Source organism: Salvelinus alpinus, chromosome 36 (genome assembly GCF_045679555.1).
Source record: "Salvelinus alpinus chromosome 36, SLU_Salpinus.1, whole genome shotgun sequence".
Taxonomy (NCBI): domain Eukaryota; kingdom Metazoa; phylum Chordata; class Actinopteri; order Salmoniformes; family Salmonidae; genus Salvelinus; species Salvelinus alpinus.
The window spans coordinates 13,972,007-14,078,362 of record NC_092121.1 but is presented as its reverse complement, the minus strand read 5'-3'; the positions used below and the strand labels follow the sequence as shown (position 1 = coordinate 14,078,362).

General features: G+C 41.8%; 4 protein-coding genes across 13 annotated transcripts; 3 read left to right on the top strand and 1 right to left on the bottom strand.

Moving 5' to 3' along the window:
- The first annotated feature begins 16,405 nt into the window (after window positions 1-16,405).
- Window positions 16,406-20,720, top strand: LOC139565087 (retinal cone rhodopsin-sensitive cGMP 3',5'-cyclic phosphodiesterase subunit gamma-like). The gene is made up of 4 exons (XM_071385150.1): window positions 16,406-16,481; window positions 18,632-18,789; window positions 18,953-18,993; window positions 20,570-20,720. Exons 2-4 carry the CDS (start codon window positions 18,644-18,646, stop codon window positions 20,644-20,646), a joined length of 264 nt encoding a protein of 87 aa, XP_071241251.1. The 5' UTR covers window positions 16,406-16,481; window positions 18,632-18,643; the 3' UTR covers window positions 20,647-20,720.
- A 6,028-nt stretch (window positions 20,721-26,748) lies between these two features.
- LOC139565214 (G-protein coupled receptor family C group 5 member D-like) lies at window positions 26,749-31,759 on the top strand. The gene is made up of 4 exons (XM_071385369.1): window positions 26,749-27,007; window positions 28,446-29,732; window positions 30,019-30,074; window positions 30,987-31,759. Exons 1-4 carry the CDS (start codon window positions 26,983-26,985, stop codon window positions 31,083-31,085), a joined length of 1,467 nt encoding a protein of 488 aa, XP_071241470.1. The 5' UTR covers window positions 26,749-26,982; the 3' UTR covers window positions 31,086-31,759.
- A 747-nt stretch (window positions 31,760-32,506) lies between these two features.
- LOC139565215 (RNA binding protein fox-1 homolog 2-like) lies at window positions 32,507-72,224 on the bottom strand. Of its 9 annotated transcripts, none has more exons than XM_071385376.1 (13): window positions 71,339-72,224; window positions 66,067-66,117; window positions 52,858-53,055; window positions 52,554-52,724; window positions 52,085-52,138; window positions 51,471-51,563; window positions 39,182-39,269; window positions 38,995-39,051; window positions 38,718-38,862; window positions 37,370-37,412; window positions 36,155-36,246; window positions 35,791-35,866; window positions 32,507-35,604 (listed from the first exon to the last, which is right to left on the bottom strand). In XM_071385376.1, exons 1-13 carry the CDS (start codon window positions 71,582-71,584, stop codon window positions 35,560-35,562), a joined length of 1,359 nt encoding a protein of 452 aa, XP_071241477.1. In that variant the 5' UTR covers window positions 71,585-72,224; the 3' UTR covers window positions 32,507-35,559. The 9 variants fall into 9 exon arrangements, with proteins under 9 accessions (XP_071241477.1, XP_071241476.1, XP_071241474.1 ...); XM_071385375.1 differs by lacking the exon at window positions 37,370-37,412 and adding an exon at window positions 37,815-37,860 and having other exon boundaries at window positions 71,339-72,222; XM_071385373.1 differs by having other exon boundaries at window positions 35,728-35,866; window positions 71,339-72,221.
- A 10,899-nt stretch (window positions 72,225-83,123) lies between these two features.
- LOC139564764 (CD9 antigen-like) lies at window positions 83,124-94,689 on the top strand. 2 transcript variants are annotated; one of them, XM_071384558.1, is made up of 9 exons: window positions 83,124-83,248; window positions 84,690-84,811; window positions 87,857-87,959; window positions 88,173-88,270; window positions 89,570-89,644; window positions 89,813-89,914; window positions 90,096-90,185; window positions 92,061-92,144; window positions 92,948-94,689. In XM_071384558.1, exons 2-9 carry the CDS (start codon window positions 84,746-84,748, stop codon window positions 93,113-93,115), a joined length of 786 nt encoding a protein of 261 aa, XP_071240659.1. In that variant the 5' UTR covers window positions 83,124-83,248; window positions 84,690-84,745; the 3' UTR covers window positions 93,116-94,689. The 2 variants fall into 2 exon arrangements, with proteins under 2 accessions (XP_071240659.1, XP_071240658.1); XM_071384557.1 differs by having other exon boundaries at window positions 92,412-94,689.
- The last annotated feature ends 11,667 nt before the right edge of the window (window positions 94,690-106,356 follow it).

Here is a 106,356-nt window from a genome sequence, read left to right as displayed (position 1 = left end):
GATAAATATACCCAGTGTTGTCTGACCTGCTTATAAAAAATGACATATGCAGTAAGTAAATAGAATAGCATAATATTATCTGTATATATGATTCGTTCATTGGTGTGTTCTATTCAGTAAGAGATACATGTGTAATAGGGGTATGCTAAGGGTATGCTTAGCTGTGACTGTGTCTATAATCTCTCGTGGGCAGACTTCGCAAACATTACGCAAGACTTACTGTGCCTACAAAGGTCTTTGGAAAATCTTTGCTGTAGGTTCACGGAGTTTGTTTTCTCCTGATTTGTTTACTGTTGCACTGCAGGTATTGTCTGCCACAGATTAAAAGTAAACATAGCATTTTTTATTACATTGAAGCTTAAATGTGGAAGTTGTTGGGTCGTTATAGCTTCTTTGTTTGGATTAGAAAGAACCTGTGCTGTAGCAGACAACACTACCAGGAAAGAGTGAATGGCGAGCCAAGAAATACCCTGGATACAGGATTTGATAATGACACTTGACAAGTCCTGTCAACCATTTCCCTCTGTTTTTAAAGAGACAGACCCATCTGAAGGACTTTGAGCTGGAGAACGAAAGGTGGACTTTTAAGAAATATTTTGTTGATGTAAAGTATTTAGACATATGGCACATTGTATGTGTAATTGTTTTGCAAAGAGTTGGGCTTGAATAGTCATCCAATGACCTGTGTCTGTGTTTGAGGGAGGAGCATGCATTAACGCTCTCACAATTCAACTGAACCCACTTGTGAAATCTATTTTTTCCCTTGATCAAATTAAATGACGTAATGGTCTTGGGTACTGTAAAACTCCCTCCAGGTAGACCCCCCTCTTCCAGTTTTCAGAATAAGTCATGTGGGCGTGGTTATATCCACTGAGTATAGCGAACATTAAGAGCACCTTCCTAATATTAAGTTGTACCCCCTTTTGCCCTCAGAACAGCCTCAATTAACCGAGGCATGTCCTCCACAAGGTGTCGAAAGTGTTCCACAGGGATGCGGGCCCATGTTGACTCCAATGCTTTCCACAGTTGTGTCAAGTTGGCTGGATGTCCTTTGGGTGGTGGACCCTTCTTGATACACATGGGAAACTGTTGAGTGTGAAAAACCCAGCAGCGTTGCAGGTCTTGACACCAACCGGTGCTCCTGGCACCTACTACCATACCCCGTTCAAAGGCACTGACATTTTTTGTCTTGCCCATTCACCCTCTGAATGGCACACACACAATCCATGTCTCAATTGTCTCAAGGCTTTAAAATTATTCTTTAACCTGTCTCCTCCCTTTAATCTAAACTGATTGAAGTGGATTTAACAAGTGACATCAATAAGGGATCATAGTTTTCACTTGGTGTAACGTCCTGACCAGAGTTATTATGTGTTTTGCTTGTTTAGTGTTGGTCAGGACGTGAGCTGGGTGGGAATTCTATGTTGTGTGTCTAGTTTGTCTGTTTCTATGTCCAGCCTAATATGATCCTCAATCAGAGGCAGATGATAATCGTTGTCCCTGATTGAGAATCGTATATAGGAGGCTTGTTTTGTGTTGGGATTTTGTGGGTGTTTGTTTCCTGTCTCTGTGATTGTCTGCACCAGATAGGTCTGTCTCGGTTTTTGCACATTTGTTATTTTGTATTGTTGTTTGTAGTGTTTCACTTGTTCTTTATTAAACATGTTTAACACTAGCCGCGCTGCACTTTGGTCCTCTCCTTCACCCCTGGAAGAAAACGTTACACTTGGTCAGTCTATGTCATGAAAAAGTATGTTTTGTATACCCAGTGTTTATGCTATAGCGGGTTCAATTCAGTTCCAGTCATTATGTTTTGAACCCAACATCTGGGGATGTGTACCATGGAAAATAACAAAATCTGTAACCAATTAGATTGAAGAGTAAAAGTCTACATATAGCAAGTAAATACATTGACTATTTGCTGTAATGTTCAATGATCAGAAATGTTACCAAAATTAACTTATTTCTCATTAAAGTTATATTTTATTGGTGGGTTAGGTTGGTCTGTTTAAACTGAATATGGCTCTGAAGTAGGATTTTAGTATAAATCTCTCATTTCAATCCAAATGAATGCATTTTTTACCACATTTAAAGGGTAGCCAAAGTCTTAGACTACATGAGAAAACCTCAGAGATGTAAAAGCAGAATGTAAGGAGACGACAGGGAACCTCAAGTGTATAAAATTAAATGAGACTGCAACATGAGAAATCATATCAGATCAAATGAAAGGCATAATTTCCCCCTCAGTGTTCTGTTTCTTCATGTTGGGGTATGTTACTGTGAAAGCCTCTCAGCGCTGCCTTTGAACTTTTGCCACACTGAATAACGTCTTTCATGCTGTTTATTTCTCTGGTTCTCATCAAAAGTTACCCACTTTTATACTCTCTCTCTCTGTTTCATTCTTTCTCTCTATTCTCTCTTCTCTCTCATAAATACCTACTATATTTGTTACAACCGATGAACCAATTTACAAGGCACATGCAGTGTTAGTGTTGTTCACCTTGAATGTTCTTTGCTCTGCAGAGAGCCGTTAATTGAATTAACATGTATGCATACCTTCATCCATGCACGCACAAGCGAGCGCGCGCACACACACACACACACACACAGACACACAGAGAAACCCTTTCTCTCATATTCTTCTCATAGCTTGGATTAAGAGCCTATTTGTGGCTAGAAAGCATCATTAGCCCACCGTGTATACATGGCTTGGCTTTGCATCGTTTCCATATGGTGTGCACATCATCTCTCTGTCACAGGTCCAGGCTCTCGGACACAGTGGTGTAAAGTACTTATGTAAAAAATACTTGGAAGTACTACTTAAGTAGTTTTTTTGGGTAACTGTACTTTACTTTTTATATTTTTGACAACTTTTACTTCACTACATTCCTAGTACTTTTTACTCCACACATTTTACCTGACATGCAAAAGTTCTTGTTACATTTTTAATGCTTAGGACAGGAAAATTGTCTAATTTGTGCACTTAAAGAGAAAATCCCTGGTCATCCCTACTGCATCTGATCTGGTGGACTGACTAGACACAAATCCTTTGTTTGTAAATTATGTCTGAGTGTTGGAGTGTGCCCCTGGCTATCTGTAAATTAAAAATATATATAATATAAAGAATTAATATAAAGAATTTGAAATGATTTATACTTTTACTTTTACTTTTGATACTTAAGTATATTTTAGCAATTACATTTACTTTTGATACTTAAGTATATTTCAACAAAATACTTTTAGACTTTTACTCAAGCAGTATTTTACTGGGTGACTCACTTTTTTACTTGAGTCTTTTTCTATTAAGATATCTTTACTTTTACTCAAGTATGACAATTGGGTACTTTTTCCACCACTGATCTGACGTGAGGGCCCTGATTTTGTCATATCCAATTAGTGCCTGCGCTGAGGGGAAACACTCAGTCCAATCTAATAAGTGCCCTGGCTTTAATACCCATAGAAAGCCTTAAAGCCCAGATTACAACTGCTGCTCTCTATCTATTTTGCTCTATCTCATCTCTTCAACTTGACCTTTTTCAACTTCACCCCTCCATCACGCTTTCTCTTCAATTCTCTTCCATTCTCTCCCCTTCTCCATGTTTCTAGAATCGACACCTTTCTGTGCTGCCTCATCCATGCACTGTGTGACTTCCCTTGAGATTAGGGTCACACTGATTTCCTAAGTATTGTTCTTTCTGTTCAACCAGTCATGGTTACCATGTTGATGCTAAGAAGTGGTTCTTGTTATTTTGGGAGTGTAGGAGATGGATTGGGCGTTGAATGATAAGACAGTCCCCTTGTGAAGTGCCCTTTAAAACAAGCATGCTATCAGATCCCAAGCTGATCCAAACGGCATACTGCAGTGACTCACTCCTATCTATTTCTCATCTTCTCCCTCTGTATCTTTAATCTCCCGCTTCTTCCCTCTCTCATTTTTTATCAATTTGCGGTTGATTTCTAACTTCAAAGCCAAGGTCATGTTCATGAAATCTCAGTGTATGACAACCTGAATCTCAATGTAGATTTCCCTGTTTGTAATTCAAAATGTTGGTAGCAGCACAGCTATTTGCAAACCCTCACATTACTGCACACAAATGAACATGTCACACACGTCCACTCTCACTGGAGAGTTAAAACCCCAAAAGGATTCTGTGACTCCAAGTACCTAGTAGCTATAATTGGTCAGAGAAAAGTGGTATTTATACATCAAGTGAATCTCTTCTGCTAGGCCTTCAATGCGGTAAGGAGACAAAGTAGGATCTGAAGACACAATGTGAATCACAATGGCAACTGCAAGGCTATACAGTACCTTAAAATCACAGCCAGAAACCGTTTCCAATTTGAATCTAAATTGATGATATAAAAACGTATGTGAAACGATCTATTTGCATATATTCCTTTTTAAAGGTTGTGTTGATGTATTTCTATTGTTCCAGTGTATCTTGTATCATTCACAGTAGGCCTATTTCTATTGTTCCAGTGTATCTTGTATCAATCACAGTAGATCTATGTCTTTGTCATTCTGTCATTTGAGCAACAGGGGCTGCACATCAAAATGAGCTTGCGCTAAATCCTGTGTAATGTATGAAATTTGTGCACTTTTGTGAAAACTGTCACATGCTCCCTGACAAATGAATGAATTCAATATTGCAGGTGTCATTCACACAGCCTAATATGGACATTAACACAACTGGCAACTAACAACTTAAGTGCAGAATTTTGTCAAATACAGTTTTAGTCTAATTAAACATTTTTGAATGACCATTCTGTAAATAATTTGTGACCTTGTCATGAATTAATTATTAATTATTGTGATTCTCCCATAGAGTCAACTTGTTACACTGGTGTCTGAACTGGTTCAATGACACGATTAAGAATTACATAACGACAAGACACATACATTTGGGAGGATTATTGACACTATAGTGATAACTTATATTGATACTACAGCTTCATAATCAACGTAAGCTAAATAATAACTCTAACAGTGGCTTTTAAAGCTGCAATATGTCACTTTTTGGGCAACCCAAACAAATTCACATAGAAATGTAAGTTATAGAGGTGTCATTCTCTTTGAAAGCAAGTCTAAGAAGCGTTAGATCTGTTCTGTGCACTATTTCTTTGCTTCCCAGTCTTAAATTTTGTTTTCACTTCTTTTACTTTCGGGTTTGTACACCAGCTTCAAACAGCTGAAAATACAATAATTTTTGGTTATGGAAAATATATTTTATAGCGGTTTAGATGGTACAATGATTCTCTACACTATACTTGCTTGTTCTGTCACAAACTGAAATTAGGCGGACTATTAGAACTTTAGCAACCAGGAAATGGCGCAGCGATTTCTACAAAGTGCATCTTTAATTTTTCAGTTATATATATATATTTTTTTAAGACAACCTAATGGGGTTAAAGCATTGGTGACTTGCATCTAGCATGTTTGTAGTGATTTTAAATTGGATACAATTATGTTGATTCGCCTACTACTGACAAAATATAGGCAACACAATATCTGATCCACGCCCACATACAAATCAGTCCAATATTGTGATAAGAATGAAAAAGATGTGAAGACGCTGTCTGCGCGACAAGGGATTTTTAACAACAATGTGTATAATTCTGGAGCTGTGGTGCACTGCAGTGCTTAAAATTATAATGCAAACAAATGACAAATAATCCATGAGCCAGGGGGGTTGGTCAGGCTCACTTGGGTTGACGATATCTCATAGTGATTTTCTTGAAATGTCCTTTGAGTTGGAAAATGTGTGATAGCAGTGCAGCAATGGGAGCTTTCTCTGTGTTATCACTCTTTCTTTCATCCCTCCATCCCATTCATTTCTCCGATAGGGATTTTAACCTATGACAATGTCAGTATACAACAAATTATTGCTCACGTATACCTTTTAATCATATATCATTGGAAAGTTTAGATCCACAGTTATCCATCAGACACATTTTTTTGTGCCATTGACATTAGGATGTTGAAACCTTAGCTTATATCTGCTTCACTACATAGAATTCTTTCAAATTACATATGATTTAAGGGTTTATGTGAGCAATAACTTGTTGTATACTGACATAGTTTCTCATAGGTTATAATCCCTATTGGAAAAATGTATGGGATGGAGGAATGAAAGAACGAGCTCTCATTGCTGCACATTTTCCAACTCTAGGGACATATACCTTCAAGGACTAAAACAGCAAATCCTGATAATTTGGTTGTTGCCATGGTAGCAAGAGATTTTGTCCAGAACTGAAGGGGGTGAGGATTTTGGGATTCCACACTACAAAGCGAAAAGGAGCTTCATTGATTTAATAAAATATTTAAACAATCTAGTTTTTGAATGAAAAATTGCTAGTTATTTTCTTTTATATATTTATTGGGATAAATGTACATGAAAATAGCCTAAAAGCTTCAAACATAAAGTGCCAGGAAATATTCACACCCCTTACCTTTTTCCACATTTGTTGTGTTACAGCCTGAATTTTAAATGGATTAAATTGAGATGTTGTGTCACTGATCTAGACACAATAACACATAAATATGTTTTTGGAAATGTTTATAAATTAATAAAAAATTAAAAGCTGAAATGTCTTGAGTCAATAAGTATTCAACTCCTTTGTTATGGCAAGCCTTAATACGTTCAGGAGTAAACATTTGCTTAACAAGTCATATAATACATTGCATGGATATGTGTTTAACATGATCTTTGATTGACAACCTCATTTCTGTTCCCCACACATACAATTATCTATAAGGTCCCTCAGTCGAGCAGTTTTCCAATGCCTCGCAAAGAAGGGCACCTATTGGTAGATGATGAAGTTATTCATTACACTTTGGATGGCGTATCAATACACCCAGTCACTACAAAGATACAGTTGTCGTTCCTAACTCATTCACCGGAGAGGAAGTAAACCGCTCAGGGATTTCACCATGAGGTCAATGGTGACTTTAAAACAGTTACAGAGTTAGGATAAAACTGAGGATGGATCAACAACATTGTACTTACTCCACAATACTAAAATAACTGACAGAGTGAACAGAAGGAAGCCTGTACAAAATAAAAAAGATTCCAAAACATGCATCCTGTTTGCAACAATGCACAATGCACAATACTGCTAAAAATGTGGCAAAGAAATTCACTTTTTGTCCTGAATACAAAGTGTTATGTTTGTGAAAAATGCAACACATTACTGAGTACCCCTCTCCATATTTTCATGAATTAATCTTTCAGCAGGACAATAACCATAAACACAAGGCCAAATCTACACGGGGTTGCTTACTAAGAAGACAGTGAATGTCCAAGTTACAGTTTTGACTTAAATCTACTTAAAAATCTATGACAAGACCTGAAAATGGCGTTCTAGCAATGATCAACAACCAATTTGACAGAGCTTGAAGAATTTGAAAAGAATAATGGGCAAATGTTGCACAATCCAGGTGTGGAAAGCTCGAAGAGACTTACCCAGATAGACTCACAGCTGTAATTGCGTCCTAATTTGCTTCTACAAAGTATTGACTCAGAGGTGCAAATACTTATGTAAATGATATATTTCATTATTTGCTAACATTTCTAAAAACATGTTTTTTACTTTGTCATTATGGTGTGTAGATGGGTGAGAAAAAAAATGATTGAATCCGTTTTAAAAATAGGCTGTAGCATAACAAAATGTGGAATAAGTCAAGGTGTATGAATAATTTCTGAAGGCACGGTATTAAATTCCTTTTTATATGATAAAAAATGTCAGCATTATTAATAAAGGCAATTCTCTCTTTCTCTCTCTAGGAAGTGTGCCAGTTACGAAATGTGTCAATAAGGTGACAGGTCAGTGTTGGTATTCTATTTCAGGGTTGCTTGGCGATTAAGGGGAATACGAAGGATTATATGCAGTGTCACACATCTCACATGGTCTATCTGTCCAGACACCTTTAGTCTAGAACTGGGTGAGCTGAAACAAAGCTCCTCTCTTCCAGACAGTCTAATATGTTGATATTGGTTGATACAGTTGAAGTTGATACCTATTGAAAAGGATATACTGTATGATACAGGGCTTACTTAAAAGGCATAATCCATGTAGGTTCTCTGTCCCATTTGGCAATGTTATAAACTACACACATAATGAACATGAGACTAAATAAAAACAAACCAGTGCACCCAGTTCCTCTTCTTCATTTGTTTTGTGCGGCAGGTTGCGCCAACACTGTCTTCCACAAAAAAAATCCACTAAAGAGGAACAGTGGCATAAGATTCCAGCCTTATAATTGACTAGTGCCATATAAATTGGTGTATAAGATAATGGATATCAAGAGTATAAACTGGTTGACTACACTAGACCTATGTCGGCAGATGAGTTAGAGACACCTGTGACTGCTTTTAAATGTTAGCTTGTGGTCAGGTTAGGGCTGGGCAATATCGCTTAAAAACTCATATCTTGGTTTTTTCAAACTTCTGGGCGATTAACGATATACAATAGCAGTCAAAAGTTTGGATACGCCAACTCATTCAAGGGTTTTTCTTTATTTTTACTATTTTTTACATTGTAGAATAATAGTGAAGATAACACATATGGAATCATGCAGTAACCAAAAAAGTGTCAAACAAATCTAAATATATTTTAAATTAAGATTCTTCAAAGTAGCCACCCTTTGCCTTGATGACAGCTTTGCACACTCTTGGCGTTCTCTCAACCAGATTCATGAGGTAGTCATCTGGAATGCATTTCAGTTAACATGTTAAAAGTACATTTATGGAATTTCTTTCTTCTTGATGCATTTGAGCCAATCAGTTGTGTTATGACAAGGTAGGGGTGGTATACAGAAGATAGCCCTGTTTGGTTAAAGACCAAGTCCATATTATGGCAAGAACAGCTCAAATAAGACAAGTGAAATGACAGTCCATCATTACTTTAAGACATGAAGGTCAGTCAATCCGGAAAATGTCAAGAACTTTGAAAGTTTCTTCAAGTGCAGTCGCAAAAACCATCCAGCGCTATGATGAAACTGGCTCTCATGAGGACTGCCACAGGAAAGGAAGACCCAGAGTTACCTCTGCTGCAGAGGATAAGTTCATTAGAGTTAACTGCACCTCAGATTGCAGCCCAAAAAATGCTTCACAGAGTTCAAGTAACAGACACATCTCAACATTAACTGTTCAGATGAGACTGCGTGAATTAGGCCTTCATGGTCGAATTGCTGCAAAGAAACCACTACTAATGGACAGCAACAATAAGAAGAGACTGGCTTGGGCCAAGAAATACGAGCAATGGACATTAGACCGAATGAAATCTGTCCTTTAGTCTGATGAGTCCAAATTTGAGATATTTGGTTCCAACCGCTGTGTCTTTGTGAGAAACAGCGGATAATCTCTGCATGTGTGGTTCCCACCGTGAAGCATGGAGGAGGGGTGATGGTGCTTTGCTGGTGACACTGTCTGTGATTTATTTAGAATTCAAGGCACACTTAACCAGTATGGCTACCACAGTATTCTGCAGCGATATGCCATCCCATCTTGTTTGCGCTTAGTGGGGCTATCATTTGTTTTTTTGACAGGACATGACCCAACACACCTCCAGGCTGTGTAAGGGCTATTTGACCAAGGAGGAGAGTGATGGAGTGCTGCATCAAATGACCTGGCCTCCACAATCACCCGACCTCAACCCAATTGAGATGGTTTGGGATTAGATGGACTGCAGAGTGAAGGAAAAGCAGCAAACAAGTGCTCAGCATATGTGGGAACTCCTTCAAGACTGTTGGAAAAGCATTCCAGGTGAAGTTGGTTGAGAGAATGCCACGAGGGTAAAAAATCTCTCATCAAGGCAAAGGGTGGCTACGTTGAAGAATCTAAAATATAAAACATATTTTGATTTGTTTAACACTTTTTTTGGTTACTACATGATTCCATATGTTATTTCATAGTTTTGATGTCTTCAATATTATTCTACAATGTAGAAAATAGTGAAAATAAAGAAAAACCCAAGAATGAGTAGGTGTGTCCAAACTTTTGACTGGTACTGTATATCTACATTTAAAAAAAAGTGTTTTCTCTAAATAAGCTTTGTTGTACAATTAAAATGTCAAATACACTGCATTTAAAACAGTCAGCAATAATGTTTGAATTCAGAGCTTGTAAAATTATACATAGGCTGAATATATGCCTTCCACAACCATAAAACCCACTAATAATTTAATTCTCTCCTTCTCTCTTTCTTTCTCTCTCTTGGAGGACCTGAGCCCTAGGACCATGCGTCAGGACTACCGGGCATGATGACTCCTTGCTGTCCCCAGTCCACCTGGCCTTGCTGCTGTTCCAGTTTCAACTGTTCTGCCTGCGGCTACGGAACCCTGACCTGTCCACCGGATGTGCTACCTGTCCCAGACCTGCTGTTTTCAACTCTCTAGAGACCGCAGGAGCGGTAGAGATACTCTTAATGATCGGCTATGAAAAGCCAACTGACATTTACTCCTGATTATTATTTGACCATGCTGGTCATTTATGAACATTTGAACATCTTGGCCATGTTCTGTTATAATCTCCACAAGGCACAGCCAGAAGAGGACTGGCCACCCCTCATTGCCTGGTTCCTCTCTAGGTTTCTTCCTAGGTTTTGGCCTTTCTAGGGAGTTTTTCCTAGCCGCCGTGCTTCTACACCTGCATTGCTTGCTGTTTCGGGTTTTAGGCTGGGTTTCTGTACAGCACTTCGAGATATTAGCTGATGTACGAAGGGCTATATAAAATAAACTTGATTTGATTTGATCAAAATAGTTGTACCTGCTTTTTTGTGCAATAATCACTGATCTGGTTTTCAGGTCTGTCTATAAAAAGTGCCTTTTTGTTAAGAATTTAACCAGAACCATACATACTGCACATTCACTAATAATGCAGCAGGCATTATAGAAAATGTACACCGGTCTCATAAACAATCTCTCAAGCAAAAGCCCACGCGCTAGTGAGTAGCCAGCTAATATTTTTATTTCAAGTTTAGCCAAATTTGATCTAGGTATAATCACAAGCTTTGAATTCAGCTAACAAGGCTAAACAGTTGAATTGTTATGAACACACCCTTCTGTCCGTCTCCAACTGTTTGAACAGCATGCTAGCCTGTCCAGTTTATTCAGATGTTGAAATCAAGTGGCCTACCTTATTTCTCAGAATGAGAACGAGTTGACAAATATAATTGTTTTATGATTATTGTACATTTTTAAACACATACTAAACAACTAGTATAACAATCTTTATTTGACAAAAATGCTGCTAGCGATACGTGGTACCGTAATGCGCGCGCGACAAACTGAGTATTACTTTTCCAGAATAAATGTCCACTGGTACATCCGTGCTCTGTTCGAAATTTGAGGAGTTTAAACATAAACAGTGTATGGTTCGAAAGGTTAACTTCTCCTTTATTACAGTAAAATAATGTATCCATGTGTTTCAGTGTCAATATGACCGATTCTGTTGGACCAAACCTCAAATGCAAATAGCGAGTTGAAACTATGTGTCAGAGAGTAGGAAGTGATCTCTTATCTTCGTTGTTGTGGGTGAGAGAAAGAGGCGAAGCGATAGGTTTCACTCTCTCCAAAATCTGTCCAAAATAACTCCAATGAATTTATATGCGCTTATTTTTAACCAAGCTTGTCGCCTGCCTTCCCTCCTTTAGGACAATGACTGCCATTGTTAGGGTGGAGACATTAGCATCTCGTCATTATATCCAGATCTCTGGTTTAAATGGTAAGGTGCTCAACACAGAAGGAGCGAACGGGACGAGACCAAAAACACAACACGAGAACTATCGGACATAAACGCTAATAAAAACGAAAAAAATATATATATATCGATTCTGCGATACAGGCATTTGGAATATCGCGCAAAAACATACATTCAAATTAATCGAATTCATTCAATATATCGCCCAGCCGTAGGTCAGGTCCTCCCAGTCTGGACCATATTAAGAAACGGTGTGTTTTTCTCAGTGTCTGGGAGACACTCTCCAGACGTCCATCAAAACTAACTGAGGGAGGAGAAACATATTGAATGAATGCGTGTATGCAATGTACTCAATGCAGCACAGCACAAAGGGCTTTAACATAACACACAATCTGTATACATATACAGTTGAAGTAGGAAGTTTACAAACACTTAGGTTGGAGTCATTAAACTTATTTTTCAACCACTCCACAAATTTCTTGTTAACAAATTATAGTTTTGGCAAGTTGGTTAGAACATCTACTTTGTGCATGACACAAGTAATTTTTCCAACAATTGTTTACAGACAGATTACTTCACTTACAATTCACTGTATCACAATTCCAGTGGGTCAGAAGTTTACATACACTAAGTTGACTGTGCCTTTAAACAGCTTGGAAAATTCCAGAAAATTATGTCATGGCTTTAGAAGCTTCTGATAGGCTAATAGACATAATTTTAGTCAATTGGAGGTGTACCTGTGGATGTATTTCAAGGCCTACCTTCAAACTCAGTGCCTCTTTGCTTGACATCATGGGAAAATCAAAATAAATCATTCAAAACAAATTGTAGACCTCCAAGTCTGGTTCATCCTTGGGAGCAATTTCCAAACGCCTGAAGGTACCACGTTCATCTGTACAAACAATAGTACACAGGTATAAACACCATGCGACCACGCAGCCGTCATACCGCTCAGGAAGGAGACGCGTTCTGTCTCCTAGAGATTAATGTACTTTGGTGCGAAAAGTGCAAATCAATCCCAGAACAACAGCAAAGGACCTTGTGAAGATGCTGGAGGAAACGGGTACAAAAGTATCTATATCCACAGTAAAATTAGTCCTATATCGACATAACCTGAACGGCCGCTCAGCAAGGAAGAAGCCACTGCTCCAAAACCCCCAAAAATAAGACAGACTACGGTTTGCAACTGCACATGGGGACAAAGATCATACTTTTTGGAGAAATGTCCTCTGGTCTGATGAAACAAAAATAGAACTGTTTGGCCATAATGACCATTGTTATGTTTGGAGGAAAAAGGGGTATGCTTGCAAGCCGAAGAACATCATCCCAACCGTGAAGCACGAGGGTGGCAGCATCATGTTGTGGGGGTGCTGCAGGAGGGACTGGTGCACTTCACAAAATAGATAGCATCATGAGGAAAGAAAATTATGTGGATATATTGAAGCAACATCTCAAGACATCAGTCAGGAAGTTAAAGCTTGGTCGCAAATGGGTCTTCCAAATGGACAATGACCACAAACATACTTCCAAAGATGTGGCAAATGGCTTAAGGACAACAAAGTCAAGGTATTGGAGTGGCCATCACAAAGCCCTGACCTCAATCCCATAGAAAATTTGTGGGCAGAACTGAAAAAGCGTGTGTGAGCAAGGAGGCCTATAAACCTGACTCAGTTACACCAGCTCTGTCAGGAGGAATGGGCCAAAATCACCCAACTTATTGTGGGAAGCTTGTGGAAGGCTACCCAAAGTGTTTGACCCAAGTTAAACAATTTAAAGGCAATGCTACCAAATACTAATTGAGTGTATGTACATTTCTGACCCACTGGGAATGTGATGAAAGAAATAAAAACTGAAATAAATAAATCTCTCTACTATTATTCTGACATTTCACATTCTTAAAATAAAGTGGTGATCCTAACTGACCTAAGACAGGGAATTTTTACTATGATTAAATGTCAGGAATTGTGAAAAAACAGAGTTTAAATGTATTTGGCTAAGGTGCATGTAAACTTCCGACTGTACACACCAAGACAGTTCATGTAGAATGCATACTGTGTATTTGTCTTTCTATGTACTGCCTATAGTAAAGTCAAACCCCATCCAGGTAAGTCAGTGCTAATTTCTTAACCCCTGTAATCCAATTATCCAAGTATTACTGTTAGCGCACATAAAGAAAAGGCTGGGCCTGTGGTCTTAAAATATTTACATATTGACCTACTAATACTAACACCATGTTTTGACTTTCTGTTGCTTTTAAAGTTAAATGTCAGTGTTGTTTATGGAAAAATGGTTGTCAACAGTTAATTGTCTTTTAACTGTCTGTCAGACGGGTCATCACTAGGAGATCCCTAATCACATCAACTGTACTTAAATAACCTCTTGAGCTATATCTTCCTGACGTAGACTAATGCTATTTCTATTCTAGATGTTTCATCGACATTGATTTCATCTGTGCACAGACAACAAAGTGAAAGACCAAGTGGTGTCTTCACAATGTATCAACAGAAAACGCAATATTCTGTTTATCCAATGTTCTGTATGTAGTTACAGGATATTAGCTGTTTTTGTCATAGGTCAATAATTGAACATAGAATCAAGATCTCTCTAAAGGGGTCAAGAAATGATCTAGTCCTAGCCTCATCAACCCAGGTACTGTCTGAGAGGCTGATCCATATCCATGCTTCTGAGTCATTCAGATAAGGGTTTCTATAACTGGCCTGCCCTCAAAACCAGGGGTCTGGGTCAACATATCCAAGAGTCATTCATAACAAAAAAAGATCCAAATTATATTAAATATCTCTTATGAGACACAGGACCGATAAGGGCATGTTGTCAACTTTGCTACCAATTCACCAATTAATTAAATACTGGTCCCCAGACCTCCATTATCAGGTACGTGATGAAGTACTGTATATGAAATAGCGTCAGCTTCCTTTAAGGGCCCTTGGTCTGCACTGCTTGGTCTGTCCTGTACCAACGGGTCCTAAATCTCTAATCCAGAATGTCCCCATTAACTGTAGGTCCATATTTGGCCACTTCACCATGCCAGACCTCAAGGTCAACGTCATTGCACGTCAGAGCTCTGTGGTTGCCTCCTGTGACGATGTGGATTTTGCCAACACCGTCACGGTTAATTTACATTGACATTTTAGTCCTTTAGCAGATGCTCTTATCCAAAGTGACTTACAGTTAGTACATTCATCTTATTAAGATAGCTAGTTGAGAACCACATATCACAGTCGTAGTAAGTACATTTCCCCATTAAATGGGCACCTTCCCATCTAATTATTCCCCATGGACATTAACATTTTTACCACATATTCAACAAGGAAAAGTAAAATACAACACTACACCCTCTCCCCATACAGAGGTTTTGATTCATGCTGCACTTTATTACTAATACAAATAGCACTGAAGAAATGAATGGGGTAAAAAGAGTTTGATGGTGTGTAATGATCACAAGTAGTGCTACACTTAAATTGTACTGTCTAGACTCTAGAGTATAAACTGTAGTGATTTGGGAATTATCTACTGTTACAGTTTGTTGTATTTGCTCTAAAACAAATTTCAGAACTATGTGCTCTGAAACATTCATAAAAATCACTTATTGTTTGAATGTCCTTGATACAGTAAGATGCTGCGTGGTGATTGGATATATAGCTAAAAGTATTGGACTCACAGTATGTAGTCACATACTAGAAAAGGATGATCTTACGCAATGCAGATTCTCAGTACTTCCTCAATGCTCTGACGTATATACCGAATACTGCAAGACGGACATGACGACTAACTTGGTTTTCAGTTAACTTGGAAAAAATTGTCTAGCCAATTATGAGTAATGGGATTGATACATTATTCATTTTATCCACAAAAAAAATCCATTCTGAAAAATGTTGCTATTTTTTGCTATTGGCTTCAATGTTGGTTTAATAATCAGAAATGTTTTGATGTTATTTCTGATGGTAAATTACAGGTAGGCCTATATACCAGCTGTAACAGGACTGTTAAAGAATGCCACCTGCAAAAATATACTAAATACAGACACACTGATTATCACCAAGTAAAATAACTTTAGTAAATTGACCCCTAACCTACATGACAAGTCAGGAAATGTTCTTTATTTTTCAGGTGTGTTTGTGTGTGCTATTTTTTATTTTACTAGAGCTATCGGTGTATCTTAGGTAAAATATCCCACTCAAGCAACAAAATAGTTGTCAGGAGAAGATAGTGGTCTAACCGTACCACCTGATCACAAGGATCAAGGAACATCATGAGTGACAACACAGTCTTTAAAGACCAATCACAGTGACAACGCAGACTCTGTAAAGACCCATCACAGTGACAATGCAGACTCTTTAAAGACCCATCACAGTGACAATGCAGACTCTTTAAAGACCCATCACAGTGACAACGCAGACTCTTTAAAGACCCATCACATGGACCAGGAACGCAACCACATACAGACAATGTCGACTCCTTTGACAAGCTTGACACAGGCGTGCCAAGGCTTAATTGGATAAGTTAGTTAAAAACGACCATATTGACCTGCCTCACTGATGTCCCCACCCCCTCTGATGTCCAGGAATGGAGGTGGGGTGAGGGTGGTGAAGGAGCTGGCTGACCTTTTTGGAGACCATGTGACTGGAAACCAGGAGACTCCAGGATTAAGAATCGGGTATTTAAATGAAGGCCGGTTCCTTGTGTTCATTTTGCTCTTGGACTGACATGCAGCAGTAGCTCTCATTTCGAGACAGAAGCTCCTTGGAACATTTGTGAAATTAGGTGAGGCAGAGACTTTTTATGTATTTATTTATTTTTATTTAACCCTTATTTTCTAAGTAAGTTGACTGAGAACACATTCTCATTTACAGCAACGACCTTGGGAGTAGTTACGGGGGGCCTCCTTATTGCTACTTTTCTTTATTATTCCTTAGAAATAATACATTACTACTTAATTACTTATTGCTAATATAGATGAATACATTAGTGCTATAGTATAAGTACAAATGACTTGTAAAGGAAGTATAAAGTAAAAGTTCTAAGAGTATCAAGCAGGAACATCTAAGATTGTGATTGATTGACTCATGCAAATCTAACACCTGTAGCCATGATGCAGAATGTACATGCATTTGTAATTGTAGCTCAACTGCTCAATTGAGAATTCTAGCATGATAGCAATGAGTGTGCATTCAGATTGGGAAGTGAAACAATGGATTATGGACACAGTGCATGGAGGAATCAATGTGTGTGGTAGACAGAAGTCAACATAGCTACAAACATGTGCATCTTGACTCTAAAATCATTGGCAGCAAGTTCCAATGTCCGTACTAGAATACCATCAAGAAGGCATGCCCAATGCATTGCTTCACACTCAGTGGTATGTTAGTGTTGATATTGGAACAGTGAGATTTTTTTATAATAGAGCAGTGGGAACTAGGTGGGAAAACATTTGTGCCAATCAATTGATAAATGATGTGACAGTAGAAACAGTTGACCTGCAGAAACAGTTGAACTAGAAACAGTTGACCTGTTAATTCTGCTCATTAGGGGGCATTTTCAAAACCGCAGTGCAACATCTAAAAAGCTGTAAAACAATGACAGGATTTTCAATGTGCATCCAAAACTCCATCCAGTGGCAGGCAGATATCTGAGAGAGAGCAGACACCACATTCCTAGAGAGAGAGGCTAAACTCACCTGTTAGAAGCAGAGACGGAAATCACAACAACAGATGCTTTTGCACAGCTTTACAGATCTCTATCCACTCTGGATGGGCATTAGGCAGCAGCATAGGGAGAGCCAAATCTGTAAACTCATGCAGGTGCAGCATCTGTTGAGTTACATACCGTGTCCTGGTAAAGTGAGCTCCATCCACGTCATTATGTTAACAGGATTATGGAGCTCCCAGGTTCGGGGAAAGGGGTACTCAGGAGACAGATTAGGAGGATACTGCTTAAACGGATGAAGAAGAACAGGAACAAGGACAGAGTGTGGCCAGTATAGTGTCTGAGCCACTAAAGAGATTGGCAGGCCAGCCACTGCCGGTCTCAATACCATCATTAATTGACGTCCGTCCCGACATCCTTACTAAGTCATAAGGATCAACCTTTTTTTCACTGACGACATCAAAGGCCAATGGGATCTTAAATCAGATGCACAGTAGTGAAGATATAATTTACAATACTGTTACAATGCTATATGCATGTATATAAATTCTAGTCAATTCAATACTTTAGTCAGGTCAAAATAATTGATCATGTAAAATCAGACATCCAAAAAGAAGAAGATGTCCATGCTAAGAAAGGAGAGTGGCCAGTGTCAAGACAATGTACCAACCCAAATGGGAAAGATGTTTTGAAAAATATATTATGGGGACTGAGAAATTAAGGAGGTGATTTCCCCCCTCCCTTTGTGATCTAAGCAATTGCGTGTGACACAGAGGACATTCCTGGGATTTAAGAAGGCAATTCATCAAATTGGGTTTTATATGGAATCAGAGATAATCTGGCTGTTTAGCCAAATCCCCCTAATCTTTTCTGATTACCAGTAAAGTGGCTGGAGGGAGCCTGGCAGAGAGATAGAGATTAGCAGAAAGACAGCAGTAGAGAAGAAGAGGGGGGGTGGACAGACCTGAAGTGAAGTAAAACTAGCCAAGATAGACGTAGAAAATGGGAGTGAGGATAATACATGATAGAGGGAAATTATAGACTTTCTGGCCAACGCTATAACAGCTCACCATCTCTCTTTCTAATGGGATTCATTGGCTTGGGAAGCATGTTTACATTACTAAAGCAAGTGAAATAAACAAAAATTAAATAAACAATCACAAATTAAGAGTAATCATTACACTCACAAAAATGTAAAAACAATACAGACATTTCAAATGTTATATTATGTACAGTCTTGTAACAATCTCTGTCTCTCTCTGTGTCAGACCTCAGCAGAAATGAACACAGCTCCCCCTGCAGGAAGTGCCTTGGCAACGCCCGCTGGAACAGCTGGCCCCACCACCCCCAAGAAGGGACCCCCCAAGTTCAAGCAGAGGCAAACCCGTACATTCAAGAGCAAGGCCCCCAAGCCTGGCCAGAAAGGGTGAGAATCTCTCTGTCATCACAGATACACACAAAAACCACACACAACCGTTCCACATATTCACACTAACAAGCACTTAGTGTTCTCACATTCTCAAACATGTATACAGACAGACAAATTCTAGAGTCTGTAAGATACAAACATGTTTCCTTGTCAATTGCAGATTTGGTGATGACATCCCCGGCATGGAGGGTCTTGGCACAGGTAATTTTGATATTCCATCTGCAATCATCAGTAGTCATGTTTGTTCATCTATATATTTGTATTTCTACTTTCAGTATACAGCACCTTCAGAAAGTATCATACACCTTGAATTATCCCACATTTAGTTATGTTACAGCCTGAATTCAAAATGGATTAAATCTTTTTTTTTTCTCACACATCTACACACAATACCCCACAAAGACAAAGAGAAACATCTTTCTAGACATTTTTGCAAATGTAATGAAAATAAGTATACGTGCATAAGTTTTCACTCCCTTGAGTCAATACATGTTCAAATCACCTTTGGCAGCGATAACAGCTGTGAGTTTTTCTTGGTAAGTCTCAGAGTTTTGCACAATCTTTTCCCATTATTATTTAAACATTTTAGCTATGATCATTGCTAGACAACCATTTTCAAGCAGATTTAAGTCAAAACTATAACTGGACACTTAGGAACATGCACTGTCTTCTTGGTAAGTAACTCCAGTGTAGATTTTGCCTTGTGTTTTAAGTTATTGTCCTGCTGAAATGTGAATTCATCTCCCAGTGTCTGGTGGAAGCAGACTGAACCAGGTTTTCCTCTAGGATTTTTCCTGTGGTTAGCTCCATTACGTTTCCTTTTTACCCTGTAAACTCCCCAGTCCTTAAAGATTACAAGCATACCCATAACATGATGCAGCCACCACTGTACTTGAAAATATGGAGAGTGGTACTCAGTAATGTGGTGTATTGGACATAACACTTTGTAATCAGGACAAAAAGTGAACTGCTTTGCCACATTTATACTTTAGTGCCTTGTTGCAGACCGGATGCATGTTTTGTAATATTTTTATTCTGTACAGAGGTCCTTCTTTTCACTCTGTCAATTAGGTTAGTATTGTGGAGTAACTACAATGTTGTTGATCCATCCTCAGTTTTTTCCTATCACAACCATTAAACTCTATAACCGTTTTAAAGTCACAATTGGCCTCATGGTGAAATCCCTGAGCGGTTTCCTTCCTCTCTGGCAACTGAGTTAGGAAGGACGCCTGTTTATTTGTAAAGACTGGGTGTATTGATACACCATCCAAAGTGAAATTAATAACTTCACCATGCTCAAAGGGATACTCAATGTCTGCTTTTATTATTTTATAGGTGCCCTTTGTGATGAGGAATCGGAAAACCTCCCTGGTCTTTGAAGTTGAATCTGAGTTTGAAATTCACTGTTCGACTGAGGGACCATACAGATAATTTTATGTGTGGGGTACAGAGATGAGGTAGTCATTTAAAAATTATGTTAAACACTATTATTGCACACAGAGTGAGTCCATCCAAGAAAATGTATTGACTCAAGACATTTCAGATTTGAATTCAATTAATTTGTTAAAAAAAATTGAAAAACATCATTCCACTTTGACATTATGCGGTATTGTGTGTTTTAATCCATGTTCAATTCAGGCTGTAACACAACAACATGTGGAATACCTTCTGAAGGCACTGTATATCGACAACCAAGACAACCAACAAGTGTTCCTTGCCCTTTTTCATCAACTGGACAATCAATACTAATTATTTCTCCCTCTCTCATTCTCTCTAGACATAGCAGTGGTCTGCCCATGGGAGGCCTACGGCGACATGGAGCTCAGTGATCTGGCCAAATATGGAATCATCTAAGACTACTGCCTCCTGCCTTCCCTTAACCTCTCCGCTCTTGACCCTTCCCTCTGTGTTAGTCTGGCGCGCCACCATAAGGCCATCCCCCTAAAGTCGTCTCGTCACTCCACGCTGTTCTTAAGTCTGTTGTGGTCAGGCACTGCGGCCTGAAAGACCACATACGGTGGGCAGACGGAACACTGAACTGTTTATTTGTATTATTATCATATAATAGTATTATACTGTATTTTATACAGGACATAAGAGATACTTGATGTGATACGACAAGACCACCCCCACCCCTCTCTACAATAGCCTACCTCGGCTCCCCCTTCCCTCTTTCCTTTTGTAATCACTCAGATCCCTTTAGTCCCGCAATTCCTCTGGGAACCATTAAACACAGAAATGGACGCAAGCAAAGACTAGCTATGACTAGCTTGTACTTGATTATAGTCTACTACAGAACTGTAAATATGTCTCTGTTTCCAATGTTTCTACCTTCGTTACCCTCCCTTTTTACCCCAATCTCTCTTTTTTGCATTGTGTTTTTTACTTGTTGTTGATAAGGCGTGCTACTGTGAACACACAGGAAACGAAAGGGATGAGACCAGGGAGGAGGGTGTGTGATGCTTTGTCATAGATCATTATGGTGAAGGCATTCCCTGTTATCCCTGTGGTGCCACACTGCCCCCTTCTTAGTGTACGGTACGCCACCAAACAAAATATAAATACATCGATGTGTTACGCACACAAACACATTTATATGACGGAATGTGTGATTGTATGTCCTGATAGATCCATTAAAGTTTTTATTTTCAATACTCATGTTGTCCTTTGCTCTTCTGTCATCTCTGAGAAAATATGAGAAAATACAACCCCTTCCATGATGGGGTGTAAAATGAAAATCTGAGTATGTTATACTTTTCACGAACAACTGAAATTCTTTTAATGAACATTCATAAGCATACAATTCAACCATATTTTTTCTACATTGTTCCACCATAGCAGACTGTAGTTTGAAACTTTAACAAATGTACAGTAACAATCAAATGTTTGGACACACCTACTCGTTCACGGATTTTATTTAATTTTTACTATGTTCTACATTGTAGAAAAATAGTGAAGACATCAATACGATGAAATAACACATATGGAATCATGTAGTAACTAAAAAAGTGTTAAACAAATCTAAATCTATTTTATATTTGAGATTCTCAAAGTAACCTCCCTTTGCCTTGATGACAGCTTTGCACACTCTTGGCATTCTCTCAACCAACTTCATGAGGTAGTCACCTGGAATGCATTTCAATTAACTGGTGTGCCTAATTTGTGGAATTTCTTTCTTTCTTAATGCGTTTGAGCCAATCAGTTTTGTTGTGACAAGGTAGGGTGGTATACAGAAGATAGCCCTATTTGGTAAAAGACCAAGTCCATATTATGGCAAGAACAGCTCAAATAAGCAAAGAGAAATGACAGTCCATCATTACTTTAAGACATGAAGGTCAGTCAATACGGAAAATGTCAAGAACTTGAAAGTTTCTTCAAGTGCAGTCGCAAAAAACATCAAGCGCTATGGTGAAACTGGCTCTCATGAGGACCGCCACAGGAAAGGAAGACCCAGAGTTACCTCTGCTGCAGAGGATAAATTCATTAGAGTTAACTGCACCTCAGATTGCAGCCCAATGTCACGGCCGTCGTAGGGAGGAGACCAAGGCGCAGCGTGGTAAGCGTACATTCTTATTTATTTAAAGAACGAACACTGAACAAAATGAACAAAATAACAAAACGTACCGTGAAGCTAATATGGATAGTGCAGACAGGCAACTAAACATAGATCAGAACCCACAAACACAAAAGGGAAAATGGCTACCTAAATATGATCCCCAATCAGCGACAACGATAAACAGCTGCCTCTGATTGGGAACCATATCAGGCCACCATAAACCTACACATCACCTAGACCTACATACCCTAGACTTACAAAAAAACCTAGACAATACAAAACTAGCATACCCACTCTAGTCACACCCTGACCTAACCAAAATAATAAAGAAAACATAGATAACTAAGGTCAGGGAGTGACACCCAAATAAATGCTTCACAGAGTTCAAGTAACAGACACATCTCAACTAGAGGTCAACCGACTATGAATTTTCAACGCCGATACCGATACCGATTATTGGAGGACCAAAAAAAAGCTGATACCGATTAATCGGACGATTTTTAAAAATGTATTTGTAATAATGACAATTACAACAATACTGAATGAATACTTATTTTAACTTAATATGATACATCAATAAAAATCAATTTAGCCTCAAATAAATAATGAAACATGTTCAATTTGGTTTAAATAATGCAAAAACAAAGTGTTGGAAAAGAAAGTAAAAGTGCAATATGTGCCATGTAAAAAAGCTAACGTTTAAGTTCCTTGCTCAGAACATGAGAACATATGAAAGCTGGTGGTTCCTTTTAACATGAGACTTCAATATTCCAAGGTAAGAGGTTTAGGTTGTAGTTAATATAGTATTTATAGGACTATTTCTCTCTATACCATTTGTATTCCATATACCTTTGACTATTGGATGTTCTTATAGGCACATTGGTATTGCCAGTGTAACAGTATAGCTTCCGTCCCTCTCCTCGCTCCTACCTGGGCTCGAACCAGGAACACATCGACAACAGCCACCCTCGAAGCAGCGTTACCCATGCAGAGCAAGGGGAACAACTACTCCAAGTCTCAGAGCGAGTGACGTTTGAAACGCTATTAGCGCGCACCCCGCTAACTAGCTAGCCATTTCACATCGGTTACACCAGCCTAATCTCGGGAGTTGATAGGCTTGAAGTCATAAACAGCGCAATGCTTGAAGCACAGTGAAGAGCTGCTGGCAAAACGCACGAAAGTGGTGTTTGAATGAATGCTTACGAGCCTGCTGGTGCCTACCACCGCTCAGTCAGACTGCTCTATCAAATCATAGACTTAATTATAACATAACACACAGAAATACGAACCATAGGTCATTAATATGGTCGAATCCGGAAACTATCATCTCGAAAACAAGACGTTTATTCTTTCAGAGAAATACGGAACCGTTCCGTATTTTATCTAACGGGTGGCATCCATAAGTCTAACTATTCCTGTTACATTGCACAACCTTCAATGTTATGTCATAATTACGTAAAAATTCTGGCAAATTAGGCGGCCCAAACTGTTGCATATACACTGACTCTGCGTGCAATGAACGCAAGAGAAGTGACACAATTTCACCAGGTTAATATTGCCTGCTAACCTGGATTTCTTTTAGCTAAATATGCAGGTTTAAAAATATATACTTCTGTGTATTGATTTTAAGAAAGGCATTGATGTTTATGGTTAGGTACATGCTGGAGCAACGACAGTCCTTTTTCCGCGAATGTGCACCGCATCGATTATATGCAACGCAGGACACGCTAGATAAACTAGTAATATCATCAACCATGTGTAGTTAACTAGTGATTATGATTGATTGATTGATTGTTTTTTATAAGATAAGTTTAATGCTAGCTAGCAACTTACCTTGGCTTCTTACTGCATTTGTGTAACAGGCAGGCTCCTCGTGGAGTGCAATGAGAGGCAGGTGGTCAGAGCATTGGACTAGTTAAATGTAAGGTTGCAAGATTGAATCGCCGAGCTGACAAGGTAAAAATCTGTCGTTCTGCCCCTGAACAAGGCAGTTAACCCACCGTTCCTAGGCCGTCATTGAAAATAAGAACGTGTTCTTAACTGACTTGCCTAGTTAAATAAAAAATACAACCAAAAAAAATCGGCCTAATCGGTGTCCAAAAATACTGATTTCCGATTGTTATGAAAACTTGAAATCAGCCTTAATTAATCGGCCATTCCGATTAATCGGTCAACCTCTAATCTCAACATCAACTGTTCAGAGGAGACTGCATGAATCAGGCCTTCATGGTCAAATTGCTGCAAAGAAACCACTACTAAAGGACACCAATAGCAAGAAGAGACTTGCTTGGGCCAAGAAACACGAGCAATGGATATTAGACCTGTGGAAATCTGTCCTTTGGTCTGATGAGTCCAAATTTGAGATTTTTGGTTCTAACCGCCGTGTCTTTGTAAGACGCAGAGTAGATGAACGGATGATTTCCATGTATGTGGTTCCCACCCTGAAGCATGGAGGAGGAGGTGTGGTGGTGCTTTGCTGGTGACACTGTCTGTGATTTATTTAGAATTCAAGGCACACTTAACCAGCATGGCTACCACAGTATTCTGCAGCGAAACGCCATCCCATCTAGTTTGCGCTTAGTGGGACTATCATTTGTTTATCAACAGGACAATGACCCCAAACACACCTCCAGGCTATGTAAGGGCTATTTGACCAAGGAGAGGGATAGAGTGCTGCATCAGATGACCTGGCCTCCACAATCACATGACCTCAACCCCAATTGAGATGGCTTTGGATGAGTTGGACCGCAGAGTAAAGGAAAAGCAGCCAACAAGTGCTCAGTATATGTGGGAACTCCTTCAAGACTGTTGGAAAAGCATTTCTCATGAAGCTGGTTAAGAGAATGCCAAGAGTGTGCAAAGCTGTCATCAAGGCAAAGAGTGGTTACTTTGAAGAATCTAAAATTGATTTTGATTTGTTTAACACTTTTTTGTTACTACATGATATGTAGTAACATACTACATATGTGTTATTTCATAGTTTTGATGTCTTCACTATTATTCTACAATGTAGAAAATAGTAAAAAATAAAGAAAAACCCTTGAATGAGTAGGTGTGTCCAAACTTTTGACTGGTACTGTATATATTTCTCACAACCGGTTACTATGTTAGGTTTTTCCCAAACATACTGTACATGTCCTTATCTCAGAAACACATCCAACTGTCACCAGTGTCTCACACAACAATGTCTCATTTCCATGACATACCAACCACAAATATTGAGTAAGAATAATACAGTATGCCACTCTTGGAATATTCCAGACAATATCCTGGGTGTTACAATCCCTTAGCACACGAAAGGATGGCGAAATCAACTCCTTTATTTCACAGTCCCCCAAATATCTTTCTCAAAACGTCTTTGCCATTTGTGTTGCTACATTGTTTTGGTTGATGCCCTGTGGTCATAGGTCAGTCTGTGTCTGTGCTTTAATATTTATTTAGTAACTCTTGATAGTCTGCTGATACTGTATATTCTTCGCCTAGGTCCCTGAAGCTTATGGAAATCCTATACTGTGAACAGACAAACTATCCCGGCCTTTGTGTCTGTCTCTATGAAAGCTTCAGTGTTTATCCCCACTGCTCCATTTACACACACCTTACAGAACGTCCTTGCCTGTACAGACTTGAACCCAGGAGCTCAGCACGGGCTTGTTCATACAGAGACCCATTGGAAGGCATTCTCCCTCCCTGACATACACCACCTGAGGGGTATCAATGTTGTGAGCTTATGTCTAAGTGGTTACTGTTAGTCTCAGGGACAGTTAGATGAGTCAGTTGTGTTATTCAGCCTCCTCCTTCCTCCTCCTTGGTCATCACTAGTTACTACAGCCACAAAGTAATAAACCATGTCCATTTCTACAAAAATGAGATTTTAAACCTAACCTTAATCATAACCACACTTATGTCTAAACCTAACCTTAAATTAAAACCAAAAAGCACATTTTTGTTTGAATGAATAACCCATTTTGAGTTTGTGGTTGTAGTAATTAGTGGAAACCCTCCCCCTCACCTCTAACCTCTCTCTGTAACATAGCAACCAGCAGTGTGATTATTTATGATGACCTGGCATTCAGATCTTTGCCTATGGATATAATTTCCAATCATGTGGTCAACTCTCATAGCTAGATGTTCAACTTTAGCATTTCCTTGATACTGTATATATATATATATATATATATATATGTGTGTGTGTGTGTGTGTGTGTGTGTGTGTGTGTGTGTGTGTGTGTGTCAGTGCATGTTCCATAGCCTCCAGGGATTCGAGCCCCACCTATACTTTGCTGTTTTGTGAGACAGACTAAGAAAAAGACAGTGAGAGGAGGGGAAGTCAGGGGTGGGTCAGTCCAAACTTCTCTCCTATCGCTTCACCACTAGATGTAAATGTGGGTGAGGTGAAAAAAAAACCTGATCTTTCGTTTCCAAAATAATTTCCTCCCTCTCTCATTCCTCTCTTCCTGCTTTCCCTCCCTCCCTCCCTCCCTCTTTCACTGCCTGTAAAAGATATGGGAACATCCTTGAGTTAGGAGGCACGTTCATACATAGATGACTGTCTACTGATGCATCAGCTGAGAGTTTATTGCAAATCTCAAGTGGAACTACAAGTAGGAGAGAAATAACCACCAACCACAGAGGTGGATGCACTGCAGCCTCCGGATAAAGGGTAAATCAATCAATGTTACTCGTCTTTGTTAGTTCGAAAGTTGTAGCTTGAATGGAGGTATATCCTACCAATTTTTTTGCCACCTGTTTTGCCACAGGAAGAGTTTGTTGTTTTAAAGTAAAAATGTTGCTCACAAGATTAAAAGTAAGCAGTTGAAGCAGCGATGCCTTCATGTCTCCTGTTGTTGGATGACAATTAATCATTATTGTTTAGACTGTTGTTACTGTCAACCAATTCAACAACCCAATCAATGGAAAAACATTCAAAACCACTGTTTTATTCAATATTTGTTTATGTTATGTAACAAATTACCAGTCACATAAACATGTTCCTGAAATAATCAATAAAGATAGACTTGATAGAGATGTTTTAGTGACTTTTAGAGGTTTTATCTCCTGCCCTCTGTGCAAAACAGAGTTATCCTTAAAGGTTAAATAAAGTGGCCAGGGCCATATTTACCCAGGGATAAGCATATTCAATGTCATATTTGAATCTCTGACACTGAAACAAGGGCTCTGTTATGAACTAGAGGAAGTGACAATCAACTATCAGGAGAGTATATCTCTGGCTTCTTTATCTCACTCCCTCTCACTTCCAATCTCAGTGTGTCAACCCCCCATTTCATTTGTATTTTACTGTCACGCTCACTCCCTATTGCCCTCTTTCCTGGTTTCACACGACTTTATGAGTTAATGTAGTCTATATTTGTCCTCTGTGGGAGAGCAGGGATGGGCAACAGGACGTCCCAATTTATTTATTATAAAATCAGTTGGGGTTTCAATTTACTGCTGCGAGTTAAAATAGTGGAATATACAAGGTGCAATTTGGAAATGTGGTTGTGCATCAGCAGTTATTCTCTTGTCATGTAAAGCACTGATAGTCACTCAATTAGCCCATGTCAGCTAACATTTTTTAGATCCCTAAGTTAGTTTTGCGGCCAGCTATCTAAACTGTCCCGTATAAAAAACAGTATAATGCTATGATATGATTATGTTAGTCAGTCACTCAGATATAATATTAAAAACTGCAAACATTTCTCTCCACCCTATGGAAAAATGTGTAGAATTGCAGGAAATGATCTGTAAAACAATGTGGGTACGCAGACCCGCGAGCAACTGCGACCCCTCATGATGAGTTCAGATCTTCTGTGGCCCTGACTCCCTCCAAGTTGTACATCCCTGATGTAGAGTATCTAGAACCTGTTCCTAATGAAATCACTCCTAATTCCTCTATTCTTACCGTGTACACAAAGTTATTTCCCTGTCCTGGCATGTCTGTGGTCTGGCTGCTCCCTTCCCTCTGGCTGCTCTCTCTCTCTCTCTCGCATCTTTATTCAAAAGCACCTTAATTGATTTGATTGTCCTAAATACCGCTATGCTCTATAAATAAAGATATTCAGAGTCAAAATACATGCTCTCATGGATGCTACTTTTTCCAGGTAGCAAAGGCCCATCTGAGCAGGGAGTATACCATCAAAACAGAAAACCAGAGAGGAAGGACAACAACATGCAGACAAAACAAAACACAAGGATGGTCTTTTCATTCCAGATACACAAATCTATTTTTCTCATGCTACTACTCAATGTCCCACTTCCCAGCACATGTCAGACCACACTGAATGCCAGCACCCTCAACCAAACCATCCCTCCCACTGCTGCCACTAGCTCTAATGCTATCCCCAATACCACCACTAACAATCCCACTGTAAAATCCACTATCAACCGAGGCACCAATTCCTTCCTCCAGCGCAACTCTTCCTCAAACTCCACTTCCCAGGATGCAATCCTGGGGTGTGGGGCGGATCTCGACCCCGTGTACTCCTACCTGTGTGACCGTCAGGCGGCGTGGGGTATCGTGGTGGAGAGCCTGGCCTCACTGGGTTTTGTGGTCAGTTCAGGACTGCTGGTGGGGCTGCTGTTCTGGACCCTGTGGATGTGTGTGTCGTCCCGCCAGCGCAGGGGCATCGGGGGGAGCGTAGCCTCCATGGCTCTGTTCCTGCTCAGCACGGCGGGGGTCTTTGCCCTGACCTTTGCCTTCGTCATCCGCCTCACCACCCAGACATGCCCCACGCGCCTCTTCCTGTTCGGGGTGCTGTTCTCCCTGGCTTTCTCCTGCCTGCTGGCTCGCTGCCTGGCCCTGCTGGGCTTCTCTGTGGCCCGGGGCTGGGGGGAGGCTGGGGTGGCCCTGGCCCTCTTCACCCTCCAGGTGGTAATCGCTACAGAGTGGCTGATCATCGTGCTGCTGCGGGACGGCCAGCCCTGCCAGTACTCCCAGGGGGAGTTTGTCATGTTGCTCATCTACGTCCTGGTTCTGCTGGCCACCGGCCTGGTCCTCTCCCTATGCTGCCTCTGCCGCTCCTGTCTCACCTACAGCTACAGCGGGGGCAGCCACCGACAGAGCCAGGTCCAGGCCACACTGCTCTGCCTCACCCTGCTGGTGTCTGCTGCCATCTGGGTGGTGTGGATCGCCCTGCTGACCCGGGGTAACATGGAGATGGGCCGGCGGCCACAGTGGGATGACCCGGTGCTGAGTATAGCCCTAGTGGCCAACGGCTGGGTCCTGCTGCTGGGCCATGGACTAGCCCAAGTGGTTCTCCTCTGCAGGTGGGAGGCCAGCTCCAAGGAGGGCCCCCTAGACTTTGGCGGATGGACCAGTCCCAACGCCAACCTGCCAGGGCTGGGGAGCCCGAAAGAAGGGAGGGAGAACAGAAGCTTTGAGAACGACGGTGAGGAACGGAGAAGTGAGAAACAGTAGCACTGGAAAGGAGTAAAGCAGGGAAATATACTGTACTGCATGTCTACGTTTAGTTAATCAGCAACATAACATTAGAAACACAGAAAATTGACTGGTGGTACAGTACTCATAAGTTAGCATGGAAGCTACATTATATATGGACTAGCTCCAATGGATAAAATATGACATATGAGGTTAACTACACAATCTGTCACTTTAAGACTCACTGTATGGTATCTGCAGATAATTGAGTCATTGTATCGTGTTCTCTTCCCCAGGCAGAAAACAAGACCCCGTTTTCCAATCACCATATGAGTCTGGATTCTCAATGACAGTGAGTAAGCCTCAAAATGGCTCTGGGCTTACTGGGTGATTAATAGGAATGAGAATCAGCATGTTGTAATAAAGAATAACTAACAAAAATATATGCTTAATCCAGTATAAGATAATGTATAGAATTGTATTTTACAAGAGACAAAATTCACAAATTCTACAGCACAAGTGTAGAGTCATGTCTTAAGTGTAAAACTAACAGACTCAATAATCGATGCCTTCTGGGAATGCTATTAAGTCCAGAAGTTGTGGGCGGAGCTAGAAAGTTGGCTGTCAGAAGTATTACAATATAAATGTACTTTTAATCAGTCTTTCTGCATATTTCAAGACATGGCACATGGGGGTGTAGTGAGATACCCGGTGGTTTGGATGATTCTCTAACAAAAACTGAAAACCATACGCACATCCAGGTACTTTACATGGACGCCTGATGAAAACTTAAGTGTTGAAATAAATATCACCTGGGAGCATGAGCAGCAGTGTGCGGCGTTGTCCTTTCTGTTTTCCATGGACAATTCTCTTCTCATCACTCATCTTGAAAAAACGTATACTAAAAACGTGAAAATCAATCAATTCGCCATTATTAACACAATGGAAAAATCAAATGATTTATTATTTCAATATAGAAAGAGCGTGGGCTACGGAGAGAAAGAAAATGGTGCAGTTTCAGGCCATGTGGAGGAAAGTAATGGGGGTTGTGTGCTAGTGGATCTGGGCAGGTGTGATGTAGTTGATGTTTGTATGATGTTGTCATTTGAATGTTTATGTCTTGTATTGTTCATAAAAGATAAATAACATCTTACAAAATAATATGACCCTTGCCATTACAAGCAATGTATATGTAATGCTGAACAACTAATTGCCATTATTTACTGCACTAATGTTTTAATGTTTCACTATGTTTGTGTTTCAGGAAATAGATCCTGACAAAGATTACTCCATCCCTCGTCCTCAGACCACCAACATCAGCGAGCCCTATGATGTATACTATGGACCAGGCCTGTCTGATTAAGATCACTTTGCTTCTCATGTACATACACCCACAGACAAAGACAACCTAACAGCTTAACATATAAAAAAACGTTACACCCGCAATAGCATCTGCTATATATGTGAATGTGACTAATACAATTTGATTTGATTTATACATGCACTCTCACATGACCCAGAAATGTTTTGGAAGTTCAGCTACAAATGTATATGTCTTGAATAGAACCTGCATTGCAACATGATTTCCATAATTACGTGACTAAGGCTCAATTGATTAATTACATTTTTCTTTACTCAGGATCCAGATAGAATGAGCTTACTGAATCTGAGCTAATGTGACAAGAGTGTTTTTGCAACATGCTGCTTGAAAACACCAGAGACAGTGTCTAATAGTCTCAGGCAGGAGGAGGCGTGAATCTGTCTGTATCAGGGTGCCAAACTGCAGGGATGGGCAGGGGCAGTGCCAGGCATGCGTGAAACTGCAGGGATGGGCAGGGGCAGCGCCAGGCATGTATGAAGGAGACAGGACCTGGCAGCGATAAAATAGACCCTTGTCATCATGTCTTAACATCTTACGTAAAGGTGGATGCCATTTCTTTTTACATCCCACTTTATAAATACATGTTTAAATCAATGTTATGCTATGCATATTGTGCCGTTTGAAAAAGTGTTATTAAAATGGAATGTTAAAAGGTACATTTGTTAGTCATATCTAACAGCAGAGGGCTGATTCATTCTCACACAAAAAGAAGCATAAGCTAGACTGAGTGGTAGTACTGTTTTAACCACTAGGTGACACTGTACAAGATGTGAATTATTGTTGGTGGGATTCAATTTACCTCAATGTTCATACCATTATTGAGCCACCAAATGTAAACAAATGCATTCCATCATGTAATTTCCCCATGCAAATAGCAGTTTACTGATATGAATGATAGATCTGTAGCGCTCTAGGAATGACATGAGAGCAATATAACTTTCTACTCTGCCTGCCTATAGCCATCAGGGTCATCTCATAGTGGGCGAGTCAGTCGGGTCAATACCTCCATAATTCAGTGGATCCATGTGCTTTATTGTTTCACTGATCAAACTACCCTCAATGTAATCATTTCAATTAGTCCTACTTCAATAATCTGGACGTGCATGTCATCAAATTGGCAATTAGCCTCTTGTGCATTAGAGCAATTAACAGGGATATGAGATTTCCTCCAAACTCAACCCAGACATTCACATTCATTAACTTTAGACACAATGAGAGATTGGTTAGAGAAAATTGGCTACTTTAGAGTTCAAGTTGGCATAGTTGCCACCAGCTCTACTACTAGTGAACAATAGGTATGACCTGTGTGGCCAAACCATACCCTATGATTACATAAAAATAATCAATGGCAACAAAATCTACCAAACATTTTACCCAAATAAGGAGTTGAGAAAAGAAGAGTATAAAAACCAAACCGTTTATTATGTACATTCAATAACAATGACAGGAAATGGAAGGCAAACATGAAGATGGCTGAAATGAAGAGAAACACACAAGTCACTTGAAGAAAATAAAAACAATATCACTTGGATCAATGAGCTTAGCAATGCACATGTGAAAACAAAAAAGTCACATTCAATTCCAACTCATATGAAATCCCTGTCCAACAACTCCCACTAGGTTGACTTCAGCACAGTGCAGGGGTAAGTCAGACACACAGCTGGGTCTAAGGTGATCTCAGCAGCCGTGAGAGGGCACATGGGAGTCTCCACTGCTGGGTAACAAGTGGAAGGTTATGGAGGAATGGTCAGTTGCTGTGCCATAGAGCAGTCTTGTGCTACAATGCGAGGCATTGGAAACAACATGAGTTCAGTCTGTGCTGAACTGCTGTGTGCATGGTGGGACAACATCATTGGTTTACTTAACATACTTCAAAATAAAAACTGCAGGGGTTCAACATTCCAAATTAAAATAAGAGATATAACTGGTAATTCAAATGATACCATGACCACAGAAGAACATAGATAACCCAGGCATACATTTAAAACAAGCAGTATTTTACATATCATTATTCCCCCCAACTAGAAACAAACTCAAGGGGACTATGGTGAAGCCCCTCTCTATCCTGTCTTCATATTTCACATAACCTCCTTTCCATAGAAATTGTTTTGATTCATGCAACAAATGAAATGACTTTTGACCCCGTCCTTCTCACAGAAACATGCATACTGATACTTTTAATACTTTTTAAGAGAAGTTCAAAATTCTTATTCTCATGATATCATGGCATAAATACTCAACAGAATAACTAATGCAGCTGTATGCATCCCTCCGGGCCTGATAAAACAGCTAGTAACATGGTAATCATCATGTCAACAGGTGGTTTATGGCTCAGCTCGCTACCTGGGTCCTCCACCCTACAACTGTCCCTGAACTACACACTCACCTGGAAAAAGGAGGCATGTGGGGGCTCTTTAAAATGGTGTGGAATAGAACGCTTTGTTTCACCATCACACTCACTCTAGTCTGACATTTATTCTGTATCAAAATGCCAAATTCCCCTCTCAAGTCTACTGTGGACTCCTAAATATTATATTTAACCCAACATTTTACACTGACTTATCTGCCTGGGACCACTTCATCCAAACCCCTCGGCACATTCAGCAGCCCCGTTTTAAAAGACCAACTGTGACAGTTCCGAAATGTATTTTGGGGATTTTAAGTCTATTAATCTGTTGCTATAAAATTATGTAAATAAATTCATGTTTGCCCCCATCTTCCCTCTCCACTTCTCAGATGACATTTCCCAGGACACGGTGCTTTTAAAACACCACCATCAGCAAACTGAAAGGGAGCACTTTGAACCCACCATAAAATAGAATAAGAGCTAAAATAACAGCAAGAACAATCATAAAAAGTATAATAAATGTCTACACTTGACCAACAAATGTGCTTTTAGAGAATCTTTGGAACCAAAAGACAAACAATAGCAATAAGATATTCAGAGTATATGGAGATACATAGGTCAAAGACTATTTATATATTTTTGTTGGCCACTTCCTGTACCTTAAAGTAGCATCGAGGCAGTGACTTTAATACATACTGGACTAGAACATTCCCAGACTTAGGAGGGAGGAAGATTGCATTGGGTGAACATTACGGTGTTTCACTTCTCGCGTGTCTGTATTTGTGTCAATTTGACAAAAAATATATATTAAAAATGGTGAAAACAAAAGTAACATCAACTTGCAGTGTTTGTAACTCTCATATGTTTCCTACCATCTGGTTTGTTCCCTCAAACCCCTAAGAATTCCATTCTTATCTGTGAATAGCTGGGTCCAGCTTGCATGACTGGTTTCTACAGCATGTTAACTATGCCTAGACACTTTCAATGTTTTTACCCCTTTCAGTCACAATTTTGATGCTACACCTGGAATGTCATATTGTCTAGTAAAGAGAAAATGTATAAGGAGATGTGTTGAGCAGACATGAGTTGTACAATATTCTCAAAAGGAAAAATGAAAACAATGTAGGTATATAATAGTAAGGATACAGGTCAAAACACGTGTCATTATAGTTTCAACTACAGTAAGAATCATAATACTTAGACCAGCAATAACAGTATTAATCAACTGGAAAATGGGAAAATTATGATAGTGGATGTAATTTCATTGCATCCACATTATATAACAATAATCATTTTAAGCAACGCTTTTTCATAGACAATTATAGAAAAGAAAAACTGAGGTAATGCAGAACAAAAACAAGTCATTTTGTTTATTTTTCCTTGTCATTTTCACACCATTTATCGTTTTTTTGTCTTTTACAGTTGGGTTGGTGGTGTAACGGTAGACTGTTTGGATTTCTCTAATCATTTTCCGTGCGTCGTCGCTCTGCTTTTGTAGTTCAGATTATGGACTTTTTGCTACTTTTGCGTTTCTTCATGCCATTCACTTTTTTGTTGAACAGGTTCTAAAAAATAAAATAAAAACTTGGATGTGTTCATTGTTTAACTGATGGGAGTCCACCACTGGGCAGGTTTTTGTCAATGTAGTGTTTCATATAAAGGACCTAAGATTTCAGGCTAGTGATGGCCTACTTTTAGGTCGTACTAACACATTGAGCTGTGTACATATGTGTGCATTTTACATTTGAGTATTATTACCACAGACTATTAGGAGCAAAGGTTTGTAGTGATGTAGTGTAAAAAGTTACTGGTGGGCAGCAATTTCTCCATCCATGTCCAATAGTTTTTTTATGTAACCATTCTTGTTCTTCCCACAGTTGTCTTCAATTATTGTTGCCAGTCTTGAAATTCACAGGCAGTTTTCATTCGTCCATTACTATGTCACTGAGTGTGACAGTTGAAGCAAGCCGAGTTACAGTTGAGTTTATCTTGAGTGGATGACCTTTTTCCAAAACACATGGGTTAATACTACCACCCGTAGAAAATGGAGGGGAGCTCTTTCCAAATGAAGAGGTTCAGAAATGTGGAATTCCATGGTGCGAGTGCTGTTTAGTACGGAGCAAACCTACTGTATCCAGCCCGATATAAACTAGCCTGGAGGAGAGAGAAAGGGAGAGAGACAAAAAGAAATTAGAAATAAGGAAAGGAAGATGTAGCTGTTTGTAAACGACAGACAGCAGTGAAAAAGATGTGCGAGAAGTAAATAACTACATTTACATAAAGTGAAGATAACTCAGTTTCCAGCCTGTTGTTGTAGTGTTGCGGCTGGGGGGCTCTTACCATGGCACCGACTCCATAGGCAGCGGCAGCAGGACCTAGAGCGTGGTAGGGATCTGTAGTGTACACTCGCCCATAACTGTCCCAGAGGAATACCAACACATATGTATTTCAGCTGCACATAGTTACAGTGAGAATATAACACACACCTTGCACTGACTCATAAATAGGCTGAGATATTACAAATCACATAAAAGATTTGTAAGATCACATGTATCATAAATACCCACCAAAAAAACACAACTAAAATAAATTCTACTATGAGTCATAGCCTAGCATGTTATTGTGTAAAAGTCTGGCCACATTATTGCATTTCGAGGCTGCTGTTTTTAGATGCGAGTCCTCAGACGATCCTCCTTATTCTTACCTGTCACTGTAAGCAGCAGCTGCGGCGGCAGCAGTTGCCCCGGTTACAGCAGTAGGCTGAGCAAAGCGATAGGCAGCGGCAGGATAGCCTCCCTGGGAGACAGAGGGACAAATGGAGGTTATTACCATGGTACAGCTGAGGTAGACAGGATCATTACTGAGGCAGAGTTGTGTAAGTGCAGAGTGAGTTAAAGAATCACACAGTACAACAACCAAGTTTAGAACATTTGTGGTTAAATATTGAAGTATTAACAAATGTTTAAAAAAAGTATAATAATTACACTGGAGGTTGTTGACAATCGTCAATAATGCAGCATATCAAAGATTCAGAATTATAGAGAAAGATAAGTAACATTTACACGAACCATCCATATTATCGTTGTGTTCTCTCATATGCATATAAGACAAAGCGAGAGGGGGAAAATAGAGATGCCACACTCAAACACACTCACAGTGTCACCTCCTGGCATTGAGACAGCATGCATGCCCCAATTCAATGCAAATCTATTTGAACACACCACTGCATTTGGACCTAATCATACAGAACACAACCCAGAGCATTCCCCTGGAAGCCTGCAGTACAACTAGTGACAGGACAGAGGGAGGGGGGCTGTGAGAGAAGTTAAGGGGGAGAGAGAAAAGGTAGGCCTATGACTGTAGTGCATGCAGACGTGGATCAGCATGCTTCAGTAATTGTAGCTCCAGAGTCGAGACCGGGAAGGGGTTGGGGACAGGCTTTAGTAATAAGAAACCGTGTTCTCCTCGTCTTTAATTTCAGCCCCACAGGGCACTGCTGCTACACAGATAGAGTATCTTCCAGCTCATCTCTGTACCTGTTCCAGCTATGGATGTTACTCAGCATAATGGATGTGGTAACTTCCAATCATAAGAAATGGTGCTGGGAACATTGGTGTTTGTATGAAATAAGAGGCTCTCTGCCAGTGACTTCAAGACAAATACAACTGCCGCCTTTCATGTTATCACTGCCAGCAGTCTACCTTTCAGAGACCAGGTTCTCTTTGAACAAACTGGCAAAAAACACACGCTGTTTAGTAGCTTAGTAACAAACCCCTTCCCCACAATCCACCTGTGCAGATGTCAGTGAGTTAGTAGGAAAATGAAAAGCAAGTTACCGTTTCAAAACAAAACAACATCAAAAGATCATAATCACCAGAGGGATAATAAAAATACACACTGTGTTTGGTAATGACCCTACCTGAGGCAATCTGCTACTAATGACAGAGTCCTGAAACACTATTCTATAGAGAGAACAGAAACAGCCATTGTCAACCTGGACACACGCACACTGACAGACACGCACACTGACAGACACGCGCCCTGACACAAGCGCACACAGAGCGGCCCGGCTACCCATGTTGGAACCCCGTGTTACAACACCAGACTACAACACCCTCTGTTACAGTCTGTCTTCTGGGAAAACTCAGACCCACAGGTGTGATCCCAGGCAGCGGTGGAATGGTAAAGTACAGAGTGTAACGATTAGCATAATTCAACAAAGGAGCTGTGTGCATGAAACAGTCGGTTTTTTCAGTCACATTTGGGCAGCTCTGTGCAGCGCAATTAATTATGCACATGCAGAAACGCACAGAGAGAAAGGAGAGAGAGTCGTGAGGGAGTGTGAGGAGTAGGAATTTACTTACGTATAAGTCTGCAGCTCCATAAAACCCACCATCCTGATACACCACGCTACGAGAGAAAGGCAGACAGAGGAGATGGCAGACAGAGGAGATGGCAGGTGAAGAGAGGGGTGAAGAGAGGGGATAGGGAGGGACAAAGGATGGAGGAACAGGAGCAGTGGAGATGGCAGACAGTGGAGATGGAAGGGTCGGTGTGTACAGTGAGATGGTCCAAGACAAGTGGCAGGAATGAAAGCCAGTGTGGAAGAAAGTAAACAGGGAGATGATTGAGGGGAAAAGTGAACGCACAAGGAGAGAGATAGAACAGTTATTTCACACACATGCAGCATGCAGAGGAAATACACTACCATTTATTTGTTCCATTACTGCTGAACCAAGTGGTATTATCAACATGACTGTATTATAGGGTACCATCCTCTATCAGCATCCCCCAGGGAGAGGGAACGGAGGCCCATTTACATTGACAAGGTCCTGGACAGACTGAGAGGACAAGTCAGACAGTCGTTTGTTTGAAGTCAGGCAGTAGTGGATTAAATATGGAAGAGGCATTTCCTGCAACACTAATTAAAAAAAATATATCCAGAATATGACAGCAGTTGCATCCCCATTAACCAACTGGCACAGCCCAGCAACATGCAACAATACAGTTTCTCTGTGAGTCAATCTAGTGGAATTACTGCAACATAAAAAAATAGGAAGAAAGTGTGTCTGGTCTTTGTGTGCAGTGTGACACAGAGGATCAAATTATTGTTCTGCTCAGAGGGAGGTTGTGTCTATACTACCAAACTAATGACATTACACTTATTGGTATTTATAGTAAACTACTGAATTTACTGAAGGAACGTATATAAATGTCATGTTAAGTGTGTCCGTTCAGAGGATGGGTTCTGTAGTTGAATCCCTTACCCAGGGTAGGCAGGGAGGGCAGGCTGTGGCATCGCCGCACGCACCGCGCTGTACACTGGCCTTCCCCGGCCCCTAAGGTGGGCACCACGGAACGCTGCTGCCGTGGAGGCTGCCGCTGCCGCAGACGGGTAGGGGAACCCTGGAACTGAGGGAGAGGGAAGGAGAGAGAGGATATGAACGTCCAATGCCTGGGGGCACTATGAATTAGGGATGTTTAAATTAAGACAGATTTGGGTGAAATGAAGGGCTTGCAATCTAAGAGGAAGACAAGGTTTACCTGCATAGAGCTCTGGTCCGTACATGGCCTGCACCATTGGGCTTAGCTTCCACCCTGCTGAGAAGCAGAGAGAAGGCAGAAACAGGAGGGTTTCATATAGATAGGGGATACACAGGGAGATGGGCAGCTGACTAACAGTTAGTTAGGGATCATAATGAGGCTAATGGAATGGTTTGCATCTGGTTACCATATGGCAGGGTGCTAAGGGCCTCTCCGTTGGGGTAGGGGCTGACCATCTTCTTATTGGTCATCACCCTGGCCGTTGCATTGTTAACCTGGGGAGTGGGAGGAGGGACAGTGAGCACAACGTTTGGCCTGTTCTATTCAATTAAGGAAACAAACACAAACACTCTGACACAAAAGACGATCACACAAGTTGACCAATTTTAGACATTTACACGTGATAGCAATTCATAAAATAAAGCATATCTAACTATGAATGTGTGAATAATACAATGGTAATAACACTCCTGCTGTCTAAGATCATCAGACCATTTGCCAAGAAAATGGCGATTTTGTGTACACATACAGGGAGGCCACAGTTACAGTCTGCTCCCATTCACCATCGCTGGATCATTCACATCAATATGGTGGTGGGTTTGATGCATCACATCGTTAACTCATCCCTGCCAGGCTGCCTCCTCCCTAGCCAGTTATACGACAGCTGACAACATCGGTTATGATGAAGTAGTCTCTGCTCTCCCTTACGGTGTTTGTGTGCGCGTGTGTACATGAGTGGGTGGAGGATTGTTAGGGGGAATCTTAGTCATGCAATTAAAGTGTTCTGCTCAAGAGGAGTGTAATCGATGATTCATTGTGGAGACAACTAGCTACACTGAGGGCCAGTGGTTGAGCCCAGCGATGAGAAGAAGAGAGATTTATAGGTAAGAGAAGAAAGGAAGACAGAGAGATAAGGTGAAGGAGACTATGAGAGATAAGGTGAAGGAGAAGAGCTGGAATACATGGCACTGCAGGATAATAATAATATGTGTTTGCAGTATGCAGGTGTGTGAACAAAGACGGGTAATTCTGTCTAGTGCTGCGCCCGGCTGTTGAATCAAGATGGCTGCTAGCTAGGCTAATCCCCTCACTGAACTTCAAAGGGCCATATTAGGCTCCCTTAATCTTTATCCATCTCCTTTGATGGGGTTTATGAGAATGACTGTTGTGTCGTGCAATTGCACAGTTTGAGTGTGCCGTCGCGCCATGTCAAACTTTGTTGTGAGCTACTAATGACCTATTAGCCAATTGGAGAGCTTTGAGAGTTCTATGTGACGAAGTTCCACTTAGAAGGCCATTATGGGTTCAGCCATCTTCAACACCCCACTAGTCATACTCTATCACTGCAGCCCTCATTCAAATGGAAATGAGAATTACCTCATTTTCCTTCATTGCAAATGAGATGGTCAGCCTTGAATGATTCAATTAGCTGACATAATTGTCCCTGTGAGTGAAGACACTAAAATAAAATGAATAAATCAGCCTAATGAATCAGATTAATGCTGATAATCTTTTTATATCACAGCATTCATATCCGGGTCATTTATAAACCCCTATTTTGGGTGTGATAACTGGGCAATGATGCATTTCCTTATGTATAGTTAGTGGTGTGTCAATGATCCATTTCCTTATGTATAGTTAGTGGTGTGTTAATGATCCATTTCCTTATGTATAGTTAGTGGTGTGTCAATGCCAGGGGAGGTAATGCAATTTGATCAATCTCACAGAGAGGTAGACATGCAAATCAAACAGAGACCAGTGAGAAACACATCTGCAGGGGTTAATAATAAACATTCAACCCCATCCATCCCATCCCACCCCTCAACTTAGGACATAAGCCCACAGCAGTACCAATAGAACTGGACCAAAGTACCCCAAATCGACCTCAAATTAAACCAAACTTGTTGGGGTTAACCTAAAAAGAAAACATCAATACATAAAAAGGGGGAGGGGGAGAGAAAGAGGAGTGCAAAAAACATTTGTTGGACAAACTTAATAATTTTATAAGACAGAAATTATACGCAGCCAAATATGGGCGCATCACATGACCAAGAGTGAGAATAAAGAACCAAAAAATGTAATTCAGCCAATCAGCAAGCGTCGGATGCAGCATAGAGACCAATCAAAACAATCGCAGCACTCCCATATCAAACACATACAGAGACAGACGGGACAGGTAAGGAGTTCAGGAGAGGGATGCAGGTGAGAAAGAGAGAGAGATAGATACAGAGCCAGTCCACATACAGAAACAGGGAAACACAAAGATGGTGTAAGGAAGAGAGAGACATCGTCTACATAAGCAACAACAAAAATCAACAATTATTTTTCAAAAACAAAAATAACAAATACCAAGGTGCGTCATTCAAAAAAAGCAATTAGATTCTGTGACCATTCTCCCAGAAATCTCACTAAGTTATATGTGGAGGGATAGAGAGACAGAGCACCAAAGGATGGAGAGAAGAGAGAGAAAAGCAATCCTCATACCCCAAAAAAGAGAGAAATAAAATAATACAAGACACTGCCAGGCATTATTACTGTGTGTCACAAACTAAGACCAGTACACAAACTAATACACACACACACCATTCAATAAAGGAAAACCAAACAAAAGAGAAGTTAAAAGGACAGCAAAAGACAGACCAAAGGATCACCCAGTTAAACCCAATGTGTTTATATACAGTTGGTTAAACCCCATATCTTTTCAGAAATTAGGCTACTCTATAAAGGAATTCACAGAACAGAATGTATCTGTGTGCTTTAACTCCTGGTTGTTAATCCCATTACTGCACTCACTACAGAGAGATAAGTTATTGCTGTTATAAACTTTATTGACTGAGTATTCTCTTAAAGTGCATTCCATAATATTCCCTCCTACTGCTCGCTACTTGAACTTCAAAAATCCTCAAACTTTAAGAGCAACACGATTAACGCCGCTTATCATTGTGAAGAGAAACTATGGACAGATGGACGAGCCATCTTTTCTAAACAATTACAATTTCACCTACTCCTGTAACAGATATACTTACAATGACTGCTGAATGGACATTAATCTTATACCTTTTGTTAATGCAGGGGCATAGCCAGAAATTGGTGGGTGGGCCTGCAGAAATTCAGAATGGCCAACAGGACCAATCCAATCTGATTGGGTGGGTCTGGCAGGGCCTGGCTGCCCAGTGGGTGGGCCTGTGTCCACCCCACAAATGCCTGTGCCCCTGTGTTAATCTATCGGTTTCCATGAGTGATTCTCCCTGAAGTTTCAAAATGTGAAACACATAAAGCATACACACTTTAGCGCAGTATACTTTCACATTTAGAACACAGAAAAACACATAGAATTAGGAATTAGAATACTAGAATTTACATTAATATTTTTATGATTGGATAAAGGTCAGCCATTTTGGTCAGGGAGTTGGTCAATTATGGTTTGCCAATAAGATGTAAAACAGGGCTGGGAAACTGGTGGCCGCAGCCCCCCTTTTTGAAGGCCCTCGGATATCATATATATTTCTTTTTAAAAATTGGGTGGGGGGGGGGGGCGACTCAGTTGGGGTCACAACTTACTATTGCGAAGCAGAATACACAAGGTGCAATTAAAAAAAAAATTGTGCATCAACTGTTTTCATCTTATGTGAGTCAAATTAGCCCATGTCAGCTAACATTTTTTAGATTGGTAAATTAGTCTAGCAGCCAGTTATCCAAACTTATAGTTTGGTCGAGGTCGAATTAGAGCCCGGGGGCCCCCATTGATTTTGTTAGTCAGTCTCACAGATATTATATTAAAAACTGGAAACATCGCTCTCCAAATGTGTAGAATTGCACGTAATTAACTCTAAAACTAAAAAAGAGTGCATGAAATTTGTTCTAAAATTGGAAAATCTTCTCCCGGCCCATTGCAGATAAAAAAAATGTTTTGCAGTAAACTAGCTCTAAAAGAGCAACATTTTATCTACACCCATGGTGCCCATCCCTGATATAAAATAATGAATTTGAAGAATTTATCTGCCCTGTATGTTTGTTAGCTAGCAAGCCAGCCAGTTTTAGAGGAATGTTTCCATAGATCTTTTTTAATTAACTGCCAATATGCCAACATTCCATTCGATCAATACAGTCAATCCACAGCCATACATTGGCTGAAATCAGTTGATAGGACTTAGACAAGTTGGAAATACAACAAGTACTGATATTATATCATAAAATAGCACCCAACTTCCCATGAAAACAAACATTTTTAACATGGTTAAACAGGTTGATTAATTATTGTACTATCTAATCAGCATAACTGATGGGACGTGTTTGAAAATGGTAACTGTAATTTCTTTACTACTTTCTGTGTGTCTGAAAGCAGACGAGACACATTTTGTGCATTAGGATTTAAAACTGCAATATGTCACTTTTTGGGCGACCCGACCACATTCAAATAGAAATGCGAGTTACAGATGTGTCATTCTCAATGAAAGCAAGTTTAAGAAACGGGAGATCTGGTCCATGTGCGCTATTTCTATGCTTCCCGTTCTTAAGCTTAGTTTGAGAGTCTTTACTTTCATTTTTCTACACCAGCTTCAAACCAGAGGTCGACCGATTAATCGGCATGGCCGACCAATTAGGTCCGATTTCAAGTTTTCATAACAATCGGTAATCGGCCTTTTGGACGGCGATTACATTGCAATCCACAAGGAAACTGAGTGGCAGGCTGACCACCTGTTACGCGAGTGCAGCGCCAAAAGGACCTTGTGGCTGCAAGGAGCCAAGGTAAGTTGCTAGCTAGCATTAAACTTATCTTATAAAAAAACAAATCAATCTTCACACAATCACTAGTTAACTACACATGGTTGATGATATTACTAGGTTAACTAGCTTGTCCTGCGTTGCATATAATCAATGTGGTGCTTGTTAATTTATCATCGAATCACAGCCTACTTCAACTTCGCCAAACGGGTGATGATTTAACAAAAGCGCATTCGCGAAAAAAAGCACAATCGTTTCACAAATGTACCTAGCCATAAACATAAATGTCTTTCTTAAAATCAATACACAGAAGTATATTTAGCTAAAAGAAATTCATGTTCGCAGGCAATATTAACTAGAGAAATTGTGTCACTTCTCTTGCGTTCAGTGCAAGCAGAGTCAGGGTATATGCAACAGTTTGGGCCGCCTGGCTCGTTGCGAACTGTGTGAAGACGGTAATTAATTTGCCAGACTTTTACATAATTATGACATAACATTGAAGGTTGTGCAATGTAACAGCAATATTTAGACTTAGGGTTGCCACCCGTTCATTGAAATACGGAACTGTTCCGTATTTCACTGAAAGAATAAACATTTGTTTTCGAAATGATAGTTGCCGCATTTGACCATATTAACTTCTCTAGGGTAGGGGGCAGCATTAGGAATTTTTGGATTGAAATGCATGCCCAAATTAAACTGCCTGCTTCTTGGGCCCAGAAGATATGATATGCATATAACTGGTAGATTTGGACAGAAAACACTAAAGTTTCCAAAACTGTTAAAATAGTGTGTGAGTATAACAGAACTGATTTGGCAGGTGAAAACCTGAGAAAAATCGATTCAGGAAGTATTTTTTTTGTTGGTTTTGTAGTTTTCTATTCAATGCCATTACAGTATCCATTGACTTAGGACTCAAATTGCAGTTTCTATGCCTTCCACTAGATGTCAACAGTCTTTAGAAATTGTTTCAGGCTTGTATTCTGAAAAATTAGGAAGTAAGAGCAGTCTGAATGAGTAGACCCTAAAGTGTCAGAGCTTTTTCATGCGCGAGACCGAGAGAGTGCGTTTCTTGTTTACCTTTTAAATTGACGACGTTATTGTCCTGTTGAAATATTATCAATTATTTAGGCTAAAAACAACCTGGGGATTATAAACATCGTTTGACATGTTTCTATGAACTTTACGGATACAATTTAGATTTTTTTGTCATCCTGTTTTGACTGCGTTTGAGCCTGTGGATTACTGAAGAAGACACGAACAAAACTGAGGTTTTTGGATATATAGAGACTTTATCGAACAAAAGGAACATTTATTGAGTAAATGAATGTCTGCTGAGTGCAACCATATGAAGATCATCAAAGGTAAGGGATTAATTTTATCTCTATTTCTGAATTGTGTAACTGTTCTACTTGGCTGGTTACTGTTTGTAATGATTTGTCTAGTGGGCTATGTTCTCAAATAATCGTAAGGTATGCTTTCGCCGTAAAGCATTTTTTTAAATCTTGGATTCACAAGAAGTTAATCTTTAATCTTTAAACCTATTTCTGTATTTGAATTTGGCACCCAGCAGTTTCACTGGCTGTTGAAGAGGTGGGACGCTAACGTCGCACGTACCCAAGAGAGGTTAATGACCAAAGGCTCGTATTTCTGTGTTTATTATAATTAAGTCTATGATTTGATATTTGATAGAGCAGTCTGACTGAGCGGTGGTAGGCAGCAGCAGGCTCGTAAGCATTCATTCAAACAGCACTTTACTGAGTTTTGCCAGCAGCTCTTAGCAATGCTTGAAGCACAGCGCTGTTAATGACTTCAAGCCTATCAACTCCCGAGATTAGGCTGGCAATACTAAAGTTCCTATAAGAAAATCCAATAGTCAAAGATATATGAAATACAAATGGTATAGAGAGAAATAGTCAACGTGTCATAATTCCTATAATAACTACAACCTAAAAGTTTTTAACTGGGAATATTGAACCACCAGCTTTCATATGCTCTCATGTTCTGGGCAAGGAACTTAAACGTTAGCTTTTTTACATGGCACATATTGCACTTTCACTTTCTTCTCCAACATTTTGTTTTTGCATTATTTAAACCAAATTGAACATGTTTCATTACTTATGAGACTAAATAGATTTTATTTATGTATTATATTAAGTTAAAATAAAAGTGTTCATTCAGTATTGTTGTAATTGTCACTATATATATTTTTTTTTATTTTAAATGTATTTTTTTTTTAATCACAAAATTATAATAAAATCAGCCGATTAATCGGTATTTTTTGGTCCTCCAATCAGTATCGGCGTTGAAAAATCATAAATCGGTTGACCTCTACTTCAAACAGCTGAAAGAAAACTATATTTTTTCCATTATTGAAAATATATTTCACAGCGGTTTAAATGGTACAATGAATCTCTACACTATAGGTCACTTGTTTGTCAAATAAACAGAAATTAGGCTAACTATTAGAATTTTAGCAACCAGGAAATGGCAAAGCGATTTCTGCATATTGCACCTTTACACAGGCCCTTCCATGAATCTGAAACCCACCCAACACTAGAGACAAAGAAAAGTTATGATGACAGATTTATTTTCCCCTTAACTAACACTGACTGAAGCAGCTGAAGGGATGATAACACAATTGAACAGGAGCTTCCCAGAGAGCCATGGGTTATTATCATTACTGGTGATAACAATTCATTAGGAAAAATATACATACAATGAAGTATTAATCAAATGGGTTCTGGTAAGCCATGTCATTGCAAAGAGGAGGATGATTAAACTTGGACATTCCGGGGAGGTGTTAATGAGAGGAGGGGAGGGGGGTGGATCCATTATTATTACTAGTTGAACCAGGCTGTCAATGGGCTGTGTGTCTGTGTGTCTGTCTGTCTATGTGTGTGCCTCGTCACTGCTACCTTCCCTATCAATGCAGGCCCCATCATAACAGGGACTTATACTCTGGATAGCTGGAAGATCAGAACAATGCTAGGCTACCATACTTCAAATTGATTTGTAATATACAAAACAAAGATGCTGTGGACATAACTAAAGCATGCAACTACTGTACATCTTGCTCTGAGCATCTACTGCCACTGAGCTAATTGACAGATTGGAACTACCAAATTAACGGTTCCTTTAGGAATATTCAAAACAATGTGTGATTTTGCATCTACTGCCTTTTTCAAGGGAGGGGTGGGGGTCAGATCAGCGAGTATGTCATTTATACACAACTTACCGTTGCCGAAGAAACAGCGTGAGGACACGCGAGTGGTTACCATGGAGACTGACAACACACATAGAAGTCATCAGGGAAACAGAAAAAATATAATAACAAATAAACCAACAAACAACCCAATAAATTAAATCCCCCCAATGTGAAATAAAATGGGTATAATAGTTGAAAGCAGTGATACAGTTTGAGAGAGAAAAATCATCCAAAATGAGTTTCTGCTCAATGCATGAGCGTCTTTCCATTTCTAGAGAGACACACGGACTGGAGGGGTGCTTCTTTCAACGTATACAAATTATAGTGGTCATAGAAGGGACACAAAAACCAGGTCGACCACTTTTGTATTAAGAGATTGGCTTAATTGCGTCTGAAAATATGTCTCCCACAGTCAAGAGTGGCAGTAAAAATACTTAAGTGAAATGTAGCATAAAATGATTCTTAGTAAAAGGCGACGTGGGCAGGATTCATATTTTGATCTGCAGAGGGGGGTAATTGTATAAAGAAATGACTTTGGAACATTTAGTTCCGCCATGAATCACAAAAAAATAACATTAGAATAAAAATAAAAAAGATAAAGAGAGAAGGATGGGGTAAGGGACTAAAGACGAAAATATAACATGTGAAAGGACATACAATGAGAGGTATTACACACACAGGTGCACATATACAAGACAAGAGGGTGAGGACTGGGGAGTGTCACACAGGGAAAGACATAACAGTGGAGAAACAAAGGAAGACAAACTTGACTGGCTTGGAGAGAATGGGAGAGTGAAGGAGAGAGTGAAAGAGAGAAGGAGAGAGAAAGAGTGAAAGAGTGAGAGTGAGAGTGAGAGTGAGAGTGAGAGTGAGAGTGAGAGAGAGAGAGAGAGAGAGAGAGAGAGAGAGAGAGAGAGAGAGTGAAGGAGAGAGAGAGAGAGTGAAGGAGAGAGAGAGAGAGTGAAGGAGAGAGATGGAGCAGCCTGTGGTCTGGGAGAAAGAGAGAGGAGTGGAAAGGGAACAGTTCATACTCCCTGTCCCCTTTTCTTTTGCCCTCCTCTCACAAACACACACAACCACACCAATCCATTCACAAGTTCACCTCTTTTTCTCTGTCAATCATGCAAAGTATCTGAAACAAGCAACAACCATGACTAAACCCAAAGCTAAGCCCAGTTTATCACAAACAGCCCATTTAGAGCAGTAATACAGTTCTGGGGAGCAGAGTTATCACAGCCTTCTTTTGATTTGAGCCAATTCACATCTAAAGCTCAAGTAAAAGAGCTCGTGTTGAAAAAGGATCCAAATCAATGCCTTTTCAATTAGGTTGACACCGAGGTGGAATGTCAGGATTAAACATCAAGTCTGATTGGTTTTCTTGAAGAACATGACCCTTTTCTTTAAAAGACTGACAGAACTGTTTCAAATGGAGGCTGTGAGCGGTTTGCCACCTGCAGTAGTGTAGCGTACATCTATCACTGAATGAGAACGGATCAGCCATGCAGGATCAGATGAACAGTAAGTTAGTCCTTATCACACCCAGCTCTCTCTTTAGTCAGAGACTCAGGCTCATGCAGTGGTGACATTGTTGGTCTCTGAGTGAGGAGTTTTCCTCTCTGCGACCCTGTGTCTGATGAGATGCATGCAGACTCAAGAGCACCAGGAGACGAGACGTCGCTCGTTCTCATTACCACCACTACTGGGGTGATAGACTGCACCTTCATATTCTACTGCATCTAATGTCTGTCTAAAACTCTGCGCCACGGAGCAATCACTTCCCATCACACCAACACATCAACAAGAGCGGCATGCTTCACGGTGAGAGAGACACACCTACACGTTCAATACGCTGTTACTACAGTACTTCAGGGTGGGAAATGTGGTGTGACAGCACGGTGACAAGACCTAAAGGGCTTTGTCCGTCAAATGTCGGGGTATCCCACAGTCAAATGTCTTAAATGTCACTTTCAAAACATCAGTGTGATGAGTTGCTTTGATTGCATATAATTGTTACTGCCTGGAAATTGATTAAGCGTCTATGGCAGGGCTCTCCAACCCTGTTCCTGGAGAGCTACCATCCTGTAGGTTATCTAGCACACTCAATTCTAATAATTACACGGTTGAAAAGCTGAATCAGGTACGTTGCAACTGGGGTTGGAGCGAAAACCTACAGGAGGGTAGCTCTCCAGGAACAGGGTTGGAAAGCCCTGGTCTATGGGGTGTGATGTCAATGTCTTTAGTTAGAGTGCTTTTTGTGGAATACCCTTTGATATGAGGAGGACACACACAGACTGATGGAGATGCATGGTGTGTGTGCAGACTTAGACACACACCGTAGTGTGGAGTGGAGACACAAACAGCAGGAAGACAAGTGAATCGGACCACTTACATGGGTACATTGGACGCGCACGGGAAACTGACTTCTTCAAAGCGCAGAGTTTTATTCCAGACAAAAAGAAGTACACTTCGATGTAATAGAATAGGTCACCACAGAGATCAATACTACACTCTGTGTAGAACCAACAGCCATGCACACTTAGGATTCCAAACTGACTAGCTAGGAGAACAATCGCTACAGATTCCCATGCACGGACAGACTTTAGTCAACAACATGAAATAAATGATTGAATCCAATCAACAACTATTGCCTTTTTTTGTTTTATGGATAAACAGACCTTCATAAAAGTAGTAAGGCGTTTTCAACTTTGAGAAGATGTCATGCTAAACAACCAAAAGTCCACATCACCATCACCAAAATCATTTAGTCTTAACAAAATAGCTGATATAAAAAGACATGCAAGAAATCCCAGACTGTCCGCACTAGTGCTGCAGTGACAGCCATGTTACAACACCATAGTATTATCATGCACACATACTTCCAATAAATCCCATGCAAAAGGATAGCAAACAGAATATTCACACTCCTGATTTCAAAAACAATCTGGTAAAATACTACCATGGTATATCTTTCAGTTTCCTAAGCAAAACAATGTGTAAGGAAACTCTGAAAGACATACCACGGTAGTACTTTAAGCAAAACAATGTGTAATCTAAGCCTAGCCTAGTACGGGGCCATTATAACATCTAAACATTCCCCATGTCAGAACATTGCCTCTAAGCTTAGCCCGTTTTAAATTAGCGTCTTCACATTTGTTAGAATATCAGCCAGTAAAAAAAAACTGAAATTATATTCCCAAGGACAAAGCTAGGGTTGCAAACAACTTCTAGGAGAAAGAAGAATCGTCACATAGCATTGCCTCAAAGGAATGCTGGGCTTTTCCTTCGCTGTTGAATGAGTGTATAAATACAGAACAACCTTTATTTGCCCTGTTCTATCCCATGCACTAGTCAAACACAGACAAACCTGATGACAGACACTCCTGTTGACCCCATGCTGATTACAAAGGACTGGCCACAGCTTCAGAGAGTACAACTAATGTCACACATGCAGCAATGATAAAAGGTGAAGGAGAGAGAGAGAGAGAAACTTCCTTACAATTAAAGTGATAAAGTTCATGCATGAAACAAGAAGATACTCCAAAGACTACAGAGACAGAGGTTACAGAACCGCAAGGGCCAAACAAACAGGTTGTTGATTTATAGAAGTTTAACTGATGCGGGTTTTCATTGGGCTCCATCAGTATCCATTCAACTTGCTGATTGACTGAAGGTGAAATGTAGGGCTTATAGACCATTGGATGCAGGTGTCATTCAGAACCAGACGTTGGAGAGCTGACAGATGAAACCCAAGCGGGTCCAGCCATCACCATCATGCAAGACACAACTACCACAGAAAACCACAGCAATGAGGCAGGCGCCCATGCAGAATCGTGATTGGCTAAGAACCTGGCTTAAAATAGATCTGCTCCAGAGATGGGTAGGATATCACTGGCACGCAAACGGACAATATTTCAAAGAAAAACATGCATCTTCTCAGCTTCTCCCCAACCCTGAAACAGTCACATACGAGCCAAAGCTTCATTAAAAAAATGATTGTGAAAGGAGGGAGCTTAACATGAAATATATGGCGTAGTTATTTTACAGATGGAGAGTAGAGGAGAGCACTGTGCTGCATGCTGGAGGCCAGGAGACATAAGCTTGTCACTACCACTTTGCAGCACGGGGGGAAAAAGGAACATTCTAGACTAGGAACTAAGATATGATCAACCTGGCTACAATCGGACATGCATCATCGTCTCATCACGTTCCTCTAATGTCCCGCGGTTCCAGCAACAGAGAAAGATGATTTAGATTGTATTTTGAAATCAAAGCAGTGGAAGCTATAATAAGAAATGGTGCAAGACAGAACCGAGACCTAAACGATTTAGAAAGCGAAAACTTCCCAGCATGCCTTGAGGTTACAACTCTCCCCCCGCCCCAAACGAAACCAGGAAACAAGACAAACGCCCCGAAAAAAGGCAGCAACCCATCTGGGGGGTACCAGCAGAGACCACATCAGAGCATGTCAGTGGAAAATGACGGCAGCTAGTGGAATCAGTGTACAGGCAGAGGAACGATGGTAGGAGGAGGAGATGGGTTAAATTACCTCGATCTTGCGACCTTCCACTAGCGTGCCGTGAAGCCTTTCCCGGGCTTTCTCCGCGTCGGCGCTGGTCTCAAACGTGACAAAGCCAAAGCCCTGGGGTAGACAGACAGAGGGGAAAGAGGAGCACCACAAAGACAGCGTAAGGAGAGGGGTGGAAGAAACATACCAGTTGTTCTATAGAAAATCAAAACCCTTTGATTTAGCTAGTTTTACTCATTTCATTACACATTTACTGAACAGGTACACGGTTATAATCACTGGTTTATACTGTTGTTTGTTCTAGAACTGATACGGTGGTTACTGATTAGTGAAGGGTTGGGTAAACGGAATGTCGAAATTCAACAGAGGGCCGCACAGATTTTCTTGGGACCGATTTGCTTTTCAAAATCAATTTGCAGTTATTAGAAAATATATAGGTCCATTATAATTTTGACTTACATTCAATCTAGTTTCAGATGTTCAATAGTGGCCTGGAGTGTTTTTGTTTACCCATAATACTACCCTGTTGTTTATACTATCAGTGCAGTGTGGAAAATGTAGCATTGAGACAGTGAACTTTTTCATCGTAGTGTCCACAGCGGTGGGACTGAGGACATGTTTACCATCTCACTTACCTTTGAGCCCCTCTCATTGAAAATGATCTCAACATCAATAATCTTCCCAAATTGCTGAAAATCAACAAAACACAAGAAATTAGGATACAAACAAAAACTCAACTTGCATTATGTGTAATTAACTGACAATCAGGGGTGAACTACACCTGCAGCTCACTAGGAGGCAGTATTGTACCAAAATAAATTCAATCAAATTGCACCTACCTTCCATTGTCTATTTTTCTATCCCTTTGTTACTACATGCCTTCCTTTCCTCACTCGTTCACCAACTACTGACTACCTCTCTGTGGCTCTCATGGCCCTGTGATAGAGCAAATCAAAGGACATGAGTGTTCCTCCCTTTGTGACTGTCTGGCCCTTTGTTCTTCTCAACACCCACTCTGACACCAACCATCAATTAAACAACAGGAGGGTTAAACTGATTTACTCCTCATCTCAAAGTGCAGAAAGGAGGTTCCCATATTCTTACCCCAAACATCTGCCTGAGGTCAGGGTCTCGGAAGCGGAAGGGGATGTTGGAGACGTGAAGTCGTTTTGGGGTTCCTTTGGCCTCTGCGGAGTCAGCCCCGGATACTCCTGCTAATTCTACTGCCACGCACTGCCCCACTCCATCTACCTGACCTGGAGACACTTCTGTCTGCTGGGGGAGAGGAGAGAGAGGAGAGAGAGGAGAGAAAGGGAGAGGCTGATAAATGGAATAAACGTAGTAGTTATGAGCATTTTCGGGACAAATGCAGAGTGAGCCTAACAACAAAACCAACCATAACACTCACCGGGGTGGGTAAGATGTTGGAAGTGGCGGCTGAGCCATTTGTTCCAGCCCCTGAATCCGAAGGCCCCTGTCCACTAGCACCAAACAAAGCACCGACAAACTCTGTCCCCAGGCCGTTCTGCGGAGGGGGTGGTGGAGGGAACGCTGAGAAGGGCGGGGGCACCAGCCCCTCCTGGCCCCCCGTTGAATCTTGAGAACCCTGACAGAGAGGAGAAGATAGGGTTAATACTGGTAGGCATTACTGTACTGTACCGTGCAGATGGAGGGCAGGGAGAGACTAGAACGAGGGTTAAAAACACAGCTTAAATTTCACCCTCCCTCCTACTCTCTCTCTCTCTCTCTCCATATCTCTGACAGCAGAGCGTTTCAGTCAGCCTACCATGAAATATTCACTGCAACCACATCTATTATTGACAGTCACAAAATCTGATACACACACATTGCTACACAAGCCTGCTCACTATCCATGTACACGCATATCCAGAGAATACTTACAACAATGAGTACCTGTTATACCCCGTGAACAGATACTGTCACCCTATTTAGTTACACTTGATATGAATTCATATCATAACCAGTTGAGTTGGGAGACGGCTCCAGGCCAATGCCACAGCACTGTTACTATGCTGTCTTCATAAGCACGGTAATGGATTGTAGCGCCTTCCGGTCACGATTTTAAAAAAGGTGTCAGTTATATGGTGACACTGTGATATAGCAATCCTCAGTCACACACTCAAGGACATCCTGTAATAACTTCAAAAACACCCCAACTGTGCTCAGAAAGAGCAAAGCTTGTAGGGAGGGAGGAATGGGGGGGGGCGCCATTTTGTTTCAGGCCATGAAACTGCTTCGTGGCCTTCCAGGCGTGATGACAGCATCCAATACCATTAAAACGGGACAGTCAGTCAGTCAGCCAGCCAGCCAGTCAGGCCTGGGCGAGGCGACACCCAGGCTCCAGACAGCCTTTTTAATTACCAGGGAAACTAAGTTGCGGTGCAGTAAAGCAAATGAGGATTCACTAATCCCAGAGACTGCAGACTTCTCATCTTGAAACGACAGTGGAAAGAACCGTCCCGGCTACTGTTAAATCCCCTCTACTTGATAAGGAGGACTGAGCTCTCGGTTCTGTGCCTCCAAGATAACGAGTGCAACAAAAGTAGGTTTAATTCAGAACAGGGTGGAAAAACTGTTCTACTGCTATATTTCACCAGCCTCTCCTTATGTATTCTGGTCCATATGAATCGCTTGTGAGGCTGACTGCATACTGCATTCATTGCAATGTCATTAACTTAATAATAACAATAGCACATAAGGCCTGCATAAAACGGGGAGGATGATTAAATGAAGGAGGATTCCAAGTAGGTTAAATGGACTCCTTCCTCCTGTAAAGACATGTCATCCATAAACACGTAGAAGCCTGGAACCAGGAAGTAAAGGGTGCTTCTCATCATCTGAGTCACAGTGACCAAATCCAAATCTGTGTTGGAGGCTCAGAGGATGGGGGAGGGGTGGAAGTGAAGTGGGTGTCTCTAACAGTACAGTATCTCGATCATGTGAGTACTGGAATGGATATTTAGGCTACTCACTGGTATCCACTGATGGGTGGACAAAGCTAAATAGTAGAGAGAAGGTACTGGCTGAGGGCTGGTAGCACTCAACCCATTGGTCAACTGGACATTCCTGCCACACTCACTGAGAGTAACACTGCCCTAAATGGCAGTATCTCACACACAGAGCAGGAGAGGAGGGAGAGAGAGAGGAGGGAGGGAGAGAGAGGCTATTATAAAAAGGGAGTAATGCTGTATTGCAAAAAGGAAAGAATGAAATCATGTGGGAAAACATTGTATTAAAAACAGAAAATGAATGATCAAATTGTTTACAAATTTCAAGAGACAGGGTGGGTGGTGTACAGTCAAATTGTATAATATTTCACAAATATGTATATTTGTATAATAATATCATATAAATCATAACTCACTAGTAAGCCACTAGGTAATGTTTAAAGGCAATGCAGGAATTCATATAAAATAGTCTAAGCATAACAAATCTCATTTGACCACAAGGTTACCCTTTCAAAATAACTTCAGATTTACTGTTCTGCATGAAGGTATAACACAATATTAAATGCACCATCTGAATTACGATAGGCTAAACTCTGCATCCCTCTTTCTCTTCACACACCACGGCGGTAGTACAGAAGTGTTACCTGAGACACCATAGGTTTTTCCATACACCAAGAGGACCGGGGGGAGAGAGAGGGCTTGCAATGTGGGTCACAATATTCAGCGAACGTTGCGAGAGTGCATGTGTTAAAATGTGTGCAGTGACTGCAGCGTAATGAAATAATTTGAATTAAATTGCACAGTACAGTAGACAGTCAGTGAAGAGTGTTAGTAGACTACAGTAATCTCTTTAACCAGCTAGTTACTCTAATCCCAATCCGTGTATCATGAATGAATAACTGAATGACCATTATTAATCTAATCTACAGCCTACTGTGACGCATTGCTTTGCATTAAATATGCCGCCTCTTCCCCCCTCTCTCTCCAATGCAGTAGTACGCTCCTCTTCCTTTTTCTGCGGCTGGAGAAATAGATTTGCTTTCCCTCTTCTTCTTTCTCCCTCCTCGCTTGATGAAATCCAGACGAGGGTTTCTACCTCCGCCCCGCCTCCCCCAAGTCAGTCAAAGCCACCGCCGCTATGAAACGTGACCCACGGATCCCAAGAGCCAGTCAAGCATAGAGCTGTAGCCGCCTCCCATCTCCATGTAAGGGCGCCTATAAACTGAAACCCTGTCACTCCTTCAGGGTTGTCAACCAATGAAAATCACGACACATAATATACAGCCTATCCCTCCACGGTACATTAACAGCTAATTGGCTTAAACCCTACAGGCACCACAAGCAAAATAACACATGGCAATTAATTTAAGGGTAACGGAGCATTGGACTCTTAACAAAAGAGTTGGTCAGTTTCTACAGGTCCGGTGGTAGTACAGGCTATTGTATTCACTGACTGTCAATATTACATAAACGCATCAAAGAGATCAGAGGTTGTTGTCGGCCATGAAGGATGGGACCATGCAAGGCCAGTTGGAGGTTCAGCCGTACCACACTGATTCTGAAAGCCTGGCTGGACCCGTCTCACAGGACACCTTTAAAAAGACTTCCCTCAGCAGCCTCCCCATTATATACTCCTACAGACGGCCCAACGTGAGCAACGTCCACTACGGCACCAACACCATGGTGGCCAAACACGGTCCCAAAACTCTGAAAGATGTCTGGTATGGTGGAGGAACAAACCTCCTCCCTGACACTTAACCTTTGCCAAGTTCACTGACATGACCCTCCTAATGCTTCGGTCTCTCTATGAAACGCTGCTCTATGCAGCTAATTGCAGAGGGAAACAACCCAGCACCCTAAGACCTAGCCTGCTGTAGGGGTACGAATCAGTGTATTTGGGAGGATTATCATCCATGCCCAATCGCTGTTAAAGTTTCCTCACAATATTTGATTGAGTCAGCCACCAACACTAGTGAGGATTGCTTCTCTTTCAGCCCAGAGAAGAAGGCAAGAGAATAAACGTTGCTGCGCCATGTGTCCATTGAACTGAACCAGCTCCGTCAGCCGATAGTGGGGGAAGGGGCTTAAGGAGCCTCTGAGACTCAACACTGCACTGCAGCAGAACTGGCCATTGTTTCTGTCAGTCACAATAGTGCATGTGTGCAAATTAACATACTTGCTGTGCTGTCTATTCAAAACTCAATGCTTTTCTGCACGTCCCTTGAGCCAGCTGGATTGTCAGTACTGCAGGTTTAGATGGGCAGTGAGCAGCAGCAGTAAGCCTGTAGTGGAGACAGATGTCTCAGAGTGCATTAGTGCTGTAATACTGTCTGCCAGTTCTGCAGCAGTTTGGTTGGTGCAAATGTGAAGCAGCAGGTAAGTCTCTTACCCCTGGGGGCGAACACTTGGGTGGGGCTCCGCAAAATACTTTCAATCCCTGCCTTCCCTCTCTAAACCAAGCAGGGTGGCTGCAGTAATGGAGGTGAGGCAGCAAAATACACCACAATCATGCCATTTCTCAAAACCCGACATTCATACGGTTGGTTGCGGTGTTTGCACTTTGCTTGGTTGCTTAATAGCAAAGCTGTAAGTTAAATTGATGGGGGAGCAAACAGCATTTATAACCCAAACGCACTCACACGCATACACTTTAAATCTGGGTTATAATGAAGAAATGTCAACTAAAAGAAGGCATTTTCTTAACCTCACTTCTCTCTGATCGCATGGGACAGTGGATGATTGGTGACACCTTTAAAATCCATTCACACTTGAACCCCCCCATTCAATTTGGCTGCCCATGCCGTTTGAGGAGAAAAACAGGTTTAGGTAACAGCTGCTGATGCCTGAGGGAAGAGAAACAGCAGAGAAATGGGAGAGAGGGGAGGGTCGAGCTCCAAGTCACACAGCCCTAGAAATGCATGTGCTGGAGTTAAAAGCACCTGGGTAGATTCCTGCTGCTAACTGTCCAATCAGCACCCAGAGCACAGAACCTCCCAGCACCCCATCCAGACCATCCAGTATTGTGGCGGGAGGAAAGGGGAGGCTGGGTCGTACCAACAGAGAAGGATTGAGGGGAAACTGTTTCTTGGCACCTGTCTCTTTCACTCAGAAGGGGAGGGGTTTAACAGCAAAGACAGCTGGGAAGACAACAAAGAATTGCTGTAGCACCCCCTTCTGATTCCAACAGCCCTCCACCGCACCCCCTTCTGATTCCAACAGCCCCCCACCGCACCCCCTTCTGATTCCAACAGCCCCCCACCGCACCCCCTGGACTAACATGATGTTCTGTACAGTCAGCATGGCCGCAACGTGCGACATATACACAGCTCAACACTGCTAATTTACAGAGACATTTTCCGAAGCCTGGACCTCCTTGAGGGCCCTGAAGCACAGACAGGACCACAGAACATGTTGGGGCACCAGGCTCATTAGAACATGAACACAGTTAACCCCTTTTGCTGCCAGTAACACATCTACATATTTAAATGATAAAAAACAAGTTACGTTACATAAGTCGTTACACAATACTAGTCACAAAACACTGAGTGTTCCTCAATGTGTAGGCTATGTGCATGTATTTGTTGTAAAAGAGAAACAACAGTATAACTCCATGTAGTAATCTGAGGCCTTGCCTTATGCAAACTAGCTAGGTAAACATCAGTCGAACCAACTGCATATTTTTCCAAAACATGTAGAAAAGAGCAAAGTATTTTGTTCTTTAGTTGTTCCAGGTCTAAACCTGCTATACTGGATAGGAGCGTACAGAAAACTAGCTATGACATGAACTCACCGGCAACACCGCAGGATAGTACAGCCCCATCATTGTCTGCACGGGAAGGAAGAGTCTCTCTATTCCGCTCTGAATGTGGTCTGTTACCATCCGCCGGGAAGCACCTTCTGTCCACGTCTCTCACAGATTCAAATTCTCCCTCGCTCTCCGCCAGTGTTCCCCCTTAGCAACACGCAAGCCTTGTGTCCTTGTCACTCTCCCCCTCTTCTCTGTTTCCCCCTTGTCAGTTCTCTCCTCTGACAACGCGAGTCTCTTCTCTTCTTCCTCTGATGTGTGTCACTTCTCACTCACACTACCTCTCCTGCTCTGCTCGGTCATGGCTTCTGCATGTTCCATCCCCCTTCAAACTTTCCCTCTCTGTGAGCCTGGCTGGGTCCCTCCTATCCATCAGTCTCTCCATCCCCTCCCCTCCCCTCGCAGGCTAGGTACTGACAGGTTAGGAAGGAAGGAGCTGCTGTTTGGCAGCCCTGAGTAGAAGACGCTCCGTTTCACACTGTAACGCTACCCACTGCATTGCAGGTTTTTTTAATCATTTATTTATTGGATGGCAGCTTGTCAACCCCATGTTAGGCTGGCAGGCAGGCAGCTCCCCCTCACCTCCCCATGTTCATTACCCAGAGAGGAAACAGCTTCAAACTGCTACGGCCCAATTCTACACCTTCACAACATGTATATTTATTAATCTGCATTGCGCCTTTTCATTTCCTACACTACAGTACTGTTGGGGTTCGATGGGAGAGAGGAGTGCAGTTCCCCTGCACATCTTATTTTTTTCTCCCCTTTTCTGCCCTGACTGCAAAACGTCTATGCCAGTATGCAGACATCTGCTGAGGTTGGCTACTACAGAGGGGAGAGAGAGATGGAGAGCGGGAGGGAGGGAGAGAGGGACCAAAAGAGGTGATGGGAGGTGGTGGGAAAGGGGTAAGCGAGAGGCTGAGTGAGGCAGTGGATGTGAGCGAGAGATAACGGGATAGAGATAAAAGGATAAAGGGATGGGGAAAGAGCGAGGGATGACGGGATTAGGGTGTAAGTGAGGAGGATGAGAGGATGAATGGGGGATGATCTAAGGATTAACTACACAGACTGAACCACACTGATAAACACACAGATGCACAGCCATATTTATTGTGCACCCTGGCAGGCACACAAACACACACATGCTTTCAAACAAAGGGCTATTTCCATCACAATCTCTCTCACACACATACATTCAAACAATGGCCCTCCCCCACAAACACAGATCATCATAAGGCCATGCATATTTGGATGCACTGATATGGGCATTCTGGGCTGATGCAATAGTCCTAATCAATATTTTCTTGTCCATGATAGATTATATATCGATATGGCAATATTAATCTGAAGGCACCCCTACATACCAACAAACAATACATAGCTCTACTAATTAGGTAGATTGAATGTATTAGACTATTAAAAGTAGTACGCTGGTTCAGCCGGAGAGTTATAATACTCATGATAAGCTGTAGACCACACTATTTACCAAGACAGATTTCATCTATATTTTTTCTTAGCTGTCTATTTACTACCACAAACTGATGCTGGCACTAAGACTGCACTCAACAAACTGTATAAGGCCATAAGCAAATACTCATCCAGAGGCAGCGCTCCTAGCGGCCGGTGATGTTAATGCAGGAACACTGAAATCAGTCTTCCGCAATTTGTACCAGCATTTAACCTGTGCAACTAGAGGCGAACAAAAACTCTATATCACCTTTAATCCACACAGAGACGCATAACAAAGCTCTCCCTCCCCCTCCATTTGGCAAATCTGACCATAACTCTATGATTCCAGCTTACAAGCAAAAACTCAAATAGGAAGTAGCAGTGGCACCCTCAATATGGAAGCAGTCCAATGAAACGGATGCTAAGCTACAGGACTGTTTTACAAGTCAAACTGGAATATATTCCGGGGCTCATCCGATGGCATTGAGGAGTAAACCACATCAGTCACTGGCTTCATTAATAAATGCATCGATGACGTCGTCCACACAGTGACCGTAGGTACATATCCCAACCAGAAGCAATGGATTATTGGCAACATCCGCACTGGGCTAAAGGCTACAGCTGACGCTTTCAAGGAGCGGGACACTAACCCATAAACAGGCAAAAGCATCAATACAGGACTAAGATCGAATCCTACTACACTGGCTCTGATGCTCGTCGGATGTGGCAGGGCTTGCAAACTATCATCGATTACAAAGGGAAACCCAGCCGCGAGCTGCCCAATGAAGTGAGCCTACCAGACGAGCTAAATGCCTTCTATGCACTGAACCATGTGTGAGAGCACCAGATGATCCGGACAACTGTGTGATCACGCTCTCAGTAGCCGATGTGAGAAAGCCCTTTAAACAGGTTAACATTCACAAGGCTGCAAAGCTAGACGGATTACCAGGACGCATACATGCGCTGCCAAGCTGGCAAGTGTCTTCACTGACATTTACAACCTATCCCTGACCTGGTCTGTAATACCAACTTGTTTCAAGCAGACCTCCATAGTCCCTGTGTCCAAGAACGCCAAGGTAACCTGTCTAAATGACTATCGCCTTGTAGCACTCACATCTGTAGCCATGAAATGGTTTGAAAGGCTGGTCATGGCTCACATCAACACCATGATCCCAGACACCCTGAACCCACTCCAATTCACATACCACCCTTAAAACCCACTCCAATTCACATACCACCCTGAACCCACTCCAATTCACATACCACCCTGAACACACTCCAATTCACATACCACCCTGAACCCACTCCAATTCACATACCACGCTGACGGGATCCACAGATGACGCAATCTCTATTGCACTACACTGGCCTTTTCCACTTGGACAAAAGACAAATCTACGTGAGAATGCTGTTTATTGACTATAGCTCAGCGTTCAACACCGTAGTACCATCCAAGCTCATCACTAAGCTAAGGACCCTGGATATCCTGACGGACCACCCCCAGTTGGTAAGGGTAGGCAACACATCCACCACGCTGACCCTTAACACGGGGGCCCTCAGGTGTTGCGTGCTTAGTTCCCTCCTGTATTCCCTATTCACCCATAACTACGTGGCTGCGCACGACACCAACACAATCAATAAGTTTCACGACGACACGATGGTGGTAGGCCTGATCACAGACGACGATGAAACAGCCTATATTGAGTGCGATGCCAGGACAACAACCTCTCCCTTAACGTCAGCAAGACAAAGGAGCTGATCGTGGACTACGGGATACGGAGGGCCGAGCACGCCCCCATTCACATCGACTGGGCTGTAGTGGAGCGGGTCAAAAGCTTTCAGTTCCTTGGTGTCCACATCACTAAGTATCTATCATGGTCCAAACACACCAACACAGTCGTGAAGAAGCACAACAACGCCTCTTCACCCTCATGAGGTGAAAAGATTTTGAATGGGCCCTCAGATCCTAAGAAAAGTTCTACAGCTACACCACTGAGAGCATCTTGACTGCCTACATCATCGCTTGGTATGGCAACTGCTCTGTCTCTGCCCGCAAGGCGCTACAGAGAGTAGTGCGTACGGCCCAGTGCATCACCGGGTCCTAGCTCCCTGCCATCCAGGACCTCTATACCAGGCAGTGTCAGAGGAAGGCCCTAAAAAAATGTCAAAGACTCCAGCCACCCAAGTCATAGACTGTTCTCACTGCTACCGCACGGCAAGCGGTACCGATGCATCAAGCCTGGAGCACCCCGAACAGCTTCTACCCCCGAGCCATAAGACTGCTAAATAGTTAGGTAAATAGTTAACCAAACAGCTACCCGGACTATCTGCATTGACCCTTTTTGCACTAACTTTTTTTACTCATCACATACACTGCTGCTAATGTTTACTATCTGTCGCCTTATTCCTAGTTATATTTACATATCTACCTCAATTACCTCATACCCCTGCACGTCGACTAGGTACTGGCACCCGTTGTATAGAACCAAGTTATCGTTACTCATTATGTATCTATTATTACGTGTTTTACTTTTATTTTATTTCTCAAATGTCTTTCTCTGTATTGTTATTAAACTGGGTAGCATGACCGAGTGGTCTAAGGCGCTGGATCTAGGCTCCAGTCTCTGGAGGTGTGGGTTCGAATCCCACCTCTGCCAACGTTGATGTTATCTTGGGGCGGAGGGTAGCCTAGTAAAAAATCTGTCGTTCTGCCCCTGAACAAGGCAGTTAACCCATTGTAAATAAGAATTTGTTCTTAACTGACTTGCCTAGTTAAATAAAGGTTACATTTTTTAAAAATCTAAGAAATTAAGGGCCCCCTCAGTAAGCATTTCACTGTTAGTCCACACATGTTGTTTATGAAACAAAAATACATACATACAAGTTAAAGGATAAAAACACAATAAAGCCAGGAGGCTTATTTCCATTGTAGTCCTCAGGTATGGATGTGATTTTGCTGCAGTAAATGCACAACACACTACTGCACAACGCTCAACTGACCCCACAATCAGAAGTTCTCTTCTATATAATCAGAGGCAGATACAGCACTGTGTGGTCACTGTTTACTAAAGTCTTCGAAAGCCAAGTTAATAAACAGATCACTGACCATTTCGAATCCCACCGTACCTTCGCCGCTGTGCAATCCGGTTTCCGAGCTGGTCACGGGTGAACCTCAGCCACGCTCAAGGTACTAAACGATATCATAACTGCCATCGATAAAAGACAGTACTTTGCAGCCGTCTTCATCGAACTGGCCAAGGCTTTCGACTCTGTCAATCACTGTATTCTTATCGGCAGACTCAACAGCCTTGGTTTCTCAAATGACTGCCTCGCCTGGTTCACCAACTACTTCTCAGATAGAGTTCAGTGCTTCTACTAGAGGTCAACCGATTATGATTTTTCAACGCCGATTCCGATTATTGGAGGACCCAAAAAAAGCCGATACCGATTAATCGGACGATTTTTATTTATTTATTTGTAATAATGACAATTACAACAATACTGAATGAACACTTATTTTAACTTAATATAATACATCAATAAAATCAATTTAGCCTCAAATAAATAATGAAACATGTTCAATTTGGTTTAAATAATGCAAAAACAAAGTGTTGGAGAAGAAAGTAAAAGTGCAATATGTGTCATGGAAGAAAGCTAACGTTTAAGTTCCTTGCTCAGAACATGAGAACATATGAAAGCTGGTGGTTCTTTTTAACATGAGTCTTCAATATTCCCAGGTAAGAAGATTTAGGTTGTAGTTATTATAGGAATTATAGGACTATTTCTCTCTATACCATTTGTATTTCATTAACCTTTGACTATTGGATGTGCTTATAGGCACTTTGGTATTGCCAGTGTAACAGTATAGCTTCCGTCCCTCTCCTCGCTCCTACCTGGGCTCGAACCAGGAACACATCGACAACAGCCACCCTCAAAGCAGCGTTACCCATGCAGAGCAAGGGGAACAACCACTCCAAGTCTCAGAGCGAGTGACGTTTGAAACGCTATTAGCGCGCACCCCGCTAACTAGCTAGCCATTTCACATCGGTTACACCAGCCTAATCTCGGGAGTTGATAGGCTTGAAGTCATAAACAGCGCAAAGCTTGAAGCACAACGAAGAGCTGCTGGCAAAACGCACTAAAGTGCTGTTTGAATGAATGCTTACAAGCCTGCTACTGCCTACCATCGCTCAGTCAGACTGCTCTATCAAATCATAGACTTAGTTATAACATAATAACACACAGAAATACGAGCCTTAGGTCATTGATATGGTCGAATCTGGAAACTATCATCTCGAAAACAAAACGTTTATTATTTCAGTGAAATACGGAACCGTTCCCTATTTTATCTAACGGGTGGCATCCATAAGTCTAAATATTCCTGTTACATTGCACAACCGTCAATGTTATGTCATAATTACGTAAAATCCTGGCAATTTAGGCGGCCCAAACTGTTGCATATACACTGACTCTGCGTGCAATGAACGCAAGAGAAGTGACACAATTTCGCCTGGTTAATATTGCTTGCTAACCTGGATTTCATTTAGCTAAATATGCAGGTTTCAAAATATATACTTCTGTGTATTGATTTTAAGAAAGGCATTGATGTTTATGGTTAGGTACACATTGGAGCAACGATACGCACCGCATCGATTATAAGCAACGCACGACACGCTAGATAAACTAGTAATATCATCAACCATGTGTAGTTAACTAGTGATTATGATTGATTGATTTTAATAAGATACGTTTAATGCTAGCTAGCAACATACCTTGGCTTACTGCATTCGCGTAACAGGCAGGCTCCCCGTGGAGTGCAATGTAATCAGGTGGTTAGAGCGTTGGACTAGTTAACTGTAAGGTTGCAAGATTGAATCCCCCGAGCTGACAAGGTAAAAAAATCTGTCATTCTGCCCCTGAACGAGGCAGTTAACCCACTGTTCCTAGGCCGTCATTGAAAATAAGTATTTGTTCTTAACTGACTTGCCTAGTTAAATAAAGGTAAAACATTTTTTTTTTTTTTATAAACATTGACACAGCCAAACCTACAGGCAGATCAACCAACGCACAACAGCTCATAGGAACTCCAGCTAGAGTGTGGGCTAGTTGTATGTTTGACTAGTCTTGAATCAAATAAGTAAGTTATGATCCAAACAAACACATGGGAACCTAACTATTTTAACACCCTTACCAAATGCATGTTATTTCAGACGTTTCTAGCCCGATGGTATTCAAACTTCTTCAGCTGGGACCCAATTCCCTCAGCAAGAATTTCTGGCGTCCCCATTTTTTTCGCAGGGATTTCTCGCCAAATCTAACATAGGTAAAATTATTTTTATGTCAACAAATAATCTTCAATTCATTACATTTTCATCTCTTATCAAAAGTAAAAGAAAAACAATTACATTTACTCAATTTTATTTTTTAAATGATCTTTCCTAAAAACATTTGTATATTGTCCTATACAACAAAATGCACTCTTAATTTTTATAAAAATATATATTTTGGCAACCCCACTGCAGTTCCCCCGTGACCCGTCTAGCCTATATATTACCTCACCACAGAAAGGTTAACTTCAATATGGTGGCTCACTTGCTTCAGTCCCCATCTTCCGATGCCCTCACTTTCCCTCTCTCCTGCCTCTTCTGCTTTCCATCCACCCCTCCTCCCCCTCTCTCTAGCACAAGCAGCGAGCGAGCTGCATTCCCAAGAAAGGAGATGGCAGGGGTAGAGGAACGCACGTTGGAGGAAAAAACACATAATGGAGATAAAGCTGTGGAGACCCATCATGTTGAGAGGAGAGGAGTGGGAGGGCAGGCAGGCAGACCAACACCCCCCTCCTGTGGCTCTGCCAGAGACCTGCACTCACATCTCAGCCATGACAACAGACAGAAGACACAGCACTGTGCTGCTGCTCCCAGGCAGATAAGAGACTCTCAGAAACAGCCCTGTCTGGCGCACATAAGGAACTCATTACTGGAACCGATATTTAAAACCCCGGCCAAACCCGGACGACGCTGGGCCAATTGTGCACCGCCCTATGGGACTCCCAATCACGGCCAGATGTGACACAGCCTGGATTCGAACCAGGGACTGTAGTGACGCCTCTTGCACTGAGATGCAGTGCCTTAGACCGCTGCACCACTCAATATGGAGGGAGAGCACAAGAAATTAGAGAGAGAAGGGGAAAGAGAGCAGGGGAATGTGGATTGTGGAAAAGTGTGCACAGCAGCCAGGCAGATCAAATTGATTCAGAGTGGAAAATGTCGTCACAGTTTCTGTAGGCTATGTTCGTGTTGGGCCTTCTGAAGTAGTATGTGTTTCATGAAACTCCATGATACATCCATCAATTATACCTAAATTAAAGGAGACTTCAGTAAGATGGTACTCTTACCTGGCTGTGAGGTGGGTATCCAAGGAAACCTGGGGTTAAAGGGTCGTTGTTCTAAAAAAAAAAAAGTAAAAAGAGAGAGAGGTAAGGGTTTGGAAAATGTGATGTGATTCAACATGAGTCTAACATTTTGCAGTCAAGTCGCTTTTCGGCTCCAATCTTCACCCCTAACAAAGTAATATGCTCCAGAGGAGAAACAGCCTAGCTGTTACTTGTGATGGGGGGAAAATGGATACAGTAAGATATCAGGATATCATTTTTGCCGTCATTTTGATATTATCGCAATATTATGTTTGTATTTTTCCTTCTTAGCTTGTTCTCCATCTTGTTTTCAGCACTTTCATCAAAACTCGTTTTCTCATGACTCGCTCTAGTCCCTCTGCAGCAGACGTATGGTGAGCAATATGTTTGGAATCGCAACACATATAGAATCGTGAGAATCGCAACACATATCATATCGCCACCTAAGTATGATGAGTTCCCTGGCAGTTCCCAGCCCTATTTGTTACGGTATACACTACAGACCAATACATTTATGAAAATACGTATGGTGCGGGAAAGAAGCAGGGAACTTAAGGTGGCACATTTCACAAAGGATTATGCAAGTTAACATGATAACCCTTTTGGTTTAGACCCTGAGCGCTGCCTCAACCATGTAGAGCAGCTGGTGAATCATTCTGCAGCCAGGCCAGGTCCTTATTCAGCAGACAAAACAAATTGCACTCCGCAACAACAACAAAGAGCACCCTTCCCCCTTCCATGCCCCAGAATCTAGTGTTGTGGTTAATTGATCTGTAATTACTTCTAATTAGATTATTTCTGTCACCCCTCCCTCTCCCCCTGGCAGAAGAGCCATTGTTCATTGCAATGAAAGAGAAGGGAAAAGAACAGGGGAGAGGGGGCAGGATATAACAATAGGGGAAAAGTTCAACCAAACGATGATATTGACAAGAGTAAGGAGAGAGGATTCCAGCGATCCCGTCTGACATGCAAGCAGTACACTGTGCAGGGAAAATCGGCAGAGTAACAAGACTCCGGCCTTTTCAATCATGCTCAGGGGAAGGAGGGTGGAACATCCTACACGTGTTAAAAAGGGTGAATATGTTTCCATTGTGCTTGTGCTAAAAGACAAGAGTCAGCAACTCATTTTAAATTCATACAGTATCTCCATTAGCTTCCATTCAGTGAGCAGCCAGTGCTGGTGTAATGTAGTAAAAAGGTGGTCGTGGCCTCTTCATTGTAAACAGACAGAGGTAACCTCCTGCTTCTGCCCCAACCTGCTTCCTGGGGGAATTGGTCCCTCCCTACTATAATTTTTTCAACCAATCATGGGAAAGGCCCGACTCAGGATGCCATGGCGACAGCACGGGAGAGATGCCCTCTCAGAAAGCTAGCTGTCCTGGCTGTGCTTACTGCACTAACCCTGGATGGGGCTCCACAGCCACACCACAATGAGACATGGCAGTGGTAGAGCAAAAACAGGGAGGGGAAAGAGGAAGGAAAGGGGAATGAGGTCAATCAAACAAGTAGAGAGGGACAACATTTGACGGGGCACAGAGAGCATTTAAGTAGTGAGCGGCAGAAGTGAGTGACAGACTGATGTGTGATGCTGTCTGGACAGTACAGACTATAGCATACATGATCCATGCCAGAGGAGTGAGATGTATGCTACTCAGTCCAGCAGTGTCCGGTCTCCCTCTCCTACATAAAACAGCCCTCTCTTTGTCTCCCTCTCTCCACTTCCTGTTTCATCTGGAACCAATTTCCCCCTCGTGCCTCGTTCCCCTGGGGGAACACACTCCTCAGTGCACCGCATTAAAGTGGGAGAGCCGCCGAACGGACAGTGCTGTATTCAGCAACACACGAGGTAAAAACACTGGTAGTCTTCAAAGAATGAACAGTGGAGGACTGATGAAGATGCGACACACTGAACATTTGAAAGGACGCAGGTCTCCAATGCCTCTGGCAATGTATACCCGAGTGTGTAACTCTGACAAGGCACCATCAGTGGAAAAACAATGTAGCGCATCACTTGGAAACCAGAACTACCCCACACGATTCAATACATAACAAGGTTGCTCTATTTGTTCTAGTAGAAAGGCAGGATGAAGAGGGAGGAGTTTAGGTTAGAACAGGGGGAGGGAGAGAAGAATTTGGTAACATCTGGAATCAATCTGTCTGGAGGAAAGGGGGAGGGAGAAGAATGGGGGATGGAGGGAAAAGAAAGAACAAGAGAGTGAGATGGAAATTAGGAGAGAAAGACAGGGGTGGAAGAATGTGGGGATTAAGAAAGACAAGAAGTAAAAAATACAGTAAAAAGAAGAGACCAAGAAATGGAGACAATGACTCATACCCCAAGAATGTCATGTGACTTATATTTCCTTAAAGGGTGGGGGGAGGGGGGGTCTGAACTTGATACTCATTGTTAAAACACACACACTTTCTTTTGCGGGGCATATGGCGCATTGGTCTGCATATCAGGTCTGCTTTGAGTCTGTAAAGTTTTCAAGCTTTTATTACGCTCAACAAAACTCATGACACCCTCTTCCATGCAGATACAGACAGTTATTTAACAGGGTACCAACCACTTTGGTATTAATTACACTCATTTACAGTAGAGGGGTAGTTATGAGGTGTGGCTGCTCTGAGGGCCAGGGCTCCAGACTATACGGATCAGAAATGTACAGACACACCTCATACAGTGACTTTCTCTCTGTATGCTCAACTAAAGGGCGTCGCTCTGCTGGGTTTTTCTCTCCCCCACTTTCTATTTTAGGAAAAGTCAAGAAATTGAGAGTTGGAGCAAATGGGCAGAAAAAGAGAGCAGTGGAGGGAGGAGGGCAAAATGGCATGAGGTCAACAGATGGTAAGGGAGGAGGGGGATGGGAAAGAAGGGATGCAGGGGTCGGACAGAGGGTGATACACTGAGGAGCAGAGGGGACAAAAAGGAGAAAGAAGACAGGATGAATCAACGTTACCGACAGGGAGACATTCGCGGGTGGAGATGGAAGTACATATGACAGTTTGGGGGTAGAAGGGGAGGTGACAACAACAACCAGTGTCCAGAGTTAACATGTGAGTGTAAGTGGCAGGCCCTGCACCTGATTAAATGAGTGGCGGACTGTAAAAAAAGGGGGGGGAAGTTTGAGCACTGTTGTGTTGAGAAACATCTTGAAAATAATTTTGTGCTTATCTCAAGGGGTGAAAGGTCAGGGGTGACACCGCCGCATTGCGCTCAAAGTTCAGCGACAACCATTAGTGAGTGTCCACTAGTGTGCTGCACATTATAACTCCTACTTTTTTCTTTGGGGTTTTAATGACAGCCAATGTTCCCGCTATTACTAGTCAACATTGCCTGGTAGCCTGATAGTATCAAAGAATACTGCACCTTTGGAGCTTATCTGTTCAAAACTGTATAATCTTAATGGTTTGTTTATATCGTAGTTTCCCCTTCAACACTCGCCCACCCTCTCCCCCCTTTACTCTCCTCCCCTTGAAGCGATCAGTCTGGTTAATGCTCTCTCCGAAATGAGCTTTGATCTCGTTAGCGCGACACAAAGCCTCTTTACTGCCAACGATAGGATAAATCTGCTCTCGGGGAGCCGGAGGGAGGCATATACAGCACACTGTACACTATCAGGCTGGACTAGGCTAGGGCACATCAATACTGCATAGTGGGAAACAGAGAGAGAGATTGGACGGTAGAGATAGTGAGCAGGGGTGGGGAGGTGTCTCACTGGCAGTGCACACACAAATTCTATGGACCAGGAGTTAATTAGCAATCTGGAAATATGCCTTGGGGGAGGATGACGGAAACAAAAGAAGAGGATGGAGATGAGAGGAGACTCCTCTCTCATTTAATATGTCAGCCATGATTTAGGCTGTTAGCCATCCTGTCCTCTGGGTAGCAATGAACATCAAATAGCTATCCATCGACACACCAAAAATATTTAGTGAACTCATCTTCTCAGCACTGAACATGGTGTCACCTACAGGACTGGATGATGTAATCCAGTCTAATAACATTAAGCACCACCATTGTAATTTCCTAATGTTTACCCTTAGTTATTGTCAAACCTAAGCTGCTTAGAGGATTTTTCTACAACTTTCTCCTTCTCTCGTGTTAAAATGTTCTCTCTCATACTGTAAATACTGCCTTCTATCCTCCTGTTTCCTCCCTCTCTCCTGTGGGCGTATTTCCAGCCTGATCCACAATGGCAGGAGATCAATATAAGTGATTGGCAGCGAGATCCTGTTGCACATCTCATTGTCACACCATCTACACGTAACCTTTTGTCATCACCATTCATCCATTATATGGTGTGAGACACATGGCCTGCCCATTTGTCATTGCAATAGGTATGCAGCAGTACCAATTGAAGCATTTTCCCAATACCCAGGATTCAATTATCCACAGCTGACCCAGAACCATGTTTGACTGCTGCCTCAAACAAAAACACTATGTCAGCTATTTTCAATGATGCTTACAGATACTGTATGTGCGTGTAATATCACTGGTTAGCCGAAGAGCAGAGCACTGTTGCTATGCTGTATCAGCAGTCAAGTCATGGAGAGGCCCATAGCTAGAGGCAAGGTATCCTAAAGCCCCTTTCCTTCCTACTCCCTTATTCACGAATAGGGGTCTGTTCTTTGTCTCTCCCATAGTGACCCCTCCCCCAACCCCCTGTCTCTCTCCTTTTTTAGCACCTAACTCCAATCACAGACCAGGGGGACTGGCACAAATTACTGTTCCCAATGCGGGTTCCCTCCTGTATCGGTGGCTTTGATGTGATGTCCAACGACAAAGACAGACCATAATGGTAAAGGCGGGAATATCAGTGTGTACATATCTGCAGTGCACGTAAATGCATGAAAGGCCTTTATGTATCGTCGGATATATGCTGTAGCTTAATTGTCATTGTCGAGAAGCTGTGGGCTATCATATTACCTTTGCCTCGGTCATAATCATGGTGCTAGTCTAGCTGCCAAGAGCACAGAACAATGTGCAAGACACGTTTAGTACCTAGATTGTAATTCTACTGCACGTTCGTTACTGCAGTTGATGCGACGAGGCATGCTTTTGATAGGTGGGCCTGCCTGTCAGCAGAATCATGACCCACTGATGTTCTTGAAACAATAGACGTAACGTTAGCGTGATATTGAAATGAAATCGTTTAATGCAGGGGTAACAATGTTGCACGCATTCAATGACAACAGCACATTGAACGGAAACAAACAGCAATTTGGCTTCATTTGTTGATGTTCTACTCCTTACCTGTCCAATGTCACCAACACCCACCGTCCCGTCTATCCTTGGCCGTTTGCACTCTGCTCCTGCTAATTCGGTCAAAGCTGCAGCTGTTTGCTCAGGATCCCCTCGTTTCATTCCCCGGACTATTGCTGCTGGACCCCCGGTCGTGTTCGCGTGGGGTCCAGTTGCTGTATCAATGTCCTTTTCCCGGTCCATCATTCCCCGAGAAACGGGTAACATTATGGATGCGACGTCGGTCGACATTAACATCGGACGGCAGATAGCTAGATTTGTAAGTGTAGACTATAAAAAAAAAAAAACTTTGACTTCTTCCCTATTCTGGGATAAGGAATGCTATTCCTTGAATGTGCAAATAGCTGATTGTAGCTGGTCTTATTGGCCAAATGTATTGTACCGCTAGCAAGATTGTTATTGTCTAATCAATATATAACACCATGACCATGTGTGGCTCGTGCACATTTCACACGATTACTAGCGTTAGAAAAATAGTCACAATAGAACATGTAAACCAAGTAAATACAAAAACACTAATTCCTTGCTAATTAGCTAGCTACACATTCCGCTAGCTAGCTAACGATACTTCTATCTTCGCCGAATATAGAAAATGTTAGGAAATGATTTGAATCACTAATCTTCTCCTTGCGAAGCCAATGCGTCCTCCGCTCCCAACCAAATATATTTTTAAGCCCTTCTTTGCTTCCACCTTCTCTTTCTCCTAGCCTTCTTTTTATCACCGTTCTTTTTCTCGCAGTATGTTCAGTGAATTCTAGTGGCGTGTACGGACTGGCGAGGAACACGATTTCCTCTCTATCGTGTACGTCCCGATTGGTGTGGAACGGGCCGCAGAGAGTGCACTGATCTGGTATCAGTTTTTTCTCCATGTGCTAAGATTACGATAGGGGTAAACAATTTAGACGGGTCCTAGATCTGCCCTCTCTATATTCCCCTCCTTTTCCTCTGTCGTATTCCCTCCTGCACCCCCCTTCTCTTTTTTCACCATAACATACACAGTGGCATTTCATTTAGCGTAGCCTACATCAAATGTATTTTTACGACTTTTGTCATTACCGATAGATTACATTTAAATAATTGAATTTCGTAAACATTTATCGTGTAAATTGGTATGTTTATTTTTATGGGATTGTTTGTGTGTAAATATAAGACGGCTTGCCACGATTTATGGCGAGGTATTTGTCTTCTTTTTTTCATTTTTTTACGACTTTCACTAGTCAGATGGCGGTGATACAGCTAATGAAGCGGAGGGGAGGAGTTATAAATAAAGAGGGAATAGATGGGGTAGGCCTAAAATAACACACAACTAGCAATTTAACAATGTAGATTACGTATGTGTGAGAAAAGACGCAGGGTAGTGTAGGCCTGGCTGCACACATGTTAAATATGATCTATTATAAACCACTCAAACCTAGGCAACTTCAAAGGCGAATTATTTTACAGGACTGTTATGAATGCATTTTTTTTAATGATAGTGCGACGCCTGGTGGATATCAAACAACTTAATCAATGGACATGCAAGTGACACGTTTCAAGTTTTTAATGTAACATGCACAAATCCAGGGAAATGCATTTCTTGCAAAACTCTAAACCCAACAAAACTGTAATGAATAACAATGTAATAACAAATAACATAAGGTAGAACAAAAACACACGAGAAATAAGAAAGACATGAGAAAGTAAGTAAGAATAATATATACAGGGTCAGTCAGCTCCAGTACCATATTTACAATGTGCAGGGATACTGGAGTAATAGAGGTAGATCTTTGGGCTACCGAGTGGCGCAGCGGTCTTAGGCATGGCATCTCAGTGCTAGAGGTGTCACTACAGATCCTAGTTCAATTCCAGGCTGTATCACAACCGGCCGTGATTGGGAGTCCCATAGGGCGGCACACAATTGGCCCAGTATCGTTAGGGTTTGGCCCGGGTAAGCTGTCATTGTAAATAAGAATTTGTTATTAACTGACTTGCCTGGTTAATCAAATCAAATCAGTGGAAGCTGCTGAAGGGAGGACAGCTCATAATAATGTCTGGAATGGTGCAAATGGAATGGCATCAAACACATAAAAACCATGTGTTTGATACCATTCCACTTATTGTGCTCCAGCCATTACTACAAGCCCGTCCTCCCCAATTAAGGTGACACCAACCTCCTTTGGTAGATATGTATAGGGGTAAGGTGACTAGGCATCAGGATATATGATAAACAGAGAAGCAGCAGTAGACTGTAGAGTCAGTATAAATGTATGTGCATATTATGTGTGTGAGCAAATGATGGCGTGAGTGTCAGTGTGCGTGACTGTATAGGGAGGGACCTGTGAGTGTGCATAGAGACAGTGCAAAAATAAAATTCAAGGGTCAACTCTGATAATCCATGTAGCCATTTTGTTAGCTCTTTAGCAGTCTTATGGCTTGGGGATAGAAGCTGTTCAGGAGCCTCTTGGTGTCAGACTTGATGCACCGGCACCGCTTGCCATGTGGAAGCAGAGAGAACAGTCTGTGGCTTGGGTGGCTGGAGTCTTTAACAATTTTCCGGGCCTTTCCTGATATAGAGGTCCTGGTTGGAAGGGAGCTCAGCTCCAGTGATGTACCGGGCTGTCCGCACCACCCTCTGTAGCGCCATGCAATCGAGCGTGGTGCTATTACCATACCAAGCAGTGATGCAGCCAGTCAAGGTACTCTCAATAGTACAGCTGTAGAACGTTTTGAGGATTTGAGGGCCCATGCCAAACCTTTTCAACCTCCGTAGGGGGAAGAGGCGCTGTCACGCGTTCTTCACGACTGTACGTATGTTTGTGGGCCATTTTAAGTCCTTAGCGATTTGGACACCAAGGAACTTGAACCTCTCTACCCGCTCCACTATAGCCATGCTGTTGTGGATGGAAAACACCAGTCTTAACGTCAGCAGTGAAGAGGCAACTCCAGGATGCTGGCCTTCAGGGCAGAGTTGTAAAGAAAAAGCCATATCTCAGACTGGCCAAATTAAAAGAAAAGATTAAGATGGGCAAAAGAACACAAACACTGGACAGAGGAACTCTGCCTAGAAGGCCATCATCGCGGAGTTGCCTCTTCACTGTTGACTTTGAGACTGGTGTTTTGCAGGTACTATTTAATGAAGCTGCCAGTTGAGGACTTGTGAGGCGTCTGTTTCTCAAACTAGACACTCTAATGTACTTGTCCTCTTGCTCAGTTGTGCACCGGGGCCTCCCACTACTCTTTCTATTCTGGTTAGAGCAAGTTTGCGCTGTTCTGTGAAGGAAGTAGTACACATCGTTGTACGAGATCTTCAGTTTCTTGGCAATTTCTCGCATGGAATAGCCTTCATTTCTCAGAACAAGAATAGACTGACGAGTTTCAGAAGAAAGTTCTTTGTTTCTGGCCATTTTGAACCTGTAATCGAACCCACAAATGCTGATGCTCCAGATACTCAACTAGTCTAAAGGCGGTGTAAGAAATTGTATAAGATACTGGTAACTTGTTTTAACCACTTCTCAACATAAGCTATTCTTGGCACAACATGCACCCATCCCCACTACTTTGTCAGACCCACACACACATCCCCTCCCCCATGAATAGGGCCTGTGAAAACAAACGCACATGCAGGATGCCTTTGGATGTGACTAGGACAAAGAACTGTGTGAAAAGCCAATGGAATGTCGACATCAGGCCGAACAGGACTACCCACGACCCAGATCGACCAATCGGAAGGCCAGACGACAAGATCAACCTACTTTGCTTGTTGCCTATATAATCTGTATGTACTGTTTAGAGGGCTCTCTTCCGACGATTCAATACGAGTCAGACAGAAGGAGCCGTGATGCACGATTTACTAAGATATTTTTACATATCAATAAAAGGCCTTATTATATAATAAATCCACCTCGTCCTATGTCTCTACTTGATCTCCTGTCTCCAGTAAACGTTTTACTAACAGCGGCCAGTTTTATTGCTTCTTTAAATCAGGACAACAGTTTTCAGCTGTGCTAACATAATTTCAAAAGGGTTTTCTAATGAGCAATTAGCCTTTTAAAATGATAAACTTGGATTAGCTAACACAATGTGCCATTGGGACACAGGAGTGATGATTGCTGATAATGGGTCTCTGTACGCCTATGGAGATATTCTATAAAAAATCTGCCGTTTCCAGCTACAATAGTCATTTACAACATTAACAATGTCTACACTGTATTTTTGATCAATTTGATGTTATTTTAATGGACATAAAATGTGCTTTTCTTTTAAAAACAAGGACATTTCTAAGTGACCCCAAACTTTTGAATGGTCGTGTACATTATCCCCCAATTTTAGGGGACCAAATGTATTGGAACAAACTCATTTATGTGTATAAAAGTAGTAAAAAGTTATTCCATATTCCTAGCACGCAATGACTACATTAAGCTTGTGACTGTAAAAACTTGTTGGATGCATTTGCTGTTTGTTTTGCCTGTGTTTCAGATTATTTTGTGCCCAATAGCAATGAATGGTAAATAATGTATTGTGTCATGTTGGAGTCACTTTTATTGTAAATAAGAATAGAATATGTTTCTAAACACTTCTACATTAATGTGGACGTTACCATGATTACGGATAATCCTGAATGAATCGTGAATGATGAGTGAGAAAGTTACAGACGCACAAATATATCCCCGACATGCAAACCTCTCACCATTACATTAACAAAGGAGGTTAGTGTTTTTTGGGGGGGTATGATATTTATACCTCTGTAACTTTTTCACTCATCATTATTCAGGATTCATTCAGGATTATCCACAATCATGGTAGCAGCCACATTAATGTAGAAGTGTTAATTGCAATGTAAAGGAGAGGAAGCATGTGATATAACAGGCCAATACTTTCTGCAGCAGTTTCAGTAATCAATAAAGTGCATACAATTTCAATTGCTACTTGCAGCTATTTTCACTCACATGTATGTTTTTTTATTTTTTATTTAACCTTTATTTAACTAGGCAAGTCAGTTAAGAACAAATTCTTATTTACAATGATGGCCTACCAGAGAACAGTGGGTTAACTGCCTTGTTCAGGGGTAGAACAACAGCCCTTGTCAGCTCGGGGATTTGATCCAGCAACCTTTCGCTTTAACCATTAGGCTCCCACCGCCCCAAAATAATTTATTGAACTACGTTACATGTAGTTAAATAATAATATATAAAGTATATTCCTCAATTCTTCTTTCTGCAAGCGCTGGATTTTCACCCACAGTGGCCAATCCACCAAGTTATATTATTTTAGTGGGGATTTAAGGGACATCAAAATCGCTGTATCAATTGCTGTGTCTGTGGTAACACTCACATTTTTATTGAAAGCAAGAACATCACAGCATAAAAAACATCAAAGATGAATTTCACTTACAAGGTGAACAAGCAACAACCAATTCAATTCTATTTCTACTTCACCTTTGAGATTGCTCCTCCACAATCCCTTCAGCATCACTACTTCAGAAAACATTATTGCAGCCGCTTTGAGATGGGTGTCCATCAGTGCTATCACAACCCTCTCCTCAGCAGCCACTGAACCTGCTATGAACTTCCAGGGGTCATTCCATTGTCTGCTTTGGCCCAGAGAGGGCAGGCCAGTCATAATTCTGACCTGTAATATCATGGAATTTCTTGGGGCCATGGACTTTATTGATCATGGAACAGAGCCAAACCAGTTGGATCTGGTTCCTAGGGAAACGATTGTCCACATAACAGGTAACACACCAAAGGTGAAGCAAAAGCCTTTTGCGTCCCGATGATACACCGATCAAATGCAATATACTAGTTGTTCATGTTCAGTATACCTGTGTGAGTGTGTCAGTGGAGGCTGCTGAGGGGAGGACGGCTCATAATAATGTCTGGAACGGAGTGAATGGAATGGCACTCCAGGCATTACCACGAGCCCGACTCCCCAATTGAGGTCCCACCAACCGCCACCAACCTCCTGTGATGTGATGGCTGTGCTAAGGGTAGGTCTGACCTCAGAAATAAATTCCCCTACCATTGGTGAACCAGAGCCAGTCCCAGTCATAAGCGGCCCGAGACATAAGCAGTTGCTTAGGGCCCGCGGCCGCTAGGGGGCCCCAGACCAAACCAAATTGTTGTGTTTGTGTTTAGTTTTTGGAACTCAGTGGGGGGGGGGGGTTGACTAGGTGGTATACAGCTATGACCGGAAGTTACTTTTTCGTAGCAGATTAGGAGAATTAGGTTGAAACTTCTTATGGCTGGGGGCAGTATTGAGTAGCTTGGATGAATAAGGTGCCCAGAGTACACTGCCTGCTACTCAGTCCCAGAAGCTAAGATATGCATATTATTAGTAGATTTGGATAGAAAACACTCTGAAGTTTCTAAAACTGTTTGAATGATGTCTGTGAGTATAGCAGAACTCATATGGAAAGCAAAAACCTGAGAAGAAATCCAACCAGCAAGTGGGTTTGTAGGTTTGCCTATCCAATATATAGTGTCTATGGGGTCATATTGCATTTCCTAAGGCTTCCACTAGATGTCAACAGTCTTTAGAACCTTGTTTGATGCTTCTACTGTGAAGGAGGGTGGAATAAGAGCTGATTGAGTCAGGGGTCTGGCAGAGTGCCACGAGCTCACTCAGGCGCACCCCCGTGAGAGGTAGCTGCGTTCCTTCTCCTTTCTAAAGACAAAGGAATTCTCCGGTTGAAACATTATTGAAGATTTATGTTAAAAACACCTTAAAGATTGATTCCAGACATCGTTTGACATGTTTCTACGAACTGTAATGGAATCTTTTGACTTTTCGTCTGGCCTGCGCGTCATCAATTTGGATTTTGGAACTAAACGCGCAAACAAAAAGGAGTTATTTGGACATAAATAATGGACGTTATCGAACAAAACAAACATTTATTGTGGAACTGGGATTCCTGGGAGTGCATTGTGATGAAGATCATCAAAGGTAAGTGAATATTTATAATGCTATTTCTGACTTCTGTTGACTCCACAACATGGCGGGTACCTGTATGGCTTGTTTTGGTCTCTGAGCACTGTACTCAGATTATTGCATGGTGTGCTTTTTCCGTAAAGTTTTTTTGAAATCTGACACAGCGGTTGCATTAAGGAGAAGTATATCTAAAGTTCCATGTAAAACACTTGTATCTTTTATCAATGTTTATTATGAGTATTTCTGTAAATTGATGTGGCTCTCTGCAAAATCACCGGATGTTTTGGAGGCAAAACATTAGTGAACATAACGCGCCAATGTAAACTAAGATTTTTGGATATAAATATGAACTTTATCGAACAAAACATACATGTATTGTGTAACATGAAGTCCTATGAGTGCCATCTGATGAAGATCATCAAAGGTTAGTGATTAATTTTTATCTCTTTATGCTTTTTGTGACTCCTCTCTTTGGCTGGAAAAATGGCTGTGTTTTTCTGTGACTAGGTACTGACCTAACATAATCAGATGGTGTGCTTTCGTCGTAAAGCCTTTTTGAAATCGGACACTGTGGTGGGATTAATAACAAGTTTATCTTTAAAATGGTGTAAAATACTTGTATGTTTGAGGAATTTTAATTATGAGATTTCTGTTTGAATTTGGCGCCCTGCACTTTCACTGGCTGTTGTCAAGTCGATCCCGTTAACGGGATCTCAGCCGTAAGACATTTTAAGGGTTATAGTTAGCTAAAATGCTCTCCTAACATGCTACAAAAAGTAACTTCCAGTTGTAGCTGTACTCCATCTAATCACAACCCAGTCAGGGTCTCAACCGATTATTGAGAGTTAGAATAACAGAATAGACAAGGTGCAATTACGAAATTTGGTTAAGCATCAGCGTTACGTCAGTCACTCAATTAGCCCATGTCAGCTAAAATAGATTTCTTTGGTAAGAAAACATGGTCGAATTACCGACCACGGGGTCCCCATCACTCTCACTCAGATGTCATATTAAAAACTGCAAACATTTCTCTCCACCCTATGGCAGAAAGTGTAGAATTGCAGGAAATTAGCTGGATGTGGGTACGCAGATCTGTGAGCCACTGCGGCCCGTGATGATGATTTCAGATTTTTTGTTGCCCCCACCCCCATCAAATCAGTCCAAATCAGATGTTATCACAGGTGCAGCGAAATGCTTGTGTTTCTAGCTCCAACAGTGCAGGAATAATAACTAGCAATACAAAACAATACACACATGATCCAAAAGTAAAAATAAATAAATTGAGAAATATCAGAATGAGCTATGTCAGAGTCCGGAATATATTAAGGGGCTGAAAAGTTATGCAACAACTATATTTTAGTTAATTAATTTGTTTTCATCTTATTTTTTGTTGTTGCATTTTTCTTCTACTTTGACATTCCAAAGTATTTTGAGTAGATTAATACTTTTGCAAGGCACTAATATATATATACAGTATATATTACCAGTCAAAAATAGGGCAGCGCACAATTGGCCCAGTGTCGTCCGGGTTTGGCCGGGGTAGGCAGTCATCGGAAATAAGAATTTGTTCAATAAAAGGTAAATAAAGAAAGAATACTTTTAAAATAAAATAATTCAAAGTTTTTTTTTCTTTTTTTCTATTTTCTACATTGTAGAATAATAATGAAGACATAATGTGAAATAACACATATGGAATCATGCAGTAACCAAAAAAGTGTTAAACAAATCATAATATATTTAAGATTCTTCAAAGTAGTCACCCTTTGCCTTGATGACAGCTTTGCACACTCTTGGCATTCTCTCAACCAGCTTCATGAGGAAGTCTCCTGGAATGCATTTCAATTAACAGGTGTGCATTGTTAAAAGTTAAATAGTGGAATTTCTTTCCTTCTTAATGTGTTTGAGCCAATCAGTTGTGTTGTGACAAGGTAGAGGTGGTATACAGAAGATAGCCCCTATTTGGTAAAAGACCAAGTCCATATTATGGCAAGAACAGCTCAAATAAACAAAGAGAAATGACAGTCCATCAAACTTTAAAACATGAAGGTCAGTCAATGTGGAAAATTTCAAGAACTTTGAAAGTTTCTTCAATTGCAGTCGCAAAAACTATCAAGCGCTATGATGAAACTGGCTTTTATGAGAACAGACACAGGAAAGGAAGACCAGAGTTCTCTGTTGCAGAGATGAGTTCATTAGAGTTATTAGCCTCAGAAATTGCAGTCCAAATAAATGCTTCACAGAGTTCAAGTAACAGACACATCTCAACATCAACTGTTCAGAGGCTGCGTGAATCAGGCCTTCATGGTCGAATTGCTGCAAAGTAACCACTACTAAAGGACACCAATAAGAAGAAGCTTGCTTGGGCCAAGAAACACGAGCAATGTACATTAGACCGGTGGAAATCTTTCCTTTGGTCTGATGAGTCCAAATTTGAGATGTTTGGTTCCAACTGCCGTGTCTTTGTGAGACGCAGAGTAGGTGAACGGATGATCTCCACGTGTGATTCCCACCGTGAAGCATGGAGAAGGAGCTGTGATGGTGTGGGGGTGCTTTGCTGGTGACACTGTGATTTATTTAGAATTCAAGGCACACTTAACCAGCATGGCTACCACAGCATTATGCCGCAATATGCCATCCCATCTGGTTTGTGCTTAGTGGGACTATCATTTGTTTTTCAACAGGACAATGACCCAACACACCTCAAGGCTGTGTAAGGGCTATTTGACCAAGAAGGAGAGTGATGGAGTGCTGCATCAGATGACCTGGCCTCCACAATCACCCGACCTCAACCCAACTGAGATGGTTTGGGATGAATTGGACCGCAGAGTTAAGGAAAAGCAGCCAGCAAGTGCTCAGCATATGTGCGAACTCCTTCAAGACTGTTGGAGTAGTAACAGTATGTAAACATTATTCCTCAAAGTTGACCATCCCTGATCTACATCAGTCTATCCTATCTGGTGAAATTCTTCTGTCTCCCCTGGTGTCTTGTGTGAACTTAAGTGTGTATACTCCGCCCTCTTTCTCTCTCTCGACTATGCCTCAGGACTACCTGGCCTGATGACTCCTGGCTGTCCCCAGTCCACCTAGTTGTGCTGCTGATCCAGTTTCTGCTGTTTTGCCTGTGGCTATGGAACTCTGATCTGTTCACCAGACGTGCTACCTTGTCATGCTGCTGCTCCAGTTTCAACTGTTCTGCCTGCGGCTATGGAACCCTAACCCTTTCACTGGACATGCTACCTTGTCCCGGACCTGCTGTTTTCAACCCTCTCTCTCACCCTCCCTCTCGCTCTACTGCACCTGCTCTCTCAACCTCTGAATGCTCGGCTATGAAAAGCCAACTGACATTTATTTCTGAGGTGCTGGCCTGTTACACCCTCTACAACCACTGTGATTAATATTTGACCCTGCTGGTCATCTATGAACATTTGTAAATCTGGAAGAACGACCTGACCTTAATGGCCATGTACTCTTATAATCTCCATCTGGCACAGCCAGAAGACTGGCCGCCCCTCAGAGCCTGGTTCCTCTTTAGGTTTCTTCCTAGGTTCCTTCTTTTCTAGGGAGGTTTTCCTAGCCACAGTGCTTCTACATCTGCATTGCTTGCTGTTTGGGGTTTAGGCTGGGTTTCTGTATTAGTGATGGGTCGTTCGCGAACGAGTCGGCTCTATGAGACGGCTCTTGTAGGTGAACGTTGTAAGCCGGCTCGAATATCAGAAGAGCCGAATCTATTTATAAAATTATTTAAAAATTAAGATAGGAATAATCCAAATATTTAAATGAATAGAATTAATTAATTCAAAGAACAAAAAAAATAATAATATAGGCCTAAATTCTCAAGCGCACACACATTCGTTCTGAAAGATCTGCAGATCCTCTGAGAACAAGGCCTCTGTCTACCCACGGCTTACTAAAGTCATGACAGGTAGACTGCACAGTGGCCACATCCGTTCCCTCTAAGAGGGTCTTCTCGAAAACGGGACAAATAATTACTGAGAAGAAACCACATCAGCCCCTCGAAAGTGAGGCAGCTTGCATTTCTGAATGCAAATCTCTCATAAAAACAAAATATGGTCAGCATTGCTGTGTGCTGCTGGTTATAACATGGCAATAAAGAAGAGAGAGAAAAGAGGGACCCGTTTAATGTTTTAAGTGGGATGCTGCAGTTTTGCACATTGTTATTTATTTTTCTTTGACATGGTGCAATATTATTTTGTTCAGATTGTATTCGTTTTGAATTGTTAGATTTATATGCACTTTGTTTATATACATTAAAAAGTGTTTAAAAAAATTAATAGCATTTTCATAACAAACCAATGCATTTTTAAATACATTGTGGTTAAGGTAGAGTATGATTTCATTTAATAATTTAATTAGAATTGTTTTAACACCAATCAGTCAAACTATCGCAAACTGTTCGACTTGTAAAAAATAAAATAAAAATTAATAGCCGTTTGGGAGCCAAAAGAGCCGGCTCTTTGTGGTGAGCTAAGCCGAACGGCTCACTGAAAAGAGACAGAATGCCCATCACTATTCTGTATAAGCACTTTGCGACATCTGCTGACCTAAAAATGGCTTTATAAATACATTTGATTTGATCATTTGATCATGAAAGGCCTATATGATATACTGTATGTGGCTATAACTGTACAGTACACTTATCTGCTTACTGATGGTCACTCATTATTACCTGCACAACACACCTGCTTGTCGCATAAAGTGTTTTCTCAGAACTGGCCAAAGATAAGTTTCATTTCACCATCATTGCCACTCCTAAATCCTCTGTTATCCCGTTTTCTGAGTTATACTGCCCCCCCACCCTTCACTCAACAACCTAATCCAATCAAATGATTCATTCGGATTGAGGGGTTGGATTTAAACCAGACGAAATCCCACAACACATTGTTTTCTTCACACACGTCTGAAATTTAAGAACGGGTTGGTGTTGCAGTTACATTCTGCAGTGTGAAGAGACTGATCTGCACGTAAATAATCCAGGTAGGTTCTAAATGCATGCGTTACATTTCCCTCACTGTAGTTCGAGGTAGAAGATCAAACACGAGCTGTTACAAAATGTTCGTAATGAAGTATTTACCTTGCAATTATTCAACCCTGTCTATGATACTGTATAGTTAACTAAATACTTCCACCAACCCTCGTATGGGGTCAATTTCACGCCCTATGTATTGAATTCAAAATCAAAATAAATCGGGAACATGAAAAATAAACCTGAGAATATAAACATTATATTTGAGGACAGGTGAAATAATGGATGTTGAAATAAAAACAACAACAATTGAAAGCAAAATGTAGACAATTGTAAACAAAAATAAGACATCAAAAGCAAAACCCTAAAACTGGTAAGCAAATAATTTAAAAGCGAGAGTAAAACTTTGACAAATGATTAACAAAAATATTTGAAAACGAATGCAAAAATCATTTTAGGTTAAACTTTCCTAGCAACCAATCCTATTGAATACATTTTTTCCTACGCTCTTGCCTGCATGTACTACCTTTTGGTTACGCTACTCGTATCTTTGCTTTCACAGCCATGCTTTTCGATTGCGAGTTTTTGCATTATTTTTCCGTGAAGGGCGGGGTTTAGGAGAAGGCGTAGACAATGAGGTAGACAATGACGGTTCGTTTTAACCCAATCAATGAACATGATAGACATGCTTTTATATTGCCTACTTAGGTAGACGGTCTGACGTAACTTCGTTTTAGCTAACGTACTTCAATTGTCACGGGTCAATAATGTACGGATATTGGAAGCATGTCTATTAATGACAAACTATCTAACTACTTAGGTAAACATATGAATTATCTGTTGCACAACGTTTAGCGCAGGTGTTGGTAACTGCGACGAACGTTGTGCAACAGGTAACACGGAACCTAAACCGGCTGCGCGCGTGCGCCATCGTGCATACATTTATTTTGCCCCCACACACCAAACGCGATCACGACACGCAGGTTAAAATATCAAAACAAACTCTGAACCAATGACATTAATTTGGGGACAGGTCGAAAGGCATTAAACATGTATGGCAATTTAGCTAGTTAGCTTGCACTTGCTAGCTAACGTTCATTTGTCCTATTTAGCTAGCTTGCTGTTGCTAGCTAATTTGTCCTGGGATATAAACATTGAGTTGTTATTTTACCTGAAATGCACAAGGACCTCTACTCCGACAATTAATCCACACAAAACGGCCAACCGAATCGCTTCTAGTCATCTCTCCTCCTTCCAGGCTCCTCTCCTCCTTCCAGGCTGTTTAAATTCAACTTTATTTTTCATGTTCGCGGTTTATTTTATTTTGAATTCAATACATATGGTGTGAAATTGACCCCATACCCTCGATACAGTCTATTACCCATCACCGCACTTTTTTCACACACATTGTAAACATCTAAATGTTTACAATATCTTCCATTCTTTTCCCAGGACACCATACTGTATTTCTGACTTCCTGAGTGTAGCGTGTTAGCAAACTTTTGATCATGGCACTGGATGGATGTGGCCAGCTGTGCAAGTGTATCCTCATCCTTTTCAACATCCTTTTTGCCGTAAGTATCCGTAATCTAAATAAACTGTAGTCCTAGTGGTAACAAATTGGTATCTGGTGTGTATGAGAAAGAGAAGGGTGCTGGTGTAAAATGTGAATAGTTCAAAGGGCATTGTATATTTATCTTTGATCAACCTAGGCAGCATTTGCCATTTACTGATTTTGAAATAAGCTTTACTTAAAGTCAAATAGCTAAATCTCTAAATCTCAAAAAGCTGCATGTATTGTCTGTCTGAATAAACCCCTTTCCCATCAAAGTATCAGCTCATGTCTATTGCTCACAGTTGTCCACTTCAAATCAAATAGGATTTGTCACATGTGCCGAATATAACTGGTGTAGACTTTACTGTGGAATGCTTGCTTATGAGCCCTTCCCAGCGATGCAGATTTTTAAAAGAACAATACAAATAAAATAGTAACACAAGAAATAAAATACAGGAGAATAGAGCTACAGACAGGGAGTACAAAATCAATGTGCAGCTATATACAGAGAGTACCACATCAATTTGCAGCTATATACAGGGAGTACCACATCAATGTGCAGCTATATACAGGGAGTACCACATCAATGTGCAGAGGTACGAGGTATTTGAGGTAGATATGTACATGAAGGCAGGGTAAAGTGACTAGGCTTCAGGATAGATAATGATAAAAGGTAAAATAAAGTAACAGCAGCAAATTGTGTGTAATGTGGATGTAGGTCTGTGTTTCGGTATGCGTGTGTGTTCATGCGTATGTAGTGTACGCACACATCAGTTCTCCTTCATTAATGGAAATGAACAAGACATTTTGTTTCAACATGTTGGCGTTCATCCACACAACCGCTTAGGTGACCCTTCTGATCGGGCTTTTATATCCAATCAATGTAATAAGAATACAAAAGAAGCAACAAAACAACATTTACCTTGCTGCTGAAAAGCAGGCCTAAATCATTGAAATATGAGCCGACAGTTGCAAAACCACAGACTTACTGCATGATTGGGGTGTGGTTAGTCCACTAACTGATAATCGAAGCAGGGGAATTCCCATTTTAATGAATCAAAAGTAAGACACGAAATCAAAAACAAACTTAAATAGCAGAGTAGAATCACAAGTGTGCTGTTTAATTCGTTGAACTAGTTTAATCCTGCCCACTGTCTGAGGAAGCTATTCTTTTCAGTATTTATTCTGTGCTTTGAAAGGAATGCCTCTTGAAACATTTTCTTAATGTCTTGTTTATCTAGCTTTCCCAAACTAGACTATTTATTTATAGTCCTTTTTTTCTAAACAGTGCTGCACCTCACATTACATGATGACATTACTGTCATCATGTTACCAATCATCATTTTCGGATGAAAACCTTCTCCAAAACAAACTTTTCAGGAAATGAAAGAAAACGTCCATATTTTCCCATTAAAAAAGATACAATTATGAAACTTCAGAAGCTATTTTGAATACATTTCTTGGTCCTAGAGTCATGAAATGTTCACAGTACATTGAGGGGAGTTACTGCTTCCAATATACAGTACAAGTCGAAAGTTTGGACACACGTACTCATTCAAGGGCTTTTATTTTTACTATTTTCTAAACTCAGCAAAAAAAGAAACGACCTCACTGTCAACTGTGTTTTATTTTCAGCAAACTTAACATGTGTAAATATTTGTATGAACATAACAAGATTCAACAACTGAGACAAACTGAACAAGTTCCACAGACATGTGACAAATGGAATAATGTGTCAAAATCAAAAGTAACAATCAGTATCTGGTGTGGCCACCAGTTGCATTAAGTACCGCAGTGCATCTCCTCCGCATGGACTGCACCAGATTTGCCAGTTCTTGCTGTGAGATGTTACCCCACTCTTCCACCAAGGCACCTGCAAGTTCCCAGGCGTGCTCAATGGGATTGTGATCCGGGCTCTTCGCTGGCCATGGCAGAACACTGACATTCCTGTCTTGCAGGAAATCACGCACAGAACGAGCAGTATGGCTGGTGGCATTGTCATGCTGGAGGGTCATGTCAGGATGAGCCTGCAGAAAGGGTACCACATGAGGGAGGAGGATGTCTTCCCTGTAACGCACAGCGTTGAGATGGCCTGCAATGACAACAAGCTCAGTCCGATGATGCTGTGACACACCGCCACAGACCATGAAAGACCCTCCACCTCCAAATCAATCCCGCTCCAGAGTACAGGCCTCGGTGTAACGCTCATTCCTTCGACGATAAATGAGAATTTGACCATCACCCCTGGTGAGACAAAACCGCGACTCATCAGAGAAGAACACTTTTTGCCAGTCCTGTCTGGTCCAGCACCGGTGGGTTTGTGCCCATAGACGATGTTTTGCCAGTGATGTCTGGTGAGGACCTGCCATACAACAGGCCTACAAGCCCTCAGTCCAGCCTCTGTCTATTGCGGACAGTCTGAGCACTGATGGAGGGATTGTGCGTTCCTGGTGTAACTCGGGCAGTTGTTGCCATCCTGTACCTGTCCCGCACGTGTGATGTTCGGAGGTACCGATCCTGTGCAGGTGTTGTTACACGTGGTCTGCCACTGCGAGGACGAGTCTTAGGTGTCTTACAGTACGGACATTGCAATTTATTGCCCTGGCCACATCTGCAGTCCTCATGCCTCCTTGCAGCATGCCTAAGACGCATTCACGCTTTTGGTGCCTTCAGTAGAAAGGCCTCTTTAGTGTCCTAAGTTTTCATAACTGTGACCTTAATTGCCTACTGTCTGTAAGCTGTTAGTGTCTTAACGACCGTTCCACAGGTGCATGTTCATTGAACAAGCATGGGAAACAGTGTTTATTAAACCCTTTACAATTAAGATCTGTGAAGTTACTTGGATTTTTACAAATTATCTTTGAAAGACAGGGTCCTGAAAAAGGGACTTTCTTTTTTTGCTGAGTTTATATAGATAACGGGCTTTGTTGCCAAAATCCAGAAGTATCCCTTCACTACTAGAACATATTATACACTATATTTGTAACATCTTGTGTGAGACTGATCTTGAGGTGTGGTTGCACAACCGGTTTCATGCACAGTTTGTGGTTTCTTCTTCTGACAGCTGGTGGGTTTTGCAATGTTGGGGTTGGGCTTGTGGCTGAGGTTCAGCTCTGAGACCAGAGGATTTTTCAACGTAGACCTCAACACACAACAGTTTGTCATCGGTGAGCTCACAACACTGCTCTCTACAAACTTCATCCCCAAATGTTTAGGAAAGCTTTTTGCAGCTGTAAGCCATGGATAGACAGACTATAGAACTTTGTTTATTGATGACTTATAAACCACTTAAATCATTTATAAAGTAAACCTTTTTAAGTGTTACTGAAAAATAATTAGCATTGACAAATGGGCATCTCTTTCTCCCTCTCGTACTGTAGGTGTGTCAGTGTTGATTGCTTTAGGAGCAGTGATATTGCTCGTGGCTGTTTTCGGAGACTATGGAGCATGCAATGAGAATAGGACTGCATTGGGAGTGGTAAGCTACAACGAAAATAAAAACATCAATTTTCCATTAGTTACACTACACTGAAGTGGGGGTACAAAGTATTTGACAGCCCTGATTTAGAGGCTTGAGTGGGCAGAGGTAAGTAACCTGAGCTAATAACATACATTAGTTTCACTTCCTAATAAGAGTTCCTCACTAGAAAGTATCTCAACTTGTTCAGCCCAATATTTCACCCAAAGCCCATACCCACAAAGCACCAGTGGAAATCTAATATGTGACATGGAGTGTTTGAATTGTTGAGTGAACCTGCTGCTTTTTCCTGCCACAGAATTCTTAGGTTCTCCTTGCTGCACCTCTGCCCTCTCAAGGGCCTAGCAAGCACTTGTCATCAATCCCTCAACTGATCCGCTACCTCAAGAGCCATGGTGCACTTTGCAACCATAGAGGAGCACTGGGAATCTTGCCTCTGTCTGAGAAGGCCAGAGACTTTTAAGCTCCCATTTAACAAGAGCTTGAGATAGGAAATACTTGCTTCCTGTATGAAGCTTTGCTGCAGGACATGCCTTAGGCATACATTTTTGTGTATGACCAACTCAGTGGGTGACCCGTTTCCTGGTTCACCACCATTCCATGGGTATTGCGACAGGTTTCTAGTTCTTAGGGATAGTGTGTTCAAGGAAGAGGTCAAAGGGTCTAACAAAGTTCCTAGATTTGGAAAACACTTTCACAGCATGAAATAACACCTACGAAACACACTACAGTCCTAGATGTTAGAGAGAAACAGATGATGCAATTATGATTGCTTCATATCTCAGATTGACAAAGCAATGCACTTACTAATTTACAGCTATGATGAGCTGAAACTTGTTTTTGGCTACAGGTTCAAGGTAGAAATCAGACAGTGAATTATTTCTTGCTCAGAGTTTCTTGTTGCCATTTTGAGGCAGCGATTGCTTTCTCTGTGTGGTTTATTATTGGATGAATGACTGAGTGTGTCATACAGTATGATCGCTCTCACAATAAAATCAGCACTCATGTTGAGGAATGTTAGCGCTTCTATGCTTGAGTAGCTTGTGAAGATAGCCAGTGATTTACTTTAGAGGCACATAGTAACCTTCAGTTTCTCAGAAAGGTCATGGTCTTTTCTCATTGTTGCAACTTCAAATTCAACTTGATTTATTGTGCATACATTTAACGTCAACACAAATAAGAAATAAGTCAATTTAAAGGACAGTTTATACATATCCAGTGATACATATAACCACAGTGTGGTAATTCATACTGTATGTGTTCTGCTGTTTACCTGATTTGTTTACCTGCCCCTCCCAGTTTTCCTGCCTGCTGGCTATCCTGGCTGTATTAGAGATTGGAGCCGGTGTGTTCGCCTACATGAGAAGCGATGAGGTGAGAGAGAGAAGGGAAAGAGGAAGTGAGAGAATTATGAATGATAAACAACTTCAAGCCAAGGCTTCCCTTTCATGCAGATCACCAAACCCTGTGCTATTTCATTAAGTGGTAGTAGTCAACGATGTAACTCTACCTCATGTGTTGTCTTCTATTTTTGCTGTGCAGGTGGGAGAGCAGCTGGCAAAATTCTATATAACTGTGTACGCTCAGTATGTGAACAAAGGAGACCCTGGCTTGGCTGTTACCCTGTCCATGTTCCACAATGCGGTAAATATCAAACCTTTTCCCAAACTATTAATAGCATCACAGCTTTAGCTAGCTCTGATGGAGTGAAACGTGCCTAATTCAATCCACAGCTCTTTAACAATTGTACAACTATTGTAACAATTATGTACACATTCTGAATGGCACTTGCCTTCTCTCTCTCTCTCTCTCTCTCTCTCTCTAGTTGCACTGCTGTGGAATCATTGGTGCCTTGGACCTCTTGGTCAAAAAAACATGTCCGGATACCGGCTTTTTGGAGACCTTCACTCTCCCTGTGAGTGTGTTCATTATAGGCCAAATCCTATTAACTTAAAAAACATGTGCAACTTGAACTTCAATGTATTTCATGCATTGTTGTCCATCCAATGGATATTTGCGAGTAAATATAAGTTACAGGTGCAGAAGCTGCCCTGTGCCCATTTTCTCAAAGGCGCAGCATTTTTCGCTTATCCGTTCACAGCGTGCCTCTCCAGGTTGCTGTTGGAGAGACTCATTGCTGCGGCGCTCCACCAACGTTCCATCAAATCTAGCATAAATCATGTAGCAAATACAGGATATGGTAGAAAGAGTATGTGGCCTTTTTCTGTAGCCTACAGGCTGGAGATAATCTATAACAATGTAATGAGATGGACACTTTTACAACATGCAGATTTCTCCGATCAAAGAACCAAACCTAAAATGGCACCCAATCAGACGTGCTTACACGTTAACAACATATCCTAAAAACAGGACAGGTCAAAGTAAAATGCACAATCAGGCTAGTCACAACTGCTGTCCAGGAGTTGCACCTTCTGGGTTAAATTGTCATGATCAGTGGCTTCAAGTTTGTATCTGTAAATTTGTTGACGAGCTGATCATAGCGAAAAATGTAATACTTCTGCATTTCCTGCTGTGTAAACACATTGCAAATAGGCTCAGGATAACTCCTGATAATGTTGGATAGCTGATATTCAGAGTTTTTAATCGCCAAATTGATTAGTCACAGCCAATGCAACGTTTAACAAACGGTGGGCCTACCACATGGATGGACATTCATAAAATTCCATTGTGGGCTGACACAGTTGGGTACACCCCAGTAAGCACGGACCGACACCTTTTGGACATCATCCGGCATTCATTTCCACGTCCACAGATGTTGGTTCAGATTTGGTGCGACCTTGATTAATGTCCACGGACACTGATTTTTGGTCCAGTCCGAACCAAATTAGATTTCGTCTGGTGTGGACCGGCCTAGATTTGGTCCAAACATAGACGTCTATAAACGACATCTTTTCAACTTTCATTCAGAACCGAAAATAAAACTGATTTCAAAGTCCGGAAATTATGTATTTTTCAATGTGCCATAAAATACAGAACCTAAATTGAACATAATTTCTGGGAAAATACGTATTTTAGGCAGATTTTCAACGTCCTTTTGCTTACTGGGACCATTTTGTTTCATTTCGCCAGGACCGGCCCTTTACCGGTGCATAGTCGTTTCTCTTTTTTTTTTTACCCCTTTTTTCTCCCCAATTTCGTGGTATCCAATTGGTAGTAGTTAGTCTTGTCTCATCGCTGCAACTCCCGTACGGACTCGGGAGAGGCGAAGGGGGACAGGTTAGGGTCAGTCCTCCGAAACACAACCCAACTGCTTCTTGACACAACGCACATCCAACCCGGAAGCCAGCGCGTTGTCAGAGGAAACCCCATACACCTGGCGACCTGGTCAGCGTGCACAGCGCCCGGCCCACCACAGGAGTCACTAGTGCGCGATGAGACAAGGCTATCCCTGCCAGCCAAACCCTCCCTAACCCGGACGACGCTGGGCCAATTGTGCGTCGCCCCATGGGCCTCCCGGTCGCGGCCGGCTGCGACAGAGCCTGGGCTCGAACTCAGAATCTCTGGTGGCACAACTAGCACTGCGATGCAGTGCCTTAGACCACTGCGCCACCCGGGAGGCCCAATTCAGTCGTTTCTCATATTGACTATATAACTGACTATAATAAAAACATATGTAAAATAATCTGTCGACTGTGACAAATTACATTTGTTACTTTATTTATTCTACTACGGAGGCATCGAGGAGCCTGGCCTAGATTTCCATATCTCTCCTCTGTACTGAGCCCAAGGCCCTAACCTGTCCCGCTCTGGTGTCTCTGTCCCCCTGCAGGCCTGCCCCACAGTGATCGTCAACCTCTTTGAGTCCAAAGCGCCTCTGGTGATGGGCCTCTTCCTTGGGACTGCTGCTATGCTGGTAGGCAATACTACACACAGTTCAGTGGACAAATTTGTTAACCAGGGTAGACGTTGGTGCAGGGTTAGAAATGCACTGGTTAGAAGAGAGAGCCACAGACGGGTGTTACACATTGTTCCCGTGCTGAATGTGATGAAACTGATTGTCAGAGGAGAGTTGAAGCAAACCAACCCTCTGCTTCTCCTTAGTTATAAACCCATACCTTTGTCTGTTTCTCCCATCCTATACCATCCCTCCCCCTTCCTTTCCCTCTCTCCATCCTTTCAGATCTTGGCCCTGGTGTGCAGCTCCCTCCTCAGCAAAGAGATCCAGCGCTCCCAGTCCTCTCCTCCCCCCTACATCCTCCTCTCCTCTACTGTCCTCTCCCATCCTAACCAGGACCCTGTGGGCTTTACCCCGCTCCCCGTCATCATACCTGTGGCTGATGCACTGTAACTCCTTACCCCTCCATCTTTATTTACACCAGTGATCTATCATTCTTTCCTTGCACACTCACAGATCCTTTCTCTTTCCACTACTCAGTGAGGTCAATGTCTAGTCTCACTGCAAGCTATCCAACTTCTCCCATTAAATGTCTGGAATTAGTGTTTCTCGTCTTCAATTCACACTCTCTTGGTACATTTGCTTGTCTCAGAAGCAATATTTTAGGTGGGGATTTGCACTCATGAATCTCACCCTGTTACAGCATGTGGTCTAATCCTGAAGGTGATGGGGGATGATAGCTCCACCCTGCTCTCTTTATCTGATCCCATTCTGCTTAACCCTTTCCTCCCTGCATCCCCACCTTCTCCTGTTGCTCCTAGATCATGGGCCTAGTGTGCTGCAGCATCCTCATGAAACAGATCAAGATGAGTCACCTCTCTGCCCCCTGTACCACAGCCAGGCCGTGTACTGAGGGGACAGGACCACCACCATATTCAAACACAGTTTTCTCCAGTTGGAGACCAAACCAGATAGTTGTCATTCAGTGATCATCACCCCATCCTTTCACGTGATACTTCTGGAGAGGCGCCCAATAAAAACGGATGTCCTAATTAGCTTTCATTCATTTGCGTAGCTGGACAGGGCTCTAGATCATCTTGACATGCCATTAGCAGCGTTCAGAATGAGACCACACCATCCATTTAGATGACATATGAACATATTTGTTCAGTTGTCCAGCTATGTTCCACTGGATATCATAAGGTGAATGCACCAATTTGTAAGTCGCTCTGGATAAGAGCGTCTGCTAAATGACTTAAATGTAAATGTAAACAGGGCAGACAAGACACTGTTGCTCTGTAGCAGTTGTTTGTTCTGCCCCTCTTCCCACTGTAGTCCTTAATCTTCATTTTCTTTAAACTTTTTAATCACTTATCAAATGTTAGTGAATAGCTGCTCTTGCTGACATGAATGCTGCTTCCATGAACGGGATCATTTTATTAATATATTCAATGCTGTGTATGACTGAGGGCACTACTGTAATTAGAGAAGTGAAGCTGCTCATGCTTAAAAACAATTCGCTGTCCAACATGTTGACCTTTCCCTGTAATCACATCAATTTAGAATCATGTTTGTGTTGCAATATATATCAATGTACTGCTGACAGAATTAGCATCTTAAAATGAGTGATCTTAGAAAATGTATTTCTTAAGGTTATAATTTTTACAAGGATTTAACTGCGAACTGGATTGATCTGTAGTTGGTTGTCCATGCCAAATTGAGTACATTTATTAACAATGTAGTTAATTAACATCTTAATCAGTCTTTACAATACTAATCCCCCAACTCCAGCTCCCACTTGTACGATCTGAGATGATATGAAACACCTTTGATTTCTTCATTCCATGTTTGGATGTTGACGTTGGATGATATCATATACAAAGTTGAGTCAGGGATCCTTAAATATGGCTCTGGAATGTTCAAATTTGCTTGACTTATTCTATTACTTTGATGTCAACTGATTTTTATAAGCAAACTAATGTATGCAACTAAGATACATTTCCTTGTAATTTTGAGTCACTCAAACCTTATTGCTCTTGGGAATCATCTCCCTGAATGCCCTGTCAAGCAGCAGTTGTAATGGAGGCGGAGTGTGATAGAATAAACACTTCATATGGAGTGCCTTGATACACTAGCCAAAGTGTTGCCCAGTAAACGCAGGCCGTGTCAGGCAGGAGTAGGCCAAATGGTGTACCTAACCAGGTCAAGTGTCTTGTAGCGAGTCTTATTTTATAGGTCTTCATGAGAATTTCAATTTGAGAGAACTGCTTATGTTCTGTTGCAAGCTAATACTACTGACTGTGTAACGTATTTTCTATTTTTTATTTTATTTAACTAGGCAAGTCAGTTAATTAAGAACAAATTCTTATTTACAATGACGGCCTACCCCAGCCAAACCCTAACGACGCTGGGCCAATTGTGCGCCGCCCTATGGGACTCCCAATCACGGCCGGTTGTGATGGAATCGAACAAGGGTCTGTAGTGACACCTCTTGCACTGAGATTCTGCGCCACTCATGGCACCAAATGTGGAGCTTTTTGTTAAAATAAATAGTTTTTCCCCCTCTTGTCTGATGTCATTGTGCTTACTACATGACTGAATAAGTGCTGAAGAAGAACAAATCATTGACCAATTGTGAGTAAACGTGTATTTGTTCAGTTGTCCAGCTATGTTCCTACAAATGAGTAACAGTTAATGTAACTAAGACCGCAAATACATGTGAGTGTCACATTGAATACTGTAAGAAACAAGTACATTTGAGCACTACAGTATTAATACAGTACATTATAATAACTTCAAGAAATGGATGGTTTATACTCCCACCTTGTGCTCAAAATTGTCCAAACCATTATAGGAGTGTTAATTCAACCACTGAAGCAGCCCTCAATACAGTCCCCGTCTGCTGGGGAGCACATGAAGTAGAGCTGTTGTGGATGAGGACAGGAGAACACATTCAAATGCACTGACCACAGAGTACTGTATCAAACTCAGTCTATAATATGACCCCATTGGCTGAAACTGACCTGGTCCTCCAGGTGGGAGGGACTTCCTGTGGGTAAAGACTGGAAGGTGGTGATTGTGAGCCTCCGGGTGTGACGGGGTTGGGCAGGTGGTGGGGGAGGAGCCTGGGAGTCACCACGGCTGGGACAGCTGAAAAACGAGACAAAACAACGTGGAGGTTTTCTTCAGACAAAATAACTGCCTGTTCACTATATGGACAGTTATTTAGTGGAGCTGAACAGCAGGTTCTGTGGAAAAACCTATATAATATGGATATTTCATGCATCTTTGCAGTGCTTTCTCTGTGCTGTTGCATGTAAACAAACAGGAACTATAGTGGAACAACCTACCCATCATAGATGAGCAGCCAGCGGGCCTGTGGTGTGTCTGGGTAGGCCAGACAGTAGTGCACCAGGAGCACCAGGCCAGGGTCCATGTCTGGGGGGCTCAGCAGACCCACCTCCAGGTGCAGAGGTCGCCCCTGAAGTAGACTGAGTGGTCGATGTTTCTCTGAGTAGAAGCTGCTGTAGTGCTCATCTACAGGCAGAGGTAAACATGGGGAGGGTAAGTGGTTAGTTGGCAGATACAGTATGATAAAAACCACTCCTCAGAGTCCTACATAGCTCTGCTGCTACTCCTGAAGGTTCCATTACTTATACAGTCCTACCTGTAGCGATTCGTAGCTGGACAGCCAATGAGCCCTGAGTGGGGACAGGGGTGGTGTTCCTCACCTTCCCTGGAAAACCAGGAGAAGACCTGCACTCCACCATCAACCTACACAGAGGACAAGCTCATGTTACACTATCCCATATGTACTAAAGGATTGCAAGTTCATCATCACGGTTTGAAAGCATTAGCATTCAAATGGTAACTTCTGGGAAAAATAATGAAATACATTTGCTAGTGATTTGAACCATTTGTTCTTGTAGTAAAATGGCTTTACCGGACAGGTGAGTCTTCAGACGTGGTGTTGTGTTTATGTTGTTGAACTCCAACAAGTGGACCATGGCCTGACCATCCTCCTAACCAAACAGACATGAGCAACAGGTCAAAAGAAAGAACATCAAACTATAACATACAAAATAATCATACACAAGTAATATGTTGAACAGTTTTATAAGGATGTGGAGTAGCAGTACAGTAACGTACGTATCTGTGCACTCCACAGCCATCCATGGGTACACTGTACAGGTCAGAGGTCATCCTCTGGGGAGGTGCAGGACACGTGGCTGTCCACAGGCAGAGGGGGAAGGGTGGCCGTGGGGTCCACCAGAGAGCCAGGGACCGCAAAGACAAATTGACTCCCTAATGTACACTCTGAGGGTTGACACACACACAGCCTGAGGACCTAAGACACAAATCAGCGCATTGTGTAAACTAATGAGTAGCAAAGCAGTTCGAAAACTGACATTCCCGAAATACCAAGCATGTGCACATGGTCTTGGACACGCTGGAAGACCACTTCCACTCCTCCTATCTTAGATCTTCCTCTGGGACGTGTTTTGATGTCGGCGAAACACCAAACTGCCAACTGTTATGGATTCTCCATAGCAACACCAAGACCCGTAGCTTGAGATCGAGAGACTAACCATTCACAAGGTAAGAGCAGCAACCTAAGGAGCCGTCACAGTCATGGTCGGACAAGCCACATGGTGTGTGTGTGTGTGTGTGTGTATCGGCCTTTAAACCAGGGTCTGTATGGAGGAAACGGGACTGGTGTGACAAACCAGGTTTTTGAACTTCTACATAAGAAAGTGGATATTTGATACTGAAGTGAAACCAATTACACTGTTGTCTCCAGGATCACCTAGTAGAGGTGAGGTGCCCTCTTGTGGTTCTTTATAGTGCATGCACTGATATGAGACAACCACCACCTTTCAATAGTGGTGCAGTTCACACATACAGTAGAAATATTCAAAATGAAGACTTACCTTTCATCACTGTGTCTGGCAGATCTCCAGGGGCCCTGGGTTGGGACGATGAGGGGAAGGAATGGTTGAAGGTTGTGGATGAATGATGTGATGGTGTGAGGGGTTATGAATGGGGTTGGTGGTAGGATGGGGTGCATGGGTTGGACTCGCCACAGGAGTGTGAGCAAATCTTCCTCTTCTATAATGGTCAGAATCTAGGGGAGCTTGAGCCCCTGATGTCTTTTTGGTGTGTGTACTGGGATCATAGCTTTGGTCCTGGTCGTAGATGGACATTCCAGGATGGTAGTAGTAGTAGTAGTAGTAAGGGTCAAAGGGAAAAGGTGGGATTTCAGGAGTTGTAGATTCTGGGGTTTGAGGACTGTTAGTGGCAGGAGAAGGCCGAGGTTGGGTAGTAATCTGGATAGGCATTTTGGCCTGGGCGTAGTCATATGGGAGGGCTGGTTGGTGAGAAGTCTCCATAGTGTGAGGAGCAGAGGTCTGAGATGGAGGAGTCAGAGCTCCTTTCGATGGGGCAGAAGATATATGATCAACAGGTTGGGGTAATCTGTATGGATCATAAGGCATTGAGTAGTAATAGTATGGGTGATTGTAGTAGTGTGGATAAACTGGATGGCCAGATGCTGGAGTAGAGGTTGAAGAGGATGCAGGCGGAGTAGTGGGGAGGACATTAACAGGGTTTTGTTCTTGTTGAGGGTTGCTGATGGGTGATTTGAGATGAGGGTAGTACAACAGGGGGAAGTTTGGAAAGAGAAGATGTTGGGTTGCAGCACGGGCAACAGAGGTAGAAATAGTAGACAGGCTCTGAGCTGTGTGTGAATTGGAGGGTTGTTGTTGTGGAGGCCTTTCCACTTTGATCAGGAGACGACGCAGGGGGAGAAGGGACAACTGGAGGTTGTTCGTCCATGGGTCTAGAGGGATTGTTGGTCTGGAGACCAATTCTATGTTTCTGGATCAGTGGAGGCTTGTAAGTGACAATTAAGAGTGTATTGGTAGAATGGGATCTCTGTTAAGGTGGGAGATGAGTTAGGGGAAGTGATATGTTTCAAAGGTTGAAGATGAAGGGTATCAGGGTGATGGGATCTCTTGACTTCACCTCTGGGTGTTTGTGGGGTGTAGTAGTGAGGATAGGGTGGAGGGTGAGGCACATGAGAAACAGGAGTTCTACGGTGTGTTTGTGAACTGCTAACAGGGAGAGTAGAGGAGTGAGAGGCAGGGCTATCAGGCTGAGGGAGTTGGGTGGGTTATAGGGAGGCACTTTGGGGTGGTTGAGGTAGTAGTGTGGAAACACCGGGAAGATCGGGTTAGGGGTGTGAGGGGCAGGTGGTTCAACCTGAGGACCATTGGTGGAAGTACCCATCTTGGCACCTGGACTGGGCCCTTCAGGTGTTCCTAATGTTTTGTTCACTCAGTGTAAAACACAACATTATTAAGCAAAGAAATTGGTTTAGCAAATTTCATGTAGAAGCAAAAAGGACAGTCAAGTAGCCCTGAGTCATCATTTCCATCCCATGTCATAGCGCAATAGGAGTGCCACGGCTCACCTTTGATGTGATCCCACAGGCAGTGAAGGGTGCAGATATGAACAGCTCTCCATGTTGCCTGTCCATACTGTAGCCACACTGCAGGGCCAGCGAAAGCAGTGGTGACCATTTTCCTCTAACTGCAGGGGGAAACCAACACAGCGCACATACAGACCTGACAGTATCCCCATAGACTCATGATAGCATGATAGCAGTAGAAATATAGTTACAGAAACATTGGATTCAGTCAAAATTATGCCTCTAAATCTGTCTGTTCAGCAGCCATAGTGTACAATTGTGATAAATGATGCTATATAACTCCACACTTACCCTGGACTTGGAGCCCCTCTTTGGCTCCATGAACTTGCAGTCTGACAGTCATTCCCTGAGACGAGCAGCAGAGGGAGGAGGGGGCCAGGGCCTGAGCCTGGGACACTGGGCAGGACATCTTCACGGGGGTCCCTCTCCAGTTCAGAGGCAACACATAACTACCATCCTGTCAGCAGCACCGCAGGCCACAGGAAATAAGTGAATAATGGTGTGTGAAGAACAATAGAAAAACTTTTATGTTGACAGAATGACAGTCACAGAACAGTTTTGACCTGCCAGTCTGACAAGTTCGGAGAATGGATTGTGACTATGGACATCGAGTTACTTTTAAAGGGGAGAGGGGTGAGTGCTACTTTACCTCTTCTTGCCTGACATGACAGGCATTATAAGGTAACACAAACATCCGGTCTCGCCATGTCAACTCGACAGAGTAGCCATATTCAGAGGGTAGTTGGGCCAAGGGAACAGCAGAGGCATTCGCTAAAGGCAAGAGGACAAATGAATAGAATAGCCTAGTTGTGCATCATTCACACCCACACACCTTGTGGTCAGACTTAGGCTCCTTTAGTCCATTATTGGGCTAACTTTACTCCTTATAGTCCAAGGAGCTTACATGTTCTGTTTAAAGGCGAATTGGCTCTGGAAGCCAAAATAGTCAAATACTCCATCTAAAACGTGAAGCAATTCTCAGTTGCAGTATGTTTCTAGAAACATAAATCCCTCTACTTTCATATCACATCAAAATCATTACACAAATGAAATTACTGTACTGTTAACACAGTTGCAGCCAATAGTCTTTTTTTAGTGACGACTCAAGTTTGTGGCGTCCGTTTTCCATTTACACAAAGGTGTTCAGAGACGCAGATAGCTAATTAGCACAATAGGCCACTGTCTTCCGTATTATTCTGTACGGAAATCCGTGACACCCCATGTAGTATGATATGCTACGTTTCGTATGGTATGTATTAATTTCTAGAAAAAAATGGCTAACTTCAGCTAGGCTAGGGATTAAGGTTAAAGTTAAGTAACCTTCTGTTTTATGTAACCATACCAAACTAAAATGAGTGTCCCAGATTTACACTTACTATGTTACGTCTAGGCTGGGGAACCCTAACTCTAAAAAAGGTGTGCATCAATTTAACTTTTTGTTTTTATAAAAGGATGTCTTGCTGATATGAAAGATAAGGAAGGTCCTTATGCTTACAAAACCCTACCCCAAGCGATGTGAGTTAATGTTCAGACCGAGCGTCAGGGCTCTTTAAAAAAACTCAGCTGTATAGAAGACGCCTTCATCCAATGACTAATGTGTAACGGAACTAAGAGTCATGATCAACGGGATAGGTCACTGTCCGATTTACCCGTCTACTATCAGATGTAGGGCTCTTCTCCCTCTGACAGTGAGGGTCATAGTCTCATCTCCACATTCTACCTCTGGCTCCATTCTCATCCAGCTCTCTGCTTTTGCTATCTCACCTCGAACTCGGAGCTTTCCTGCACGCACTCCTAAAACAGACATAACATTAGCCTATTATGCATATTTTGAGAAAATAAATACGTGGCTAGTCAAACTAAACGGGATAGGTTGAATGGTAGAATAGCCTACATGACAAACAGAGCCCACTTATAGCTTAAATTTAGTTACTGAATCTGAGTGGTAACGTTAGGCCATTTGTGAGTGGTCCTCATCGTTTCCTGTGATGGAAAACTTTCCACGATGTAAATTCAGAAATTTTCCTTGATTGCAATCGCTATTACTGTATGATTTAAATGGCAAATCTTCCGAATGCTTCTCCTCGTGTTGTTTGGCATGGTACTTGCCGTTCTTATCATTGAATACCACCATTCGTTTTCTACCCGAAAGTCGTGATCTGTTCAATTCTTCAAAGTCCTGAGATAATTTATATTTTCGCGCGTTTTCGTATGATTCACCAATTTCACCTGGCTTGGTCTCGTGGAGCTGTCTTCGCGCTGGCATTTCTACGCGGATTCTTGACTGGTTTGTTTTACGGACGTTGGTTTTTGTCGTCGGGATGTCATGAGTCAGTTTATCATTACGGGAGACACTGTCGCTTGAAAGAAGATTTTGTGTGGATTCTGTGAACTCAACAGGTGTGTATATGTATATTTTACCTGTCGAATCGTGAGCCTGACACCGAGTGATTGTTAGAATGTAAAGTAGGAGCATACCGTAACCTTTTTGTTTAAAATACATTGCCAATATGATTTTCTCAACGTGCATCAACACACTGGGACGAGGCCAAAGGGAAATGTGTATTTTGAATGCTGCGCATGCACCACATGTGTTCACGTATTCAAGTAGTCTTAATTGGCAATTCATCTCAACAATGGCATGCCGATTCCAATTATGCTTGTCATTTCTACAGGGATATATAAGTACAGGCTTGCTATATAATTTACCATAATAAAAGTCAAGTTGAAACTTAATCACAATACGTTAGAGATGACAAGCTCTCTTCTCTCCACAAGAGGGTGGCATTGCCATACAAGTCAAAGCACACATTGAATTCTCCAATCCCCCGAGGAGCCTCTTACCATTCCACCCTTACCCTGGTATGGCCAAGTAACATAATTCAGTTCCTATAACTTTGCTTTGTTATTATGGTAGGAAAATAAACCATAATCTGCTGTAGCATAAGAACATCAGCAATTGCTGAGAGGTGAACCTGGCCCTCATCAAGTTTCACCTTTGAATGTATGGGTTAGGGAACCTGCTTTTGTACCAACCCACATGACGTAATACTATAGTATACTATGGTTTAAATACTACAGTATTACTATATTTATACACTATAGTATTCACTGTAGTGTTTTAGCAGAGTAGTGTATTATTTACTTTACTGTATTGTTTTTGTATCTTTGATATAAAAGTGGGGTCTTTCTCCTTGAGGAAACCTGCTGGACAAATACTAAAATGCAAATGTTCCATAACCTGTATGTAGGTAGGACTGGAGCCTGAACAGATAGTTCAGCTCTTCTGTAACCCGTAGGGAACACAACATATGATCTATACTTGGGAAATGGGGGAGGGGAATGGTTGGGGTATATGCAAATTAAAAACTAGTGTTTTTGCAGACGCTGTAGTGCTTTGGGGGGGAATAATACTGTAGTATTTACTATAATATCCGACAGTATACTACACAATTATATAGTAAGCACTACACAATCGAAGGATACTACAGTATGTAGTATAGTATTATACAGTATACAGTACTACAAAATTCGAAAGTAAGCACTACATGATCGAGGGAACCTACAGTGTGTAGTGTAGTATACAAAACAATTATATAGTAAGTACTACATATGATCAAGGGATACTACAGTGTGGAGTATATTATTCTACAGTATACTACAACATTCTATAGTAAGCACTACACGATTGAGGGATACTACAGTGTGGAAAATAGTGTTCTATAGAACTGTATAGTAAGTACTATAGTAAACTGTAGTATTTTTGGTGTGGGAACTGCCCTGAAATGAACTTGGAATAATCTAGCAAATTTGTGCATCATAGGGATTTTATTTAGTGTTTCCTTTGTAATATCATCACTATAACCATTGCTATTGTTGTCATAGTGACACAGTGCCACATTTACATTTACATTTAAGTCATTTAGCAGACGCTCTTATCCAGAGCGACTTACAAATTGGTGCATTCACCTTATGATATCCAGTGGAACAACCACTTTACAATAGTGCATCTAACTCTTTTAAGGGGGGGGGTGTTAGAAGGATTACTTTATCCTATCCTAGGTATTCCTTAAAGAGGTGGGGTTTCAGGTGTCTCCGGAAGGTGGTGATTGCCACATGCCACCACATGACAACATCAATGTTGATCATTATCAACCGAATAGTACAGTGGCATGAATTGTACGGACAGCAGTAGGCCTAAGAGTGACAGTGAAAAACAAAAACAAATTCCACTGTACTTTCCTCTTTTATCAGGCATCTGCATACAAACTATTGTAATATTCAAGAAGGACAAGTAAGTAACAGAGGGATTTCATTGAAACTGAGCATAATGTACACTGTCTAACTGAACCACACTATTCAATAGGCTACATGAAGAGAATGTACAGGGGGGGAGAGGGGGTTGATTGGCGAGGCAGAGTGATGACTCATATTGTGAGTTGCCTAGCTACCAACAGTCAGGAGTTGTTTTCTTTTCAACGTTTCAAAGCAAAAAATATGTATGTCTGGATTTCATTGAGAGAAAAGAGGGAGAGGGGGTGGTAAACGAGGGCTGAGCAGGAAAAGGAGGGACAAAACAGTCAGAGAATGAGGAGGAGGAGGGTAGATCATGTGCAAACTAAGTGAAATGTAGCAATGTGAGATCTAAAAAAAGAGCCACAGGGTGGAAGTGACAGAGAGGGAGTGGATCTAGAATAAAACCCTGACCAGTCACCATGGAAACGGGTGGCTCCACTAAATATCAGGATTTCTTTTGTATTGAATGTAAACAGTTGTTGGAACAACCAAAACAACTAGTGGCTACATTTCTTATCGGTTTTCTGTTACTACATTGGGCTACATGTCCCTTAAAGCTATCCCTGACAGTTGACTTTTTCTTCTTAAAAAAAACAACAACAGACTGCTTTAACACGTGAAAAAAATACTATAGTATTCTATGGTATAAATACTATAATATTCACTGTAGTGTTTTTGCGGACTTTACTGTAGTATTCACTGTAGTGTTTTTGGAGTATTTACTGTAGTACACTGTAGTATTTATTATTATTATTAAATATATTTTTTGTACCTTTATTTAACAAGATAAGCCAGTTAAGAACAAATTCTTATTTACAATGATGGCCTACTGGGGAATAGTGGCCTTGTTCAGGTCAGGCAGTGCCACAGTGCCACAGTAGGCAGTGTCGTTCTGCCTACTGGGGCAGAACGACAGATTTTTACCTTGTCAGCTCAGGGATTTAATCCAGTTAACTATAGTATAAATACTGTAGTAAAAGAAAATGGTAGTATAAACTGGTTATTTATGTAGTGCTTTTGCGGATTGTAGTATACAGTAGTATTTACTGTAGTATTTTTGCGGCCTGTAGTATGTATTGTAGTGTTTTTGCAGACTGTAGTATACTGTAGTATTTACTGTAGTGTTTTTGCAGACATTACTGTAGTATTTACCTTACTATAGTGTTTTTGTTTTATTATTTTAGACGTGGAGGCTTTTTCCTTCAGGAAACCTACTGGAGAAATACTAAAAGATCACATTTTCCATAACCTTTAGATAGTAGGACTGGGGTCTGAACGGATAGCTCAGAGCTTCTACTCTTTTCTATAACCTGTAGGTAACACAATACTGTATGTGGTCTATACTTGGCATGTAGGTTTCTCACTTATTTCTTGCGGGCATTACTGTAATATTTACTACAGTGTTTTTTGGGGGGGATAATATTGAGTATTTACTATAGTATTCTACAGTACACTTCAACATTATATAGTAAGTACTACACATTATCGAGGGATACTACAGTTATAGTATAGTGTTCTACAGTATAATACAGTTTACTATAATTCTATAGTAAGTACTGTACTATTCTATAGGAAACTGTAGTATTTTTTTAATCGTGGGGAGCATTGAGAAACCCCAGACGAATCTAAAGGAACCACAGACTGCCATAGTTTTGCCGTTACAGGCCTCAACTGATCACTGTTCCTATGATCCCCAGGGAAATCAGAGTGTTATGCAAAAGTAGATATAATCTCATGAAACCAAAATGATAATGACAGAGCAATTCAAATGTCATTCTAATTCTGGTCACGTATAGGGTAACACAAATCACAGGATGTCCATGTACTCTGCATAATGATATCATTTAGTTTCGAGGCTTACATAAAATCACATTGATGTATATGTACTAGGACCTAGTCCAACTCTACCTGTTTCTGGCTGACCTATGATGACACCTGGCTGACCTGAATGTTGCTCCACCTTAATTAGGCTCATACGTCTCTTACTTTGGCTGGCTCTCCAGTGGCTTACCAGGTTCACCACATAATCACAGACCCCTACTACTTTACACTTTCCTCTTGAATTTTTCAGCCAGAATTGTGTCCCTGGGATCTCTAATGGAGGGAGTGACCAGATTTAGCAGCCCTCACTACACTAATATGGGTGGTAGCTGCACCTGGGCTGTTTCAAGGGGCTTGATCTTGCTTGTGAATTACTTGTGCATTACAGAGAATAATGTATGTGGAAGGAGCATGCCACAACATGGAGATCATGGGAGTAGCATCCTTCAACTGGCAGCAATGTTCCCTCTAAGCTGTGAGCACGTGTGCGGGCGTGCAGCTCCTTGGGACTGCCATGCAGAAGAAATATCAGCGTGCAGAGAAGCACGAGATTAAACTTCACTCAACTTTCTAGAGTTTCCCCCCTTAGTTAACACTATAACACTATACATTAGCTGCTACTGTAGGCTGAAAGACAGAACAGCTATTACCATGTTAAAATGTTATGTGATGCATTTTCTCCATTGATTTTGATGGTAGGCCACTCTGGTAGGCCTACATTATGATCAGATAGCCACAGTAGCCTACTTGACCACTGTTAGAACTAACTTAAAGCGGGTACATCGTCAGTGTTCACAGTAAACGCTGAGAACAAATTCTGAAAACAGAATTTTCAAGTTTGCGTTCAACAGACCCAAAATTTGCTCAGTGATGAAAGAAAATGATAGGGAACATTGACTGGCAGGCATAGAATTAGACGGTCCATTTGCTCCAGGTGCTATTCCCTGTAGGATAGGGAGCTCCTTTCACCTTCCACTGTGTGTGTTTGTGTGGCTATGACATTAATCTGAGGGCCAGAAGGGTGTGATCGTGTGTGTGTGTGTTACAACGGCACTATGACGTCAGTGTGTACCTTACCTGTATAGGAAACCAGTCAAGCGACAAGTGGGAGTGAAGGGATGAGTGAGGGATGAGTATCCCAATAGCCTCATCCCAGTTAGTCAACAGTGGGTAGGGAGAGAGTTTCAACACACTGTTTTTGATACAGGCTATTATCTGTTCTGACTCATTAAACAGTTTTCTTTAAAATTACCCAGCAAATCCCCTACATAGCCTAGCTGTCTTTCTAATTGTAAACCTAGCAATCAGACATCCAGGACAGTCATGTTGCTGTAGACAGACTCAGACAGGCAGAGACCGGGGAGAATAACACAGTTAACCACAGCAGATCATTTTACCATTGTAAAGCGATGTGCTTATGGTCACGCTTACTCCCCTTGGCATGTGGACACTGGGACTGTTTCACACAGCCGTGTGGAAATACTCTGTCAGTGAGCGGCCCTGGGAGCTCCTCAGCGTTGAGTCACAAGCGGCATGGTCTTTCTCAACGCTCCCAGAAGTAACCCACGCATTCTAACTTCTCATCCCACACAAGGCAAGGCAAGGCGAGCCACAGCCACGCTG

Bases quoted from the DNA above. Each gene is read 5' to 3' on its own strand.
- LOC139565214 (XM_071385369.1), top strand. From the start codon at position 26,983: ATGCACTGCAGCCTCCGGATAAAGG. The intron at 27,008-28,445 runs GTAAATCAATCA...TACTTTTTCCAG, and splicing joins CTGCAGCCTCCGGATAAAGG to GTAGCAAAGGCCCATCTGAG. The intron at 30,075-30,986 runs GTGAGTAAGCCT...TTTGTGTTTCAG, and splicing joins AGTCTGGATTCTCAATGACA to GAAATAGATCCTGACAAAGA.
- LOC139564764 (XM_071384558.1), top strand. From the start codon at position 84,746: ATGGCACTGGATGGATGTGGCCAGCTGTGCAAGTGTATCCTCATCCTT. The intron at 84,812-87,856 runs GTAAGTATCCGT...TTCTTCTGACAG, and splicing joins TTTTCAACATCCTTTTTGCC to CTGGTGGGTTTTGCAATGTT. The intron at 89,915-90,095 runs GTAAATATCAAA...CTCTCTCTCTAG, and splicing joins TGTCCATGTTCCACAATGCG to TTGCACTGCTGTGGAATCAT.
- LOC139565087 (XM_071385150.1), top strand. From the start codon at position 18,644: ATGAACACAGCTCCCCCTGCAGGAAGTGCCTTGGCAACGCCCGCTGGA. The intron at 18,790-18,952 runs GTGAGAATCTCT...TGTCAATTGCAG, and splicing joins CCCAAGCCTGGCCAGAAAGG to ATTTGGTGATGACATCCCCG. The intron at 18,994-20,569 runs GTAATTTTGATA...CATTCTCTCTAG, and splicing joins CATGGAGGGTCTTGGCACAG to ACATAGCAGTGGTCTGCCCA.
- LOC139565215 (XM_071385370.1), bottom strand. From the start codon at position 71,584: ATGTTAATGTCGACCGACGTCGCATCCATAATGTTACCCGTTTCTCGG. The intron at 52,139-52,553 runs GTAAGAATATGG...GTTGATTTTCAG, and splicing joins ACCTCAGGCAGATGTTTGGG to CAATTTGGGAAGATTATTGA. The intron at 35,605-35,727 runs GTAAATGTAGTT...TCTCTCCTCCAG, and splicing joins CTGAGTTATCTTCACTTTAT to GCTAGTTTATATCGGGCTGG.